The following is a 116343-nucleotide window of genomic DNA, read 5'->3' as shown; positions in this document are numbered from 1 at the left end:
ACGAACAGGCTCCATCCATCATGTCCGGCCCCAGGATTAGGTGATGGTTGTTTGACTGCTAGGGTACCTCGCACCCCGAGGTCACCATGGCCGCTCTCACCCTCTGGCCTCTCTCCTGGGTCCCTTCAGCAGGCTGGCCCTGGTGGGAGGCAGGGGAAGTGTTACTACCGCATTCATGTCCATGTTCATTTATGATTTCATCTTTCAGCCTTTATGGAGCCAGGCCTGGGTACACAGATGAGTAATATATGGTCCCTGCCTTCAAGGAGCTCAAAGGTGGGGGGAAAAAAGCAAATAGGCCATTGGTACACAGTGACAAATACTGGGCTAGAAGTCTGCCCAGGCGGGTGGCAGGAGCTGTGACTGGTGTGTGCAGGGCAGAGCGGGGCAGGCCTCACCGACAAGGTGAGTCTCAAAGGGAGAGCAGGAGCCAGCCAAGAGGGGAGGAAGGGAGGGACAGGTGAGGCCTGGAGCCATAAAACACAGAGTGCTGAGGCCTGCCAGGGTTTGATTAGGTCGCGCTTAGGGCATGAGAAGGGGATTGAGGAGAAATAAGCCAGCAGAGAGGCTGGGATTCAAGTTGAGAGCAAGAGCCAGGCTCCCCCTGCTAATGGGTGGGGGAGCTACTGTAAGATTTCCCCCAGGGAGACACACAGCTGGATCTGAATTATATGATGATGGAGTCCAGGAGAAGCGAGGAGATGGGAGCTGGAGGCAGGGAGGCCTGTTAGAAGGTGATTACAAATAACAAATGATAAACTAAGAGAGTGGGCTAGACGCTCACCGCTCTTTGCTTCTCAGTCGCCTGGGGCCTGCACTCCTGCAGTCCAGGCTCGGAGCTTCCAGCTGCGGGAGGAGAGGGCACGTGGGAGGGGGCCTCCCAGCCTCAGAGTCCCACAGAGGTGAGTGGGTTGGGCCAGATCTTGCTCGAAGGTGGCACCCCTGTTGGGCTCTGGTTGAGGCCAGTGGGTGGCGGTGGAGCAGAGGGCCCAGGAGGCCTAAGATAGGTTGACAAGCTGAGGGGATACAGAGGTGGCAGAGGCATTAAGGTAGGAAAGGGGATTGACCCCAGTGCTTCCCGGAGTCAGGGGCTTGAGAAAGAGGGAGAGAAGAATAGAAAGAATCCGGGAACAGGGCGATAGAAACAGCCTTGGGAGAGACATAAAACTCTTTCCATGATTTTAACACCAACCAATGGAAGGGATGAGGAGACTGTTGACTATCTTGTCTGTGGAAGGACCCAGCCCCACGGAAATGAAGCTTTGTTGGGGGTCAGAGAGAATCCGTCCCTTTCCTCTTGGAAATGCTGGGTCAGCCCCACGCCTTCTCCAGCCCCAGCTGTGGCTGCTGTGCAACCAGGAAAAGTAGGTCCCCAAGGGGCCAACCAGGGCCACTGGGGCTCCCCAGCCAGAGCGACTCACCGCCTCGGACTTTAAACAGAGAATGCAGGGCACTACGCAGCCCTGATTCATACCACCCAGGGCCACATCCTCCGGTCACTCAAAGATGAGTAGGGCACCAGAGGTCTGGTTGTTCCAGATCTTTCCTTTGGCTCTGGAGCACCCTGCAGGGAGTGTCAGCACAGGGCTATCTCCCTGCGAAGTGGGTGGCTCTGAGCAGAGTTTGGGAGACAGGTGTGCCAGGACCTGGAGAAAGACTGGGGATGAGAGTGAGGTGGGGAGGGGCTAAAGCTGCCTGAGGTCAAGACGCGGTCTCCCATCCCACGGTCCTGGGGCCAGCCTTGGCATCTGGCATGTAGCCATTAATAATAGTTTGTGTTTCTCTTCCCTCTTAGCTTCTGCCACTGATGACCTCATGGACTACTGCGGGTAACAAATGTGTTAGTGGTTGTGAAACCGATTCGTGAACTGATAAGGGCTTGGCCCGTGTGTGGTGGTTGTTTTCTGCACTCAGGCAGAGGAGTCTGGAGGCCTGTTTCCTCCACTGTGTTGTGGGGACATCTCTTGGGCCATATGTCGTCTTCCTTAGGGTCTCAACACCTCCTCTCCCAGGCACACTTGGCTATTTTCAGACCTCACTTAGTGCAGATTAGATCCACAAGGTCAAACATTCATTCATCAATCACCAAGGGAGTGTGTAGTGAGGGCTGGGCTCTGCATCATTATAAGAACCCAGCTTTCATCGCCCGCTGGGCCACTACACGTGTTCAACAGTGACATCCCGAGATGCTGGCCTCAAACTTTTCTTCTGGTTTGGAGAAGCTACTCTAGATCTACTGGTTATAAGGGAATATAGTAAAGGAAAGTCGGGGTAGGGGTGGGCAGGGTGGTAGGCCTGGTTGGACATTCACCTCTGATTTGCCCAGATTTTGGCTTTGCTAGAAGGCATGGGCCACCACTGGTCAACTGAACCTCAGAAAAGCCTTTAAGATCTGTTGCTGACTCCCTGCAACAACCCTCAGTACTTTGAACTTTGGGAAAAAAGGGAAACCAAGGAAAAGGGAAAGACGCCATGTCCTTCTCTGTGACTGTCCCCGTTCATCCAGTCAGCATGGACATCTCCAGCTTCAGCGACGACGGGCCCACATGTCCTCAAGAAGCAACACTCGGGAGTCTATTATGCCAAAGGGTCCAGGCGACTCAGTCAGGTCCAGACCTGGAGGTACGAGGAATTGGCTGGGAATAAAGTGATGGAGAAAGGCCCATCCAAGAGCTGTGAGCTCTAAGGGATTGGGGTGGAGGCATGTGTGCCCACCCCACTGAGTCCTTGACATTTGGATGCTGGGATGTTACAGAACCTGGAGGAGAGGACCAGGCCACAGCTCTCCCAGGGAGAGCCCATCTCTTTCTTCCTCTGGCTTAAAGGAATCTCCATTCCATCTGCATCTTCCTGTCACTCAACGGAGCGGGGTCAAGGAGGTGGGCATGGGGCCAAGTTTCAAGCTTAATCTCTGCTGCCAGGTAAAACCACGCAGCCCAGATTTTCCAAGACATCCCTGAGTTCAACTATCCTTTTCCAGGTGCCTCTTTGTGACTTCAAATCAGAAAAGGGACCTAAGGAAATTACATATGCCTGATTGGGACCAGAAAGCATGGTCACATGAAGCACAGAAACACAGGACACTTTCAGGCCCAGAATCATCTGCTGTCACATGTTGTGTAGGACTGGACACCCTAGATGTTATGGGGGATCAGGTTTCAAGAAATACCTCTAAAATAGGGTGGGGGCAGAGACAGAAGGCTCCTTTCAGAGTCCAGCTGCTGACTCCCAGAGCAGTGTCCTGTAGAACCATATTGGAGCCAGGGGGACCAAGGAGCAATCAGCGATACTGATCCCATCTGAAAATTTTGATATTTTATTCACAATGGATTTGGGGGGTCATTGATTTAAGTTTTTAAAAAATATTGCATTAAGATATTATTTATCTTGATTACTGAGTTTTTTGGCACTTCCTTCAATTTGTACCGAAGGTGAGGCCTCACTCACCTTGCCCTAGTCCCAGAGCGAGAGAAAGCTACAGCCGATGTCCCTGAAAGGCAGCCATGCAACTCTCCCTATTACGTGGAAGGTCCCCAGAGAGACTGGAGGGTCACTGAGAAGATGGGGCAGTCTGCAGTACCACCGTTTCTTCATGGAAAGGGAAAGACTCTACAAGCCAGGAAAGAGTGAATACAGTATACACCCCACCCTACCTCTGTTGCACAGACTCGATGGCACGAACCGTGATAGGAGCACACTTTGAAACTACAGTTACTCTATCAAAAGCTGTAATACTAAAAAAATGGGGGAAGGGTATAGCGTGGTGGTAGAGCACATGCTTAACATGCACAAGGTCCTAGGTTCAATCCCCAGTACCTCCATTAAAAATAAATAAATAAATACACATAATTACCTCTCCCCCACAGAAACAAACAAAAAAGATATTATTATCATTTCTATTACCCTCTATTTCCATTTTTTTTCTTTTTAACAGATAGAGCTTTTCTTCCTAGCGGATTTTTTTTTAACCTCCTGTATTATATTTTTCTTTAACTGTTAATTAAATTGTTTGGGGTTCCTTGAACACTGGCATCATTTCACAAATGTTCCGTTGGGATGATAGGAAAAAATCTACCTCGAGTGAAAAAAGGAAAAAAAAAAAACCAAACTTATTCATGATGCACAAGGGGAATAACCCACATCATCAGTCGGAATTGAGAATTGATGAGAACCATCTTAATCAGGAAACTTCAGTGAATCTAGAAACCAGGTGTAAATCTCTTCCAGGCCAAGTGGTATCAACAATGTTGGGTATTCAGTCGGCGTAGTCCTACAGCCACTGGCTTCTGCCTCCAACAAAAGTGGGACGGTTTTGCATTATCATCTATGAGCTGAATACTTTCCATGCAGAATGTATCGAATATAAATACAGCGTCTGACCCTGAGTTATTCACAATCTTTTTTCAGAGACAGGCAAGGCGGGTGGTGAGATAGAAGGGTCAGATGCGTGTGCCCTTGGTTTAGTATTTCAGGTCGGCACGTACCATGTTAATAATGTTCTAGACTCTGAAGCTGGTGAGCTCACTGCTTAGACTGTCCCCATATCCACACACCTCTCCCATCACCAGCACGCCCTCCTGACTCCCTTCTGTTCTTGGGCGTTCTCCTCTGTGGTGGGAGCCTATGACTTTCAGTCTCCCATCTGTCCTGATCCCTGAGGCCTCAGCCCTTCTCATCCCTCCAGCATGGCTGCCAAGGCTGTGCAGTTGGACTCTTTTGCTCTCTTTTTAAGGGAGCATCATATTGTTTGGGGCCAAATGGCGCCCAGATCTAGGCCTCCAACTCAATGATATTCACATCCCCTCTCCCCTTTAATGATGAAGACACCCCAGTGAGAACCTCTTGCTATCTGGACCTAAGTATAATCTCTCCCATTAATTAACTACATTTTTTATCTTACACTTATTCTTTTTAAAATTCACAATAAATGAAGGAGTTAACTAATTATATCTGAACATTTTGAGGCCACATTTTGAGTCCAGGTTGATATGAACTTGAGGGGAACACCATTCAACCCACTACACCCTTCCACCATCGTAAGTACCATCTACACCTTCAGTCCTAGCGTAACAGTCTATTGTTCCTTATGTGCTTTATGTAGACAAATGGCTGACATCAATATTTTTGGAAAACTAGACATCAAGATTGATGGATTTTATCAAATTTCATCTCTGGTTAAAATTCATGGGCCATGAATCTGGCCAAATGTCTACAAGTTTGATTGAACACTGCTGAGAGGCAACCCGTGATGTAAATCCAGGACGGTCCTCACTCACATTTTGAACCTAAGAATCGATGTTGCATGTTAGTTAATGGTTGCTTTTTATTGCATCTTTGCCACATCTTTGAAATACATATTTACGCTGTAGTGATAGTTGTTTATAAACCCGTTTTTCCCTTAAATGTATTGGTGTGCGTTGGGGGTGAAGGAAACGAAGATGAAGCGGAAGGTATTTACATTTGAAGAGTGAAATTTTATAACCAAAGAATATTTTTGTTGTTACATTTAATTACTTAAAAACACAAGATCTGTAAATATAAAATATTAAAAATATATATACATACACACACACACACACACATACACACATTGGAGAAGACTTGAGAAAACATATCCACATGAAGAGAAAAGGAAGTGTTCTTGTAATTCCAACAATCAGAATTAACAACTGTCAACACTTTGGAGTATGCTTTTTCAGTCTTTCTTTCTAACTATATGCACATGTAAATAGGACGTTTCTAGAAGAAGAGATACGCATTTATACACGTACACTCACAAGACTGCAGCTACTTCTGCCTTTAAGAGGATGATAGAATTCGTCTCATGAAAAATTTATTTTAATTTAGAAGCATTCCTAATGGCCTATAGAAAGTGTGAATTGTGGACGCCTCTCAACCCTGCTGCCTTCCAGGGCATGGAGCAGAGGTGAATCCAAGAGTAATAAATAACTCCCCACAAGAATAGGAGGGAATGGAGAAAGAAGATGTAGTGTATTTATACAATAGAACACTGCTCAGCCATGAAAGAGTGAAATAATGCCATATGCAGCAACATGGGTGGACCTAGAGATGATCATATTAAGTGAAGTCAGATAGAGAAAGATAAATAAATATGTAGAATCTAATATTTACATATACACATATATATATAAATTTTATTTACAAACCAGAAATAGACTCATGGACATAGAAAGCAAACTGTGGTTACTAGGTGGGGAGAGGGAGAAGGATAGTTCAGGAATTTGGGATTAACAGATACATATAACCACATATAAAATAGATAAACAACAAGGACCTGCTGTATAGCTCAGGGAACTATATTCAATTTCTTATAATGAGCTATAATGGAAAATAAACTGAAAAATATGTATATGTATGTATGAATGTATATGTATGTATGAATGTTTATGTATAACTGAATCGCTTTGCTGTGCACCTGAAACTTACATTGTAAATCAACTATACTTTAATTAAAAAAAAATAATAATAGAAGAACAGGAGGAAACTTTGAGCCTGGCAGCTCAGGAGACATGGGACGGGAGAAGGAAGAAAACCCAGGAAGGGGAGAGGAGGGAGGATGTGAGAAGGGAAACTGGGGAGAAGCACTAAAAAGGGTACATTCCGTGGAGGAGCACAACCAGTGAGGAATTCCCTGTGGAAAGGAATGTCTGATATTAAACGTGGAGTGCTTTCCTGACTTGTGCCACAATTGTACTCCATGACTCAAGCCTTCAGCGAAAGTATGCTATTAACAGCACCCTCGGGTTTCGTTGCTTTGGTTGAAATGAAGCATGGAGTAAAGTGGAGTGGCGAGGGAGCAAAGGAGCTGAGAACAGAATCTGGGAGCCGACATTAGGGAGAATCAGAACATACCACGCACGCAGAATTTTGTAGTCAGCTTTTACTGGTTAGCAAAAAATTTCAACAGCACGTCCGCATATTGTTAGATACTCTTCCACATCACCATAGTACTCAGCCTCACATTTACAGCACTCTTTCAAATACTAAAATTTTCAGAGGCACAGTTGAAAGAATGATAAGACTCAAGACAACATTAAATAAATCAGCAATCATTATGGTACAGCTGCGAATGCAGTCAAGTAGCGCCTAGTTTTTCTCCCCCAGAATCTAGGTAGAGACCCTGCTCCTAGGTTATATACAGAACTCTGCAATAAATATCCTTGTACCCAAAGCGTTGCCCACATCTCTGATTATTTCCTTTAAAAATCTCAGAAGTGGTTACAAGGGTCAGTGAAGCATCTCAGAATATTTGACTGGCATTATCAGTTGTCCTCCCCCAAAAGTGGACCCACAACCTTTCTAGCAAGCAACCTGGGAAGTCCAACCAGACCCTCTGCAACAATCAGACCAGAAAAGTCAAGACTTGGTCAGTGATGACCAGCTCCCCTCATTTTTGCCCCTGTTTCCAACTCAGGACCAACCAAAGAAAGCCAAATGTATTCTCCAAACCGATCGCATAGGATGCGTCCCCACGCCAACAAGTTCCTATCAAAGCATACTTGAAACCTCTACCTTTTTTCACTATAAACCTTCCCTACTCCCCTGCCTCCTTTTGAGTTTCCACCAAAGCAGGCGAAGGTGGCTGACTCCCCTCCTACAGCAAGCTCTGAATAAATAACCCCTGTTTGTTTGCACTTGGGTAGTCTTTATTTCCACAATGTTCTTCGGTTTTACAGGTAGGCAATTGAGTGAACTGTAATTAGGACTTCCTCCTTTCTGGTAGCTATGCATTTATGACTTTTTTTCTGTCCTACTGCGTAGACTGAAACTATCACACCAATGTTATATAATAGTGACAGTAGTAACCATCATTATCCCGCTCCTTACTTTATTGGGAAAGTCTGTAGTTTTGCCTTTAAATACAATGTTGCCTATGGCTTTGAAATGGATATTTCTTCTCCTATTAAATAAATATATTTTTATCTCCAGTTTATTTAGGTTTTTATTTTTTAATATCAGAAAATGATGTTTTTAGTGTCTATTGAGTTAATCTTTTATTTTTCTCCTTATGGATAATAACATATTAATAGATATTCTAATTTTAGTCCATACTTATAGTCTTATAAAAATAAACCTACTTGATCACAGTGCATTATTCTTTTAACACACTGCTGAATTTAATTGGCTAATATTTTATTCAGGATTTTTGCATCTATATTCATAAGTCAAGCTAGTCTGTAATTTTCTCTTTTTGGTGCTATTTTAGTCATATTTTTTACTTGAAATCTATTTCATCTACGATTAATATTGTAGATATGTTTTGTTGGCATGAACAACTGGCTGTCGGTTTGAAATATGTTTTTTGCCATTTTAAGCAACTACATGTAGACCTACTATATTTGGAGGATGAATTCTTAGGCAACAAATTCCAGTTTATTGTATGTGTTAGTCTTTTCAGTCCTTCTACATTCTCTTAAGTCAATTTTGATAATTTTTGTATTCCCATAAAATTACCATTTTGTTAAGATTTCCAAATAAGCTGACATGAAGTTTTACTTGGATGTTTTTTAAAATTTACACTATGCATGATTATAATCTTTAGTTTTAATATGTGTCTGTAGCCTATCATTTTTAATTTGGTGTGGTTTTTTTTTCTCCTATGGTGCAAGACTTTTGTTAGTTTGGGATATTTATTCAACTTACACTTTGGGTTTCCCCTTGAGACAAAGATTTGAGTTCAAGTAATTTATTTGGTTGATGCAGGAAAACACTGGAGGGGAGCAAGGAGGCGGCCCAGGAGAATGAAGGCAGACAATAAAGGATGAGTTGTTCAGCCAGCCACCACTGTGGGGACTGGAATGTGGTCCTGGGAAACTGGGGAGTAAGGGCCTCGGGACCCCACATGCGGGGTGGTGGAGTGGCGGTATTTGCACACAACTCCTAACAGATGTTGGTCGAGGGTTACTGTGCGTAGAAATGGCTGGGTTGCGGGTGTCAGGGTGTTCATTCCTTGGCACTAAAGCCTCTCTTGGGCACAAGCAGAAAGGCCTCCCACTGTCTCAGAAAAGGCTGTCATGCAAAGGGATGCAGATACCAACACAGGAATGCCTTCAGAAGACGCCAAAGTGATGATGCCCGGGTACTGGGACAGGCACGAAAGTGTCTGCTACACATACCCCCTGGGCCTTACTTATCAATTCTGCTCTTTCACAGGATTCTCATTAATTTCACCTTTTAGCTTTATTAATGTATTTCTTCTGTTTTTTTTAAACTTTAATCTTCCTCTAACCTCTTGTATTATATGCTTACTTCATATATTTTTACTTTCTTATTTAATAATACAAGCATTTCAGATTGGTTATGAGGAAAAATTGAGAACTACCTGTGAAGTGTGTAGTACAGGATCTGTCACATAGTAAGTGTTCAACAAGAGTTAATTAGTATTTTTATTGACCACTTTGAAGTTGCCTCTGATCATAGATTTGGCCGTCTCCTCTTGGTGTTGATATGATGGAGTTGTCATTACCAGCATTTGCCAAGCATTCTATAAATTGTGGTTTAGGTTTCTTCATTAATCCATGGAATATGTTGAAGAGTGTTTTCATATCAAGTAGTCAGACATTTTTTGTTTACGTATTTTTCCATTTTCTAGCTTTATGGTATTGTGGTATAGGATGTAGCCATGTGTAATTTCTGGGTTTGGAATTTTGTTACAGTTTTGTGGTGGTTTAATACGCAACCAATTTAAAAAAAAAGTATTCCATAGACACTGAAAACGATAGTGTATTCTTTTTTATTTTTTCGTATTTGCTAAATGTATCCCAGCAATGAGTTTGGTCAGAGGGTCTACATCTTTATGTTTGCTTACTTGATCAGTCAAGAACTGACAACGTCTCCATAGCAATTGTTTTTCAATCATCTTCCTCTTATTATCTATTTATCCTTTATCTACTGTCATAAAGGTTTATGACACACATATCTTCATTGCAAATCTTAGTTTTCATTTATTTTGTTTAATGGTTTAGGACTTTAATTTTCCTTCACTAAATATATCTTTCCCCATCTTTTTATTTTTAAACATACTGAGTCACTTTGGTTTGGATGTGCCTCTTGGGGACAATATATGGTTGGATCAAATGTGAGAATCTTTGTCACTTCAAAGGGAAATATAACTTATTTAGATATATCATGTTGCAGCTAACATGTTTGACTTTCTGATGAATTTGTCTGGATCCCTTGCTGAGGTATAATAAGAAAAAACTATTTGATCTTTGTCCCTGGTTCCCGGCACAGAGATCTTAAACCCCCCTGGAATTAATTTTTCAAGTGATAGGATGATAGGGCATCTTTCCTTAATCGTAACAAGCCTCTTTCAACCATACCTGAGTTCATGCTGATGAGGTGACTCTTGGCCAGTCCCTAGATGGCTTCAGGGCTGGGGATGGTGCCAGAAAGACTAAGGCATAATTAGAAACTTGGAACTTTCAACCCTACTCTGTCCCCTCTCACCCTCCCCCACCCAACTTCCTGGGAGGGGTGTGCAGTTAAAATTGAGTTAATTACCATGGCCAATGATGAATCAATCATGCCTATGCAACAAAATCTCCATAAAAACCCTCAGTGACCTGGTTCAGGGAGATTCCCAGTTGGCAAACACAGCCACGTACTGGGAGAGTGGCACGTTCCAAATCCACGGGGACCAAGGCTCCTGTACTCAGGGCACTTCCAAACTCATCCTAGGTACCTCCTCATCTGACTGCTTTATAAAGATAAAAGATAAATGGAGGCATATTATAATAATTTTTAAGAGTTTATTTGAGCAAAAATCCAGTGGAGTGGGGCAGTGGCAAACCAGAAGTGGTTGTGGGTGCTCTGCCCACAGGAGCTCGGGGAATGACTCAGACAGAGAAGGTGCAGAAATCAAAGAAAGGAAATGACTTGATTGGCTGTAGCTACAGCCTGGTTGGCAGTTTGTGATCAGTTGTCCTTAGGTTTTGATTTCATAACCTGGAGGCATTTACAGGCTTAGATTTTGGGTTGTTTATGTAGGCTGCCAGGGCATTCCAGCCATCTTAGTCTAATGCCTCCTTGTTTGATTCATTTAACATAATAAACTGAAATAGTAAATGTGAAATTTTCCTGAGTTCTGTGAGTTGCTCTAGCAAATCATAGAATCTGATGGGGGTGGGGGTGGGTTATGGGAACCCCTGACGTTGTAGCCAAGTTGGGCAGACATGTCTGGCAGACCCCATATTTGAGGCCAGTGTTTCAGGCACTGAAGCTTGAAACCTGTGCGTCTGTGCTGACTCCGTGTACTGAGTGTCAGAACTGAACTATAGGGCACCCAGCTGACGTTAGAGAATCAGAGACTGGGTTGATAGGGGAAAAAAAGCCTCATGCTTGGCAAAGATGGAAATTGACTTTCAGTATGTGTGCTTGCTAAGATTAAAAAAAATTCTTGCTATTTAGACTATAGGGATTGGCCCAGACCAGTCCCTACCCAGCCTTGTTGATGGCGCTACTCCATAGAGATCAGACAGGATTCACGTTGCTTTGAAACAAGACTCTTCATTGCTGCCGCTGCCGCTGCTTCTTGTTTGCAGTAGCTGCTTACGCCTGATTGCTTCTGCCTGGCTTCTCACGAAGTTACTACACTGCAGCGCCTAAAAGGACTCCGTCCGGACCCTTTCCAGACTGTCCAGGGCCCGCCCTTGTCTCCAGCCTTTGCCTCTCAAACTAGGAGCGTCTCAAGATTTTATCTTCTGTTCTTGCAGAGCTAGGGGGAGATGGGCGTTCACTTCTTCGGGGAAGGGAGGGGAAAATCACTCAGAAGTTTTTCTTCAGGCTAGTCCCACCTGGACTTCATCCAGTGTAAATGCACTGAAGTTTCTGGCATGTGATTGGGACTCTTCTTCTGACACTGGTTAAAGTATAATTTTCAAACTGATAAAAGCCTAATGTCCATGCAAGGATAAAATTAATCCTGTCTAAAATTTTATTCAACTAACTCACAAATTAATGTGGGAACCAGTAAGATATTGAAACTGGTTCAAAGAGCAGTTGAGAAACTGAAATAGAGATATGCAATTTAATAAAGAAATGGTAGGTTAAGATCACTGGGTTAGATTTAGATAAACTATAACCTTTGAGGTTATCTGTTCCACTTGACAGTAAATTACTTACATTTTTATTGGACAAAAAGCTACATGCTAACAAGTATTGTAAAGTAAACTAATCAATAGAAATCAGGTTTAGCGCTGCACTGCACTGAAAGAACACTCGGAAATCTCATCTGCCGAGTTCCAAGATACAGATCGTTTTTATGACAGATGTGCTGTTTTTCTCTTTTTACTAATCATTATTTCTAGACTGGATAGAGGTGGGGGATCTGTCCTCAGTCCTTATGCTGCCATCTTACTCAATCAAAGGGCCAAGAGAAATATTTCTCGTTCTGCTGCAGTTGTCTCCTAAGAGAGTGTTTTCATTTCTCTCATTAATGGATTATTAGCAGACTCAGTATTGTCTTGGCTAAACTAAGTGTCTTAAATTATAAAAGAAGCTTCTCCAAAAACTATAATTCAAAAAGATATATGTACCCCAATGTTCATAGCAGCACTATATACAACAGCCAAGACATGGAAACAATATAAATGTCCATTGACAGATGACTAGATAAAGAAGATGTGGTATACATATACATATACATATACATATATATGGAATATTACTCAGCCATAAAAAGGAATGAAAGAATGCCATTTGCAGCTCATAGATGGACCTAGAAATTATCATATTAAGTGAAGTAAATTAGACAGAGAAAGACAAATATGGTATGATATCACTTGTATGTGGAATCTAAAAGAAAATGATACAAATCTTATTTACAAACCAAAAATAGACTCACAGACAGGGAAAACAAACTATGGTTACCCAAGGTGAAAGGGCAGGGGAGGGATAAATTAGGAGTTGGAAATTAACAGATACATGTTACTGTATATAAAATAGATAAAAAAACAGGGACCTACTGTATAGCACAGGGAACTATATTCAATTTCTTGCAATGACATATAATGGAAAAGAATCTTTAAAAAAATATATTTATGTATATATATAACTGAATCACTTTGGTGTATACCTGAAACTAACATTGTAAATCAACTACACTTCAATTAAAAAAGAAAAAAAGAAGCTTCTCCAAAATTTAACACAAGCATCTTATTAATTTAAAAATGGAAGCACAAAAACTCAAATAAAGGAAAATTACATTTTAGACCTGGTGAACTTAGGTAAGTCCAACTCTATGCTGAGCAAGAGGACACCTGACATGGTGAAGGGACTTCACCCTGCTCTTTCACTCAATGACTATGTACCACAGGATGAGGGTGAGAGGAAGTCACACATTGGCTTTCATTTTCATAAATCTCAGTTTTCTTGCATGAGTATCTTAGCATGCTGAGTGTGATTCTAATGTTTAAAAACACATATAGTTTGGAACCACATGGTCCCTAAATGAAAGCCACCTACTTCAACTGGTACATAAGTTCCAAGCTAGAAGAAAAAAATCTAGCTGTCAGTGTCAGCTTTCCTAGGGGATTTTCAGGGGTAATTTTAACACTATGTTTAATTTGCTTCATACAAAGTTTGCAGACATTGTGTTAGTTTTCTGTTGCCACATAACAGATTGCCACACATTTAGCAGCTTAAGAAGACATAGGCATTTATTAGCTCACAGTTCCTGTGGTCTGGAGTCTGGGGATAGTTGAGCAGATCCTCTGCTCAGGGTCTCCAGAGACTGCAATCGAGGTTTCAACTGGGCTGCATTTTCCCTCTGGAGGCTCAACCAGGAGAAAATCTGCATTCAACCTCGTTTAGGTTGTTGGCAGATTTCATTTCCTTGTGGTTGTAGAACTGAGGGTCTTGTTCTAAGTTCTTTGCCACATGGGCCTCAAGATGGCTCCTACTTTTTCACGTCAGTAAGGAGAATCTTTCTGACCGTAGGGAAAGTCTGGTTCCTCTCTTCAGGGCTTTTACCTGATTAAGCTAGGCCCATCTTGATGATCGTTTTTTGTTTTTTTTTTTTTTTACTCGAAGTCAACTGCTTGGGGATCTTAATTACTTCTGCAAAATTTCTTCACTTTGCCATGGTCTATGGGTTGAAAGCAAGTCACAGGTCCTGCTCACATTCAAGGAGAGGGGACTATACAGGACCTGGACACCAAGGGACAGGGGTCATGAGGGTCACCCTAAGGGTCTATCTGCCAAGACCTTGACCCCCACCCCCATAACAATCAGGGACCAGTCAAGAAAACAGCAACCACACCAGGTGTTCTAACAGAAAATATTTAATATAGGAAATTGATCAAATAGTTATTGGAGGACTAAAAATGTTTAAAAAAAAAAAAAAAGGAATAGTGAGGGCAGAAAGCAGTGCAGGAAGCAGTTACCCTCTGCAGCTAAGGGGTGAGGGGTGAGGGGTGAAGGGTGAGGTGAGGGTTGCCAGGGTTACCACGACCTACGAGCTTGGAGGAGAGGCCCACACAGCTGAGCTGTAACCTCGGAGTAAAACCCCACTCCGACTACCAGTGGTTAGAAGGCAGAGATGAAAATATCAGTTTTATTACTAACAAAGTTTTTGCTGTCAGGGCTGCAGCCAAATGTGCTTGTGCACAGCCCCAGACCCAAACTGCCTGCCCAAGCTGCGGGCCTCTCTGTGGGTTCCCGACGATGAGTGTTCCCGGGCAGCCCGAAAATTCCAAGGAGAGACAGCAAAGCATCTGCGTGAAGCCCACCGTTGGAGACAGTGCCCAGAGGAGCTGAGAGGGTCCCCGCGTGGGGGCTTCCCTGGTTGGTAGAGGTTCCTGTACTAGGGAAGAGCTTTTTCAGACAGACAGATTTACAGGCTTATTTGATCATAACCTGGCTCTGGTTAGAGATGGAGAAACACAGATTTCTTTTTCTTAGTTGGAGGTTTTTTCTTTTTAATTGTAAAATATCTGTAACATAAAATTGATCATTTTAACCATTTTAAGTGTACACTTCAGTGACATTAATTACGTTCACATTGTTGTGCAGCCATCACCATCATCCACCTCCAGAACTTTCTCATCTTGCCAAATTAAAGCTTACCCATTAAACAAAAAGTCCCCATCACCCCCTCCTGTGTCCCCTGGGAACCTGTAATCTACTGTCTATCTCTGAAATTGACTACTCTAGTTCCCTTATACAAGTGGAATCGAACGGCAGTTTTTCTTTTATCACTGGCTTTTTTCACTTAGCGTAATGTCCTCAAGGGTCTTTCATGTTGTGACATGTGTCAAAATTTCCTTCTCCCTTTAAGACGGTCTAACATTCCATTGTATGTATGGACCGCATTTTGCTAATCTACTCATCCATGACAGACATTTGGGTTGCCTTTACCTTTGGCTATTGCGAATAATGCTGCTATTCACATGCTCTGAACCTGGGTGAACAAATGTCTGTTTGAGTCCCTGCTTTCAATTCTTTGGGGCATATAACCCGAAGCAGAAGTGCCAGATCTATGGTAATTCTATGTTTAATCAGAAACACAGATTTTGATGGGGATTGTGAGTGGTGTCCAGAGGTTCAGGCAGAGAACTTGTGAAGAGTGTATCACCCAGTCTGGAGGTGTCTTAAGTGCAAATTGCCTATTAGACCCTGAGAGCCTGCTCCTGCTGCCTCTTTGGGTCCACAAAGTGGGGAATGTGCTTCTCGGGGAAAGATGCCTGTATGCTCCTTAGATGTGGGGTAGTCAGTTCCACATTCAGGAATGAGGGCAGGAGCTGAAGTTCACTTCAGTCCCCATCACGCAGAGAGACTGGCTGTGGGACCTGAGTAAGATTCTGGAGCCCTTGCAGCTCGCCAAGCTTCCTTAGTTTTGCTGTCCTTTGTTGTCCATATCTATGTAATGATTGGCAGTAGAGCTTTGAGTATGGGGGCCAGCTGGATGAGTGTCTCTAGGGACAGTTGGAGAAGGGACCTGAGAGGAATTTTTCTGGTCTAGGGCCACTCTTGGGGCAAGGGCCAGAGACAAAAGGAAAGCAAGTGGAATTCTTGGTGGTGGCTGAGATTTAAAAGTTCTTAAGACCCATGAACCATTTCTGGATGGAGTTAAATTTTCTATGCAGCAGAGTCACCCAAATGGTGGAATTTCAAGCATGGGGGCAGATGTTGGGTAGACATTTTGGAGTGGATGGCAGGGATTAAAAAGCAGTGTATGGTAAGGAGGGAACAGATTCCAGCTAAGCCGTGCAGAAGGATGGTGCTCTGACCTCACTGGAAGTTTCAAAGAGAAAGTGACGGCTCCCTCCTTCTGCCTTAGGGCAGGGACCTACACCATGTCTAAGGCCAAATGAATTTTCTCTTTTGGTTTAGTTGTACCTGGCAGTCAAGAATTAAGGGTGCTCCCAGGAATGTCTCTTGAGCAGCATCTTAAAGATACAAAAAAAAAAAAAAAAAAAAAAGGGAGCAGGTGAAGGCCAGGGGCAATTACGTAAAGAAGTCAGCACATCTTACTGCTTTCCCTGAATGGGCCGGAGTGGCCTTTGTGTGCTCCATGCAGCGAGGTCCAGAGATTCAAAGAGCTCTGTCTAGTGGAAACATAATGCAAGCCACACACAGAGATGTAAATTTTCTAATAGCCGCTTTGATATACAGGTAATGTAAAGCGAAAAGGAAAAACAGGTAAAAGGAATTTTAATGCTATATTTTATTTATCCACTATGTCCAAAATATTACCATTTGAACCTGTAATCAATATGAAAATTATTGAGCTCTTTTGCATTTTTTCCCCCTCTTTGGTACTCAGGGTTTGAAATTTGGGTGTATTTTGCACATGTGGCATACTTCAATTCAGACCAGCCACATTCCAAGTGCTCAGTAGTCACATGTAGCTTGCGGCTACCATATTGGATAGTGCAGCTCAAGGATATTTCTAATAGCATTTATTGCACAGCTACTGTTACACGTATTAAGTCATTTAATTCTCATAGCAACATTCCGAGGTAGTTGCTATCAACTAAGAAATACAGGTATATCCCTTGGTTTGTGCCCCCTTTCCTTCATTTTCAGGAAGCTGGTGGGGTGGTATCTTCTGTCTCTGATCTGTTTCCCTCTGCTTCCGTCATCACATGAACTTCTTCTGACACTGACTTCTCTTGAGTCTTTTTTATAAGGACCCCGGTGATTACATCAGACCCACCCAGATAATCCAGGATAACCTCCCCAACTCAAGATTCTTCATTTAATCACATCCGCAGAGTCTCTTTTGCCATATAAGGTAAGACTCACAGGTTCCAGGATTAGGGTGTAGACATACTGGGGGAACATTACTCAGCCCACACAGACTTATGGGACTTTATTTCCATGATCATGTAAAGAAAGCACTGCACTGAGACCACAGTATTTCCACTTCCTCTTCCTCTTCTTTCCATCTATGTAGTCAGGTCACCCTGCTCCTAGAGGAGACCATCTCCTTTGCTCCATCAGATCTGAAGCCCTGGCCCTGCTGCGAGAAGTGTGGCCATGCTGCTCCTGGTGTCCTGTCCTTCCTCCGGTCCTGATCACTTGCTGCTGTAAATAACTCAGCTGGAACTTACATGTGTCTCTTCCTCTGAGGAAGCTGGTGATTTGTTAGAGCTCTTCTGCCTTTTGCTTCTCATTTTGGGGGTAAGAGGGAAGAAGCTGGTCAGAATCAGTGACCAGAGGAGGTAACTGTCCTCTTACAAGGGAACTGTAAGTTCATTTAATCTCGTCCTGCCCCGCTGCCCCTCTGCTCTACTAGCCAACATTGACTTCCAACCTACACTCAGCCTCACAAGCAAGTCATTTCCTTCCCAACAATGCTCCTTCCAGTGAATTCACTGAAGTTCTTTATTTTGCAAGTGATAGAGACCAACTTGAATGAACTTGAGCAAAAAAGGAAAAAATAGTCAGAAAACTCCTTGGGAAGACCTGATCTCTTGGTTTTCTTGGCAACCTGAATATCCCTTCCCTAGGAAAGGAAACGTTCCCTGCCTACCTCTGACTCCTAGTACATGTTTGGTGATTGTGACACATCCATCCCTGGCTTCTCAAACACCCCTGTGCACCTCATTCCACCCAAGAAATGAAGAATCACAAACCTGTGATGGCATCAGGAGGCAGACACTGGGTGGGAGGGTAAGTTGATAGAAGTGGAGCTTTGCCAGGGTTTTAATGACTGACCAAGATATTTGCTTTAATGTTGTTATATCTGATGTTGTGTGTGTGTGTCTGTAGGTACACATATAGATATACTTAACATTACACAAAGTTGGGGCACCTAATATGTATCAAGTATTATGCTGGCATTGAGGATACACAGATGACTTTATCCCTATCTCAAAGTTTTCCCTAAGAGACAAGGAATTGCAGGACAATTTGTAAATGCCATAAGAGATGTTAGTATTGGGTATAAAATTAGCACAAAGAGAGGCATGATTTCCTCTCTTGGTTGTGTCCACGACATTTGAAGTGGGTCTTAATAGGAATTCAGAGATCACTAGGTGGGGTGTGTAGTGATGGTGGGAGTGTGTAGTGATGGTGGTGGTGTGCCGGAGAAAGACTTGATAAGGGTTGGAGAGTGAGGAGTAAAGCGTTTTTGGGTTTTTTTTTTCAGGCTTTTAAAAATTGTTTTTATTGAAGTATAGTCAGTGACAATGTGTCAATTTCTGGTGTACAGCATAATATATATTCATACATATATACACATAATATGTGTGTATATATACATATATTATACATATAATTGTTTTCATATTCTTACATATATATACATATAATCATTTTCATATTCTTTTTCATTATAGGTTACTACAAGATATTGAATATAGTTCCCTGTGCTATACAGTAGAAATTTGTTTTTTAATCTACTTCACATATAGTAGTTAGTATTTGTACATCTCGAACTCCCAATTTATCCCTTCCCACCCCCTATGAGAAGTAAATCTATTAAATAGGGCTGAGCTCTCAAATTAGCTCTTCAGCCTCAGGAATCTCTGTTGTCCATCAGAGGAGGAAGTGGAACTTGGGCAATGTAGTTGGGTACCATTTTATCACTAGTCACTCTCAAGAGGGAACAAAGGTAGCCATGGCTGAAAGGACAAGAGGGTGAGAGGTACCAAGGCTGGTGGAGGGGGTTAGGGATAGAGCAAATGGGAAAAGGCTGGGACGACCGGCCGACAGAACACTGAGCCACATGAGAAGGTGAGTGTTTCTAAGAGTAGAACCAAAGACTCAGCTGATTGTGGAGAGACATCTGTGCCCCAGAAGCCCATCCTGGAAGTGTGCCCAGGAACCACTGTTCTAGGGATGAGCTGTCAGAAGCAGAAATGGGAAAGAACAGAAGACTCAAGTTGCAGATTGGCCCTAAATATCCTTTAACTTGGTCTTGCTCAGAGGGTCCTAATTTTCTCTCCCATCTTTCTTTTCCACTGACTCTCCACTCCTACCCTATGCTCCACCTAGACCTGACCATCTGATGTTTCCTAAAATATCCTGTGATTTCCCATCTCTGTGCCTTTGTTTCTGTCAGTTCCTTCACATATAATTTATTTTACTTACAGCTGCCTCCAAATTCCTTTTCGATTTCCATTGAGTCCTCCAACTGGGTGGGCTCTCTCCCTTCATTGAACTCTCCCAGGCGCTGGTACTTTGCTTTTTGTCTCCATATATATTCTGTCCTGCATGGCCAGACTGTTTGGGAATGAGGACTTACATGCAATTTTGTGTCCCCAGTTTCACCTAGCAGTATGTATGTGCCCTACACACAGCAGAATTAAATAGATCTTTGTTGAGTTAGACTGAAGTAGAAAAGATTGCTTTATGTTATTTTCTCTAGGTCATTCATGGTAAAGAGTCCCATGAGGGTCTCTTCCAGTCAATAAAATATCTTTTGGCTACCGTACTTTGAGGCTTGACTCCCAGCCTTGGAAGCTGAGATTGATTTAAAGCTCTTTCCTTTAAATGCTTAAGTGTGCACATTGACCAAAATGAGCTCATAGCTTCATCTAAGCCTGCTTACCCAAGGAGATTTACATTTTTCCTGAACATTTACAAACATAAGAGAACAGTTTTTTAAACAGAGATGTGTTGTGGTTTCCTCTTATCTCCCCCGGGCAGTATTTGCATATTAAAGAAGAATTTGGGGAAGGTGGTGACAGATGAAAAGAAAGAGGAATTTCACTTAAGGAGGCTGGGTGGTGGGTAGGGCCCCAGAGAGAGGTGACTGAGAAGGGCTTCTCCAACACAACACAACTTTACCAGGTAGGTAGCCTTCTACTCCTGGTTTGCACCAATATTACAACTTCCTCCTGCCCACGCCAGTTTTGCACGGTTTTCAACTCATAGCCATGCTAAGTAAGCCACAAACTCAGGGAGAGTTTAAAGACTTCCTCCTGCCCACGCCAGTTTTGCACGGTTTTCAACTCATAGCCATGCTAAGTAAGCCACAAACTCAGGGAGAGTTTAAAGACTTCCTCCTACCCACGCCAGTTTTGCACGGTTTTCTACTCATAGCCATGCTAAGTAAGCCACAAACTCAGAGTTTGAAGACCAGATAGAAGTTAAAAGGAAGCACTGAAGGGACCCATTTTGTGACATACCAGGCTCACGCAGTGCCTCGTGATAAATAAGCATAAATGAATCCTGTCCCTAAAAATCAAAAACAAACGAAGTATGTTGATTACGGCGGTGGGGGTTTCATAGGTCTATACACCTATCAAAACTCATCAAATTGTACATCTGAAATATGTGTGGTTTACTGTACAGAACGTACACAACAGTAAAGCTGTTTATAAAAAATTATAAAGTCCTACAAAAAAAAAATGAAGTATCTTCTGGGGTCAGCTTGGGGAAAAGATGGTTCGGAGTGGGAGAAGGTCCCCTTCCTGCAAGGGGAGAGAATTTAGTTATTGCTCAGTCTACATTTTTACAAGGAAACACTGCTTTCTGTGATAATAACAAAACTCAGAACCACCGAAGCTGAGCCTGGAACAAGGGTGTCTTGAGGGGCCGGCCAGCTGGGCCACAGACCTGAGGTTCTCTCTGCTTTGAAGTTCACTTCTGGGGGGCTCTCCTTGGTTTCCACCGCCAGGCTGGGCTTTGGGGAGCTCTGCTGCTTCTTCAGCACATGGCTGAGATGGGCCGAAACCTTTAGATAACTGTTTACTAAAGACTAGAGTAAACAAAAGGGAAACTTTAAAAAGTACCAGGATTCCGTCTTATAAGATACAGTTTAAGCATATTTAGCTGCCTCCCTTTTGAGTTGCTGATCTCTCTCTGAATGCTACCTAGCTTGTTGCCCAGGTTACAACTGTCCGTTTACCTCCGCTAAGGTGGAGCCAGGCTCCTAAGAGATGAGGAGTCCTTTCCACCTGCTGAGACCCGCCTCATCAGATCTGGTGACCTGTATGAAGATCCGTGCCTGCTCCCATAATTGACACCAAAGTCAAGTTCTCCTTCCTAGAGTCCCCACCTCCACCCCAAGCCTTGTCCTGCCTGCTACTCCTTAGACGATGAGACAGTTGCTGCTGAAGTCCCATCTGACTTCCTCTCCTCCTTCCCCCTGAAGCAGGGAAGACAGAGAGTGGGGAGAGGTAAGCCATGGGCTGGCTCCGTGAAGACCTTAAAACCAGGATGGCCAGATGCTGTGCAGGAATGTTCCCAGGAAGCTTAACAGGAACTACTACCATATGGGGGTAGGGAAACAGTGGGGCTGGCACATTCCAGATCTGTGTAGGAAGGAGGAAGGGGCTTACTCAACCTGTCCCCACCATTCCCATGTTTAATTCCTCTGTCAGGAAGTCCTTATTATCGAATCTAACTCCCGTCAATTTTCTCCAGTGCGGATCCCTGTGATGGGAAGGTTGGTGTGCCAACTCAAAACTGGCACTTGCCACCTGCCTCTACAAGGATTGAATCACATTGGTGCTTGCCATCTTCCTCTGCTTGGATTAAATCACGAGCCGCTGCAGCCGCTGACTTCCATCACTCCCTGAAAGGAGTTCAGGGTGGAGGTCAGGAATGAGGATCTAGCGAAAACTTTCTGTGCTCTGGGGAAGACTTGCAGAACAGGCCTTCAGATAGTTATTTTCAGGAGAAGATTTTATGAGCCATGATTTTTGCATCTCCTCATATCTAGAAAAGCACTAAAATTGTTAATGGTGACATCTGCTCCTTGTGACTAGCAGCAAGCCTCTGCCTAAATGTGTGCTTAACTGCACGTACTCCCTTCACTGAAATCATATATAATTCTGAGTTCCCCACTACCTGTTTGGAGTAGTTCCTCAGAGCTATTTAAAATGCCATCTCTCGGGATATAGTCATTATTTTGCCCCCAAATAAAGCTTAACTCACAACTCTTACATTGCGTGATTTTGTTTCAGTTGACAGGTGCATCCTTAGGTTCTCGTCCCTGCTGGTTCTGTGTGTGTGTGTGTGTTCACGTCCCCATCTGACCACCCAGCCCAGAAATGTCTGGCTGAGAGGACAGCTGTCTGGCTGAGGTGGCTCCAGCCCCTGACTCTGGATCAGTCAGTGAAGCTGACTCTCCAGTGCTGAGCTAGAGCTTTTGTTCCTGTCAGTGCCGAGCCAGAGGCCAGGTCCGAAGGCACCAGGGATCCCAGGCTCTCGTCCCTCCCTTGGGTGGCTCTGGACCTCCCCCTCCGCCCCAGCACCCAGTGCCGAACATCCGGGCCTGAGCACATTCTGTTTTCTTTTTCAGCCGTTTTCTCCCTTTCACACCAGGTCTCTCCACCAGCTGAAGTCCTAGCCCTGCCAGCAGTAGCTGTAGGATGTTGTGAGAGCCGTAGGCTCTAACAGGAGCTCCTCAAGCAGGATGCAGTGCATCTCTCCCTTAGCTGGAGAGAGAAAGAGTGGGAGGGAGAGCAATGCCACAACCAACCTTCAGCAGAAAACCCTTCTGCTTCGTCCCTGAGTGAAGACTGCATCTGCCGCCGCACGTGTCTTCCAACACTACTTGAACTATGGCTCCAAAGACACAGGTCCAGCCATGATTTGTGTCTCTCTTCTCCTGCCGCCAACAAAACTGCACGCCTAACATCAGTTGTCAGTCTCGTCATCTCCCCATCCTACTCTGCCTAGGCTGCGATCGCCTGGATTCTCGACTCCCGAGTCCGCTCCTTGCTTCCTCCTGAGCATCCTCCTTGCGCACCGAGAAACTCAGTTCCTTAGGATCTTTAGCTGCAGGAGGTGGATCTCTACCCAGGTACCTTCTACCCAGGTAGAAGAAGTTTATGGAAAGGTGTATGGGGAAATAAAGAAGGTTAGAATCTTATTTTATTTTACTTTTTTACTAAAAACGATATGAGAATGTGATAAAAAAATAGAAAAACATTTTTAAAGAATGAAGAAGTACATTGTGAAAACTGTTTTTTCCCCAGATTTAACCCACAACTCACTCAGTCTACCTGGTGTATTTTAAAAATTGCTGTGCCTATGCAAACATATATATGTGTGACCTTGATGTGTGTAAATCTCTCCATATACAAGTGGAGTTTCACTGTCCATGTGGATCCACATATTGCTCTTAATTTTCTCTCACTAACACTTTATCTTGGAACTCATTCCACTTGGTATCTATGGACCTACCTCTTTCTTATGGCTACATTATGTTTCATTATACGGTTGGACCATAATTATTTAACCAGTCCCTTATTAATAAACATATTAGTGGTTTTCACTCTTTTGCTGATATATATATAGCTTTAAGATTCTACCTCCTTAGCATCACTCATACCCTCCTGGGCACGGGGCATTGATGGAGTCCGGGCCTGGAAGAGCCTCTAGGAGGGAGGCAGAAGGGAACCACTGTATGTTATGTGTCCACACCTCTGGAATCTGGCAAGGTCTGGGCCTGGAGCTATCACTGGAAGTAGGGGCTATCGGGTCAGCCTGGACCACAGAAGGATGTGAGATGTGAAAAATGAGAATCTCTGCAGGAAGAATAAGACAGCTAAGCAGTTGGAAAGATTCCAGCTGGGACTAAATATATCAAGGGAAGAGGAAAAGGCAATATATAGCAGGGTCAGGGAGAGAGGAAAAGAGACAAGAAAGGGGGAAAGGTAGTGGAGAAGAAGCAGGGAAGAGGAAGAGGAAAGGAAGGGGGTAGGGGAAAGCAGGGGTCCTGCCCTGGTCTGGCGTGAAGGACCAGGGTCAGTGACCACTGCGAAGGTGCCATCCAGGAGCCTCCATCCCGGAGGAGGCCTCAGGCTGGGGACAGAGGGAGCAAATGGACTGATGACCTGCAGCTCCAGGGTGACCCTGTTCCTCTGCCTCACAGCCTGGCTGAGCCTCCAAGTCTGACCAGACCCCCTGTTTGAAGATGTCCTGACTCTGCAATGCCAGGGAAGGAGGAATGCAGTCCTGTCCCAGGTGAAGTTCCACAGGGACAGGAAACTCCTCCGTTTCTCTAAGGACAACCAGCTTCTGTCCATGGGGACAGCAACAGTGAAGAGCAGTGGCCGGTACAGCTGTGCTGGGCAGGTGACCTCCGGCCGACATGTGAACAATCGGACCTCAGGGACTGTCATGGTCCAAGTCCAAGGTGAGTCACCACTTGGGGAGCTGGGGGGAGCAGGCTGCTGCTCAAGGGTCTGGTGTCCAGAGGTCAGCAGTGCTCGGGGCAGCCCCCTATTTCTGGTGGCCCCTGATGCTGGGCCACTCTGCAGGCCCTGAGACATCCAGGATGCCGGCCACACGCCCTGCTCCCACCATGAGGCATGTCTGGAGCCAGAGAAGGAGGGGAGATGCCCTGGGGTGGGGGTGGGGAAGAGCCCAGAAAGCTCCCTGCTGCCCACCCTCCTTGAGGCCCTGGGCCTGACGCTTCCCCTCTGGGGACTAGGTGACCTCGGGGGCCCTTCTGGCTCTGGCCTTCTGGGACCCCAGAGGGGCTCAGGGGTGTGGGGGTCGTTTCAGAGCTGGTGGTGGGATGAGAGGCCCGGTGCTGGGAGACAGTGCCAGCATTTCCCACAGGGCACAGGGCCCTGGTCTGTGATGTGCCAGAGCTCAGCCTCAGGCTCCTGGGGCCTCACTGTCCAGGACTCCCCTCCTGAGCCCTGGGCCCTCTCCCCAGAGCTGTTCCTCTCTCCTGTGCTGAGCACCATCTCCTCTCACGAGCCTCATGAGGGGAGCCCCATGACCCTGAGATGCCAGACGAAGCTACACCCCAAGAGGTCAGCCTCAGGGCTCCTCCTCTCCTTCCACAAGGAGGACCACACTGCAGGACAGGGGCCTCCACCCAGAACTCTGCATCCCAGCAGCCCAGGAGGGAGACTCTGGGTGTTACTGGTGCGAGGCGGCCCCTGAGGGTGGTGGGGTCCAGAAACAGAGCCCCTGGCTGGAGATGCGGGTGTGGAATAAGTAGGGGAGGGGGAGATACTCCTAGGGGCAAGGGCAGTGGATGGTGGGGTCCCCTGGGAGTGTTGGGGGAAGGGTCCCTAAGTGATGAGCAAGGGTGGGCCAACTGACCCTCCCCACTGTGTGCTGCCCCAGCTCCTGTGTCCAGTCCTCTGCTCACCCTGAGACCCAGGCCCACTGACCTCGCTGTGGGGGATGAGGTAGAGCTCCTCTGTGAGGCCCAGAGGGACTTCTCTCCTATCCTGTTCTCATTCTACCTCAATGGGGAGATGCTGGGAAATCGCACGGCCCTCCATGGAGGAGCCGCCTCCTTCCTCTTCCTGGTGAAGTCAAAGCAGGATGCTGGGAACTACACCTGCAAAGCCGAGAACAGAGTCTCCGAAGAGACAAGCAAGCCTGAGACCCTCTCCGTGGATGGTAGGTCTTGTCCCGCAACTGGCTCTGAGCCCAGCAAGCCAGCTGGGTCAGCTCTCACTCCTCTGTGTTCCTCCCGCCAGGCCCATCACAGAGCATGGGGAGCTTGAAAGAGGGAGATGTGCAGAGGGAGAGGTATCTCTGAGGCTCTGGACCCTGGGTGCCAACTATGACCTTGACGCGGCATCCTTCCCAAACAGTTCTGCAAAGCTGCTGGGACCCCCACCTTCCACCGCACACATGCCCATCTTGACCACTCTTCCTGAAATCCCTTCCCTATTAATGCGAGAAGTGGGAATGACTCCAAATCCCCCTCCATCTCATCAGTATCTCCTTGCCTTCCCTGATCTTTTGCCTGGGGACACTGCCAGATGTCTCTCCTCCCCTCACTCAGGGCCTAGCAGCGCTCTGTGTCCCCTCCTCCAAAACAAAGTACCACAAGCAGGACGACCAGCCCACAGAGGGGTTCAGGCTGTGGGCACCTAGTGTCCCTGCTGGGGCCCCTCGCCTTGATTTGTCCCCCTTGGCCTGATCATCAAAGAGGGGATGTAGTCAGGAGTCTGTGGTCATGTCTGGGTTAATTCAGTTTGGTTGATTGGTTCATTACTTCTTTCCTTCTTACCTTGCTTGAAAAAAAATTTAGCACATTGTGTGGTGAAGAATTAACTTTCCCAAGGAGAGGTCTGGCTTTTGCCCTTGGCTGCTGGGAGGTGATCTTTAGACCCGTGGAATGTCATGTCTGATAGGAGTGTCTCTGCATGGGGACCACCAGACCATCTAACCATGTGATTTGCGATGAGGGCTTTGGGACACCCTGTCTCATTTCTCCCCTCCAGAGGGACTGGGAACTTATCGTGTCAGCTCAACTTTGGAAAGGCTCGAGACTAAAGGTCAGTCACAGGAACCACATGTCATCAAGCCCCAATAAAGACGGCATCAGGGCTTGGGCGAGCTTCTCTGTGTGTCTGTCACACGCTGATGCCAGGAGCGTAACACTGTGTCCTCAGAGTCCCCTGGGAGACAACACATTTGGTCCTTTTCCTGGGCCTCTGCACTTCCTCCCTAGCCTGGTTTTTGGTGAGTATAAAACCTTTCAGTGTGTTCTGTGAATCCTTCTAGCAAATTATTGAAACTGAGGGTGGTTTGGGGGAACCCCTGGAATTTGCAATTAGTGTCAGAAGTGAGGGTGGTGGTGTGCAGACTGTATTCTCTCTGCCTGTATGCATGACTAAACTCTAGCACATGTTTTACAAAAAAAAAACATACAACTGGCAAGATAAGGCACCCATCAGTTAAAAAAATGGGATTGGAAGGGAGCAGGGTAGGAAGATAAGCTGGAGCAAAGAAAGAGGTCAGAACCCCAGTCGCGTGCTTTCCTGTTCTATCCTGGCTCCAGGGGGCGGAGCATGTGGCTCTCTACTTGACGGCAGCCACTCCTTGGGGGCAGTGAGGTCAGCTATGCGGTCATGAGACCGCTCAGGGGAACGGCCCTCCTGCTCCCCACTCTGGGAGACATTTTTTCTCAAGAAGACACTGTGGGATGATAGTGAATAACATCTTTAGCAGCAGATAGCCCTGTTTTCCATAGCCCCATTGAACATCCCTAGTTATTCCAACACACTTCTGCACAGGCTATGGCTTCGCAGCAAAGCACTTCAGTGGGTCCTTGTATGTTGCGGCTTGGATTTCAGCCTTCTGGTCATGTCGCTTCACTGTGGTTAGTGGTTCTCAGTGGGGGCAGACTCCCTTCCCCCCAGCTTGTGTTTGTAAATCTCCAGAATGAGTGATAAACACTGTTTTAAAGGATTTTGTGTAGGGGATTTTTAAAATTTTTTTTTCCTGCACAGGGTATCTTTTCGTAAGCCCAATATGTAAATAGGTGAAATTCCAACCATTCTGTTTGAAATGAGGTAGCGGTTCTGGAATTCCACCTGCTCCCGCTGCCTCATTTCTTCACTCATCTGCAACCCCTGAGTGGAGGAAATCCACAGAACCCTTAGGGCTCCAAGAAGTTGCCTTGGGGTGTACCCTGAGAAGGGCTACACCCTCAGCTTCCACCAGAATAGTCCACCTTTATCTGTTGCATATATGGGTTTCTTGTAATATTTCCTTTGAGGAAAGGGTTGTGTGCACATTTTCTAAAGTTCACAAACCACTGTTCTAAAGGAAGGGCTGGACTGCACAGCCTTTAGGCAACATCTCATCAGATGCGCTTTTGAAAAGTAGAGTTAAGGACGATACCCCTTGTCCCCTCCTCCTCCCCCTCCCGAGGCAGCGAGTCACAGTAAGCCAGACCAGCGATCCCTAGTGCCAGGAGCTGTCAGTCCTAAGAAAGTTCTCCTCTGCGCTGCTCCTTCCCCCGCCCACAGAGCAGCTGTAGTGGCTGCCCCTACTTCTCCACTTCCCCTTCTATGCCTCCATTTCCTCTCCCAGCAGACTGGGGGGGATCCCCGAGACCTTCCCCACTCCTTAACCATTTCCACAGATTGGGAGAAAATGTCTCCATCATCGGTGTTTTGCCACCAGGCTGCTCTCCCCTCAAAGCAGAGAAACCTCTCAGATCTAAGAGATCCTGTCACATCATCCCCTGGCCGAAATTCGTACCACTATCGGGGCTCTGAGGTCAAGACTCAAGACAGCCCCTCGCTCCCCTAGGAAGAAGGATTTGACCCAGAGGGCAGAATGCCGTGGGGTGTCATGCAACTGTAATAAGTGATAAGCTCTTGGGGGAAATTGACAGAGAAAGGGGAGTCCCTCTGGTCGAGAGCATTTTATATCTGATAATGGAAGAGCTGCTGCCTTCACCAGGAAAAGTATTTAATGTGCACATGGGGTGGGTAGCTGTGGAAAAGGAGAAAATGAGATTGCCTCTGAGTGCCAAAGTGTTAAGTCAATAATGAGTGGATGGGAGATGAGATATGCAAATTATCCTAAAGAAACAAATGATCAAAGGAAGATATTTACCTTCTTTGAAAAAATGAGCTGGAGTGGTGTGGACTCATTTCAGGAAGGGTACAGACGTCAACCCTGATGGTGCCCCCTGAGTTCTGCCTGAGGACTGTCAGCCAGACTGCAGGATTCTGGGGATTCTGGCAGCCAGGCAGAAGGCGCACATTCTAGAAATGGGTGCAAGAGACGGTCATCAAACATTTTATTTCTATTTTTAAATTTTAAAAACCTTTTTATTTTGAGATAATTTTCGACGTATGGAAACACAGAGCTACTGCAGAGCCTTCATCCAGGGTCCATTAATTAACCTGAGTTCCACACTACACGAGTGACGGTACATTTGTCACCAGATTGTTGCATCGCGGCTCACCATCTTTCTCCTAACACCATGCTCCTCGGCAGCCTTCTGTCGACAAGCCCCCAGGCTGACCACGCACAGGGAGGAAATGTCCGTGCAGCAGATCTGCAACTGGTCTATTTGATCCAAACGCCTTCGACAAAGTAGACTTCCTGCCCCCCTCCCTCTGCACCCCTTCACCCTGCTGTTTTTCCTCACAGAACTTCATTGCTCCAGGTTGTGTATTTATTCGTTGTGTGTTGCTAATCTCCCCAAAACTCTGGCCCTGACTAGAGTGTAAACTCCATGTTTCCTGCTCATGGCTGCGGCTCACATCTGGAACAGAGCCTGGAGCTTCGTTGTAACTTCATAAATATTTGTAGGAGGGATGGCTAATTTTGTATATCGGTGGACGACTGCTCCAATGAGATGAGGCAGCTTCCTGGATTCTGGGACATTGATGAGCTGGGCTTCTGAGCCTGTGCTGTGGTGAGCTGGAGCCTGATCAGCAATGACTTTGCTGAGAAAAGTATCATTCTGTGCAGAGCTGTCAGCGGCCAGCTGGCTTCCCTCGGGCCACTCCCTCTGTTCCCCTCTGGCTCTTTTTGAGCACCTCCGATCCCAAATACAAATTAACTAATGACTACAAATACAAATTAATAATGACACCAACAATACCAACATTTACTGAGGGTTTCCCATGTTGGGACATCACCAGATAGAGTTCTGTTACCTCCCAAGTTAGTTTAATCAAGTGAAGTCCTGCCCCCAAGACACCAGGAGACCTGGGTTTGGGCCTTGGAGAAGTCCCTCCATCGCATGAAGCTCTGGTTTTTATTTTTGTTTTTTTGTGGTTTTGATTTGGAAAATAAGGGGTTGGACAAGATCAGTAAATTCTAAACTTTTTTTCCTTTTAACAACAGCACTTTGTTTTCAAATCAATTCTGCACCAGCATCCCCAACATGTCAAGGAATGAACACAGGCAGATGTCTTGGGTGGAAGCTCTGGCCCACACCTGCTTTCCTTGGTGGTCCAGGACGCAGCACTCCCCAACTTCCAGGGGGACTCCCAGGAGGACAGACCCAAAGCCCCCAGAGTGCCTCTCCTGTTCTAGGAAGCCCAGCCCAAGAGGGCAGTGGTTTCACAGTTCTACTGAGGGGGAAAGAAACCTTTTGTGATTGGAGACAAAGGCACCTCCGGCTGGGGAACTTCCTCTCTGCTTCAGCAAAACAGAAGAGCAGGCAGCATGGGGCAGCTCTACAGGGAAATCCCCTGGGGGCTTGGATGAGCAGGTGGATTCACAGCCACTGTCCCCTACCCCCATCCGGATTCCCTGGGTCTGGAATGGGGTCAAAGGAATGAGCACTGTAACCAGCCCTCTTCACCATTCCGGTACAAAACCTGCACTTTGAGGACAGTAAGCACAGGGGGAAAGCAGAGGACTTGGCAGTGAGTCGATTTTAGGAAAGGAGGGCAGATAAATCATCCTTAAGAGGAAAGATGAGGGAAGGGTGTGTGTATGTAGGAACCACTCTGGGATTCGGATGCCTGAGAGACGAGGTACGCGTTGTCAGGCAGTGTGTGTTAGAGGGGCTCAGCCCAGCGTGCTCCACCTCTGCATATACGACGGGCCGATGGGCTGATCTGGTGAACAGGCAGGTGGCATGGAAAACACCGAGCTGGGCTGGAAATGCTGGCAACCTGGCCCGCTGTATCCTGGTTGATTGGTGCTGTCAGTGAACGTTCTCATACAAACCTACTCATGTGGCTTATGTTAGAGACTTCCTGCTGCAGACCCTGGCCAAGTACAAAGGGACCCCAGGCCTACATAACTGTAAAGCCCATGAGCTTTTGGGGGGAGGTGGGGGAGATAATTAGCTTTATTTGCTTATTTATAAAGTGGGTACTGGGGATTGAACCCAGGACCTCATGCATGCTAAGCATGTGCTCTAACACTTGAGCTATGCCCTCGCCCTCAAAGCCCATGACCTTGATGCTTAACCAACCTTCAGTAACAACCACAACTCACACTTCTTGAGCCCTTGCCGCGTGTGGCGCTGTGCTAAGTGCTTTACAGGCATAATCTCATTTCATTTTCACAGCCATCCTACAATGCAGGTGTCGTGAGCGTCGCACGCCGCAGGTGAAGGTTCCAAACCAAGCAGTTTGGTTCCAGATGCATTTTCATTTCCTCTGCCTACCCCACTCCCTTCCTTCAGAACTTTGGGGCAGTTTGTTGACCAGAAAAGCTAAGGGCGGCCTTGAACTCTTAAAACTTAATTGTCTCACCATGATTCCTTTTATAAGATTTTGCTCCTGTTCTTGGGTAGTCACATAACTTATCCTACAAACCAGGATACTTTCTAAGAGTGAAAGGGGGCACTATTAACAATTAGGCCAAGATGACAGACTTGGACTGGGACTGTCCCCTGAAACCTGAAAACAGTGTCACCTCATCTGTTTCAAACTCTGTCCATGCTCTTGAAATATCTGCCTTTCACACACACACTTAAACCTTCCATTTCAGCAGATAAATTTGCCTCCCTTTTACAGAGAAAATTAAAACCACTAGATAAGTCCCCCCCTTAACTTCCTGCTGCATGCAAATCTACCTGCATCTCTGATCATCTTTCCTTAGTAGAGTGAAGGGCCATCTCGTCTGTCATCTAGGGCCAGTTCTTCCTGGGCTCTGAATCTCAGCTCCCTCCCATCTTCTAGTGGGGGTGGCTAGGGGGTGGGGTGGCATTGCTCCACTGATCTCCTTTCTTTCCTGTAGCTCCCCCTCCCTACTTCCTTCTTGCCTCAGCATTTGAATATGTTCAAATATCCCCCATTAAAAGAAAAAATCAACAGGAATAAAACTTTCCTTCTACCCTCTGTTTTCCCTTCACCTCCATCCTTTATGTCTCCTGCCTGTCCAAGTAAACTTCTTGAGAGTATGATTTCTAAGCTCTTGAGCTATGGCCCTAAGGTGAGCTGTCTCCAGTGTGTCTTTGCAGCCCCAGCTCTGCTCTTCACCACCTTACTCTCGGCCCCACCTGGTCAGGATGCCGTCAGTGCATCCTCCATGTGCTCTGCTCTCTCCCACCCCCGGGGTCCTGCCAGGCTGGTCCTTCCTTTCTCCTCTGTTTCACAATGGCTCCTTTGGGTGCACTTCAACAGTTTGCGAGCTATTTCAGTTTTCTCTAGCCACCATCATAGTTCAACAGAATAATCACTCTTTTAACCCTGACATTTAAAAAAGAAAAAGGTAAACCATGGATCAAACACACAGGCAGCCCCCTGGATGGAATAGAAGACCCGTGCAGGTCTCAACGTGCTTTGCTGTAGGAGGAAGGTGACTGATTTGGAACTTATCAGCTAATGGCTCTGCTGTGTGGGTCTCTGTCTTTCCAGACCTGAAGAGGAGCTCGAGAGAAAGTTTGACGAAAGGATTGACCTTTTAGAACCCTCCTACACTCTTGATGGGAATGTAATTTGGTACAGCCACTATGGAAAACAGTATGGAGATTCCTTTAAAAACTAAAAATAGTTACCATATGGTCCAGCAATCCTATCCTGGGCATATATCTGGATAAAAGTCTAATTCAAAAAGATACGTGCTCCTCAGTGTTCATAGCAATACTTTTTACAATAGGCAAGACATGGAAGCAAACTAAATGTCCATTGACAAATGAATGGATAAAGAAAATGTGGTATATGTCTACAGTGGAATATTACTCAGCCATAAAAATGAAATAATGCCATTTGCAGCAACATGGATGGACCTACAGATTATCATATGAAGTGAAGTAAGTCAGTCAGAGAAAGATAAATATCATATGATATCACTTATATATGGAATCTAAAAAAATGATACAAATGAACTTAATTACAAAACAGAAACAGAATCACAGACATAGAAGACAAACATGGTTACCAAAGGGGAAAGGAGTAGGGATGGATAAATTAGGACTTTGGGATTTGCAGATAAACACTACTGTATATAAAATAGATAAACAACAAGGCCTTGCTGTATAGCACAGTGAACTATATTTGGTAGCTTTTAATAACCTATTGTGAAAAAGAATATGAAAAAATATATATAATATATAATATTATTATAATTATATATTAATATAATAATAATAAAGGAATATATAATAAATGTATAACTGAATCACTATGCTGTTCACCAGAAACTAACACAGTATTGAAAACAATACTTCAATTGAAAAAAAAAAGGTTTGACCCTTTATTATTCTCCCCATTCTTTCATCAGAGCAGGACCAGCTTTTCCTTGGCCCCTGTTTCCTAAGACTGTTACATCAGGAGAACTGGGGTGGGAAACTTATTTGTCATTAACTTATTTGCCCTAAAGTCCCAGGCAGAAGAGACAAGGCACCTAAATGTTACTGACGCAACTACTTTGTCATATATAGCAGTATCTGAATCTAGGTTCCTCAAAGCAGGGCCTCTGACAAGAACTTGGGTGGAGGTAGTCTTTCTGGAAGATGATCCAGGAAACCAGCATTAAAGAATGAGGAACATGAGATGGGGAAGGGAGAAAAGCCCACAAAAGGTGTGTTTGTGGCTGCTTACTGGTGTGGGCAATTGGGGCTCAATCGCTGAAGATCCCCAGAGAACAAGTCTCAAAATTGCCCCATGGAAGGGCAGGGAGGCTGGGGCACTTATCCACCAACTGGGCGCTCCGTTGGCTGGGGTTGCCTCTGGGGTCTGTACACCCCTACGCTTCCTGGCCACACTTTCTGGGGTGCTGGTTCCCTTCCACTGCTGCAGAGGAAGCCCTGAAGCAGAAAAGGAGAAATGTGAACGTCAAGGTGGAGGGCACAATTGTGAAACTGCCTACCCTGGCACTGCAGAAACCAGCTGGGTCAAAGTCTGCAGTAAGGGAACCCTAAGTGTTAGCTGGAAAACTCCCTGCCCTGGTTCCCCTGAGGCGTCCATTGGACAGCAGTTGGAACACCAAAGGCAGTGTGAGGGAGACTTCCTTCCCCCGTGGAATTTACCACCAGAATGAAGGAGAACCTGCGTCACTGTTCTGAACCCCCTCATCCACGGATGGAGAGGTAAGAGAGGGAGACTGGAAAGCGATTTCTTTGGAAAGATCTGTTATTTTATTGTTAGTCCCCACCTCATCCTCAATGGATGGACTATGTTGTATCTGACCAGGAGCCAAGTGCAGGGACTTCAGGGAGAGGACGTGAAGAGCTTTGAAACACATGCCTGCCAAGTGTGTGTCCAAGGGGACCAGAGCCTAAGTCAGACCTTGGAGACTTAAAACTGACTGTGGACTGAGCTCGGATTCCCTTGAGGCAACCAGGAGCGTGGTGCTATGCACTACGTCTTGGAATCTGTCAGGGCAAGGAATGGTTTTGGCAGACAGCCGAGGACCACCCCAAAAACACAGCCTGTTTGCTGTACAGTGGGGACAGTTGGAGGAGCGAGGGGTAGAGATGAGACATACAGCCAGATGTGCAGGGGCTGAGGAAAGACTTTCAAAGGACCACTAGAATAGAGACGCATCCACTCTGGGACAAGAGTAGGAGAGAGGGAACCAGTAGAAACTCATAAAAACCCACAAAACTGCTCCTCAAAAGAGTCTGTTAACCATCTGCCAGACCTGCAGAGAGCAGAGCCACCCAGCCAGGTAAGAACAATTCCACCACCCACCCTCTCTGCCCACCTTCCTGGAGAGGGGGAACATGAACTGGGGAGGCAAGTTGAGGGGAGCAGTGGGGAGGGGGAAGCTGAGCAGAGAGCAGGACCTTTCCCACCGCCCTATTGAAATCTTCCAGCCTGAAACAGATGCAAGCCAGGGCTGAGGGAGATTGCTTGTTCTATTTAAGTTTGGGATTTTGTGTATTACATGGGACAGAAGTTCTCATTTTATTTCTGAACTGAAAGCAGAAGCCAAGGCCAAAGTTCTTGCTGGCACAAGGGGAGACCACCACACCGAATAAGATCGAAGAGGTAATAAGAGACAGAAATGGAATTGCAGGGGAGTCACCCTCCATGAGCCAGAATGAAAAATCAGATTTCTAGAGCACTTGAAAATCACATGCTGAGAAGGGCTGTCTCCACACTGGACCCTGAGGGCTTAGTGAGGATGGGGTGGGGGCAGGAGGAGGGAGTGATGGAAATTACTTCCCGCTGCTCAATAAGCATAATGTACTGTTTATGAAGACAGGTTTAATCAATCTGCACATAGTCACCTTTTGTCTGATCAGCATATTCACTGCAGCAGCCATGAAGGTGCCCCTGGATCTCCTTTGGAGAGAGAACTTGTCTTCAGCTGCAAGGGGTGCAGTTAGCTGACAGCTTCCAGCTGCAGCCCCTGCAGGACCCACGCGCTTCCCGGGTAGCCCCAGCCAGTGACTGCACACAGCGAGGGTGCAGAGCTCCGCTCCAGAGCTCCCTGCTGAGTTGGCAGAGGCTATCTGCTCAGCATCATGGTCCCCGGCTCTCCTTGCTCAATGCTGCTTTCTTCCCTTCTTATCTTTTACAGGCATTACCGCCCCACATCACACTCCCTCCCTCAAATACATTAGACCTCTTTGACTCCTAACTCCAGCATCTCTTCAGAGATCCTAACTCATATGCTCATCCTTTAAATCTGAATACTCTCCTTGCTTTAATTTTATTTTTTAATGAGATTACATTAAAAGTTTTCTTACTCAGGCTGAAACCTGATCTTCCTTTTCAAAAAATCCTAACCCCTGAGGCTTGATACTCATACACTGAACATTAAGAAATATCCAAATCATTTTCTTCTTCACTTAGCAGAACCTACTCATCCCTTTCAGTTTAAATATCATTTCTCCTTGAAAGTTTTTCCTCGACCCTCCTGACTTCAGCTTTCCTAAATCCCTTTGTCAACAGCCTCCCCGATTTCCCCTTTAGTAACTCATCAAACTTGCAGTAACTTTGCCATGGTCAGTTATTGGCCTTCGATCTCCATGAAGTCATAATCTAAAATTTGCGGTCACTGCTAATGCCCCAGCACTTAGGACGATGTCTGGGCTGTAGAAGCTGCTCAATAAATATCTGATTAAGTGCAGAATTTGCTCATATGAAAGTGTGGGATATTCACACAGGACCAGAACTAAATGCATTTGCCTCCATTGTGCTCTTGGTCTTGAGGGCATTGCTCTTGCTTCCTGACCACAGCAAGACTCACAGAAATGAGTCCTGGAAGAAAAGTAAAGATTCTCCCACCTGAGTACCCACCTGATGCCAGAGATGTTACGGAACATCCAACAATCCAAGATTTTCCAGTCTTAACTTGAATGCCAGGGACGGAAATTGCCTCCCAAGACCACCCATTCTGTCCTGGACCACTCTGACCATCAGATTTCCTATAGCTTTGGTCCATATCATATTGTCCTAGAATGATTTAGTCTTTTGATAATATTAACAACTTAAATCGACTCTCTGGTCCAAACTGCTTTTTTCAAGAAGGTCAAATATTTCTCTTCCCCTGAATGGTCTCTCAAATGGGAATGTAACTAACTTGAAATACAAAGAGTTCATTCATTCATCCATTCCAAAAATACCATTTGGGTGTTACATGTGTCTAGCCTGGAGACCACCAACATACAGAGATGTCCCAAAAGATGTGTTCTGCCTGGGGAGACAAAGATGTTGTACAGCCAATGAGGGCTTTTTTGTCATGGTTGCACTTTGTATAGTTGTTGAAACATTTATCACTTATATATATGGAAAAAAAAATCTATTTTTGCAAACTCTGGTTGCTGCGTTGGGGGAAACTATCTCTGAGATGCCTCATCTTTCTGTACAAAGATTTGCATGTGCTGTGTGCAACGCTCTCTTCAGGGGAATCAGGCCTGTGTTGTATATATGAGTTGCTTTTCAGGGATGAGTATCATTTTTTAAACCACTGTATATAATGTTTTTATAGCCTGAATGTCTTACTGTGATCGATTAAATTTCTTAAATAAAGTGTTTGGCTAAACTGAAAGAAACAAAGTGATCAAATGATCATGGCAATGCAGGCACTGCCAGGGGGAGCTGAGGCAGAGGATCTTGAGAGCCAAATGACAGGGCTGGATAGAAGGTGTGCTAAGAGTTTGGGGAAGGTGGTATGTCTGGGGGCGCTGGGAATACACAGGGTAGGGGGTCTAGTAAGGCTTCATTTAGGAAGTGGGATTTCAGCTGAATTTGATGGACAGGAAACATGAGTCAGTGGGTAAATCTTCTTGCCAATCAGGCTCAAAGAGAGAACCCTTCCCAACACGGACAGGGAGGGGCTTAGTGAGATGGAGGAAGTTAGAGGGCTGCTAAATGGGTTGAGAATAATTTCCCTCTCTTTGGGGCTGTTGATCAGTCACTCTGTCTCTAGCAGCATCCTGACAGCTCGTCTTCTTCACAAGCTTCAGGCCACACCTCCGGGGGCACGGGGCTGCCGACATGGGAGCCCTTCTGTGGCTGCTCCTCCTCTTGCTGTTCCAGGAAGGTGAGACAGACTGTCTGCTCCAGGACAGGAGTATCTCTCTCCCTCTCTGTTCTTCTGTCTTGCTGGGACTTTGGGGTTAGGAGGACATTTCCTTCGGGACTGAATGCTTCAGCTCTTCTGGAGTAAGGAGGACTACGGTGGGGCTTCAGTGCAGGACCAAGAGATGAGGAAACCTGGGATTAAGGAAGGGGGAGCAGCCCCATGAGAGCAAATGGAGAAGAGAAAATTTGGAAGGTGAGGGCACAGATGGAAGCCAGCCCCTGGGAGGTGCTAGAGTCAGGTGCAGCAAAAAGCTAGAGGCAGCTGGAGGACAGGACTGAGTGTGGGTCATAGAAACTACCCAATTGAGATTGCGATCATAGCCCCATTGCCAATCTCAGCTGCCCAGAGTCACCAGCTGGGCTGTTTCCATCTTTTCTTTCTTTATCTTCAGCCGAAGGGGACTCTGGAGATGGTGTGGATCCCGAAGAAATGGTTGCTGTCCTTCAGGAGTCTGTCAGCCTCCCCCTGGAAATACCACTGGATGAAGAGGTTGAGGACGTCATCTGGTCTTCCCACATAAGACTAGCCACTGTGGTGCTGGGGAAAGAGGGACAACCAGCTACTATCGTGGTGACCAACCCTCGCTACCAGGGCCGAGTGAGCTTCCCGGAGCCCACCTACTCCCTGCACATCAGCAACCTGAGCTGGGAGGACTCGGGGCCTTACCAGGCTCAAGTTAACCTGCGGAATTCCCAGATTTCCACCACGCAGCATTACAATCTCCGTGTCTACCGTGAGTTTACTGGGAGCCATGAAGCTGCTTTTTCTGGCTCTCCTGAGCTTCCCGTGAAAAGGAGTAGGGGGTCTCAGGACTCGAAGTCATGGCTTGAGGGTCTGGGACTGGAAGGCAGACTGTCTGCAGTGTGCCTGGCCCCAGTATCTGAGCTACAGCCATAGGTAAAGTGACCCGGAGACCCTGGGACAGGAGGCTATTCTGTGGGCATGCCCAGCGCAGTGAGAGGGGTCAGGGACTTCGTCTAGGGAGCCTTGTTCTCCTAGTGAGAGTTTTGCAACCTGGGCATGAGTGCCACTTCCATTCTTGAGGCTTTTAGCCTCCTTGTGATGTAAGGGCTACTGATCAGTGTCTCCTCTTTACTTGAACCCAAATTTCTTCTTAGTGCCTGTGATGTTGACTGATTTTCTACCTTGAACCTTGCAGAGACACTGATTAAACTATAAACGCCCCTGGGAGGGGTGATAATATTTTCTAGGATCAAAGAGGCAGGACAGGGTTTGGATCACAAGTTAGAGAGAGAAGGTGAGGCATCAAGGGGAGGTAGAAGACACCCACTCAGCTCGGTCCACCTGCGCAGCTGCCCTGGGGACGTGGAGCCACAGCTTTGACGGTGGCAGGTTCCGTTAGTTTGGCTTGTTGGCCATATAGGTGAAGGGGAGCTCTGTGAGGGGCATTCAAAGCCCTGTGTTGAGGAGCTTAGGAAAGCAGACCCAACCCCCGCTTACTTAGAGGGTCTTTGTGTTCCTCCTTCATCTAGGACGCCTGTCACAGCCTCACATGACTGTGAACTTTGAGATCCCTGGGGAAGAAGGTTCCTGTAATATGTCCTTGACATGCTCTGTAGAGAAGGCAGGCCTGGACGTGACCTACAGCTGGATACCCTGGGAGGACGGCACTGACACAGCCCATGAAGGCTCCATCCTCAGCACATCCTGGAGGCCTGGGGACAAAACTCTGTCTTACACCTGCAGGGCGAGCAACCCCGTCAGCACCGTCAGTTCCCGTCCCATCCCTGCTGGGCCCTTCTGTGCAGGTACCAGGGCCCCAGGCCCAGAGATAGGCCCTTAGTGACTGCAGGGCCTCAAGACCACCTCCTCCCTCCCTCCCTTCTCCCCCAAGACAGTACATGGAGCCTAGAACCTAACCCCTTCCGTGGAGACTTGACCTCGGATTGCAGAGCAGCCACCCTCTCCCTGGTGCTCCTTCCCAGGGTCCCCTGCTTCCAAAGGTCCCTTCTAGTATCTCCCTCAGCCTGAGACTGCTCCCCAGATCTCAGCTCCCAAGCTTCTGTGAATAGAATATACATTTCCTGAGCTACTTGCCAAGGGACACCAATCGACTGTGAACTTGAGACCCCGTCTATGGGATTTGGGGTGAATGTCTGCCACCTAATCCCGACCTCAGCCCTCCCTCTGGTGAACCCTTCTCTCTTTGCCTTCTTCTGTCCCAGATCCCAGCTACCCTTCAGAGAAGGCCTCCACTCCCCTCTGTCTCCTGGCCAAGGCACTGCTCCTCCTCTTGCTTTTTGTAGCTCTGGCCATGGGGCTCTGGCGCATCCGAGTCCAGACAAGATGCAAAATGCCGAGGATGAAGAAACTCAGGAGGAACAGAATGAGGCTGAGAAAGAAGGGCAAGCCTGGCCCCAGTCTGGCCTGATGGCCCCTTGGGGACCCCTGTCCTGAGCGTTGTTTCTTCCTAGCCCCCAGGGAGCCCTTCCTCTCTTCCCTGGGCTCTTCTCCTCCCGAGGGGCACAGGGGTGGGTGTCTGAATGGCCATGCCCCCTGAAGGAAGATTGTCTGGCAATAAAGTCAGATTCAGTGATCCCAGTCTGGAGGAGCTGTTTGGTCCTTTGCGGGGTGACTCAGGCAAAACTTTCCATCCTAGGTGCCCTCCTCCAAGCCCACAAGCTTCTCGCCCCTGCGTTTGGGGAGGAAAGTGAGTCTAAGAGACCCACAGGCAATGAAGTGTTGGTCTGTTATTATTCACGCCTATCCCTTCCCCACCAACACACATAACATCTACACTTTAAATTAGAAACGTGAGCGATTCCTTTTAACTCAACTGAAGCCGGGGCTGCTGAATGGGAAAGTTGCAGGCACTGAGGACCCTACACCACAGCGTGTCCTTCCAGGGGATTCTTCTGCTCTCCTACGCCTCCCTCCACCCGGCACATGAGTTCACTTAACTACTCCCACCCACCCCACCCCCGTCTGGCGGCTGTCCTGCCCAGGGAGACTTGAAGCAGCCCTGTGCAGCCCTATTCTGGGTCTGAGTCAAACCCACTGACCTTCATTCATCTCCGTGATGCCAGCTGCTCTAGGCCTCTGGTTCTACCCAAGACAGATGGCAGCTCGGCCGGATCGGTAGCAGAGGTCAGGACCCTAAGACCTCTGTTTGCACGTTATCTTACTGTCCCGTCTGTTCCTTCTCCATAGATTTCCCTGTTTCAGACCTTCTCTCTGGACTCTTGTCCTGGGTTAATGCCCACCTCTTACACACACACACACGCCTCTCCCAGCTGCCCCCAGCAAAGGCCTTTAAGTTTTTGTTCTTGCCTTTCCCCAGTCCAGTGATCAGTCTGAGCTCCTCACCCAGGCTTGATATGTCACTGCTTAAGTCTTGGTTCTCCTCCCCACATCAGATCTTGTGGGTCTTACTTAATGGTGGGAAGCTGGCACAGGGGATGGGGGACCGTGGGGGAGGGAACTGAAAGCCACCCAAGCCACAGGACGTGACTAGGGAGTGAGTGACCTGGAGGAGGTGGTGCAGGACATGGCTCTCAGAAGACCTGGGCTCTGCTCGGCCACCTACCTCTGGCGAGGGACCCTTTGTTCAGCAGACACCCATTGAGGCACCAGGAATGCACGCTTTGAAGGTGAAGCAGGCAAAGGTGCAGCTGGTGGGTGCTCTTCCAGACTCAGGGCCAAGTGAGTGCCCGAGCCCCCGCAGGGTTGGAAGGGGCCGGTAACCTGGTTGGTGGGCGGTCAGAAAAGGGTCTGGGGGTAGGGACAGGGCTGTGTGGCAGAAGCCATGCCGGACATCTCTCTGCATCTCGCTTTTCCCTCTCAGTGAGGAGAAGGATGTTGCCCTCGACAGTGTCTCCCAAGGAAAGGAACACTGAGGCTGTGATGGGACAGTGGGACCCATGGGGGAACCATGAAGGCCGAGGATGGCTTTTGGAGAAACAGGGCACATGGGCCAGGCACTAGGACACCCCAGGAGGAGGGTTCCAAGAATATCAAAAGGCATGGGTGGAAGCCAAGAGGCAGGGTCTCCAGGACTGGAAAGGAAGCAGGGCCAGAGGTAAGCAGGGCTTCCTGTCTAAGTTTTTGTGTGGGAGATGGAGCCCCATGGGGCTTGGGAAGGAGGTGGCGAGGATGGGAAAGCAGTCCCCAAAGAGCTGTTTAGACTGGCAGCCGATCCACTCTACTCCCTGAGGGCCTGAGTCCCTTGTCCCCCCGGAATGCTGTCACTGGACCAGCGTGAGACCGGTTCCCTATGCCTCCCTTTGGCCTAAGCAGTCCCACCTCCAAAAGGCCTGCAGTTCGAGGACCCAGCCTGCTGCCCCCGAGTCCTCCGACTCCTTTAATTCCTTTCTGGAGGCTAAATGGGAAAGGCCCCTGGAGCCCATCTTGCACACAAGGGGCCAGGTCTTCTCTCGTGTGTTTCAGAGTCTGGCACAGGAAGTAAATGAGGGAATGAGCGGTCCCTGTACTGCTGGCCCAGGGCTTTCCCTGGAATTTGGCAAAATCCCTTCTTCTTACACTCAGTTTCTGAATAGAGAAAGGCTGAGGTCCCCAACCAGCCCAGAGCATCTGGAAGAGGAAGGCTGAGACATTCAAGAAGGTGGAATATAAACTCAGAGACACCCAGGCTCCTTCCCCTGCAGGAAGCCAGGATAATAGTCACCTGGTGGCACTTCGCCTTTTGCAAAGTTTGCTTTTTTGAACTAGGTGAAAAGCAAACTGTGGGGAGGAGGGTAATATAAGTGTCAGGCACTGGGCTAGCACGGGAGAAGCGGAAAAGACACTGCCCTCGAGGAACTCTTGGTGGGGTGTGTAACGATATGGGTGTGTTGTGACAAGGGCTATGGGTGAAGGTGAGGGTGTGGTGGGAGGAGTCAGGGATGGTGTCCTGGAGGAAAGAGGTAAACAGCATTTTGACCTGTGATTAGCGGTGAGTTCAGGGAAGGGAGAGAAAGGACATTCTAGTTAGACAGAAGATAAGTGGGAAGCCACTGATACATGATCAGGCACAGTGAATTCTAGGGATTACAAGGCCACACACTGTCACCGTGTGATAAAGGGGTCAGTGAGAAATGAGTCTGGAGAGGTAGGCCGGGCCCCTCTGATAGACCATGGGCTGCAGGGGAATTCAAGGGTGAACAAGACCGGCTTCATGCATTCATGGAGTTAGAGTCTCACTGGGACAGAAGACAGGCACACCAACCGCTAATGGACAATAAATGAGGAATTTTATTTCTTTTCTGATCAGGTGATAGGACCAGTGCTCACAGCATGTGGCCAGCAAAGTCCCTGGAATTGACAACATTGTCTGATCTTCTGGTCAACAAGTTGAAAATATGTAGGCTGGCTGATGCTTTGGTGAGGTAGAACCTTAGCTGGCTGAAGAAAATTTCCCAGAGATTAATAATGATGGTGGAGTGAGGACAACCCAGAGAGAAATCTTTAGTTTTGAGCCTCAGGGACTATTTTTATCAACTCTCACTTCTGGCATGGTGAGGGAACAAGTTTCAGGGCTAGGTTCCTTTTCTTACCAAGAAGCCAACAAGATACATCTGAATCAAAGCAAATGACAGTAATAAAAAACATTAAAAAAAATGACCGTATCATAAACTTCAAAAAGTGGAAAATCATTTTAAATCCCAATTTTATAAAAAAGTTATTTTAATGTCCAAACGAGATTAACTTATCCTAAAGAAGACGTTGGAGACGCAGAAATGAAACCTTTGAACCAGAGATGTAGCCAATTCTAACACGGTGTGGGGGGAGGGAGATCTTTCCCACTGTTCAGTGAGGAGCCAAGATGTAAAAAAGACTTCATTCTTTGACCATCTTTCCTAGGCATTCCGCCTGGCCTTGCTTCCATGCTGTGTCCACTAACATGTTTTCATTAGAGTCTTAGCACTGTTAGGTCAGTCTGCTACATTGCAGTCATGCTGAAGGCTGCCACTTTGGGAGAATTTGCTAGGGGGAGTGTGGCAGTCTACACCACTGCTCCTGCCTCCTTCCCAGCTACCCCCACTCCCATTTTTATCTCAGGTCTTGGCATAAAAGCACCCAGACATTTACACCTGGAAGAAATCTCCAGCAGTCAAAGTCCCTGAAGATGGAATGCGTTACTACAGGGAGATGGTGAGCTTCCTGGCCCAGGGTGTGGCCAGATAGGGCTGGGTGACCACCTGGAGGGAAGATGTGGCAGGCATGCTGGTGTGAGCTATGGTTAGACCAATTCCGCAGGGTTCCGCAGGGTCTCTCCCAGTGTTGAGGCCATGATTGGGAATCAGATGCCGGGTGCACTCTTTGAGTGGCAGGAGTTCAGACTGGGGTGAGATCAGTGTGCTGTTTTCAGGAAAGTCTTCCAGAGGAGCACTGGGTAGACTTAAGACCGCCCAAGCCTCCTGGGGAAGGGCTGATGACCCTGCTTCCCCAAGTCAGCACCGAGTTGAGGAAGCAGAAAGCTCTGCAGGGCAGACATACCAGATGTCTTTTTGCCTGAGGTTGAAGTCTCTAAGGGGGTGGGTGTGATGGATTCCCAGCTGGGTCATGTTCCTTCTCTGCTATGTCCTAGACAGGAAGTCTTGGAAAGGTTACGTCACCTCCTGGAGGCGCCGTTTTTTCTTTAGTCAAACGGAGTTACACCTACTTTACAGGGTCTCTGTACAGGTTACATAAGACTCGTAAAGCGTGTGGTCCAGGATCCAGCACCCTGTAGGAGTTCAGTAAACGACGGTTTAATTCATTCCTCCTCTCTCAGTCTCCCGCGCCTGGATGTCTCTCTCACTTCTCCCCTCTGGGCTCTTTTCTCTGCGCGGTTTTGCTGGGCGCTGCGGCGGGAGCTGACTTGGCAACCTGAGGCTAGGAGCGCAGCCGGCTCCTCTGCACACTGGGGGAGGAGCCTGGGCAAGGTTTGGGAGCTCGCCAGTGCAGACAGGTATTTCCAGTCCGGCCAGAGAAGAAATGTGTGGAGGTGGGGATGGGGATAGGGATGGGGGAGGAGATCAGAGGAGCGGGGTGGATCCCCTGGGAAGAGGGCGGGGAGTCCTGCTCCCCGCTTGGTGCTCCTGCCGCCAGGCTCAGATTTCAACCCTAGCTGCCGCATCTGCGGTTAAGCCCTTTAGGGGAGAGGAGAGGCCCCAAGGTAGTCTACACGGGAAGGAGGGTGTGCAGGGCCAACTCCTGCGACCCCTGGAGCACGGGCCCTGACGGGCTTAGCTCCTCAAGCTGGAAGCGGGAAGCGGCGCACCGGCCTTTCCACGCTTCGTTGTATCGAGCTCCAGCAGGGGGCGACCCAAGCCCACGTGCCACCGAGTCCTGCTCTCTCGAAACTACAACTCCCAGGCCGCTCGGGGGTCGCGCCCGCCTCGACTCACCTTCTGCTCGCTCCAATTGGCCGCCGCGGGAGGGGGATTGGCGGTCTCCAGGGCGACGGGAGGCGCTCGGGGCATCCGAGGCGGGGAGGCGGGTCCGCCCCCTATTGTGTAGCTGGAAGAGTGGAGCCGAGCGGTGCGGAGCAGGTGAGGGCGGGGACGTGCTGGGGGCAATGGAATAGGGGTGCCGGCGGGGGGATGGAGAACGGTGCGGGAGTTCTGGGGGGTAGGAGAAAGAGAGGGACTTGAGGAGAGAAGTGGAATTCTTTGGGGAGCAGAACTAGGGGAGTTCTGGGGAGCAACGGGGGATTCTTGGTGGGTGGGTGGGGGCCCCCGGAGAACTGGAGTAGTTCTGGAGGTAATGCATGTGTGTAGGGGGAGGGGGTGGGGGGTGGTTCCTGGTGGGTTCCAAAAGCAAGGAGGAGTTCCAGGGGTCCGGAGAAGGCGAGGAAGAAGAGAATTGGGGGCGGGGTATCAGAAGTGTATTGTGGGCTGAGGTAGGAGAATTCTAGAGAGGGAAATTCCGGGGAGGAGAGGATGGTAGAGGAGAGGATGGGTGGGTGGGTGGTGATTCCGGAGGAGACAGAGAGTTCCTTGAAGCACAGAGGACCTGGTACAATTGGAGATCAGGTGTGAAAAATGGGAATTTGGTGGTGACTATGAGAAGTAGGGATAACCGTACTGGGAGAGAGTGCTGGGTGGGGAGACTACAAAGGTGAGGACATGGTGGGGGCAGAAGAGTTGTGAAGATCTTAGGAAAAGCAGAGGAATTCTGGGCAAACCTGGGTTACTCAGGTTTTCAGGAAACTGAGCCAGGAGAGAACTGGGGGTTCCTATGCATTTGGAAAAGGATATGTCCAGGAAGCATGGGAGAGCTGGCTGAGGGCAGTGGGAAGCAAGGGAGATATTTGCTGGTGAGTTAGACATGCAGGGCCATTAAGTAGAGGCGGAGATCAGGCTGAGGGACATGGAGGATGTTTTATAGCCAGTGGGGAACTGGGAGACCAAGAGCAGGGTGGAGGCCCGCAGAGCAGAGTCTACTTGGATTTGCCTCTGTGACTTCCCTAGATGCTCAGGGGCTGGGGCTGTCAACAGTTCCACCTTTCATTCCCCAGGGCTCACTTTGTACACCCCAGGGAACTTGCAGGCTTTTTTGGCTTCTCACGGACCATGCCCTCCCCGAGCTGGGGAAGGGAGAGCCTGGCAAACCTTGGGCCTGAGGATATGGAGGACGAGTAAGTGGGAGGAACTGGGGTGAGAAACTTGGGTCATGGTGTATGGCAGAGGGAGGGCTGCCTGGCAGCATCATGAAGAGGAAGCGGTGCCAGCCACCAGCCCAGGGACCTGCCCAGACCTGGAGGGTGCTGCCTGGGCCCCCCATACCGGTAGGTGGGGGAGGCAGCGCCTCCTCTCCCAGCTGCCTGACTCATTCACTGCTAAAGCAGTGCTGGGAGGCTGAGTGGAGAGAGTGGTACAGGGTCCCCAGCTTCCAGGGTTCACAGAGGCTGGGGGGTTGAGGCGAGGATTTGTGTGGGGATGCCCTGAGGGCCACTTTCAGGGGCTTCTCACCCAGGCTTTGCCCTCGATTGGCTCTGTGCCCCCCAAGCAAGTCTCTCTTAGATCCTTAAGGTCTTTATTTATCACCGTGGAGTGGAGGTGATAATACTGGTTCTACCTTGCGATCTGCTACCTTGTTATTGGCGTCAGGACTAAGGAAAGAAAAGGCAGAGGAGGGTGGGCTGTGGGGGCTCTTCATCTCCTGTGCTTTCCTGACAAGCCTTTTTCCCAGTGAATAGGAACCCCAGTTCCCTCCTGGCTCAGCTCTCCAAGAGGCTTAGTCATCTGGATATCCCCAGAATTCTGCTTTTTCTAAGATCTTTCAAATCCTCTGCTCCCTACATGTCCTCCCCTGTCTGGTCCCCCCACCCAGCCCTCCCTCGCTCTCCCAGTACCCTCACCTCAGCCCTTCCCTCTACCTATCTGCTCTCTTCTCTCCTTTCTCATCCTTTGCTCACCTCCAGCTTTTCTCTAACTTTGAGGTTTCTTTTGGTGTCCAATACTGGCCCACTCTGCCTGTTGCCTTGAATTTTGCATCTAGATCTGGTGGTGCTCCAGAGAACGGCTTCATCGGGTGTTCCGTAAGCCAAGCCCTAACTGCCCAGAAGAGTGCGAGCTGACATCTGCTACCTGATCAGAAGGATTGACAGGGCTTGCTGGGCTGTGGACGTCCCCGGGCCCCTCCGTCTGGGCCCCTGTGGATAGGAGGGGCCGGGTGAGCAGGCAGCTGGGCTATGGTTTGGTGCCTCAGTCTGGCCATCCTCAGCCTGATCATCAGCCAGGGGGCTGACGGTGAGCTGGACTCCCTGGGCTCCAGAACTCCCTGGTGGCTTTCGGGTGGGGGGTGCTCCCCAGGGGGTTCTCTGTGAGTGTGCTGGGGGAGGGGAGGAATAACACTGGTTCCACGGAAGTCAAGGATTCCCTCAATCACTTCACAAAGGCCTGGGGAGCCTACGGAGGTGGAGAGGGTATCTCTCCTCCCAGCACAGATTCTGGTCCCCTGCTGTGTCTTCATGCCACCTGCCCCCTGCAGGTCGAGGGAAGCCCGAGGTGGTGTCAGTGGTGGGCCGGGCTGGGGAGAGTGCGGTGTTGGGCTGTGACCTGCTGCCCCCAGCCGGCCGGCCCCCTCTGCACGTCATCGAGTGGCTGCGCTTTGGATTCCTGCTTCCCATCTTCATCCAGTTCGGCCTCTACTCTCCCCGCATCGACCCTGATTACGTGGGTAAGGCTTATCCTCAGGTGGGAGGCTGGGAGGTATCCCCAACAAAGGCGGGCGGGGTAAAGTGGGCACAAGACCTCTTCTTAACTGCTCTATCCCTGCCCCAACCTCATCTCCAGCTCCACTGCCTTAACTCCACTTAACAAGCATGGCTCTGCTCCTAAGCAGTGTTAATGCACTGAAGGATTCATTCATTTACACACACACACACACACACACACACACACACACACACACACACACACACACTATAGCTGTGCTGTTTAGAACTCCACGTGGTCTGTTCCAAAGGAGATCCTGCAGCCTTATTTCAAGTATCCATCCTAATTCTCTAATCACTCTTCCTAGATTTCATCATGAAACCTCCCAGACTCCATGCTGATCCTCCCTGGTCTCCCTCCTTGGCCCTCTCCTGGTCCCTGGCTCTGCTCTCGGCTCACTCCTCCGCCCTCCTCCTCCCCTACTTTCCTAAATGCTAGTCTGGGGGTTCTAGGCTTCTAGGGAATGGGCTGACGGGGCAGCAGGGTGGGTGGGTCTGTGACTGGTCTGCTTCTCCGCTGCTTCTGATTCGGAGTCCAACCGAGATATGCACAGACAGGATGGGCTTGGGAGGACCAGACGCCCCTACAGATCAGCAAATGTGAGGGGCTGGATCGCTGCTTCAGGTGGCTCCCGTGGAGACTTAAAATAGTGTATAGGCCTCCCTGGGGGCCTTCTGCGCCCAGCTGGCTCTCTCGAAAGGCTCAGCTTCCTCCTAATCCCCAATGGAGCCTTAATCTGAGCGGTTTAGCTGTCTCAGAGGGCAGTGTGTGCGAGGCCTACGGCTGGGTCTGGGGCTGCTGGCAAGAGAGCTTGGCTGCTTCCTCCTCAGAGGAAGACCCAGGAAAGTCCACCTTGGGAGGACTTGGATGGGGGAAGGGGACCCCCTCCCTTTTCCCTCTTTAGTTTGAATCCTGGGAGAAGCACAGGATTGGCTGAGCTCTCACCAAAGGACAGGCCGAGCTGAGAGGGGCGGAGGCTCAGGCAGGTGCCACACAAGGGAAGAGTTTATTTTCAAACTGGGGGCAGTTGTTGGCAAACAGCCTGGTGGGAGTGGATGTGTCTACACAAGCCCCAGGAGAACTGCTGAAAGGGGGCCCCAATTAGGACAAGTAGACAGATGATGGCTTTGCCCACCAGCCCTCCCTCCCCACCTTCCTCAGTCCCTGCATCTGCCTTCCTGGCTGGGGAGGGGTGGGCTGCCGGGCTGAGGCTGGGCAGGTTCCGAACATGGTCCTACAGAGGGTAAGGCTGGGGGAGGTGGAGGAGAGGGGAGAGAAGGGCTTTCCTTGGGACTCCCACAGGGAGGTATGCCACTCCCCTCTGCCCTCTGTCTTGTCTTGAGGTCCCTCCAGCAGACAGACCACTGAAGAGCAGCCACTTTGCTACCTGTGGGTTTTCTTCCTGTCTCTGCGGTGTTCCTTTGAGCTGCAAGAGCTGTGAGCAGGAACCTCTGGGGCTTTCTTCCTCCCCTTGCCCTTCGGGTCCACCCCTGCCCCCAGTCTGCAGCTCCAGGTCGGGCCAGGGCTAGTCTGGGGAGTCAGGGCCCAGGAAGGGAGGCCCCTGCGCCCATTAACCCTTTTACTGCATCCCAGTGTGGAAGGGGCCTCTCTGCCTTTGTGTGGAGGACTCCGGACTGCAGTTGCTAGGCAACGGGAGGTGGAGGTTGCTAAGGACAATGCTGTCCTGTCATAAACCCTCTGGGCAAGTGAAGGGGAGATGGCCTGGGACTGTGTGTGAGGCCTGTGGCCTAGAATGTGGGAGGGACCACGAGAGAGACTGTTGGGAGCTTTAGGGATCACACTGAACCGAAGGCTTCCAATCTGAGGATTCTAGAATCCGTCTAGCAGAGGAGACTGGATGTACAGTACAGAAGTGGTAAAAGGCAATATAAAACTAGCCAGGATTAAATTCTAGGGTTAAGTTAGCCCCTGTATGTAAAGTACCCAGCACGGAACCTGCACAGAGCGCCCGCGTGGTGCGAAACCGCGGCTTGACTTTTTCTGCACCAGCTTTCCTGGGGTGGGTCTTAGACCGACTCTTCTGGTCCATGGGACCAGCTTTTGGTCTTTGACTTTTGTGCTGAATTTCTTGGGAGTTTCGAGGTACCCCATACAGCAGAAGGGACATGAGTTTTTTTTACTGTCCTGAGTTGTCTGATGAAAATCAGTTATCTCCTCCTCCATTTAGAACACCCCTGCCCCCTCTAGTCATTTCCTCTTCCTACTATTTATCCTTCAAAACTCTCTGCATGGTCTCATCTTCCTGGAAGCCTTCCATACCCCTCTTGCTCCATAGTCTCTTGCAACATCTGGGCACAGTCAGCACCATTTGTGAGCTTCTGTGTGTATGTGAACTTGCACATGCACATGGGTGTGGGCTCCTTGCCTTCTGAGAGCGAAGACTGTGTCTCCTGCTCCCTCCACATACCCCTGAAGTCCCTCAGGCTCTGGCTGTGCAAGTGGAGGGCGGGCCTCCAGGAGGGGGGCTCAGGACTCAGGGGACTCAGGCCTGCCTGCCTCTGGCCATCTTGCTCTTCTGTAACATTCCAGGTCTGGTGGTCCATATCTCACAGAGAAGTTAGGACAGACAGTACACTTTATTGGATGTTCTGATCAACAGCTATTTGGAGCTGTTGCCCATTGGCTAGCAGCATCCTCTGAGTGAGAGCATACTAAAGACGCTCAGTGACAGTGTCCTGAACATCACTTGATCCTACTAACACCAGTGTGCACTGGCAAGTACGCTGCATCATGAGAAAGAAGGCCTAGCTGTATCAATGTGATTTTTCACTTTTCTTTTTTTTAAATTTATTTTATTATTTTTAAAAATTTATTTATTTAAAAAAATTGGGGGGGTAATTAAGCTCACTTATTTGTTTATTTTTAGAGGAGGTACTGGGGATTGAACCCAAGGCCTTGTGTGTGCTAAGCGTGCACTCTACCACTTAAGCTATATCCTCCCCCATGTGGCTGTGTGATTTTGAAGGAAGCCTAACCTCAGTTCCTTCCTCTATAATGGAATCCTTAGGAAGATTAAGAATGGTGACCGTGCTTGGTATGATGTGGCCTGTGTCCCTAACTCAGTTTCCCTCCCCTCTTCTTCCTTCTTTGTTGGGCTTGACGGTCATTATAATGAAATCACCATCATATGGGACTTAGAAGAGGTTGCAGTGGGGTCTGTGGGCTTCCATGGCTGGGCAGGTTGGGGTTACTGAGGAGCCCCCTGGTGGGTGGAAGGGTGTGATTTTGTTCAATATTTACCTACAAGACCCAGGCTTATCTTCTAGGTGGGGATTTAAACACCTAGCCCTGTAAGCAGCTCCACCCTTTCTAGAGAATCTGCACCCCTGGACTCATTCCTGGAAGAGAAAAGACCACAAAGCCAGCCTTAGCCTGGCCATCCAACTCGCCTTCCCTGGTGGCTTTAGGGACACTGCAGGTTTTGATTCTGTTTCAGAAAGATCACCCCGGAGGTGGAATGGACACAGACTGGAGGGGGCGAGTGCTCGAAGAGCTTCAGATTGTCCAGTGTTAGGAAGGGCTAAGGCGGGGCACAGTCTGGTTACGTTTGCGCATAACCCCAAAGATTTAGAAAGCGTCATCTGTCCATGTCCAAGGTCGAGGTGGGGCGGGCAGCTGGTGGATGCAGAGGGCAGGGGGTGGGAGGCACGGAGACCTCTTCGTGGGCTGTTGGAGTAACCTGGGTGAGAGATGCTCTGAGACTAGACTGAAGTGAAGCAGGTAGAGAGGGAAAAGATATTTAGGAGGTAGAATCTGAAAGGTTTCCTGCACATGCAGATGAAGGGGTAATGCAGAGAACAGTCTAGGGGACACCAGATTTCTGGAAGGGTGACGTGCCCGGGGGCGCTCTTCACTGATACAGGGGAGAAGAGGGCGAGGACGTGTCCCCCTGTAAGGGATGGGGTCAAGGTTGAATGCAGGCTGCTGAATTCAAGTCTGCTCGTTCATTTGTTCAACCGCTTTTACTGGAGCCCCTGCTGATGCCAGACACCATGCTGCCTGCCTCGCCTCCACCCCTCCTGGGTTTCTTTCTCTCTCTCATTTTGTAGATGAAGAAGCTGACACTGAGAGAGAGGTTAAGTAACTTGGCCAAAGGAGTGCACGGCAGAGCTGGATGCTAGGTCTCTGTGGCTCCCCAGCCTGTGCATCTCCCACTAGGCTGCACCACCCAGGACCCACAAACCCGTCTGGGGTGCAGGGATCTGCCAGGGCAGGGGGCTGAGGGGTTCAGGGGGCACCCTCCATCCGAACCTGGTGGTGTGGTGTGGATGCTGACAGAGGTGGAAGGGCAGTGTCTGCTCGGCTAGGGGCTGGATGCTTTGTGGAGCTCTGTGGAGTCTGTCAGACGGGCCTGGATGCCCTGGGGCATGAGGGGAGGGGGTGAGGAGGCTGCTGACCTTGCTGCCTGGCTGGGCTGGACTCTGGCCACCCTAAGGCGCTTAGGCCGCTGATAATAGCCCTGGTGGATTAGAGGCTTTGATTGGCGAGGTCTGGATCCCCGCTCAGGCCCCAGACACTACTATGGTTTCTGGGGACAGAGTCCTCCGGCAGGAGTACTCCCGGGAGCCCCCTTACACAGAGAGCTCAGGGATGGGCAGATTCTGTGTGAATGCAGAGGAGACCCAGTGTTGGCTCTTCGGCCCCCTCCCCGTACAGTCCAGGAAGCCTCGTGTAGTTCAGTGGAGTGTCTGGTCTGCCTACTGCCGCTCTGGGTTTCTCTCTGTCTAAGCTGGGTCCCAGCTGCTGAAAGACAGGAGCCCTCAGAGGGGTTGAGGGAGGGGGCTGCCTCCATGACCCAACTGTACCTGTCCCGACCCCACTCTTCCAGGGTAATTGGGAGAGACTGAACCTTGACCTCTGAAAATGTGACCAGGGGGTTGGGGTTCCCAAGGGGTCCTTTCAGCACCCTTGACTCAGGGCTCCCCCACCAGGGCGTGTCCGGCTTCAGAAGGGGGCATCTCTCCAGATCGAGGGGCTCCGGGCTGAAGACCAGGGCTGGTATGAGTGCCGTGTGCTCTTCTTGGACCAGCACAGCCCCGAAGACGACTCTGCCAACGGCTCCTGGGTGCACCTCACAGTCAACTGTACGAAGCTGGGGGCAGGCAGAGGAGAAGGGAGGGGAGCAGAATGAGGAGGAAGAGGGGAAGGCCCCACCCTCACAGACACGCCTGTTTGCATCTTATCCCTCCCATCCACACCCACCCCACCTTTTGGGTTCTTCAAATTGAAATCCAGCTAGCCTTCTCAGTTCTGTGTTACGACTTCTTCCTCTCTCTTCCCTGCTCCTGCCTTGCTGGCAAGGAGAAGGTGATGGGTTGGGGGTAAGGGGGTGTTAAGCCCTGGGTGAAACATAGCTCACATATATATATATATATATAACTTTCTGTTTTTTCAAAACACTGTTTAACCCAGTACTTCACGAATCCTCTCTTCAACCCTAAGATGGAAGGAGATCATAATTACTCCCATTTCATAGATGAGGAGACGAGGGCACTGGGAGACCGGGTCATGCCACTAATGAGCGGCAGAGCAGAGTCTAGAACCCAGGCCTCCTGACTCCCAGGACAGTGCTCTTCCAGAGGGCACCTAGCTCTCTCCCAGCTCTGAACATCCAGCCTGTGCTCAGCTCTCTTGCCAACTCTGCAGGCCGTGTGGAGATGGGCTGGTACAGTCCCCACTAGGCTCCCGGTGCAGCAGACAGGGTAGCCTTGGGCTAGGCATTCCTGTGAAGCTGGGCAGGTTGGTGGGCTGAGGGCTGCAACACTGTTGCAGCTCTCTGGTCCCTGGATGCTGCTCTTTGGGCTGATCACCCCTCTGGCCACCCCTGACACCTCTCTCCTTGCAGCGCCCCCTCAGTTCCTGGAGACACCTCCCCAGGTGCTAGAAGTGCGGGAACTGGAGCCCGTGACCCTGCGTTGTGTGGCCCGTGGCAGCCCCCAACCTCGTGTGACTTGGAAGCTCCGAGGACAGGACCTTGGCCAAGGCCAGAGTCAGGTGCAGGTGAGTCTCCAGGCTGGACAGGGTGGACCAGGTAGAATGTGGGGCAGGTGGAGGCCTGGGAGTGGGGCTGGAGGACAGGGAGGAAGGCCAGACTGGGAGACTGGCCAGACAAGGGTCTTTGCACTGGCTTCCCTGAGCCTGGCACGCTCTCTCCCTCTGCTGGCCAGCCTCGGAAGTGCAGGGTCTGAGTCCTGCCGTGGGAAGGGGACACGTGGGTCCTTCCTCACTGACTTCTCCTCAAGGTGCAGAACGGGACCCTGCGGATCCGGCAGGTGGAGCGAGGCAGCTCTGGAGTCTACACCTGCCAAGCCTCCAGTACTGAGGGCAGCTCCACCCACGCCACCCAGCTGCTGGTGCTAGGTGCTGTCCCCAGGGAGGGCTGGGAAATAGGACATCTGTGTGAGAGGACTGTGACCTGAGGCTGGGGGTGCACACAGCAGGATTGGGGCAGGGGGAGACTTGTGCTTGAAGGCAGGGTCCCATGAAGAGGAAGGACCTCCTAATGCAAGCTGTTCCTCTAAAACCAGCATCTTGCTTGTAAAAGGATCAGTGAACAGACAGTAGATACGTAGTGCCCAGCAGTGTGGCACAGTGGAACGGGCGTGGGTCCTGGGGTTAGACCATGAGCCATGTAGCTCCCCGACCCTCAGTTTCCTCATCTGTACAGAGGGGTTCATCCCTACCTCTCAGGACTGTTACAAGAATTTAATTAGGTTCAACCAACCACGGAGTAATTCCTGGCCAAGACCCTCCCTTTGGAGAAGTAGACCCTGCCTCCGTGGAGCCTCCCACCTACGGGGGAGGATAAGCCGCATCAGTGAAGTGTGGCTTCCCCCGGCGCTGCTGGAAAGGCAGCGCGGGGCAGTGGTTAAGGGTGCAGTCCGGCGTGGAGAAGGCCTGAACATGCATCTTGCCTTCCCTGCTGATCTCGGGCAAGTCATCACACAGCCTCTCTGCCTCTGAGCCTTCATTTCTTCATCTGTGGAGTGGAGACAGTCATTCCCACCACAAAAGGCTCTGGTGAGGATTAAATGAGATGATGCAGGTAGAGTGCTTAGCGGTGCCCGGCGGGCCTGGAGGTGCTCTGTAGGCCAGCTCATATCATTACGTCTTACTGCTGACTGCTCGTGCAGCAGGAGCCCGGAGAGGGGAGATAGCAGCTGCCCTTAGTGCCCGAAAGAGTTTGGAAGGGTTGACATATGAAAAGATGGTTCGGATAACAAGGGCCCATGGGCTGGGTCAAGAAGTCTGAGCTTAGTGTACTAGGAGCCAGGAGCTGTGGTGGGTCCTTGAGCAGAAGTGTTCTGTGGCCAAAGGGAGCATTTCTGCATGAATGGCATCAGAGTGGCAGAGATGGGGGAGCCTGGAGCCTGGGAGTGCTGCAGCATCTTGGGTAATGTTTTGGGTACATGGATTAGGGTAGGAGACACAGAGGTGATTTAAGATGTGACAGATGAGGGATGTAAAGGGTAAATGTGCAGAGAGTTAAAACTGATCGCCCCCAACACAGACACACACACACACACACACACACACACACACACACACACACAGAGGAAACTGGGTAAATGGGGTTGTCCCTGGTGGGAAGGGGAGCTGGCCTCGGGGAGAGGAGGAACTTTTGTTACATACAAGAGTTAGGACCTATTTGCATTCCCCAAGCGGTAGCAACCAGCCCTGTATTCCAGAGGGCAGACCTGGGAAGAATTGTACAAGTAACCTCAAGATTCCTGGAAGACTGCGCTGAGGCCCCTCCTTCCCCTTGTGCTCCCCACTACAGGACCCCCAGTCATTGTGGTGCCCCCCAAGAACAGCACGGTCAATGCCTCCCAGGATGTTTCCCTGGCCTGCCGGGCTGAGGCGTACCCTGCTAACCTCACCTATAGCTGGTTCCAGGACAGCATCAATGTCTTCCACATTAGGTGAGGCCTGGAGATGCGGTGGGGATGGGGAACTGGTGGGCTGACTAAGAAATCCTTTGGCTAAGCAAGGCCTGGCCCACCCCACCCCCAATCCCCGGCCTCCGTATTGCAGCCGCCTGCAGTCCCGAGTGCGGATCCTGGTGGATGGCAGCTTGTGGCTGGAGGCCGCCCAGCCTGATGATGCCGGCCGCTACACCTGTGTGCCAAGCAACGGCCTCCCACGGCCGCCCTCGGCCTCTGCCTACCTCACTGTGCTCTGTAAGCCTGACCCCTGTGCCCTCCCCAGACTGCTCCCCTCAGCTGGGCCAGGCCCAGCTCTGTCTCCATGACTCACCACTGCTTCCCCCAGACCCAGCCCAGGTGACCGCGATGCCTCCTGAGACACCCCTGCCCGTGGGCATGCGGGGGGTGATCCGGTGCCCAGTTCGTGCCAACCCCCCACTGCTCTTTGTCAGCTGGACCAAGGATGGGCAGGCCCTGCAGCTGGACAAGGTACGGGCTTGGGGGAGGGGAGAGAGGGCTTCGCTTGGTAGTATTTTAATCAGGACCGCTGGGGTGGAGTCAGCTCAGTTTAATTCAGTTCAGTGACTGGGGAACATCCACTTCTCACCAGGTGCTGTGCAGGGTGTCACGTGGGGAGCAGGAGCAAACAGACACCGTGCCCGGGGGGGAGGACAGCAACTCAGACACTGCTAGACCAGGGAAGGGGAGAGCATGTCCTCTTGGGGCTGGTGGAGGACAGCTCAGCAGCGCCTTCTGGGACTGGGGATGGGCCCTGAAGGGCGGACAGACATTCCACACGGAAACCAGGGCCCAGAGGCAGGAAACTGTATAGCGCCTTTATGGCATAATGAGTCGTCCAGTTGGGTGGGAGCTCCAGTGCCTGTGGGGACAGGAATGGTCTGGAGAAATCTGGAAAGACGGGTTGGGATCAAAAGGAGGAATTATAGATGCCAACTTATTACCTCATTCCAGGGCAATTGAGATCTTTTGTTTGTCTGCAAAGACTGTAAATTCCTTGTGGGCTAGTGTTGCATCTTTTAATCCAGTGTCCCCAGGGCTTCTGAGATTGCAATACTCAATACGTTTTTGCTGAATGTTTTAAAATAAAGTCCAGAGGTGTTCAGGGCCAGTGACCTTGCTTGAGCAATGGTGTGACTGCGTCAGAGCTGTAAGCAGTGGGGTCTGTCAGATGGGATGGAGGGGGAAGAGAGTGGACCTACGGAGAGGGGCTCAGAGGCTGTTGAAATGAGGGTGCAGATGAGAGGTTATGGGGCCTGGGTTAGAGAGGACGATGCGAAGATGGATGGGACAGACACGGAGAGTGAGTGAGTGAGGAGTCAGATGTCAGCCTTTAACACAGAAATCGGGAAGCCGGGAAGAACTGATACGGGGTGGACGGTGCGGAAGGTCATCGTAGAATGTCACCGTGGGAAGACAACTAGGTGAGGACCCAGCAGGCAGGGAGTCCACATCACTCAGCCCCGGGGGCACCATTCACACTGGATTCCCTGTGAGTGGCTCCCTCGGAGGCTGCGGTCCTGGCCTTCTCACCCATTCGTAGCGGCCTCTCTGTAGGAAAGAGAGGGGAAGGGCTGGAATTCAGAGAGAGGTCCAGCTCAGAGGTAGGGGTGTGGCATCCTCTGCGAGGACGTGGGTCTCTCGGACTGGCTCCCTCCCGACAGTTGCCTCTCTCCATCTTGGGCTTGCTGCTGCTGAGTCCCTCTCTGGTTGTCTTCTCTTCTTCCTTCCAGTTCCCTGGCTGGTCCCAGGGCCCAGAAGGCTCCCTGGTCATTGCCCTGGGGAACGAGGATGCCCTGGGAGAATACTCCTGCACCCCCTACAACAGTCTTGGGACTGCAGGGCCCTCCCCGGTGACCCGTGTGCTCCTCAAGGTGAGGCTCGGGGGTGGGGAAGGGTGTCAGCCACAGCGGGTCAGGTGGCTGAAGATGAGCCTGGCAGTGACACCAGGCTGATGGAGGGGGTGGGACAGACACTCTTAGGGAGGGACTTCCAAATCTGTGTTTCCCACGGTGGCTACAGCAGCAGCTGTCAGATGCCATCCCAGAGGTTTTTGCAGAGATGGTGCTGGGGAGGTGGGACATGAGTCACACAACACATCCACAAAGTAAGATACCCTGCCCACCCCACCCCTTAAACTGGGACCGTGCAGCCTCTCTCTGGAAGGAAGAGAGTGGGGAGCAAAGGGGAGGGTGAAGGGTGTCCACTGAGGCTTGTATATCTCCACAGAGGCCTCCCGCCCATCAGTCCTTTTCTCTCCCACCACTGTCTCCAGCCCCTGGAGAACAGACAGAGCAAGAGAGACACTGAGCCACGGAGACAGATGTGGTGTGAAGGGGCCCCGGCGAGGGGGAGTAACGACCCTTAGACAGCAGTGTGAGAGAGCCCGCTCTCAATGCCGGATTTGGCTTGCAGGCTCCCCCAGCTTTTCTAGAACGGCCCAAGGAAGAATATTTCCAAGAAGTAGGGCGGGAGCTACTCATCCCCTGCTCTGCCCGAGGAGACCCATCTCCTACTATCTCTTGGGCCAAGGTAAGGCTGCTGACCCAACTCTGCCTGTATGCATGTCCCCACCCCCGCCTCCGTGCCCCTGGCCATGTTGTGGGAGGAGGGTGGCTGGGAGAGAGGCTGCCAGAGGCAGGGTGGGGTGGAAATGAGCTCCTGGAGAGATGAGTGGCGCCCTTGGTGAGGGGTGGCTGCGTGTGTCCTCAGGGCTGACCAGTGGTTCTGTAGGTGGGCCGGGGGCTGCAGGGCCAGGCCCAGGTGGACAGCAACAGTAGCCTCATCCTGCGACCACTGACCAAGGAGGCCCATGGGCGCTGGGAGTGCACGGCCAGCAATGCTGTGGCCCGGGTGGCCACCTCCACAAATGTCTACGTGCTGGGTTAGTGGCTGCAGAGCTGGCTGGAGAGGGGAATGAGTCTTTTTTAGAGGCCCCGATGGGGATCTTGGGTGGGGAGCCCCTGGGGTGATGGGTGGAGGGCAGAAGCTCTGGGACTCCCCTGAGTTTTTCACCACGCCTCAGGGCCCTGACCATCATCCCTCCATTCCCCCTACCCAGGCACCAGCCCCCACGTGGTCACCAATGTGTCCGTGATGCCTTTGCCCAAGGGTGCCAATGTCTCCTGGGAGCCTGGCTTTGATGGTGGCTATCTGCAGAGATTCAGTGTCTGGTACACCCCACTGTGAGTGACCTGGCCCTGCTACTCCTTTTCTCCCCACCTGGATTCTCTCTGGCCCTCTGCCCTTCTCCCACCCCTCCATCCCAGCCCTGCCCTAACTCTGCTGCCTGATTTCTAGAGAATCTTAGGTCCCAGGTCCTGAGACCCTGGATGGTTGGGGTGGGGGGAGAGGTCACCTCTCTGGACTCCTACCTTCCTGCTCTTCCTAGTTCATGAGGTGCCCCCCATTTCCTCCTGTCCTCCAGGGCAAAGAGGCCGGACCGAGCCCACCACGACTGGGTGTCCCTGGCGGTGCCAATGGGGGCTGCTCACCTCCTAGTGCCAGGGCTGCAGCCGCACATCCAGTACCAGTTCAGCGTCCTCGCTCAGAACAAGCTGGGAAGTGGACCCTTCAGCGAGATCGTCTTGTCTGCCCCTGAAGGTGAGAGGCCTCTTACCCAGAGCAGCAGACAAGGATGGGGACGGGCTGTAGGGAAAATCTGGATATGGGAGGATCTGGGTGGGAGGAGGCAGAGGTGCCCGACAGCCTGGGGGCCAGAGGGGTTCGTGGAGGATGATCCAGACTTGTCTTCAGGGACTCTGGGAGAACAGCTGGGCACCAGGGGCTGTGGAAGTCCAGGGGAGCAGGGGAGGAGCCCCGGAAATCCAATCTTTACAGGCCTCTCTGTCCCATTCAGGGCTTCCTACCACACCAGCTGCCCCCAGCCTACCCCCAACAGAGATGCTGCCTCCCCTGTCCCCTCCCCGAGGTCTGGTGGCAGTGAGGACACCCCGGGGGGTACTCTTGCATTGGGATCCTCCAGAACTGGTCCCTAAGAGACTGGATGGCTACGTCCTGGAGGGTCGGCAAGGCGCCCAGGGCTGGGAGGTGCTGGACCGGGCCGTGGCAGGCACTGAAATGCAGCTGTTGGTGCCAGGACTTATCAAGGTAGGTGTGGGAGGCAGGCACAGGGAGGGTCCTCCCAGCCGCTCTTCAAGCACACTGCTCCATTCCCCAAACCTGCTCTCACCCTGATAGGACCGTCCTCCCCTCCGGCTCCTACTCCATCCTTCCCTTAGGACTGCAGAGTCTCTCAGGATGGGGTTGGGTGGGCGGTGCTGGGCCCTGACCCCCTTCCTGGACCCCAACCCCCAGGATGTTCTCTATGAGTTCCGCCTTGTGGCCTTTGCCGGTAGCTATGTCAGCGACCCCAGCAACACGGCCAACGTCTCCACTTCCGGTGAGAACCTGGCAGGAGGGCAGAGCCCTGGGGATTGAGGGTCTGGGAGCCCACTAAGTCGTGGACACCGACCCTTCCTCGTGGCCCCTTGCCCAGGCCTGGAGGTGTATCCCTCGCGCACCCAGCTGCCCGGCCTCCTGCCCCAGCCGGTGCTGGCCGGCGTGGTGGGCGGGGTCTGCTTCCTGGGCGTGGCTGTCCTCGTGAGCATCCTGGCCGCCTGCCTCATGAACCGGCGCAGAGCTGCGCGTCGCCGCCGCAAACGCCTCCGCCAAGGTAGGCCACCTGGGGCCCCGCCCACATGAGGGCCACGCCCCTCCATAAGCACCTCCTATCTGGAGGAAAAATGACCTCCCTCCAGCATGGGCCAGGTGTGTTACCACCTCCCGCGTCCTGCTTCCTGACTGGCCTCCACTTTTACAGAGCCTATGGGGTTGGGCGCCTGATGCTGGGTGAGAAGGTCAGCGCCTTGAGCCCTGGTGGGGCTTGGTTTTGCCTGTGTCACCTCTAGTTCTCTTGCCCTTGCAGATCCACCTCTTATCTTCTCTCCCACCGGGAAGTCAGCTCCACAGTAAGTCCCTCCACTTCCTTGCCTTCCTCTCCCTTCCCACTATGAGCGCCAGGGTTCTCTGCTTCCTTTTCTGCACCTTGGGGAGGGATAGGAGAGGGAACAGAAGTGAGAGGGAGGTGAGGATGGGAGTGCAGAGGCCCCAGCCTGGGGGCCGGTCCAGTGTTGCCTGTGCCTTCCCTACACCCCTCCACCCCTCCACCATGTGGGTCCTTTTCTCCCTTGCTCTCCCTAGCTCTGCTCTGTTCTGCATCAAACCTCTCAAGGCCTGACGCTGGTTCCTGGGAGGGGGACTGGCCCCCTACCACAGACCCTGATCTCCTGTCCTTCCCCAGCTCTGCTCCGGGCTCGGGCAGTCCTGACAGCGTGGCGAAGCTGAAACTCCAGGGTTCCCCAGTCCCCAGCCTGCGCCAGAGTCTGCTCTGGGGGGAGCCTGCTGGATCCCCCAGCCCCCCTCCGGATCCTCCACCTAGCCGGGGGCCCTTACCCCTGGAGCCCATTTGCCGGGGACCAGATGGGCGCTTTGTGATGGGACCCAACGTGGGGGCCCCCCAAGAAAGGTCGGTCCTGGAGCAGGCGGAGCCTCGGGCCCCAGCCCGGCGTCAGGCCAGGTCCTATGATTGCAGCAGCAGCAGCCCCAGTGGGATGCCCCAGCCCCTCTGCATTGCAGACATCAGCCCTGTGGGACTCCCTCCTGCAGCCCCACCCAGTCCGCTCCCAGGTCCAGGACCCCTGCTTCAGTACCTGAGCTTGCCCTTCTTCCGGGAGATGAATGTAGATGGAGACTGGCCCCCCTTGGAGGAGCCCAGGCCTGCTCCACCCCCAGATTACATGGATACTAGGCCTGGCCCCACCTCATCTCTCCTCCACCCCCTGGACTCCCCCTCAGAGTCCTCCAGAGCAGTGCTTCAGGGTGCTGTGGTTGGGGTTGGGGCCCCCCCAGAACCCCCATACACAGCACTGGCTGACTGGACACTCAGGGAGCGGCTACTGCCAAGCCTACTCCCTGCCGCCCCTCGGGGCAGCCTCACAAGCCAGAGCAGCGGGCGGGGCAGCGCCTCGTTCCTTCGGCCCCCCTCCACAGCCCCCTCTGCAGGAGGCAGCTACCTCAGCCCCGCTCCAGGAGACACCAGCAGCTGGGCCAGTGGCCCTGAGAGGTGGCCCCGAAGGGAGCATGTGGTGACAGTCAGCAAAAGGTGAGGGCAGTCCCTGCCCAACCCTGCCTTATCAGACTCTCCCCAGCCCTCTCCTACGCCCTTGGCCTTCTCTGCTCCATTCCCACCCTGGGACTAGGAGAGCTGTCTCCTTGCAGAAGCTTTTGCTGAGGCCCAGGGATCTTCAGAGGAAACCCATGGTCCAGCCTCCATGTGGGGTCCTGGCTTTTCTGGCCACCCTCTGTTCCCCCATCCACACCATGCATTTGCCCCTTTTAACAGGAGGAACACATCTGTGGATGAGAACTATGAATGGGACTCAGAATTCCCAGGGGACATGGAATTGCTGGAGACTCTGCACCTGGGCTTGGCTGGCCCTCGATCTCGACTTGAAGCTGAGCCAGAGCTAGGTGTGTGAGCCCCCTAGAAAGGCGGGCACCGTAGCCTCGCTGACCCAGTCTGCTACCAGTGGGGCCCTGTGCCCCAGGCACTCTCCTCTCACTCCCTTGGCTCCTCAGCCCTGGGAGGCCCTAGAGAACTTCACGGTGCTGGGAAACCTTGAGACTGCACCCAGGGGGCCTTAAGACTTCTTCCTTTCCTTGTTCTGCCCTCTTGCAGGTGCGAAGACTCCAGAGGAGAGCTGCCTCTTGACCACTGCCCATGCTCCTGGCCCTGAGGCCCGTTGTGCTGCCCTTCGGGAGGAATTCCTGGCCTTCCGCCGCCGCCGAGATGCCGCTCGGGCTCGGCTACCAGCCTATTTAGCCTATCGACAGCCAGTCTCCCACCCTGAGCAGGCCACTCTGCTGTGAACACCCTAATGTGAGGCAGGGTGAAGGCACACGGACCCTGCAAAGGAGGCCCCCAGCAAGACCTAGCTTCAGCCTGGGACACTGCCCCTGGCCCTTGGTGCTCAGGCACAAACCCTGACTGTGGGCTTGGTGTGGGCTGTATGTGCTGAAACCCCTAGGATCTGGGAACTGAAACAGGGATCTTAGGTATGCCTGTGTGTGTGTGTGTGTGTGTGTGTGTGTGTGTGTGTGTGTGTGTGTGTGGTGTTTGTGGTGTGGGTGAGGTTTTTTACAGGTGAATAAAGAAAGTCTGAAAACTGTTTCTGTGTGTCATCTGGCTTTTAATCTGAGAGAGAGGTAGAAAAATCTCTGAACCCTGAAAAAGGAGGGGACTCTTCCTGAATGAATGGAGATGCATTCAACATCCATTCAAAAAACACTTACTGAGTGCCTACTCAGCTACTGGAGACCAGCCGTTGAGCTTGATGCTGAGAAAGTACAAAGTTTACAAGACATGTCTTTGCCCTTGGGGAGTTCTTTCTGGTCGTTGAAGCAGGCAAGTAAAGAAATAGTTACAGTATGATGCGATAAGTTCTGTGATAAAGCTATGTGTTGGTTATTATGGTAGCTCAAAGGGAGGAATCAGCAAACTGAATGCTTACAGCTTGTGCTGGGACAAATGCTACCTATGGGTGCTCCTGAGCATCCCCATCAAAGTGAGAACAATGGTGATAGCTAAAACTGAGCATGTGCCAGATAATGCTCTAAGTTCTTTACATGTATCATTTAATTCCCTACAACTCTGAGGTAGGTAGGACTACTAGCTCAATTTTACAGACTGGGGAACTGATATGTAGAGTGCTTTAGTAATTTGCCCCAAAGTTACAAAGTCGGTGAGGGGTAGAGCAGATGAGAAGTCAGTCAAGGAAGGGAGAGCCTCCCAGGCAGAGGAACAGCCTGTGTGAAGGCACGGAGCAGTGGAAACACTGGCCTCCCAGGGAATCACTGGAATATGGGGGTATGGACAATGGAAAAGAGGGAGGACACTAGTTGATGTCCTTGAAAACCAGGCTAACCAGGGGCTTCTACCATCTATGAAGAACTCCACTGCTGGGTGTGGACTGGGACTCCACCCAGAGGGACTGCTCAACTGAAACCTGAAAACGGGGAGAGGGGAGCACTCCTTCAACCCCCAAACGATGCTCTCCTCCACTCTTAGAGACAGAAGAACTGCCAGCCTCCTCCTCCACCGAGGGTGGCTCTTCTGATTCCTCCAGGATTAAGGAGACATACCAGGTCACAGAGGAGATGAAGTGGAAAGGAGTCAAGTCTGAACCCTGAGTCCCAAAAGGGATCACGCCCCTTGGGCCCTGGGCAAGGAATGACCTCACTGTTCCTGCCCAGGCTTGAAGAAGGTGGGGTGTAAGACCACGCGCGGGAGCTGTCTTGGCCTGCAAGCCTCAATACTGTCACACCTTAGTCAGTTGGGGCGGGGGGCGGGGCGGGAGGGTGTCTTCCTGTGCCTCCGTTTACCTAACCACCCTTTTTAAACAGAGGCTTCTTCCCACATAAAAACGCCCACAGTCTTGCGCTAACCTAGGCAGAAAGTTCATGGGCTCTGGAGTGATGGTAGAGGTTCTCAAGAGTGCAGGCCATTGTCGCTGCCTGCGTAGACGCAGGCTCTTCAGATCCTTTAATCCAGGTTCTGGTCCCCCATCCCTCTCTTAAGCACTGCCTTCGGCTTCTGCACTGCGGCTCCTTTAAACCTTCCCAGCCCTTGCCCCGCCCCTGGTCCGCCCCGTCCGAGGCGGGAGCGCGCTGAAAACCCCCGGCCCGGCCCGGGGAGCTCCACTCGCGCTGCAGCCCCCGCCTTGAGTACGCAGCTCTCCCGCCTGCGTGAACCGTGAGTAGGAGGGAGGGGCGGGTGGGGCCAGTGTGCGTGTCGCGGGTCTGGCGGTCGGCTTTGTGCGCGGTCTCTAGACAGCAAGAAGCCGGTGCTTGAGACTTGCTCCAGTGAGCTTGGGGATCAAGGGCTGGGAGGCAAGGGTCCGATGACTGCTCTGCCCCGCCCCGGCTTGTCAGATCTGTCCCTCAGCCCTGACCCGGCATTGTTGAGCGATGAGGTCAGGCAGTGTTGCGAGTGCATAGACGGGGCGTCCGTCCGCAGCAGGGACTCGGGGACTGCGCCCCAGCCGCCTGCTCCAGCTCCGGCTCCTCGCTGGAGTGAGGAAAGGGGGGCATCAGGGATTACCAGGCTGACCCCGAGTGACGGAGCTTACAGGGTCCCGGCGCCCACTCTGGCCAGCTCCTCGCCACCGGGGCTTCCCGCGCGACCCTTCACTTCCTGGTTCCAGGAGCACGTGTGGGTGCTACCTGCCCTCTGCGTCCCCGAGGCAGTCCTTTCTGTTCATCCTCCTGCAGCCTTTTTGGGAGAGGACTCGGGAGTCGCGGGTTGGGACGAGGAGGCTTCGTGCGCAGGTCCCGCAGTGGCCTGGCCTTCCCGGGTTCGGCGGGAGTTGAGGGTCCAGTCGCCTCCAGAAGAGTCTCCGGATCTCGAACATCTGGGAGACTGCAGCCCTGACTGCGCCCCGGGGTGCTCTGCCTGTAGGAGGTGGTATTGGGATAGAATGGCTGCTTTCCAGGCCTCCAGCCCCTACAGGAGCCGATGCCCCCACCCTTTGCCCCCTGCTGCTGGGAAAGTCGGTGGTGGCCGCGGGCGGGCGGGCAGGCGGGCTGCCCAGACCACTGCGTCACCCCAGCGGCGGGCGGTGGGTGACTCATCCCGCAGTAACGGCCCAGGGCGTGGCGGCGGGGGGGGCGGCTGTGGAGGCCGGACCAGCGGGACCGGAAGTGGACTGCCGCCTTCCCCCGCTCTGCAGGCCTCCTGGAGTCTCCTGGAGCCGACACCGGGGTAGTTCTAGGGGAACCTGGTATTTGTGACTAGAAAGGGTTGGAAGTGAGCATGGACTGGTGTGGAGATCCGGTGTAGGAGGAGACCTGTGGCTCTCCTAGTTTTCTGACTTAGAACACCAGACAGCTCCTTGCCTCCAATTCCCCCATGTGATTTCTCCTTCCTAGTCCACGGGGAAGACTTAAAACTGCAGGGAAGGCCAAGGTAGGGTGGGGCTAGCAAGGCCCTACCCTTCCTATTATTAAGAAATAGTCTTTGTCCAACTGCAATTCTCACCACACCCCCAACACCACAGTCCCTCTTTTGCCCCCTGGGGATTGGCTTCCAATCCTTTCTCCCCCGCCCCATCCCTTCTCTCTCCAGGACTTTGAGGTGTGGGGTTCTCTGGCTCAGAATGTACCTTCTGTTCCCATTTCTCCTAAACTATAACCTTGAGTCTAACTTCTCTACTCCCAAACCTGTAACTTCCCCATCTCTTCCAAATCCCTCCATACCCTTCACAGCTGCTTCCTTGAGGAATCCTTTGCACCTGTCTTTACTGAGAACTGCCAAGAAGGGGCCCCTTTCCCAAGGATCGCACTTCTGTCCCTGGTGCTCGGAGCCTCCTCCCCACTCCTTCTGCGCTGAGTGGACGTTTCTTCCCAGTACCCCCACCCTGCCCCATTCCTGTGTTTGGTACACAGAAGCCATGGCAACAGCCCCCACCATACCCCTCCTCCCCGGTAAGCCTTGTGGCTTCCTGTTTGTGTAACTTCAGCTTTCTCTTCTGCTCACTGACTCTTTATAGTATGGGGGCTGCCCCAAGGCGACCCCTAAATCATGGGTCCCCCACCGTCCTGCTTCTGCCTACTCCCTGTAGCACTTCACTTCAGGGACAAGTACCCCCATTTTGCCCTTTCAAAATAGTCAGTGCCAACTCTGAATTGAGAAGTTCCCCTGTGCCCTCTCTGTACAATGAATGGAGAGTCCCTTTGTCTTCCCAATTGAACACCCCAGCCAGGAGCCCTCGAATCCTCCCACCCCCACCCCATGTCCGCCTTTTCTTTGGCGGAGGCCTAGGGTGGGGTGAGGTAAGCTTCCAGCCCAGGGTCTGGGTGGGGCTAAGGGCTGGGGTACCTTTTGTGGCTCCTCCCCTTTTCCCAACTATTGTAACCTTGTGAGTGGGGGTGAGGGCTGTTCCCACAGCTGTAGGCAGCTCTGGAGCTTAGGTTACTCACAGCCAACCCACCCCCCAAGTTGTTCAGCTGTCGTTTTCCCTTTGGATCCCCAGCTCTGGACACCTCCCACACAGCTTCCCCCGACCCCAGTAGGCAACTGGCTACCTTCCCTCCTTTAAGGGAGAGCCAGGGTAGGTCCCCTGGGTGCCACTCCAGCCCCAGCAGCCACAGCCCCTCGGCGCTGAGCTGCCTGTGGGGGTGGGCTGGCTGGGCCTGGCTGGGCCTGGCTGGGCCGCCTTCTCCCAGAGCTCTGCCTTATGGCTCCAGCACCTCAGGGTCTAGGGCAGTGGCCCCAGAGTGGAGCCGAGACACTGCAGCTGGAGGCTGTGACCTTGCCAGCTGTGTCCAGGCCCCAGAGTCGGGGAGGGGACTTCAACATTCACCCAGAGGTGGGTCTGGGAGGCCGAGTCTGTCCTGCCCATAGGTGACACTGGAGGGGTCAGGCCTTGGGCCTGCTCTCCTGGCCTCAGCCTGGTGTCCGGGTTGATCATTCTCCTGTCCTTTCTTTCCCTGGGCCGTAGTGATCCCTGGGCCGCAGGCCACTTGTGTCCCTGCAGACACAGCTCTGAGGCCCAGGTGACCACAGTGACGCTGCTCCCAGAAGTGAGGTCTGGATATTAGGCTGAGAAAAGGGGGCTTACTGGTGGCAGCAGCCTCTGGCCCCCTCTCCTTCCTTCCAAGTCTCCCAACCATGGCCCTGTGGGCCAAGGGTCACAGGCACACGGAGACTGAGTGGCGGCTAGCAGCTGGGGCTGGGCTAAGGGGAGGGAGCCTTGTCTCCCGCTCTCCACAGGCCTCAGCCGCCCCCTGCCCTCCCCCGCCGAGTGTGTGTGTGTGGCCGGTGGTGTGGGTCAAGGCTCAGACTGACATTTCTTTGGCCCAGCTTTCAGGTCGGGTGTAGTGGGGGTGGGTTGCTCTTAATGAGGTTTAAAAATAACTGATTTATGTGGACGATCTCTGCTGGCAATGTGCAGCTCGATAAGGCCGGTAGGAAGGAGCAGCCCTATTGGAGAGTGGGGGAGGGGCCTGGCCTGAGCCGCACCACCTCTGAGGCCCCTGGGAGCCGGCTGAGAGGTGTGAAGGGGTTTGAGGCAACTGCTGACCCTGTGGCCTGCCCCAGGCCCATTGAGGGGGCGGTGGGGTTGTTCAACCTGCTGGGCGGGGGACCCAGCGAGCCAGAGTGACTTCATCCCTTAAGTCTGACCTGGCCTAAGGCCAGATATGGCGTGAGGGAGTGTCTCCTTTCCCTCTCCCTGAGCACAGGTGCCTGGCCGGAGGCGGCCCTTTTATGAACAATCAACAGGCTCTAACAGAGCAGAAAGAAAGCCCATCAGGGAGGGGCCAGGGCCAGAAGTGGGGTCCTGTCCCTCCTCTGGTGCTGGCTCCCCCTTGGCAAGGATAGCATTCCCAGGACAGGGCCCTGGGTGCGGGACCTAGGCAGGAGGTGGTGGGTGGGGACAGACTGCCCACAGCAAGGTGCTGCCAACCCAGGCCAGTGGTCAGGAAACAACCCAGTTCTTCCTAACCGAGGTCCTCCAACTAGCCCTCCTGCGTATCTCCCCATCTCTCCCTTTCTTCCCAGGTTTCCCTAAAAATACCCTCCAAGGCTCCTGGATTAGTGCCCTATCCCTGCTGTAACCAATTATCGCAAACTTGGTGACTTAAAGCAACGCACATTTAATATCTTGCAGTTCTAGAGACCCTGCAGAGGTCTCACTGGCTAAAATCAAGGTATTAGCAGTGCTGCATTCCTTTTGAGCAGCTTAGGGGAGATTTCATTTCCTTGTGTCTTTCAGCTCCTCGAGGCCACCTGCATTGCTTGGTTCACGGCCCGAGACTCTCCAACCTTGACTTCCTTCTCACTTCTCCCTCTCTGACTTGCCTGCCTTCCTCTTTCACTTATAAGGAGCCTTGTTGTGAGCACATTGGGCCCCCTGGGTGACCCAGGGGACTCTCCCTGGTAACTATCTCAAGATCCTTAATTCAATCACATCTGTGAAGTCCCTTTTGCCATATAAAGCAACAGTCATAGGTTCTGGGAATTAGGGCATAGACACCTTTTGGGGCAGGAGGGGAATTATTCTACCTACCACAGCTTCCAGAAAGGAAAGGAGAATATTGGCTGGTTTCTCATGGGAAATTCCTTTTGCCTGCTAAAATCTGTTAAGGGCCTATTCAGACCTACCTCTTCCAGGAAGCCCTCCAGGCTGCTTCTGCCCATACTCCTCTCTGAATTCCTACAACATATGGTCTGACTGTGTAGTTTAATATTTGTCATGTACAACTCTTACCTTTTCATATGTGCATGTGCTTTTACTTTGTCTCTCTGATGGCACTATGGGCAACTTTGGGACCAAGGACTTCTGTCTCTTCCACAATCCCCAGCACGCATCGTGGGTGCTCAATGAAAACCCAGTGGCTGATCGAGGGGAGTCTTCTAGCTCCTGGCATAGATTTCCCAAGCTACTCCATATTCTCCCCAAGTCATTCTCCTTCCCAGAGCTGGAAAAAACAGGGCTGGGGTTAGAATGACCAGCTTGCATTTGCTAAAGTTGACCACCCTGAATGAGGGGCTGAGCCCTCAATCCTGGCCTCATTTACCCTACATTCTATTCCAGGGGGGTTCACACTTCATTCTGGTAGTGGAGCTGTTCAAATGAAATCTAATGGGAATTTAGACTATCAATAATACCAGGCTTAGGAGTGGGGGAACCCAGAGATGCCTGCGTGGTCCCTTAACACCTCCCAGAGTTTGAGCAGGGTGACTCTAGCCCATCCAGGGGTCCAGGTGAGATTTCCCTCCTTTGGCAGCTTTTCTCATCCTTGGGGCCCACCCTGGGAATACGGTGTACGTCCCTGTAGGCAGACTCCCGCACCCAACAGGCTGCAGAATGCTAACCACAGGCCTGGTTGTGTCCTCTTTCCAGCTCCCCACAGCCACCACCGCTCTTCAGAATGGCCAACAGGGGACCTGCCTACGGCCTGAGCCGAGAGGTGCAGCAGAAGATTGAGAAACAATACGATGTGGACCTGGAGCAGATCCTGATCCAGTGGATCACCACCCAGTGCCGCAAGGATGTGGGCCGGCCCCAGCCCGGGCGCGAGAACTTCCAGAACTGGCTCAAGGATGGCACGGTGAGAGCTGGGGCGTCTCCAACCGGAAGTGTCTTGAGAGCGGGGCTGGGTCTGGGAGCCCAGGGATTGTCTCAGCTGAAGAACTGAGGGAACCCCTGTCCCAGGTGTTCCTGAGCTGGGTTGTCTTTATCATGCAAAAGGCCCCTGCTTTCCTCCCTCCTGCTGAGGGAGGTGTGAGGGTGCCTCCCCGTATCAGAAGCCCTGGGTGACACGGAGGAGGAGCTCTAAGGGGTGAGCTAGGGGAGGTGTGTTGTAGTCGGTGATCATCCTCCTTCCCAGAGCTGGAAAAAGCATGTTGGAGCAACGCTGGGCTCAGGCAGGGGGCTGGGCTGGAAGGAGCCTGAGGGTCACTCCAGGTAGAGTCAGAGCTGTCTCTGGTGGAAGAGGAACCTCTGGTTCACTTTGTCTGGTGCCGAGGGTGGTGCATTCTGATCTGTGGTGGGCATGGCCTCACCTCTGTACACCTGCTGTCCTCACCCAGGTGCTGTGTGAGCTCATTAACGGACTGTACCCCGAGGGGCAGGCCCCAGTGAAGAAGATCCAGGCTTCCACCATGGCCTTCAAGCAGATGGAGCAGATCTCCCAGTTCCTGCAGGCTGCCGAGCGCTACGGCATCAACACCACTGACATCTTCCAGACTGTGGACCTCTGGGAAGGTGGGCCAGGCAGGGCGCTGTCCACCAGAGGGCCAGACACTGGGCTGGGCCACCTCTTCCGGGGAGGACGGGCAGGTTTTTGGCACCTTGAGGACAAAGAGTGTTGTGTGTGTGTATGTGTGTGTTAATGGAGAAGTTGGTCATGTTGAGGAGCTGGGATGGAGAAGCGTGGGGAGACCAGGACTAAAAGAATTAGGAGCCTGGGCCTGCTGACTTAGTGATAGAGGTGGAGGCCTGGCATCTAGGACCAACGCACCCCCTTTCCCTTCCCAGGAAAGAACATGGCCTGTGTGCAGCGGACCCTGATGAACCTGGGCGGGCTGGCAGTAGCCCGGGACGATGGGCTCTTCTCTGGGGATCCCAACTGGTTTCCCAAGTAGGTGTTGCTAGGGCAGCCCAGGCCCTGCCCATTCCCGCCCCTGGAAAACGCCCTTTACAAAGCACTTCCACGTTCCTGTCTCACTGCCCGCAACCTTCCCAGGATGGCCAAGGACTGTTCCTTTTGAGAGATGACGGTGGCTTCAGAGAGCTCAAGGCTCTCTCGGGCAGAGCTGATGCCAGCACTGGAGCCCACAGAAAGCCTGTGTTCTGTGCAGGGAAGGCATTTACTGGGGCAACCTCCACCCTCCTAACCCGCCCTCCCTTTTCCCCCAGGAAATCCAAGGAGAACCCTCGGAACTTCACGGACAACCAGCTGCAGGAGGGCAAGAATGTGATTGGGTTACAGATGGGGACCAACCGTGGGGCGTCTCAGGCAGGCATGACCGGCTACGGGATGCCACGCCAGATCCTCTGATCCCGCCCGCAGCCCTGCCCCTGCCCGCCGTGAATGGTTAATATATATATATTTTTTTTAGCAGTGACATTCCCCAAGAGCCCCAGAGCTCTAACGCTCCCCTCTGCCAGGGTGGGGGCCTGGCCTGTCTCCTCTGAGGGGGGAGGCGATCGTGGCCTCCCCACTGTGCTTACTAATACATTCCCTTCTCCAAAACCACCGAAACTGGACCAACTGGCCTCTTTTCCCCCTGGGACCAAAATTGATTTGGGAGGGGGTGTTCACCCCCCTCGCCCTGACATACCTCTTCTCTGTCCTCTGTCCTGTCCTCCCCCTAAGCTCAGTGCCCTAATCCATTCCTTGGCTGGAAGGGGGTGGGGGATCAGGGGTGCTGCCCGATGGCCTTCTTGCCACAACTCTGCCTCACCCGCAGCCGTGGCTGCAGGGACTTAGTTGACGGGGAGGGGCCTGTGGCGGCTGCCACCCTGGCCCCAGCTGGACTACACTCACCACGCTTCTGAGGCAGCCTGCCCTGGCAGAGGCCCTCTGGCTTCTCATGTTCCATTCCTCTTGCTGTGGCTAAGGGGTGGGGGTGAGGGCTGCCCACCATGGGCTGGGGCTTAAAGAATCTGAATTTGCTGATTTAAATAAAGCATCTCTGTCTTTTTTTGGATGGACTCTGGCTGTGTCTGGGGCCACAGGGCCCACTGTTGGGAAGGGAGGAATGTAGAGGAAGTGCAGGGACTGGTTCTGGGAAAGAGGGCTTTGAGTTGGAAGGTTGCAGGCACCTCCCCATCTTCGATTTCCTTCCCATCCTTTCTCTCTCTTGGTTTATTTTTACTTATTTTTTGGTTGGGGGAGGTAATTAGGTTTATTTATTTATGTTTAGAGGAGGTACTGGGGATTGAACCCAGGACCCTGTGCATGCTAAGCATGTGCTCTACCACTTGAGCTGTATCCTCTCCTCTTCTCTCTTGGTTTGGGTGAGGGTAGGTTGGGGTTGAGAAGAGACAGGCCCTCACAGCTGCCCTGGGGCTAGAAGCCATGATGGCAGGATGTGTGGTCAGTGTCCACAGGGAGATGGGGCCCTCGCCTACCCACATGCTCCTCCCAGCCAGAAGAGCTCCCAGCCACTGCACAGGGTGGGGCTGGTTGTCCATACAGCCCTGAGTCCTGGCAAGTCTCTGGGTGGGAGGCCTCTCTGGCAGGTGTGGAGCAAGGTGGCCTCTGTTGGAGCTGGCCAGACCACCTCAGAGGCCAAAGGCCAGCGCTTATGGTGAGGAACTGGTGAGCTGGGGAGCGAGCAGAAAAGAGCTGGTAGTGATGGCTGGAGGGGAGGAAGACTTGTTGACCATCCCAGGCACTTGCAAGCTGCCTGCTGGCAAGAGCCTAGCCGTTCTTCTAGGTGAGTGGTCTTGGACCAAAATAATTTTGGGGTCAGGTTGTCCTGCGCTCCTAACCCCGAACAAGACATTCATGCTCCACCTGGAGTTTCCAACCCCATGGCCTCCCCATCAGACCCTGTGTCTTCCTAGAAACCCTAGGCCAGCCCTCACTTCAGCTCCCACCCCCATCAGCCAGCCGCAGGGCCTGGCCTCCATTGTCTTTCTCCCCCTTTCTACTTCAGGGCATCTGTTTCCCTAGGAGGGGAAAGCCGCAGCATTGTGCCTGAGGGTGACAGATTGTGCAGTTGTGGATAACCAGAGAGCTTTCATTCTTCTTCCTCCCATCCCTCTGTGGCTCCCTCTGCCGAGACACACCTACTGCGTGTCAGGCCCCAGGCCTGTGCTGTCCATTAGCCTTGAGCTCAGCGGCTCCCGCCCCATCTAAGCCCCACACCACAGGCGAGATGATATTTGCTTGCTTGCTGTACTGCCTTGGGCTGTGGCACAGATAAGATAGGCTGCGGCCTATGTGCAAATTCCCAGGGGTTTAGCTGACACTCCACCCCTTTATCTCTGCCTGGAAGGCTTCTGGAATGCCAGTAAGGGAGAGTGATGTCACTGCAGAAACAACATTGAATTTACTGATATTTAAACTAAGAAAAAAACCCATTCGCACCCTTCTCTGGTTTAACTATTCATAGCTATAGAATATTGGCTGCGCGCCTCAGGACTTTCTGAGACTAGCCTGCCAGAGCCAAGGCAGAGCCGCTGCCTTCTCCGGGCGGGTTCCCACTGTGGCTCATGAGGTGGATGGTACTGCATTATGTCCCTCATTTTGTTTCCAGATTTTTGCCGAAATAGCCTCCATACCCCGCTTACTGAATTGAGACTCGAGGACAGAGTTTTGGATGAAGTAGAAAAGGCAGCTTTATTTATTTGCCAGGCAAAGGAGGTCACATGGGCTAATGCCTCTAGGACAGTGAGCCATCTTCGTGGCTGCAGCCATCACCACTGTGAGGCACCTCCGTGTCTCCCCTCAGTCCATCTCGCTGCAGGTTCAGCTAAAGGGCCTCCACTGACACCTCAATATTTGGTTTTGTTGTCTGTCTGCTTTGTAGCATTTTGTTCCATCTGAGGTCACAGTTGCGTCCCTACTTTGGCCCCTCGCATCTCCCCTGGCCCTCCCTCGGGCCCTGGAGCCCGGAATGGATCCCAGCCCTGGGATTAGAGTGGCACCACGTCTCCTGCCATCTCCTAGCAACTCATTCCCCACACTGGTGTGTCCTGACCCTCTGTGCCTGCGGGACAGTTCCTGCTGCCCCGAACAACCTCCCTTTCAAGGGATCACCATGGCTCGCTCCTCTCTCTCCTTCAGGTCTTTGTTCAAATGTCACTTCCCAAGTATGGCCTTCCCTGGCCACTCCATTTAAAACTGCACACTCCACCCTCAGTCTGCACCCCATCCTCCTCCCCTGCTTTCTCCTATCACCACCTGATACTCAATATATTTTACTTTTTTATTTTCTGTCTCCACCCATAGAATGTACACTCTGTAAGGGCAGGCGTGTGTTGGTTTTGTTGATGTAGAGTAATGCCTGGAATGTTGTAGGTGCTGGATAAATATTTGTTGAATGAAAGAATGAATGAATGAACAAATGTCACACTACCCTCACTCTCCCAAATCCCCTTGCCTGGTGCCCAGCCAGCCCAAGTTCTCAGCGACCCAGTCTGTCATTGGATCTGAGATGGAACCAGCTGTCTGTCAGTTTCCAATGCTCCTCATTGTTCATTTCCAAAAGGTAAAAACCTGAGAAGCCAGTTCTCCCTACAACAGAACGGAGGTTGGGAAGGGAGTGGAGAGTGGTTTGTGTGCTCTGGGCAAATTGAAGGTGCATTGAATATTTGGCAGAAAAAATGGGAGGCCAGGAGGAGGAGATAGGAGCCAACTTTGGTTCATTTACTCCTTGCCTTCAAACTTGAAGCAGAAAATCACTGTGGAGGTAAAGGGAAAGTAGGCTTGGCCCGTGGTGGTTACTGGGAAGGAGAGTTGGAGAAGAAAGGCAGAGAGGAAGAGGAGGAGGAGCAGGAGAGGGGCGGGAGGAGGTGGGGGAGAAGGAAGAGGGCTTCAGAGTGTGGCTCAGTTCTGTGCCATCTATTTCTGTGCACTGTGCACACTCAGGTGTATGAGAACTTCCAGGACCAGGGCTCAGGGCGTGCAGGTTGGAGGAGATGAATCTGTGACTGTGCGTGGAGGCTGCCTTTGTGTATGTGTTTACCAAGAACTGAGGACTGTGGGTGCAGAGAGGTGTGTGTCCGGTGTGTGTAGGCAGAGCGTAAGTGTCTGAGCATTTGTACATGGCCCCATGGAGAACAGTATGTCCGTTCCTCCTGTGCAGCCCAGGGAGGCATTTGAGAGCTTGGCAGAGGGCCCACGGAGCCGTGGAACAGGGAAAGGGCTGGACAGGAGGCCCCAGGGAGGGAACAATACAGGGCCTGGGATTAAATTTGTTGAAGAGAAGGCTAAAGGGTAAATTAATGACTGTCTCCTTGCAAAGAAACAAGAGTTAGTCCCAGTGGCTAGGGAGGTAGATTAAAAGAAAATGCACTGAAGTTGCACCTAGGGAAATTTAGGTCAGACGAGGAAAAATGATCCTCTTGACTCTGAGGCAGTATTAGCCTCTGGACTCTCTTAAGGGTCAAGAGGAATGTCTTTCAATAATAGGACAAATCTCATCTTCTTAATGTGGAAAATGGGCAATTCTGCCTGGGAACACTCATACACACACCCATTTTTTCTTTCATGTATTCATTCATTCAACAATTATCGGGGTTCTCCCTGCCAGGCCTTAGGGGGGACATGAAGATTATTAATACATGATCTCTTTGCTCCAAAAGTGCATAGTCCTGTAGGGGAGATGAAGTATGGATAGGAGCCATGATAATTCAGGAAGCCAGTGATAGGTGCCTTTGGAGAAACGCAAATAGGACTCTTCGGGAAGATCACTCACCAACCTCCTGCAGCCCCAGATCATTTCTGGAGTAGAGGCTGGTGGTGATGTCATGGTGAGCTGAGGCTGCATATCTCAGGGATCCTCTCCACACACACCCCTACCCCAGTCTGCCCAGGGGAGTGGGGCTGCTGGCTGGTGAGGGTGGGGGATACCCCTCTGGGAAAAGGAGCAGTCATTGGCTCTGTGGTCAGAGGTCAAATTTCAGTGGGGGTGGAGGGGCTACTCTTTTCCTGCCTGGAGTGGGGGTGGGCAAAGAGGCCTGAGTCAGGGTGAGAACCAGGGATTGGGTGGGGACAGATCAACATCACTGGTGGATGGTGAGTGGAGAGGGACCATACGAACATTTCCCTAGACACTGGGGCTGTCACATCATCTCACCCCACTGTTGGTAGGGCCTGAATTTTGAGTTGTGTTTCTATTAGAGAAACGTGGCTCAGTGTGCAGCTGAACCATCACGGAGATGGTGATGATGGTGATGTTGACAATTCACTACCATGTTTCTGCTAGTCCCTGTGCTAAGAACTTTACCTGTATTTTGTATTTATTCTCTATTTCAAAAAATATTTGTTTAGCACCTGTTCCAGGTGAGGCATCTACTGGGTGCTAGGGGATACAGCAGTCAACAAGGCAAATATAGTCTGTTTCCTCCTGGGAGGAGCTAGAAGAACAGAGAGCCAATTGTAGTATCATGTGACTTGTGGCCACGCTAAAGGGAGTCTAGATGAAAACCCTCAGGAGGGGACTTGGCCCAGCCTTGTTGGGGGGGTGCTTAGTGGCATCAGTGAAGATTTCTGAGAGATAGTGAGGTCTGCACTGAGAGTTTAAGGATAATTAGAAACATGAGGGAGAGGCCAGTGGTGGCGAGGAGGACAGTGCTCTCAGCAGCGGTGTGGCATGGGCTGGAGGTGGGGATGTGCAGGGCTGAACGGTAGAACTGGGTGTGTTTAGAGGTGGGAGGGGTGGGTCTGAGAAACACACATCATCAGAGGGGCTTCAATGTCGAATGAAAAATTTAAGACCTTTCATTAAGGACAGAGGGAGCCACAGAAGGATTTTAAGTAGGGTGATGAAGAGATGAGAGTTGAGTTTTAATTTAGATAATTTCCTTAGGCTGCAGGGTAGAGAATGGTCCAGGTTTGGAGAAGACAGATGAGTGAGGCAGGATGACTCCAGGAGGTTACTGCTGTAGTCCAGGCGGAAGTGAGAGCGGCCTGGGGAAGGAGGGCCAACGGGGTTGGAAATAAGACACTGGATTTCAAAATTGCTCAGTACTCTGTGCAGAGGGAAAAAGGGGGAGAGGGACCCAGAAAGACTGGCTTCTGGCTTCAGCAATTAAGCAAACAGTGTCTGTCGCTGGGATGGAAATCCAGGAGAAAGGGGCTTGACCGCCACCACAAAACAGTATTCCCTCCCATTGTACAGATGAGGAAATTGAGGCTAAGAGAGCAAAAGTAACTTACAGAACCCAGCAGGTGGCTGAACTGGGATTTAACCTTCTGGCAGAAGAAGTCTAAGCTAATTGCTCCCCACATTGTGGAGCTCCCCGGCTTGATGGTTGACCCCAGGGCAGGGTGCAGCTTGCAGCCAGCGTGAACTGTGGTTTTTCAGTGGGTAGAGGCCAGGGCCACAGAGAGGAAGAGAGAGGTCAGGCCTGAGAAGAGATACAGGAAGTTCAACTCTACAGCAGCCACCTGCTCCCTTACACCAAGGCAAATGGAGGTCTGGCAGCTCCAGAAAGGAACTGGTGGTGTGACCCTGAGGTCCAGCCCCTGATCTTCCAACTTGGGGTTTCTGTCCTCAAGGCTCCTGGACCTTTTTGAAGACCCCCTGACAGCCCAACATCTCCCTCCAGCAATAAAAGCTACCACAACCACCAGGACGATATCTGAGAGGTATACTTTCAAGGCACTTTTAAATCTATTAATTCCAGGGAGACTTGTCACCTCTTGGGAAGACTTGAATATTTTTACACCTTTGGAGAGAAGAGAGAAATGGAAACCTAGAGACTGGAAGTGATGGGCCAGGGCTCCAGGGTTCTTGAGAGCAGAAATCAAACCTTATTTGTCTTCATATGGCTCATGGTTCTCAGAACAGTTGTACTAGACCCAGAAGGGACTCAGCCAAGTTCATGGTTTTGAATTGGTTCTACATGTACTAGAATCCCGGTCTCTGGTTGTTCACTGCATGTTCAAAATGTCCATGTCAAGCAGCCCTGGAGATGGGGCTGTCTGAAGACTCTAGCAGACATAGGATGGTTGGGATGCCTCAAGCCCCATCCTGTATCTTCCCCCAACTCTGCCACCCTTCAAGTGACATCCTCAGACTGCCAGCATTGGAATCACCTGGGCTGCTGGTTTGAAATACAGATTCTGTTAGTCCTACTAGACTCATTAGGCTGGAAGTCTGTGGTGGAGGTGCCGGGGACAGTGCCTTGAATTTGCATTTGAAACTGGCGTCTCCCATATTTTTTAGGCAGCGCTGTCCTCAGAGATTCAGAGAGAAGTTTCTCCAACAAGAAAATTGAGGTCTGAGCAAGTCCTGGCTGATGCCTTGAATGGGAGTTGTCCCCACCCCCTCCCTGCACTGTTTGGTGACTGTGGCTGGGTTGCCAAGGGAACCAGGCTGTGTAACTTCCTGGCTTTGGCGGTTTTCCCCTTCTTGGCCTTATCTCAGCATCCGCCACCCAGTCCAGGGCCCGTGCGGGTCACGTAGGAGGGGAAGCTTGTGCCAGGCGTGTGGAGGCATGTCCAGGGCACCAGGGCAATGCTGGCCCAAGGACCTGGGGCGAGCAGGAGGGTGGAGATGAGGTTTTGAAGAAGGTGGGGAGGCTGCAGATTTGTTAATGTCTTTCTCCTTGGCCTGAGGTTATCTGCCCAGTAGGAGTGTGGCCAGGTAGAGGGGTTGCAGGGATGACGTAGTATGGGGTTCTCTCTGCCACTTCTCTGGAGCTGCAGCATTCATGCACTGCTCCCCCCTCTCTAGGGGGTTTGGGGGGGAAAGTTATGTGCTAATATCAGAAGGTGATTTTGCCCTCCTGGTCTGTGCCCTCTCCTTCCCTCCCTCCTGCTCTAGACCCAGGGCCTCCAGCCAAACGCAGGCAGCATCTAGCAGTCCCTACTTCCACTCCCACCCTAACCTTCTTCCTCCCCCTCTTTCCCTCCACCCCTGCTCTTCCCCTGGAGCTCACAGTCTTTCTCCTTGGCCTTGAATTTCTTCTTGCTCCTCAAATTCTCCTCCCCTACCTGATCTCTCAGGCTGTAGCAGGAAGACCCTTCAATTTTTAAGAACAAGCAAGCAAGAGAGTTTTGAAAGAAGCAGGCAGGCAGCAAATTCCTGGAGTAAAATAATTCATGCATTTAAGTATTTATTTATGTTTTAAGCCATCCTTTGTTTTAGAAAGACTTGAGGCAATTTTGAGAGTTCAAGTATTCCAGGAAGAGGGGGTCGGGTCGTGAAATAGCCTCTCAGGCATCCTTGCAACTGAAAGGATTTACAGTCTGATTCCTGGTCGTGTTTATACTACACTGAGGACAAAGACATTCCCCCCACCCCATAATATCCCCCTGCTCAGCGGAAAGGAAGAGGGAAGAGAACCACCAGGCACTATGCAAACTGATTTCTGAGCCTGGTCTGCTTTTCACAGCACCTCTCTTTTGGGCTATTACCCATTTCACAGATGAGGATATAAGGCCAGGTGGTTAGGCAGGTTACTGACGGTCTCTCAGCTGTAAGTGGCTGAGCCAGGGGTCAAACTCTGCTGGTCCGACTCCAAAATCAGTCACTACTTTCTTTTTCGCTATGCTGTCTTAGGAGCACAAGCAACTCACAAAAGAACTCCTTCCAGGCTGTCCTCCTCGATAGAATTGTGGGCTAGCTACCAGCCTAGGAAATGGTGCTTTACTGAGACCTGAACAGGCATCTTAGGGTTCCTGTCACCGGCAGGTGTCCCCCCTTAAGATGGGAGCGGAAGCTGCTTTGTAGAGGCAAGTCCAGAGGAAGGATGTTGGGGGTCTCTATCCTGGGGAACTGCCAGGCTGAGCGTAGCAAAGGAGTTTGGAGGAAACATGAGTGCCGTAGACCACCGCCAACCAACATCTCCATGAGCTTAACGCCCTCTTCTACAGGAACGTGGAAGCCCCATCTCTTTTGCCTATAAACACAAAATGCCGCAAGCCCTATCAGTAAACAGAGAATGCTGTGGCCATCAAGTCATCGGCTGCTACTGCCAACTCAGGATGCAGACAAGCAGGCTGCCTGGCCTCTGAGCCACCCCTAACTGAGGGGACTCAGAGTGTGAAAGGACAGATACTGGCCCTGGATAGCTAGGTGCTTGTCAAAGGAATGATTTCTATGAGCCCAGACATTTGCTCCCTCCCATACATAGAAAAAGGCTAAATTCTTTAACTTGAGATGTCTAGTTTTCTTTAGTTAATGCTAATCTTTTAATGTTCTGACTACCTGGTCTTAATTGTAAAACTCCTATATATCCTGGCTTGTCCCCTACCTTTTCAGAACAGTCCCTCAGAGCAATCTGGGAGGCTCTCATCCCAGGCTTGAAGGGGTTTGAGACCTCAAAAATGTCCGCTGAATACAACTCTCAACTTTTAGGCTGTGCATTTATTTCAGTCGACATGCGCATTGTACACATGTGGCCCTGCTACCCCCAGTCCACACCCAGACCCAGCACCTCTGATCCCTGTGAGAGAAAGAGAGAGAGAGAGAGAGAGAGAGAGAGAGAGAGAGAGAGAGAGAGAGAGAGAGAGAGAGAGAGAGAGAGAGAGAGGAGAGATAGACAGAGTGAGTGAGAGACAGGGAATCAGCCTCCTTTCTCACTGCTCTTAGACGGAGACACGCTCTATTGAGAGGCCAGACTTTTCATATTAACCAAATGGCTCCTCTGGGTCCAGTCTCCCAGGCTCCTCCCATTTAAATGTGCTTATTCATCTCAGAGTCAAAATTCCTAACCCTTCTGCCTCAGCCAGTGTGGGGAGCATCTCAGGAGAACAGCGGGGTGGGGCCTGCCTGACCCAGCGCCTGGGAAGGCCTCAAAGCCCAGAGGGGTGAGGAGGAGCTGTGGGACCCAGCGCAGCCCCCGGCGCCCTGCTCCCAGGCACCCAGCACCTCTCCTGGCTCTGGGCTCCTGGCCCCCGGCCAGCAATCCAGGGGGTTTACTCGGAGACTTCTCTGGGAGTGGCGACTCTGTAGGAAGGGTCAGGCAGCCGGAGGTGGGGTTAGGGCTGGGCAGAGAATCCGGATCTGCCCTCTTCCTCCGGTGGCTGCAGCCTCTTAAACCTCTATTGTTCTCATCCCTCCGCTTGCTGGGCACTGAGAGGGCTGAACATGGGGCAGAGCTGAGGAGGAGGGTGAAATGAGAGCTTGGGCTTTGGGGTAGAAGGAAGACCCCAAAGATGCACAGCAAGTAGAAAAGAGAGGAAGAAAAGGAAGGGCACTGCGGAGAATGTGGAAGAGGACGGTGAGGGCAGGAGTGGGCGGAGCGCAGCTGAGATCCGGAGGTGAGAGCAGGGGCACCGCCCCAGCCCCATCGGGCACGTCTGAGCATCTGAGCCAAGTTCTAATGCGAAGGGAAAGGTTGCCTCCCTACTTATCAGGGGTGGAACTGAGTTTTGTGAGGCCTGAAGCTTATAGAATTTTGGAATCCCTGTTTAAGAAAAACAGTACAAAATTAGCTACAGGAGTAAATATTTATTTAGAATAATGGCACAACAAATTATACGTTTAAAAAATCTGGCAAATACTATAAACATCATAACATCTGGAAGAATAACAAGACTTGTATGAATTCACTGCCTGAAACAACTCTAAAATAGTTTTTTTTAAATTTTTATTGAAATATAGTGGATTTACAATGTTAGTTTCATGTGTACAGCAATGCAATTCAGTTACACATATACCTACATATATATAGTTTAGATTCTTTTCCATTACAGCTTATTACAAGAAATTGAATAGTTCCCTGTACTATACAGTAGGCCCTTGTTTATCTGTTTTTTTTTTTTTTTATTTAGTGGTGTGTATCTATTAATCCCAAACTAATCCATTACCCATCTTCCCCTTCCTGGTAAACACAGTTTGTTTTTTATGTCTGTGAGTCTATTTCTGGTTTGTAAATAAAACCTAAAATAATTTTTACCCTTATCTTTTTTGCCTGCTTATTCTTTGTCTCTTCACACAACAGTGATTTTATGATATTACTTTATATAAAGAGAATAGAGCAATAATTCAGTTTTTCTGCTGGCATGATTTTGATCAAATACTTTTATTATTGATAGATTAGCATATTTCTTTCATTTCAGTTTCCTGGTAAAGTCATATAAACTTTTTGATTGCTGTCAAATTTGGGAAAATCTGGGAAGATTCTTTCTTATATAAGTTGAAGGATTTCAGGACATTGTTCAGAAATTAATCTAAAGTATTCTTTGAGTTGATGTTACTCATTGACCAGATTGTCATAGGTCCTCATTTTAATGTATTAAATGTGAGTTTCAAGCAATCTCCACCAATGTCAGTGTTTTATGTCAAATCAATAAGAAATTTAATATTTTCCTAATATGTTGATATGATTTTCTCCCCCTTGTTAATTGGATCATTACATAATCTAAGTCCTTGTTTATTCAGTTCAAAATTTATTTAGTCCTCTTATTGAATTACATTTTTTGGTAATCTGAAATTTTTCGTTTCAATTTGCTTCTCAATTTCCAAATAATTTCTACTAATTTCATGGTTCATTTTTATTACTTTTGTTTCATGAACCCATTCATTTCTTTTATGGAGATATAATTGACATATAACATGATATTAGTTTCAGGTGTACAACTCAATGATTCAACATTTGGGTATATTATGAAGTGATCACCACTAGAAGTCTAGTTAACATTCATCACACACATAGTGACAATTTTTTTTTCTTATAATGAGAACTTTTAAGACCTAATCTCTTAGCAACCTTCAAATATGCAATACAGTACTATTAACAACAGTCACTGTGCTATACATTACATCCCCAGGACTTATTTATTTTATAACTGGAAGTTTGCACTTTTGACCCTCTTCCTTGCCTCTGGCACTCGCCAGCCTAGACTTTCTATCTATGAGTTCTCTAGGTTCCATGTGTAAGCGTGATCATGTGGTATTTATCTTACTTTTGTCACTGAGCATAAAGCCCTCAAGGTCCATCCATGTTGCTGCAAACAGCAAGATTTCATTCTTTTTTATGACTGAATAACATTCCATTGTATATATACACACCACATTTTGTTTATCCATTGATGGACACTTAGGTTGCTTCAATGACTGTCTATTGTAAATAATGCTGCAGTGAACGTGGGGCACATGTATCTTTTTGAATTTTTTTGAGTTAGTGTTTTTGTTTCCTTTGGATAAACACCCAGAAGTGGACTTACTGGATCATATAGCAGTTCTATTTTTAATGTTTTGAGGAATCTCCATACTGTTTTTCATAGTAGCTGCACCAATTTATATTCCCACCAGCAGTGCACAAGGGTTCCCTTTTCTCCACATCGTCCTCAACACTTGTTAGCGCTTGTCTTTTGGATAACAGCCATTCTAAGAGGTGTGAGGTGATACCTCATTGTGGTTTTGACTTGTGTTTTCCTGATGATTAATGATGTTGAGCACTTTTTCATGTACTTGCTGGCCATAGGTGTGTCTTCTCTGTAAAAATGTCTATCGAAATCCTCTGCCCATTTTTCAATTTTTTTTTCTGTTAAGGTGCATGAGTTCTTTATACACTTTGAATCTTAACCCTTATCAGATATATAATTTGCAAATATTTTCTCCCATTTGCATTTTCCTGTTGTCAATAGTTTCTTTTGCTATGCAGAATAAATCCATTGATTTTAAAGTAAATTTTCTGTCCCTTAATACGTATACATAAAGTTGACAAAAGAAAAAACTATGCTCTTGATATAATCCCAATCTATGAATCTCACTTGTATTATTTAAATCTTTAAAAAATAGTTCCCAAAATGCAGTTTAGAAAGGCATATGCAAGTTGTATCAACTTTTTGAAAATATATTATAGACTGTCAAAATATCACTGCTATGTAGCAAGGTGTGGTAGGCAGAACAGTGCACCTTCCCTCCTCCAAATATCCACCTCTGAATTCTCAGAACTGTGAATATTTTCTTACAAGGCAAAAGGGACTTTGCAGATATGGTTAAATTAAGGACCTTGAGATGGGGCGATTATCTTGGATTATCCAGATGGGCCCAACCTAATCACGAGTCCTTAGAATCAGGGAACCTTTCCCAGTAGAGGGAGATGTGACTGGTGTGGAGTGAGCAGAGAGATGCAATGTTACTGGCTTTAAAGATGGAGGAAAGGGGTCATGGGCCAAGGAACATAAGTGGCCTTTACAAACTAGATAAAGGATTCAGCCTAGAGCCCTCATAAGGAATGCCACCCTGCTGACACTTTGATTTTAGCCCAGTGAGACTCTCCTTGAACTTCAGAATTGTAAGATAATACCTTTGTGTTGTTTTAAGCTACTACGTTTGTGGTAATTTGCTGCAGCAGTGGTGGAAAAATAATACACAACTATTGAATAATTTTAAATGGAAAGACTATCTCATTCTACTTAGAAACATCCAACTAGGGATGTGTGTTTAAAATTATCTATGAGAAGAAGGCAAAAAGAAAACAGATTACGGTCAGAAAAACAGAAGTAGTCAATGAGTTTAGGTCCTCCAGAGGCAGCTTTTTCTCTGATGAGATGGAGGCTGTGTTGATAATTATATATGTTGCATTACTGGGTCTCTTCCTGGCCAGAGACAACTTCAGTTTTGCCCAGGTATTGGTAAGAACAGAAACCTCAATTAACAGTTTTACACCATGGAAGGTTAGAATTTTTTCACAGAGGAACTTCTGGCTTTGTTCATTTCAAACCTTGTTTTTCCTTCACTGCAAATACTCTTGGTGTTGGGCATCGAAGCACACTGTCCCATGGAGAATATGGACAGCACTTTCTGGTCCAGACATCAGGTGAGGTAGCAGGTGGATTGGTGAAAGGAATGTTCCAAGCAGCCATTCCTCCACCAGGACAGCAGGCGGTAACTTAATGATCTGCATCAATGATGGAGAACCATAAAAATCTGTTTCACTAAACCAAAAATCAATGTATCCCGAACTCAGCTTATTTTGCAAAGGGCTCATGCAAATGGAAGGCCTGAAGCTTACGCACTGAGAGCTTTGAAGTAAATTCAAACAAAAGTCTGGGGGGTCCCTTACCCGGCACTCTGTCATCCCCCTCCTTCCTGCTTCAGTCTTACACTTTCCTTCAGAGGGGTTGCCTGGGTTGAGAAAAGATCACTAACTTTTGTGTTTGGACAGTTCTCTCTCCTGGCCTCAGTTTCCTCCATTGAGCTGTGGCTGGGAGGACTGAGTGGGACTCGTAGGGGAAGCATCCAATCCACAGGGGGCTGGTTACTTCACCTTCCTTCCTCTCTGGGCTGTAGGAAGAGGCCAGGAAAGGAAGGGTGCCAGGGACAGAAAAGCCCCCCTCATTCCTAAGCTTTCCCACTTCAGGCCTGCCCCTGGAGGGTAGCTACACTGGCCTCCCCCTCCCTCTGATCCCACCTCCAACACTTTGTGCACCCCCCCCCCAATCCCCGGTCTTTTCAGGATCCCAAAGGAGATAAGGCTGGGAAATCTGGGGAAGGAATGTGAAGCTTGCCGGATTTAAGTCATTTTAAAAACAGCTGGAGGACCTGGTCTTCCTGCCGTCACTGGTCACTGGCCTGGAGCTTGTGAACAGCCCTGAAAGCCCCGGGCTCTGCAGCCAATCCTTCAGCCCAGAGTAGGTCACAGGAGGCAGCCTGGCTTTGAAACACAAAAGTTAGGGTGGAATAAGCTTCCAAAATGTGGGCCGTGAGGATCTGGAGAGAGATTTGGGAGTGGGCGAGTAGCTCACAGAATTGCAGAGTCACCATTTCTTTTCGGCCCAAGAGTTCAGCTTATCAGCACTGGAGGAAAAAATGTACTTGGGTGGGAAGGCTTTGTGAGGCTTGGAGCAGGCTTGGCTGTGGAGGTCAGTTTAGTTTTGTCCTTGCAGGTTGGGAGATATAGGTGCCAAATCAAACTGGGAAAATCATACAACTCCTAGAAAGCCTTCCAGAACAGTACACACAAACTGGGAAGCGTTAAAAGGCAGGCTCCCTAAAGCCAGTTCCTTAGATTTCGATTCACATAGTCTAGTAGGGCCAAGATTTTACTTTTAATAAACTCTCCCAGGTGATTCTGAGCTGGAGGTCTGAGGCCCACATTTTAAGAAACTGCTCCTGAAATTACAAACACATCCTCACTGCTGGAAGTTCTTCTTTCAGTCTAACCAGACTCTGCTGCTGTGAAACTTGTTTGTCTGATCCTGCTTGCTTCTCCGCCGACTAAATTCGCATCGGGGTTTGGCTTGGCACCTCACTGGCACTGGGGCAACAGTAATCACGGCAACCTAGATGGGGTGTAGGGGGAAAACCGTGACCCTGGGCCCGGGTCCTGGAGGGGCTGCCAGCAGTTAGACCCCCTGGGCCCATGCTAGGCCCTTCAGGGTTTGGGTCCTGGCCCAAGAGTTCAGTCAAAGCAAAGTGAAGAGCGGAGCGCGTCAGGGCGGGTCAGTCTTTCAGAGCCACGGTTCCCGCTCGCGGGCCGGGCGGGAATGGTGCGAGGGAGGGGTTCGGGTTCCTGCAGCCACTGCACGCCGCATCTGCCTGCCAGAGCGGGGCGGAGGGGCGGGGCGGAGGGGCGGGGCCTGGGCTGGAGAACGCGGGCTCTTGGTTACTATGGTAACACGTCAACACCCGGCGCCTCGGCTGCGGTGTGGGCGGCGGAGCTAGCGGAACCGCGGAGCTGGCGGTGTGCGGCTGAGATGGTGAGGTCCCGGATGTGGAGGAGAATCTCCGATGGGGGCCTCATGTGTCCTGACTTGTGTTGGGGTTCTGAGTGGGGATCTGAGGGAGGGGCAGAAGTTGGGTCTGGGTCTGGGTCTTGGTCTGTGGGTCAGGAAGGCCCAGGAGCGGGAGGACACCCCTGGAAGTAGCAAGGGAAGTCCTGAGGGGGTGTCCAAAGGGAAGTTAGGGGTGGGGCCAATAGCGACTGACAAATGGAGTGGTGCTGAGCCTAGTATTTGGGGAGAGAGGGCTGTCCCAACCCTCTTCCCCTTCAGTGGGCTGGGGACTGTGGGATGCGATGTGGAAAAATCACTGGTGAGTAGGTGGGATAACAAGTTTATGGTACCTGTTCTGCCTCTGACTAGCTGGGTGACAATGTGAAAGTCACCTAATGTCCCTGAGCTTCACTCTTTTCTGTCACTGGGGCTCTGAGTCACTCAGTAGGTACTCAACAAACATTTGCAAATGAATGAATGAGTGAATGAATGAATGAAGAGGGTACTGGGTTTGAAAGTCCCTGGCGAGGAATTGGGACTGGTCTGGGAGGACTACAATGGTCATGGGGGTCATGGGGGTTGAGAAGGGCCCTAGGCCCTGGAGGAGCTATAAAGGTGATGTGTGAGCTCCAAGGGGGCTGTGTGTTCCCTGAGGAATACGGGAGAGGGGCAGAGGGTAGGTGTTGGAGACTTGGATTATTGGAAATAATCTTAGAATTTCTGGGTGCACATCCAGTGGCAAAGGTGGCTCCTTCGGTGTACTTGTGGACACACTTCACGCTCAGAGGTCACACTGCTTTTCTGGGACTCAGTGGTTCAAATTCAGGGTCCCTAGGTAAGGATTTCAAGAACAGCTTTGTTAATTCTGAAATAAACCATCTCCAACAAAGAGCGGCTCCCAACTTCCGAGGCCTCCCTGTGTGTACTGCAGCGGGAGTCCTCTTTAATACGTGCATTTTATGATGCATACGTATCCCCTGTTCTCCCGGGTCATTTTCAGGCCTGGCAGTGCCTGTCTGTCTGGAGGGCCTGGCGTCACACCTGACCTTTAAGGGCCTACAATAAATATTAGTTCTCTTTTTCTGCTGTTTCAAAAATTTCATATTTCCAAGCCCAAATTAATTAGTGAATTGCACCTAGGCTAGACCTATGGGCTCTGGCTCACCCAGATCAAGGATTCCCTACCCCAGGGCTACTCAAGGTGGGGTTTTGGTCTGTTGACTGAGCCCTTCTGAAGTCCCCTGGACAGGACTGGGCATGTGGGCACCTTTGAGAAGCCAAGCAGGTGAAGTTAGTGATCTCTGCTCTTCTGGCAGTCCGTGTGTATGTGTGTGTGTGTGTGGTAATACTCACTAGCTTTTGAGAGTGTCTGGAGGAGTGGAGAGAGGTGATGGTTGTGCGGACGTTCACAATTAGGCAGACCTCCAGGGCTCAATCTGCCAGAAGCAGCAGGTTAGGGTCAGTACTAACTAGGATGTCATTTTCAAGTGGCACCCCACGGATGGCCAACCTGGTCCTATTTGAGGAAAGAGGTGACCTGAGTGCATCACTCAGGGAAAGACAAGGTGCCTGTGCATGGGCATCCCCACCTTCTTAGTAACCGAAGTCTACAGAAAAGGAGGTAGAATCAGGCCAAGAGTTTGAAGCCCGAATTTGCCAGCCTGTGGTGAACCTAGATGCGAAAGAGGAACTAGATCCCAGGGTGGTGAGGACATCCAGGAAAGGACGTGCCTTCGCCTTTGTTCAGTTGACAGGTGTTAATGTTACGACAGGGAGACTCCACACTGCCCTGTTCCAGCCCAGTTCCAGCCCAGTTCCAGCTCTGTCTTGTTGGATTGCAGCTGAACATGCCAAATCTCAGGACATCTGGTGCTGCAGCTTTTTAAGGGCTGCAGTCTCCAGTGTTCAGAGTCGGCGCACCAGGCCCACTGTTTTGTTTTGTTTTCAAATTAAGAGTTCCGTCTTCCCACCCCCAGGTCACAAAGAGAGTTACCTACTCATTGTAGAACATTATTCAGTATAAGAAAACCTTAAGATGGTGATGCTCACCTGAAATGACTGTTAAACATTTCTGTGAACATTCTTTTAATAGCACATTCTGGGTGCATACCCTTCATATGAACATTTTTAGGGTAGCACTTAGATGTTTCTTATCATCTGCTTTCTTTAAAACTTAATATGTTTGGGAGATTGTCCTATAGCTATAATGACATGAAAATCATCTTCCGATTGACCAGCTCCTGTTTCTGCGTCAGAGTCTCTCCCAGAGCCCCTAGCTGTGGCTGAAATCTTATCATCCTGGGATGAGATGGGATTTGAAGAGAGAGTCAGCTAGGTCACCAAGAGGAAAATATCAAAGCAAGGCTGGTGTCTTTTTCTGTCCCAATCCTCATCTTCCCCAGTCACCGTTGCTTAGCAGTCTGTCCTTCCCTTCAAGAGCTGCCTTCCCCTAAGGAGCAGGCTCCTCTCTTGGCATGGCTCAGCTTCCTGGGGATATTTATTTGGTCATGCAAGAAATGAAACCAGCCCTTCACCTCCTGAAAGAACCTCTTGGCTACTGCCTCTGGCCCAGAGGGATTTAACTTTCCATTTCTGCTTGGTTCTTCATTTTTTCTAGTACTTTTACACAGTGACCTCCCTAATCCTTGTTGCTCTTGGCAAAATTGGTTCTTCTAACCCTGATGTAAGACTTGTGGCTTCAAAGTCAGCATTTCCCCGGTGAAGTCTCTCAGCCGTCCAACCCCAGAGCCCAGTGCTTCCCTCTGCCCTGCCCAGTGGCCACTTTTCTGTGGTCATCTATTTTCCTTCCTCTGTTCTGACTTCGAGGTGTGGGCAGTCGAGTATCTCTTGTGTGACTTCCTCTTGACCTGGGTACCAAGGGTGTAGGAGAGAGGCGACGCAGTCCCAGCCCTGGAGGCAACTACAGTCTGGTGGACACCCGAGCTCAAGGGGAAACCTGCAGGAGCCCTTGACAAGAAACAGGAAAACAAATGCAAAACAACAATAATACTTTCCAGCTGTGCTCCAAAGCCCTTTCACATACATTATTTTCCACAGTGCAGACCGCATACGTGATATGGAAAATGTGGAGTGGTGGCATATTCCGGAAAGGCTTCCATCTCAGTCTGGTCTGCAGCCCCTGAGAGGTCGTCTTGCTTGGTTTCATTCATTCATTCTTCATCAAATGCCTGTGGAGCTCCTACTGTGTTGCCAGGCACTGCCCCTTTTTTCTTAACTGTGTACAGAACTCACACCATCACTCATGATCCAATGCCCTCCATCTTTTCCAGTTATTCCCAATGCTTTACCTCAGTCCCACCTCTGGCAGCTTCTATTCATTTCCTCTTCTATTTTCAGTGGAAAGGGGAGCTGTTGCTCACCATTCACTATATAATAACCATTCAGCACCTGTTATTAGGCGTCCTTGGGGCTGCTATATTTACCTTTTAATAAATCCAAGCTTTCCTGCTCTCCTGAGTTGGGGCTGACTGAGGCTGTAAAGGGAGGCTCCCTCTGCGAGCCTTTTGCTGGCTGTGCCAGGCTGGGAGGAGAAGGGCACCCGCAGTAGTGCTCGCTGTGCAGAACAGAGCCAGCTGAAAAATAATTGCCCAATTTAGTGTGAAAACCTGATACAGGTGGAACAGGTGTTGGGGGCGCCTGTGTGGTCATGGCAGATCAGAGAGAGCTTTCAAAACACACTGTCCAGTGTTTAGTGGCCTGGAAGGCACAGCCCATTTCCTTGTCCACCCTGTCCTCTTGATGGCTGCCGATTCCCAGTCTTGGTAGATCTAATATGTCGAGCCCACTCCCCGGAGGTCGCTAGCTTAGAGAACTGCGGGAGACATGGGATCCTCCAGAGGGAGATTTGAATCGGCTTACAATTCAGCCTGGAGTTGTCTCTCAGGCCTCATAGAAACTGCCTCCTGGAGACGGTCTTCTCTTGGGGCTGAGCTGGGGCTGGACTGACCTTGGGGAATGGAGATTGTATTAGTCAGGTTCTCCGTTATCAGCAACAGAGCCAGGACTCTTAAGTAGAAGAGAATAGAGAGGACTTTGGAGAGCTCATGGACTTCACACCTAGGCTTGGAGAATGAGAACAAAGGGAGGAGCTGCAACCAGAGCCAAGGCCCAAATCACAACCCAAAACTGGTCTGGCAGGGACCTTGATGCACTGTTGTACCCTCGGCGTTGGCAGCTTTATCATGGGGTGCTGCTGCGGGTACCCTTATCAGCATCGCCCCAGACACAGGATGTGGCTACCACTGCTGCCTTTATCGGAAGGGGCTTCCATGTTCTCCTTGCATTGCTAGTTCCCTGTGTATTGTCAGGCTTGGGTGATCTGATGGCTAAGCCTAGGTCCTTTGCCCAGGCTTGGAAGGCAAATATTTGATGTCTTCAGCTTCTACAGTCAGAGGTGATCCATGTCTCCCTCAACTCATTAGATGGGAAACTCGCCAAACCTAGGAAGATACTGGGTGGTTAAAAACTGACTAGTGCACAGGAAAGGGGTCCTGGGAGTGAAAGAGGCACACGGTGGACTCCTAACCGGTTTGTCTGATTGTAGCTGGCGGCAGTGCATCGCGCAGCCGCTGAAATTAATCAGACGCCAACCGCACGCCGGCAGTGGGTGAGGTGCTTTTTCATCGTTGGTGTCCTCTGGTCCCCCCATAACTGAGTGAGATCCTGGAGACGTGAAGGAGGTCAGAGAACAGCATCAGCCGTGAAGGGGGCTTGGCTCTGAGGCTGAGAATGTTGGAGGTGAAGAAGAGCCTGTGCGGCTCTGGGGAGGCAAGCTCACGTGGCCTCACGAGAGACTGTGCTTGTGGGGATTCAGGACTGGGCCGACACTGATGTCATCCTCCTGCCGTCCCTTGTCCTTTCTCCTTTCTCCTTCCTTCCCTGCCGCGCAATGGCTTGGCTTTCTTCAGCTCAGGGACTACAAAAGTCCTCCTTCTCGCTGTGGTAATGTGCCTGGTCCCTACCAGAGAAGGGCTGTGCGAGGTGCCCCCTACATTTCAGGATTTACCCGATGCTTTCCCCCATGCCCACCCAACCTCCCCCCAGCACAGGCTGGAGAAGCGCCCAGGGTCCAGACGGCACTCAGCACTGATGGTCCCCACTTTCTGCCTCTCTCTGCAGCCCCTAAGCACAGCCGGCATCCTGAGCTCCTCTCCTGCCACCTCCAGCAGGTCAAGGAATAGGCCTCGCTATCGGACCAAAGCCCTGAGCTCCCAGGTGGATGAGAGCCTCTTCGGAGTTATCAAGGTAACCCTCACCCAGCCCCTGCAGGGAGCTGCCACCTGGAGGCAGTGACCGTGACTCGTGTTGCTCAGGACAAAGCTAGCTCTGGGCAGGTCACCCCCTCTCCCCGGTAACTCTGACTGAAGACAGAGGGGAGTTCTGAGGCCTGAATGGACGAGCTCTGACACCTAGTGAAGCCCATTGTAAACAGGGCATCTCGCTTCCTCCACCCCTGAAATCCTTATGTCTGTTGTCACGTCGAAGGGAGGCTCAGCTGCAGAGAGATTGGTATCTGCTCAGTGAGCACCCGTGATGGACATATTTGAAGGCTGCTGGACCAAGCCTGCAGATAGAGAGCAACAGAATTCCCCCTCCATCCAAGAATAGCATCAGAGTAAAACAAAATCATCCTCCTTTCCCAGTTGTTCAGCTAAAACAGTTACTTAGCTTCGGGAAATGAGCAGGTCCTTATTTGTAAATGTCACCCAGCCTAAGAGGCTGACGACTCCTTTAGAGGAGAAGAGCTATAATGTTACTTGGACTAATCTTGCTATATGTGAAGTTCAGAAGGTGAGGCAGAAGAGAGGTAAGGAGGGAAAGAGAATGAGACATGGAGAGAAGGGCAGTGAGAGATTAAGATAGAAAAGGGACACTTCTGTATATTATATAGGAAAGTTGTTAAGAGAGTAAATCTTTAGCGTTCTCAGCACAAGAAAAAAAATCTATTTATTTAATTTTGTATCATATAGACGAGACAATGGATGTTCACTAAACTTACTGTGATAATCACTTCACAGTGGATGTAAATCAAATCATTACACTGTACACTTTAAACCTATGCGGTGCTGTATGTCAGCTATGTCTCAATAAAGCTGGAAGAAAAACAAAAGGAAAAAAAAACAGAAAAGGGAAAGAGAAGAAATGATGTCAGTGGTGGTGTGAATGAATACCTCTGGCTGCGGGCAGACCAGGGAGAGGTCACTATCCTCGCTGTGAGTCAAAAAGGACTTCCCAGAGGGTTCCAGATGGACATCTTTCTCTGCTTAGAAGACCCCCACTCTGTCACAGTCTTCCTATTGACAAGGGAAAGAATCAAAGCAGTGCAATTTCACTTACAGACATTTTGTTTGTTTGCTTTGGGTCCTTCTAGTCAAGGAGAGGACAGATTTGGAGATGGCGGAGTTCTCCAGGTTGTAGTCCTGCTGGCTCGCAAAAGGGAGCAGGCAGAGAAATCAATGCCTGTTCCTGGCCCCCGTTCCATGGCCCTATTGCTGTGTGAGAGCCCCGGAAGTCTCTCAATCGGCAGTAGGGGGCAGAAGTGGCCTGTGGGCTGACCGAGTTGTGCCCACTTGGAAGCAAAGATGGGCACCAGGTGGCAGCAGCACTCCGGGGACAGGCATGCAAAGTGAGGTTTTCCAGACAGCAAAGTCCTCCAAAGAGGTCATGCCCCGGCCTCTGCTCAGGATCACAGCTCCTGCGTTACTGACAGAGGAGATTCTCTCTCGTGTTCAAAATTCCCTGAAACAAGTGATTTCATCTTCTTATTATCTGGTCCCTTCACTATCAGATACATTTTTAAAAATCATATATCTAATCTGTATTCTCCTTGGTGAATTCTAACTCACTCACTTCCTCACTGCATTTGATTTGAGAGCAAGTCTCCACCAGGCCATTGAGCTATTTCTAGCCTCCTCAATATGGCTTTTTGGGGGATCAAAGCAAATGAATCATTAGAAAGGGCTGAAAACAACAAATATCATAGATTAGATGAGTCTGTAACAAACTGCATGTTTCAAACCCACAGTGTGAGCCAAGAGAGCTAATTATTTTTTCTTTCATAAGTCATTGGGGAAGGAGAACCCAGAGAACCCAAATTTTCATTCCTGATGGTTTTTAGTTAGGAGTGGATACACGCTAGCAACCCTCCCCACCCCCCACCTCCCATCCCTCTGGGAGTGTCTGCACAAGTTATAGAGAAGCCTTGTTCTCAGAAGAGCTGGTCAGCACAGAACACATCTGGCCGTGTTCAAGGGTAGATCACCATGCTGCTTTCTCAGTGCCCTGGCTACTCTTGGTGGTCCTGCAGTCTGGTCCAGCCCACTTCCCTTGCCACTGGATGGGGTAGAAGCCCCAGGAGAGGGCAAGGCTACACCTGAGGTTAGGACTGACCAGCAGGAAGTGGGATGACCAGCTTCTAAGCTGTTCTTCCTGACCCCACAGCCCCTGACCCAGAGTGACAGCCCCATTGTGCTGCTCCGAGATAAGCACGCCATTCGGAAAACTCTCACTCCCCTGGGCTTGGACCACAAGCCGGAGACCATCCAGCTCATCACCCACGACATGGTCCGGGAGCTCATGTGAGTACCCAGGGCACGGAGCCCTTCTGCTGAGGACCTGTGCAGAGAGCCAGGGAAACCCACCTGGTCTCATTCTGCCAGTGCAGCCCCTGCTTCTTTCTTATTCATTTCCCTCTTTTGTTTCATGGTTCCCCTTTCTTCTCCTTCATGGTGTCTCTTTTTTCTCCCCTCTTGGATCTATTATTGCCATTGCCCTAGATTGCCAGCTTCTTTTGCTTCCCTTTCTTCTGGCTGCTGTGGGACTAATGGGGCTGGTAGAGGGGAGGTGCTTAGTGGGTCCTCCCTGAGCCCCCGTTAGTGCCCTTGGTAAAGGGAAATGTCTGAATGAGTCACTTCCTCTTGGCTGCATCAAGAATCTGAAGCAAAGGGAAATGGACCAGATGCCTATTTAGCCCCATGGCTTCTTCCCAAGCTCTGAGGCTAGAAGAGGAAATTCCCAAGGGCTCTTGGGTTCCTTTGGGATTAGCTCAGCATGGCTTCCTGACTGGAGCTGCCCCCTTGCTTGGGCCCCTCCTGTGGGGTTTAGGCTCAGCTCAGCAACATGAAATGAGCCAACACTGTCACTCAGCGGTTCAACTCTTACGCTAGTGCTTCATTCTCTGGAACTGTTCTTCCCACTCTGGCTCCACCCGCTAAAAACGGGAATTCACAGAAAATGCAGCCTATGTCACAAGCTGGGGAGGGATGGCTGGGACACAGCTCCAGGAGCACCGTCTGGTCAGCTCCGGCATCAAATGGCCAGACAGGGTCAGCATCCTCACAGACATCCCTGGGGCCTGAGAAAGGGCTCCTTTTTGAACTGGCCCCATCCTAAAAACACGTTGGAGGTGAAGTTGCTGGTGATGTGTCAGGGCTGCTGAGAGCAGCAAGAGATGCTGTCTCAGAGTCAGGTCATTCCTGGTCAGTCCCGATCGCAGGCTGTTCTGGGCCACGCCACTCAGTGAACCACACGATCTTGGCCAAGCCCCAAGTCCACTCACTTGTTTGTCCTTCTCCTGGACCCCTCCCCCCGCCACTAGCTTTATTGGATGAATTTCACTTCCTGCTGCAGACCTTCTGCGTCTCATTGTCATGTACCTGTTAAATGGCCTCGCCCAGAAGCAGCTTTATCCCCACCCCTCTGCTCCATCTGTAATACATGTCATCTGCTTGTAATCATTATAATTATCTATTGGTTTGTTGAATGCGTTGGGCGGCTAGAAAGGTCTATAGACATGTCTCTGACTATCGTTGATCAGAGATTTTAATTAATATTTAGGGTTCAAAGCTTCTCTCTGCGCTGGACAGGGATGTTTATGTCTCTCACTGGCACCTGCTTCAGCCTCGTCTGGCGTCCCTTTGCCTTTTTTATGTCATCCTTGAGGAACCATCTATTTTTAAAGTTCAGTTCAAAAGCTTTGTTTGGAGCCTTCACTCTTTGCCCTGCACTGCACCAGAGACTGGGCTGCCCGTGGGATTAAGACAGAGTCGGTGTCCTGAAGGAGCCTGTGATCCAGCAAAGGGAACTGAACGTGCCCATAACACAGGCGGGGAGAGCAGAGTGTGGTGGCACTCAGGGGACGAGTGGTCTATACATGTGTACATGGGGAAGGGTCACAGGCAGCTGCGCAGAGAAGGTAACATATGAACTGGACCTTTTAGAAAAAGTCCTTGAAAAGTCCCTTTTTTAGCTTGTGACGCTACTCCACCCTTGCCTGGGATCCACTCTCTCCAGTGGACTCGTCACTTATTTGGCTGTCTCTCCTGCCATCCTTGGAGTCCTGGGCATGAGGGTGGGCATGATGAGGGGCAAGGAGGAGAGCAGAGCCGCCTGCCACGGTGCTAAAAGCCAGTCCCCCTCCCTCCTAACTTTGCTCATCCCTTGTGTCAGCGTCCCCACCAAGGATTCCTCCGGCAAGTCCCTTATCATGATCCCTGAGGAGTTTGAGCGGACCAAGTGGGCATCCCAGATCCTGACTAGAGAAGAACTCGAGGCCAGGGAGCAGGCCTTCAAGAAGGAGAAGGAAGCCATCGTGGTAGCTACCCCCACCTCCACCCCCACCAAATTTTGCAAAGTGGGATTCAAGAGAAAAGTGCTGGGGAGAGGCCAGCTTCCCACAAGACTGGGAGCTCTAGTTAAGGGGCTCTTAAACGAGGCATGAATGGGTGCTTAATGAAGACATGTAGTAGAATGAAGATGGGACGTGGGGGCAACCGTGGGGCAAGCGGAGGGGTGAGGAGGAAGCCAGGCTGAGAAACCCCTGGGTTCTGACAGCACCACAGGGTGAAGCAAAACTCACCTGGGGTCACCCGTGGCAGCCCGGCGAGCGTCCAGGGTGAAGAGCTCAGGGGATAATCCCCCCACCGGTCCCAACTTGGCTCCCGTAGGACGCGGTGACCACACGCAAGAAGATCATGAAACAGAAGGAGATGGTCTGGAGGAACAACAAGAAGCTCAGTGACCTGGAGGAGGTGGCCAAGGAGAGGGCCCAGAACCTGCTGCAGAGAGCCACCCAGCTGCGGATGGAGCAGGAGGAGGAGCTAAAGGACGTGAGCAAGGTGGGCCCTCTGTTCTCCCGCCCTCCTCTTACCTCCTGTTCACACCCCGGGGCAGCCCGGGCTCCGGATAGAGATGGGGTGGCCGGGTGAAAGCGAGGGGCCTGGGATGGGGGGTAAGGGTGGAGATGGTGGGGGAGAGCTGCACCTGCCACGTGGTTGCTGTAATCAGAGGGAGGACTGGTTTTGCCACGTGCTAGCTGTGTGACCTTCAGCACATCACTGGCCCTCCCTGAGCCTCACTGTCTCCGTTTGTAAAATGAGGGCAGTGAAAGTACTTAGCAGAATTATCAGCAGGATTAAATAAGCTAATGCATGGGAGAGGCTTTGCGTGCTAGGGATTGATAAATACAGGTAAGGATATTACTTGTATCACTATCCCGCTAGTTCAATTCTGGCCATGACGTATGGTGGTCCAGGCAATTGGGTTCTTTTTGTTGTGCTCATAGTGCTTCCTTGAGCAGAGAGCGGAAAGACAGGAGGCTCATTTGAATGCTATTGTGTTACTCATTTGCATGTGGGTCACATCCCAGCCAAATGAAAAATGCTGACTCCCCAGCCCCTTCATCTCCAGTTTCTGTCTCTCAGGTAAATCTTCTCTACTTACGCTTCCTTTTATTTTCCAAAGCTTTTATTTCACAGTTCTTATTGATGGCTCATGGTTTTTCACTCCTTTATGTGTCATGTTGGGCTCTTTCAGCTTAAAAATCTAGTGGCTTGGCCTCTGCAAGAATGTTTGTTTCCCTGAGGAGGAGAACAGGGGGACTTAACTTGGGGTTCATGGGTCTCTAAAGGGGACCATGGACCTCTGAAGTTTAATGGAAACTTTGTGTGTGTAGATGTAAGTGAATTTTATGGTGAAGACCCATAGCTTTCATCATGTTCCCAAAGAGCAACCCACGACCTCTGAGACACGAAGACCTAGTACCCTGAAAGACGCTGTTGCTTTTCTGGGCCAGCGAGTGCACTCTGTAAGATTCTGCTTCCCTTTCTCACCCCTCCAACTTCCACACCCACAAGGCCCCTCCCTCCCCATCCTTACTCTCAGACCTAGTGCCACACTTTCATTTTCATCCCTCAGATCATCCTCAACGCCAAGTGCCATGCCATCCGGGATGCCCAAATTCTGGAGAAGCAGCTGATCCAAAAAGAACTCGACGCAGAGGAGAAGCGGTTGGATCAGATGATGGAGGTGGAGCGGCAGAAATCTATTCAAAGGCAGGAGGAGCTGGACAGGAAGAGGAAGGAGGAGAGAATCCGGTAAAGAGGTGGTCTGGCATCTCCTCCTCTGGGTCATTTCCGTGGATCGTTAGGTCCACATAGCCTTGCAAATAGGGAAGACATGAGAAATAGTCATTATCATCATCCATGATTATCTCAAAACCTTTATGGAGGGATTCATAGAACCACAGAAGTTCTTAAAGCTTATTTCCAAGATCATAACAAGCGCTTCACAGTCTGGCCCCAATTTGGCCTCGTTTTGCACCATTTCCTGCCACCCATTTAAGGAGGCTTTTCTCCATTCCTCCAACATGCCAGGTCGCATTACAAATTCATGACTTCTGTTGTTCCCTTGGCTTTGAATACCCCTCTCTTTCCTTTTTCCCCTGGACAGCGCCTTCTCTTCCTTATTGCGTAGCTTTGCTGTCACCTCTCCTGCAAAACCTCCCTAGGGTCACCAAGCAGGCTCAGTGGCTCCCTTCTGGGACCCCCCCCCACACACTGTATTTATACGCAAGCATATCCCTCCTGGCCCTGTGGCTCTCTGACCCCCTCCAGGCCGTGTGCGCAGGGTCCCTGTCTTACTCATTTCTGTAGCTTCTGGGCCTTGCAGAGTATTTGGACTGTAGCAGGTGCTTAATACATGTTAGAACAAATAGAGTCAGTCCCCTTCATTTTGCAGAAAGGACGAGTCCCAAAGCAGGTAAATTACAGGATCATAGTGTCCTAGATTTAGAACACCAACCATATAATGCAAGAATTCCCTCTCTAAACAGCCCTTGTACCCCTGGATGGCGGTTCTCTCTCGCCATCTGTATTCTGTTCTCACGTACCATTCACCTCTGTACTTCTATTAGGTACCTGGTAGACTGTAGTTGCCTCCCAATAAAAGTTTATTGAATGACCAAGTGGCTTTTCATCTTTTGCGTATATAGTTCCAATGAAGGGAAAATCTCTGCCTCATTAGCAGCTCTGATGATTTGGCCTGGGCCTTATACGGAGTCTAAACCTGCTTCTGTGTAACTCTTTTACTCATTACTCCTGCTTATTTCATCTGGAGTCATGAAGCCATTCAAGAGCTCCATCTGAATGTGAATCTCCTCCTCCTTCCTGTAGCTTCTTATCCTAATCCGTGTCTTCTCTCATCCTCCCAGCCTTTAGTCATAATGGGGTCTGGATGCTCACAAGTTTGCTGACATCCCAATAACACACACGGAGTCCCTGACAACACTGGTTTCTCTGCTTTTTACAGTTGAGCTAGGGCACTGCTGGGTGGAGAGACTTCGTCAGACTCAGCCTTGTCCACCAACAGCTGACGATCTTAAAATAGAAGATTGGACATAAGGAGGAGTAGGGGTGGGAGATGGATTGGGAAGACGAGGTGCATTGGGTGATAGCAGATGCACTGGAGAAGGGAGAAGCCGTGGGCTTTTTAACTCTGTGAAGCCAGCTTGGGAAGGTAGCTCCCTTCGATTACTCTGGGAATGCTTGGGAGATGGGAGGATTTCAGAAGCTCTTACACGCTGGAAGAGAGGAGGTGTATTATGATGTGGGTGCACTCTTGGGCAAATGGAGGAAGGGAATCTCAAGAAAGGTAAGCCCCAGAATCAGGAGCTTGGAAAAGAGAGAACTGACCTGCCAGGACTCCGGGGAGGGACTTTGGTCTGAGCTCACAAAGCATAGTGACATTGACAGAGCACCTGTCACATTGTTCTTCCCATCCTGGGGGTTATTTGGGTGGAGGTTAGAGCCGAGACACATGGACCCTTGGTTTCTAAGACACTGTGGCCCTGTTTCCTCCCAGAGGAAGACAGTACATTGTGGAACAGATGGAAAAGAACCAGGAGGAGCGATCGCTGCTTGCCGAGCAGCGGGAGCAGGAGAAGGAGCAGATGCTGGAGTATCTGGAGCAGCTCCAAGAGGAGGACCTAAGGGTAACAGTGCTGCAAAGATAAATTCCAAGTTCCATCTGCAACAGCAACAAAGCCCTCCAAGACTGTGGGGTTTGAGGGAGTGGGCCGATTTTCTGTCAGGCACGTGCTCGTTTCACATCTTCACCATCAACTTTTTATTACCACATTAAACGTTTATTTGGCTGTGGTGCCATGCTGGGGGATGAGCAGTGATTTGGATACTGTCCCTGCCGTTCTGAGACTTGAGGGTCCAGGACTGACATATCGATGAGAATGGACACATAAAGGAAATATATGGCTGCATGCTTTGCACAAATAAACCTAAGGATGCTTTATAGTCGTCCCTCAGTTATCTGGGATATCACACACTTTGTAGATGAATAGTAGCAGCGTCTTAGTTCCAGGCTCCCTGCTCTTACTTCATCCAAAGTGCATAGAATCCCAGTGTCATTCATTGTGTTCAGGAGCCAAACCCTTTTTTTTCCTGTTAGCCTAAATCAAATGAGTAGGCATATCCATTGCAAAAGAAATGATGACATGCATACTTGCCCAAACCAAGTAGACTTAAAAAAATCCTCTACTATTTCCTTATCTGATCTGTTGCAACATACAAAACCCCCGACACAGTGAGGTACCTGGCAAGTGTTTGGAGCATTTTTTCTTTTTTCCCCTCAATGTTTTACTGTTGAAAAATTTTACACACACAGTCAAGTTGGAAGAACTGTACCACCCCTCAGTGCTTCCCCCAGATTTAATGTTTGGTGATCTGCCTGGGTTGCCTGTCTCTTGTAGATGTCTATACGTATTTTGTTATTGTTAAACTATCTGAAAGTAAGTTGCAGGTATCTGGACACTTTGCTAGTAAATGCTTCAGCCTGTATCTCTGAGGAACAAAGACATTCTTGTACATGTAAACAATATCATTTTCACATCCCCCCGTCAATATTTCGAATCCAACAATTCTACAGTATCATTTAATATTTAATCTACATTCAAATTTACACAGCTGTCCTAAAAATGTATTTTCAGTTGCTTTCTTTCTTCCAAACCAAGATTTAATCCAGGTTCACACATGGCATTCACTGAAGCCTCTTTTTTGTTGTTTGTTTGGTGGGGGGAGGTAATTAGGTTTATTTATCTATCTATTTTTAATGGCAGTACTGGGGATCAAACCCGGGACCTCGTGCATGCTAAGCATGTGCTCTGTCACTGAGCTACACCCTCCTCCTTGAAGTCTCTTAGGTCTAGTTTGATCTAGAAGAGTTCCCTCATTCCTTCCTTCCTTCATTTTTAGAACACCGATATTTTGAAGCATCTAGGCCAGTTGACTTGAAAACTGTCCCACATTCTGATTTGTCTGAATACTTCCTTATGGTGCCATTTAACTTGTGGAACACTTACTCTTTTATTTTTCTCCTCCTCCCCCATGTTTGGGGATGACTGAGTTGTTATCTCCCAGTGCATCTGATGGTGGTGAGTGACAGGGGGCCCTGAAGGACCCCATGGGTGACCTTGTAATTATGAAGGCTTCTCAGAGCATCTGCAGTGTGAGGATTTGTGTGAGGAGTGGGAGGAAGATCACTAAGATGGTTAAGGAAGACGAGGGGGCATGCAGCCTTGTGAATTGCTTGGGAAGGGAACCAACAGGGCCAAGAAGACAGCTGAGACCCGGCCAGACTCCTGGCTCTGGGGATGGGGGAACAGGCCAGGAAAGAAAGGTATGGGGTAAACACACAGAAGACTGGAAAATCGGACTAGATTGTGTGCAATGGGAAATTGGTGGGCTTGCTGAGAAAGTTCCAGGTGTCACTGAGTCAAGACCATTACTCTGGTGGTGTGTCATCATCCTTTTACTGTCCTTCTAGGCGCTCCCTGAGTCCCCAGGAAGTATTATGAGGCAATTTGAAGGTAGAAACGTGTGTCTCCCTAGCTTAGAACTGCCTTAGCAGCTCAGGACGGTGCCAGGACAGTTTTTCCCACCTGCTGGCGAGATGGAGAGAGTGAAGGAAGTTGATCGGGGGCTGCTTTGTGATGGCTTCAAAGATGAGAAACAGGGAAAGTCCTATGGTTTCTTGGAAATGAAATGAACCCACAAAAAGAGGAAGCCAAAAAGTAAATAATTAAGCAAGGTAAATAAATATATATTTCTATATGTCATAGATCAGAAGTCAGCAGCTTTTCTAGCTTTGAAGGTAAGTGGGATCAAATACCGTGCGGGGTACCAATGGCAGGTCTGAAACTGGTGGGAAGAAGGTGGGAAGGAAACGAAGAAAATGGGAAGGGAAAAAAGAGGGCAATGTGGAGTGAGCAAGGAGGGAGGGACGTGGAGAGTGAGGGAATGCTGGTGGCTGTAAGGTAGGCACCACGTGGACCTGGCAGGCGGCAGACAGTGCTGTGCTGGTCTGGTTCAGGAGGCTTCCTGGAGGAAGGAGTGAGCCAGGCTTGGGGAGGGCCAGCAGAGTTGCCTTGGATGAGTCTGGACAGAAGCTGGGCAGAGGAGGAGCCGAAAGGCCAGTCTTTGAAGAAATGGAAGGCGCCGGGAGCAGTGTGGAAAGTGGGTTGAGTTGATGGGTAGAAGCGTCTGAAGCCAAGGGTCCAAGTTTGATCAGAGAGGATAGGGAGGCACTGCACAAGATCCCAGTGCCCCTCGGCACTGGGACCCGAGGACGTGCTCGGGCTTAGAAGCAGTCTGATCACTGGGCGCTTTCAAAGTCTCAGGGCTGGGCAAGGCAGAGGCTCGTCCCTTAGAAGTGATCTTGTCACTCAGGGTGACAAGGGGACTCTGATCTCCATCGCTCATTGCGTTGTACTCTGAGATTTTTTTCTCTTTCTCATTTGCCACTTACTTTGGTCCCCTCTTCACTGCCTCACTTAGTATTAGTTTATTGGCGTAGTTTATGGAGCTGTTTCCCACTCAGTGGGCTCGGTGTTGCTGGGGAAGAGAAGTGTGACACATGGTCCCCGTCCTCTGTCTGGGACAGAATAAACACACTGGAAGTGAATGGCACCTATAAGGCAGCGTATAATCAAATCCCCGGGGCTGGGAGCTGCGGCACCATCTTAAGTGCAAAGGAAATTCAGAAATGCAGAGAGAATTAAAACCTGGGCCAACCAAGTAAGAGTTCCAGGGAAGACTGGATCTTTAATTTAGACAGAGTGGGTTCCAAAATCCTGGCTCTGAAGTTTATTAGCTGTATGGCCCTGGGCAAGTCACTTATTTAAACCCTGGGCCCCGGTTTTTCCATTTGCATGAGAAAGATAACAAGGTCTACCTTTCAGGATTTGGGGGCGGCATTTAAATTTCTAGGTAGGTTATACCAAGCGTCCTGTGAATAGAAAATACTGAATTAGGACAATATTATTTTAATCATTACTACTGAACAGTGGCTGAAAGTTTGGGTGTGAATAGGAGAAGGAAATTGAAGGCAGGAGGAAAGGTATGTGGGAGAAACTGAGTGGAATTTTAAGAACCTCCACTTCCTGGGAGAATGCAGAGACCAACAGTGTTGGGGGCTGCTGTGAAGTCAAGTTGGATGAAGACTGCAGAGGGCCTTTTGGCTGGAAGAGGTTGTCGATGACCCCTGAAAGAACAGCTTTAACAAAGGGAGTGAGGTCGCAGACAGTGCCCCTCTCTCCCCACCTCTCTGTGTCTCTCCATCCTGATAGGTCAGTGTCTTTCGGTCTTTTCCCTTCTAATCTGAGGCTGTCTCCCTTTGGTGGCAGGACTTGGAACGAAGGCACCAGCAAAAGCTGAAGATGCAGGCTGAGATCAAACGCATCAATGAGGAAAACCAGAAGCAGAAGGCAGAGCTGCTGGCTCAGGAGAAGCTGGCGGACCAGATGGTCATGGAGTTCACCAGAAAGAAGATGGTAGGGACCTGCTTTCTGAGGCCTGGGGTTTCTGAGCAGGAATGGAATGTCTGTCTCGGGGAGAGGCAGGCCTGAGAACGAAGGGAATTCGAGAGGGAGCCATGTCATCACTCCAACATTCACGTCCTTAGTTCAAGGGCCTGGCTTCTTTTTCCCTTCAACTTGGCCAGTCCCCATGTCCATTAACAGAGAGTAGCCTGGAAAGGACACCCCACCCAGGGTGTGATTATCCTTGTTAACACCTTTGATTAGAAGTTGGTTTTGGAAACGTCCAGGAAAGAAGCCATGCATATTGAAATATAAAAAAGAAGTTGGGGTGAGGGTCAGGTGCAGGCAGGGAAGAAAATTAAAACTAGTGGTGAAAGATTTTGTGGATTCCTCATGACCTGGATAATTATACCCCAGGAATCATGAGTCGGCTGCCCCGTAAATTTTTTTGTGAAAATGCCTATATTGGGCATTCTGTACTGGGTACTAGACTCAGAAAATAGAGCCTCCTCCCCACACCCCTGGCCTCCCCTGCCCCGTAGAACCTATCAGAACAAACGCACCATGGAACAGACAGCAACACCCACCAGTGGTTACAGGGAGATGTACCTCACGAATGTATGGACTTATTCTGGGGCAAGACTGAGGACAGCAATGGCATGACTGGGGCCTGTGAGTAATGGAGGGCAGAGAAAAGCTTTGAGGCAAGGTTTAGATGGAGGGACATGGATTTGTGTAAGAAGAGAAGGAAGGACTCAGCTCTTCACGTGTGGGTCCTGTCTCCCCTGCTAGTTCTGCGGCTCTGTGATGATGGAGGGCACACCACACTCCTCTGTGATCAGGAGTCTTAATGACGGGCAGCGGGGGGTGTGGGTACAACTGAAAAAGGCACACTTGATGTACCTAGCTACTCCAAATGCAAACCACAGAGAACGTAGCTCAACAAAGCTTATTTACTGGCTTTGGCTTTCTCATTGGATCTTCAGGCAACGGAGTGAGAACGCAAGATGGGGGGGGCGGGGTAGGTGGTTCGTGCACAAGAAAGATCACACAACCACCATTTATCGGGTGCTTAGTCTGTGCACGGGCTCTGTGCTAAGTGCTTTACACATGTGGTCTCATCTAATTGTTACAGTGACCTTGTGAACCTAGTCACTGACTGATTGAAAAGATCCTGAAAGCTTCAATGTGTGTCCAGTATCAGACTAGGCGGAATGTACCTAGCATAATGCAGGTACATCCTGTGGACCTCAGCAACTGTTTCCCTGCATGAGTGAAGGTGGTGATAGTAAGCCAATCACGTGTAGGAGCTGGTGAACAGGTGGCTGACTGCAGCCAAGAGTCGGGGGTGGTCATGATGGGAAATGAGGTGGTGAGATGATGGAGAGTCAAGAGCAGTTTGGGGGGATGACTTGGACCTTGGGCAGAGCTGGAAGTGTGGAATGATGAGGACTGAGCAGGAGAGGAATCTGTCCGGTCTTTATACGTGGAAAGGCCACTGGCAGGGGAAGCTGGGAGAGGCTGGAGACTGGCAAAGGGATCGGGCACTTGGGCGTGCCCATAGCCCACCGTAAGTATCCAAATACATCACAAGGCTTCCCTGACCTCACGGTGGTCACTGGTCTTGCAGCCAGCGCCGCCCCTTTAGAGCTAAAGGCAGAGATTGACTGTGGAAGCCTCCAGAGTTCCCTGCCCTACCATCTAGGGCAAGGTGAAACAGAGACACCAGCCTGACACGCAGCCAGCAGCGCACAGCTCACAAGCCGATAACTCACTGGGCTGCACAGAAGTCTGGACAGGGAGGACAAGGGGAAGGAAAATTCTTTATGGGACGATCACATTTCCATCCAACCTAAGCCATTAGTCCTATAACTAGTCAAGAATGGTAGTTAAGAAGCTGAGTGGGAAGCTTTTAGGGATATGTCTGATCTTTCTGAGAAGTGGCAAAGCGAGCTAATTTTCATGGTTCATCCCTTAGGTATCTCCCAGCCACTGGCGGACCGCAAGTCGTGTGGTTGGCCATTTGCCCAGGGACTAATGAGATAACCTCCACCTGCTGCACTTTACAAGAACAGGCAGGGAGCCACAGTTGCTCCTTCTAGAAACTTGGCCCAGTGGCCTTGCAACTTGGAAACTGTGAAGTAGCAGACAGAGCATGAAGGCTGGGCTCAGGATACCTGCGTTCAAATCCACCTGGTGGTTTACTGGCTGTGCAGTCTTGGACAGGACCCTTGAATTCTATAAACCTCAATTTCTTCATCTGAAATGCCCGTCTCATGAGGTGTTGTGAGGACCCCCCGGGATAGTGCAGGAGAAGGCATTTTGTAGACAAGGAAGCGCTCTGCAAACGCTGATTGGTTTTACGTCCACGCATTACTAGCCATCTTGCCCTCCCTTAGAAGGAGTCAGGAAGGGGTAGGGAGATACCTGTTTCTCTGCAAGTCTGGGGCAACGGGAGCTGTTCTCTAAGGCCCTTTCTTCCTGGCAGGCTCGAGAGGCAGAGTTTGAGGCTGAACAGGAGAGAATCCGGAGGGAGAAGGAGAAGGAGATTGCCCGCCTGAGGGCCTTGCAGGAGAAGGCCCAGGACTACCAGGCCGAGCAGGTACCTATTTGGTGTCTCTCCCCTTGGCCTCTCCCAACCCCTTAACTACTCCTTTACCAGCCCATAAAATGGCCACGAGGGTAGGGATATGGAAGAGAGGGTGCAAGTTCTCTCAACTTCAGGGGTCTGAGGATGGAGGGGCAAGCCTGCTCCCAGTGCCCGTGGCAGCAGGGCTCAAACACTGCATTCCTGCACATGGTCCAAGAGAACCACAGAAAGAACTTTCAACCTTAGCAAACCATTGAAAGGTGTCACCGGAGGAAACTGTGGGATCTCCACCATTAGCAGTTTTTAAAATTAGAAGCAGTCTCAAGACCGCCTGGAGGTGTCTGAGGTATAGGGAAAGAAAGGAGGGATGAGCGGGCTGGGATGGGGGGTGGCGGGGAGACTAGAGGACCCCCTTGGGGGTATCTCCTGACCTGAAAGTTCTAAGACAGGATTCTGTTTATTCTTTCCTAGAATGACCTTGCAGCTAGAGAAATTCACGGGGCTTCTCAAAGCAGGCTGTGTCCAAGTTTGAAGTGGGTGTCTTCCTAAAGGGACCTGAGGTTATTTTGCACCCTCCCTGGTCTCCCCACCCTCCCTTTTCCAGGATGCCTTGCGGGCCAAGCGCAACCAGGAGGTTGCAGACAGAGAGTGGCGCAGAAAGGAGAAGGAAAACGCGCAGAAGAAGATGGAAACGGAGGCCAAACTGCGGAAGAGCCGGCTGGAGCAGGTGGCCTTCAAGGAGCACGCCTTGGCCGTCCAGGTGCAACGGGACCGGGATGAGTTCGAGAGGATTCTTCGGTAGGAGGGGCTGGGAACCTTGGCTTGCTTTCTTGGTGCTGTGATTGGGATGGTCATACTGCGAGGGGAGGAGCTTCCTGGCTCGGACACAGACAGACACACACCCATCTTGATGGGCTGAGGGGTCATTCTACTTGATGGCTGACTGAACTATTTCAAAGACATTTGAGCCAAGAATTTTATTCAAGAATTGGAAAATAGCACCTGGAGTGTGCAAGAAACTGGGGATTTGGGGGATTATTTATCCGGCAGCATCGGAGGTGTAACTAAAGGTATCAATCTGGTCCCTTCTGCCCTCCGCTGCTCCCACGTTCCCTTGTGAGTCTGGGCTGAAACTGCAGCAGGGGAAGTTGAGGAGAGATGGAGAGAAGATCTTCAGACACTAAGAGTTGTGAGTCATTGGAGCAGGGCTCTGAGTGAGGTCTTTGCCATTCATTTGACAAATATGTATGAAGCACATGAATTGAAGGCTCTGGCTGGATACAATGGGAGATAGTCGAGATGAATAAAACCCCGTTCTTGCCCCTTCGTATAGGAAGGATGTCAGAGTTTCATATTTGGATGGACCTCACCTATACATATCCATCTTTCCTGTCCTGCCAGCTTTTTATCCTTGTATTTTTGTTCTCTCTGTTTGTGCAGTGATAATTCCGACACATAAGTGGAAGCTGAGTGTTCACATTTCTCACTCTCTCTGTCTCCCTCCTCCTCCCCCAAAGCAGTCTGCAGGCTCAGCTGCTCGACTCTCTACCAGTCAAATCTGCCACCACGAGACCTGGCCCCTGGGGTGTTCTCCTGGCTCTAACTGTTCTGGCCTAACTGGAAACAACTCTTTTCTTGTTCTGGTCCAGACTCTATAAGATCAGAATTTTTTCTTATTTTATTTTATTTTATTTTATTTTATTTTATTTTATTTTATTTTATTTTATTTTATTTTATTTTATTTTATTTTTGAGGAGGAGTATGATTAGGTTTTATTAATTAATTTTTTTTTTTTTACTAATTTAATGGAGGTACTGGGAATTGAACCCAGGACCTCATTCATGCTAGGCACATGCTCTACCACTGAGCACTCCCCTCTCCTCCAGTCTAAGATCAGAATTTTTAAAAAAGGAAACAAGCCAAACAAAAATTAAATTGGGGGAGGGGGATACAGAACTTATGCTCAGATAAGTAAAGCCCTCTTGGTCTACATGTCCTTCTTCTTGGTACTGCCCCGGTTAGTTGCATGCCAGGCGAGGCCCCTGGTCCCTGGGCAGAGGCAGAGCAGATCTATAGGAATCTCCATCCTTGCCAGAGCCAACTTCCTCGTCTTTTACTGGGCTGTGGGTCCCTAGCCTCCTCCTACTGCCTGCGATGCCCTGTGGTTCTGTAGCTTTCCCTGCCCTCAAGGGTCACGTCATGGTCCGTGGATACCTGGTGAGGAGGGTAGCTTCCTTAATGAGCCCAGAGATTCTGCCCCAGGGCTCCAGATTGCCTTCCAGATGTCTGCCCTCCCCGCCTCTATGCCCTGGGCATCTGAGCTGCCCTTAGCAATCGCTAGCAAATGTTAATGGAAAGAAATGAAATCCCAACTCCTGCCACTGACCCATTTGTCCCTTCTTTGCTTTGCTTGCCTGAAGCATAGGCACTAGTCAGCTGTCAAACCTAGCCCAGCCCTTTGGAAAAGTTCAATTTTGCCTGTTGTTCTAGGTTAGCCTCTGAACCTGGTGTCACCAGGGCCACGTGACCGCTGTGGTGGGTGTCTTCCAGGGCTAGGAGCATCTCTGCCTTGGCCAGCAACCCAACTTTTCCTACTTCAACAGCACGGTTTCCTCTATGTCTATATATGGACTTCCTGCTTCTGGACAGAGGGACGCCTTTAACGTCAGCATGCTGACTAAGCAGAGATAGCTGACCTACCCTACACAGAGGTTCTTAGAAATTCCTGGGAGCTTTCCAAAAGTGCTCATGCCCAGGCTCCACCTCCACAGAGTCGCATTTAACTGGTCTGGGGAGGGGCCTGGGCATCAGGAGTTTTTGAACGCTCCTTGATGACTGTCCTGCAGCCAGGCTTCAGATCTCAGCTCTAAGACCAGGCTCTTCCCCATTCAGATTTTCCACTGGCTGCCACCCCAGGGGCTCCCTGGGGACACATACAGGTCCCCCATATCCACCCAGTTTCACAGAATGTGAAACAATAGAAAACTGTTCTCTATTTAGGGAAATACTGACAAGGCAAGGATGAGACTGCCTGTTGTCACATATGTCTGGGCAGTGTCTGAGCGGTGGGGATTTGCTGTCTAAACACAGAGGGGCAAGGAAGTCAGCAGTTTTCTTCTGATAAACAGGGAAGGCTCTGTAGAAGGTATCGAATTTTAGGAGGTGCTTGTATGGTGTAAAAGAATTGCTGGGAGCTGAGGGGCACCCCATGCCCCTAGGCAGGGTGGAGCATGGAAATGGCTAGAGGGGAAGGAGTAAGTGAAGTTTTTGGTTGGGGTGTGAGGGACCCCAAGGGAGGAGAGTATGTGAGATCCTGGCCTAAGATGATCTTACATTTTGGTTTTGTTTTAAAAAATTTTGGGTTTTATTTTTAGGGGCGTGTAATTAGGTTTATTTATTTAATTATCATTAGTGGAGGTACTGGGGATTGAACCCAGGACCTTGTGAATGCTAAGCACACACTCTACCACTGAGCTTTAGCCTCCCCCTCTGTTTTTGCGTTTGATTACATTGAGAAAGATGTCAGCTCAAGTTGGCTTATGGACTGCATTTCCTCTGAGATGTGAATACATTGCACATGAGTTTTTCGGGGCGTATCTGGTCGACATTAGCCATTTCCCTCCTGATGTCAGGCTTCGTGAAGTTTTCTTGTGGAAGAAACGCCTAAGAGGAATTTGGAGAGTTGGAACCAAGTTAAGGGAGCCAACAGATAACAGGCCAAGTGCCTTCTCCTTCCAGTAACTAAAGGAGAGCCAGCAGCTTTCCCACTTCTTTGAACTTGTTAAGCATCCCTTTTGTTGGTTTGGTTAATGTCATTATTCTTGTTAGTGGGAAGGAAGGAGGGAAGGGAGAGGGAAAGAAAGATACCTTAGAACTAGCTGGAGAGGAGTCATGCATTGCTACAGGAGAGAAGAGGAGGAATGACAGCTTCCAGTGGGCAAAATCCTGAGTGTCGGGCCAGTGACAAAATTTGCAGGGCCCAGTGGAAAATGAGAATGTAGAGCCCTTTGTTCAAAAATTAAGAATTTCAAAACAGTGACAGCAGAGTGTTAAGCCAAGCATGGGGTGCTTCTCAGAATGACTATGACAGAGTCGCATGCCTGGGGAGCCGGGCTTGGCTGGGTGGGAGGATTGGCGCACACGTGGAGGCGGCCTTTGGGGCTGATCTCTGAGCCACAGAAGAAGAGGGCCATGGTCTCTGAAGCGTGTCCCCTGAAGGAGCTTTTCCTGGGCTGGGCTGGCTCAGCCTAGCCCCTTTGACAACCCGACAACCCGTGTCCTCCTCCAGGGCTCAGAGAGAGCAGATTGAAAAGGAGCAGCTGGAGGAGGAGAAAAAGGCCACGGGGCGTTTGCAGCATGCCAACGAGCTCCGGCGCCAGGTGCGGGAGAACCAGCAGCGGCAGGTGCAGGACCGGATCGCCACCTTCGAGGAGGGCCGGCGCCTCAAAGAGGAGGCCCAGAAGCGGCGTGAGCGCATTGAAGACATCAAGAAGAAAAAGCTGGAGGAGCTGAGGTGCGCCGGGACCCCTGGAATCCCTTCCTCCCCAGCTCATGTCCCCTTCTCCAGCTAGGTGGCAGGGCAGGTGTGGGACTGCGGGGATGAAGGGATGGTGACAGAGGCACAGCCCTCTCCTGACTCAGGGCTCACATGGGCTGTTTCTGAAGGGGCTTCCAACAGGTCTTCCTGGCTCTCTGGGACCCCCTTGGCTGGAGCATTGAGAGGAATGTGTTTGGGGGTGGATTGTGGGACCAGGGTTGGGGGTACAGGCCCCCGGGTCACCATCCGCATCCCCACGCCCACCCCGACACCCACCCTGTGTCTCCCCTGCAGAGCCACCGGCCTTCCTGAGAAGTACTGCATCGAAGCTGAGCGCAAAGCTAACATCCCAGCAGCCACCTCCGTGAACTGAGGGCACCTCTGGCCCCTCGGGGTGCCTTCAGGGGGCAGGCTCCTCCCAGTCTCTTGATGTCCATGACCACAGCTAATCTAGACATTTCTAAGTTAGAGATTAAATCTATTCTACTTCTCTAAAGAACAGTCCAGCTTTCTTGCAGTGGGGATGTGGCTGCCACAGGGTACTGAATGTGGTGCAAAATAGGTTATGAGAGCCCCGGGCTGTGGGCAGTGTGATGCTCAAAGGCAAGGAATAGAAGGATACTCTCTCATGATTGTCCCTTCTAAGCCAGGTGGTCCTTTTGTCCTGCTGTCTCTTGGCTTTTCTGTGGCCCTCTGGGATGCTGTCATTTCCATTTTCAGCACATTCTCATCTCTGTGTCCACTCCACGCCCAGCTCGGAGGCATTTCAGGGCAAGGAGCTAGAGATGCTCTCTCAGGGAGGGGCTGGGGCAAGGGCTGTGCTGGGCAGAGCTGGGGGAGGAGGTACCACAGCCACAGGAGGCAGAGCTCTTACTGGGCTCACATCTATGACTCAGACCACCCATGTGGAGAGGGTGGTGTCTGAATCTGGGGCTCACCCTCCTGTCTCAGCCCTCTCCTGCCAGAGCCCTTTCAACTCCAGGCAGTGTCACAACATAGGCACCCGCCCCATCCCCCACTGGGACACGACCAGGGCGCCAATCCTCACACTGCCAGCCCTGTTCCCTCATCCAGACACAGCTGCTCCCTCACTCGAGTGGCTGGTTCTCTACAGTTCACCTCACTCCAACAAGTGGGGGTCCCCAAAGCCAACTTTATCTGTGTTAGCCTGCCTCACTTTTCCCCAAAGTAGCCTTCGTTCATTCACTCATCCAGACACCCCTGAGTGCCTGTGGTGTGCTAGGGACATTCTAGTGAAGTCAGTTCCCAGTGAATACAGCACGCTTGGCTCCACTCCCACAGAAGCTTCTCATCTGTGTCAGTCAGTCTGCTCTTGCTTCCACCCCACCCCGCCCCCCTGTGCCGCTCCCCACCAAATTTCTTGTACCTTTAGAATAGTCTCAGCCTATTTGGAAGGACCTGATTACCAAGCTCCCACTGCGGGCTAAAGTGCTGGCTTCCAGGGGTGGAACAATTTCCCCATTTTCACGTCCCTTGCGGGGGAAGGGCCTCCAACCAGCTCCCATCACCATGGCAACACCCTTCCCCCCAGTTTCATTTCTCAGATCCAGAGCCCAGTCTTGCCTCCTTCGATGTGTCCTGCACTAGAGGAGGCAGAGGACAGCTGCTGGGCGCGTCCTGGGTGTTTACAACGCCAGGTTATAAGGGCCTCGGGGGAGAGTCCTCTTTTCATAGGGCCCAGGGAGAGTGGGCAAGCTGCTTCCTGTGCATCCTCTGCCTCAGGACAGCTGTGGCTTCCCCAGGTGCCTTCCTCACCTTCTCCATTGGGGAAGACTGCTGTCCCCTTCCCCTCATACCAGGTGGGCAGCCCCACCGGCTGCCAGGGGTAGAGGCTTTTTCACCTTCTCTGCTTGGTACCCTTAAGTGCACCCCTCCTAGCTAGGGAAGTTGGTCACTTCCTCCTCAGGGGTCTCAGAAAGATGCGGTGCCCAGCCTGGGGTGGGAGAGCAGACACAGAAATGCCACTGAGGCAACCTGCTTGCTTAGGTTGTCTCTAAGCATTGCCTGTTGCACAATTAATAATACCTGCAGGGACCGAGGAGTGAGCCTGTAACTGTCTCAGGGGACCCTCTTCCCAGGAAAGCCAGAAAGGGCCTTGGAGTTTGCCCAGCTCCCTGCCTATGCCATCCATCCCCAGGGTAGGGGCAACAGGCTCCCTTGGAGTGCAGGTCAAGAAGAAAGGGGGTTCCATGCCCACTGCTTACTTCTGAGCCCTGTAGGAAAAATAGGGCCAAGTTTCCCAGTTAAAGGCAAGACGAGTACTTCCCCAGAACTGCCGCAGGTCAAATTGCTGGTCTGCAGGGCCAGGCAAACCCCGAGGTCTAAAAGTGAGAACATCCTGACAGGGCCTGGGTATGGTGGGCGCCGGCAGTTAGAGGTTACATGGATAAGGTCTGGCTGTGCAGGTGGGAAAACATAGCCACCTCTGAGCAGGTGAAGATGGCTGGATGGCTTGCAGGAGAATCTCAGAGTTCTGTCCTCAGAGTTTCCTCCTCCAGAAATTCTCTTAATTGGCCCATGATGTGGAAGAGAGGTTTGATTTCTTCTCTCAGGGTACCCAAGAAGGCTCCACACAGGCCTCTGTGGCTTCAGGGCTGACCTGACTCATCAGCAGGAACCTAGTTCCTAGAAGAGGGATGTTCCTGACTGCTGGTCAGGCAGCCGGCATCTGAGACCTGCTGGCTACATCCAGGCATCTTTTATAAACCCTCCACCCTTCTCACTCAGCAATGGCAGTGGGGATAATTATAGGGAAAAGCTCCCTGGTGTTGAGTGGGGACTGGTAGGGCCAGGCTGCATGCTAGTGGGGGCAGAGCCAGCAAGGGACCGCATGAGCCCAGCTTGCACGATGGGGATGGAACCTGGAGATAAACGAAGAGAGGAAATTGGAATTCTTTTGAGGGCTTAGTGGGCCCCCCATCACTGCCCCTACCCACCCCACTCAGGAACAGTCAGCCTCAGACTTGATGCTAGAGGTTGGACTTTGGGGAAATCTTGGAGATAAGTGAGGAGTGCTGTTTGGTGCATTGTCTTTCTTGATGTAAAGATGTTAGAAGCTTGCCAAAAAAAAAAAAAAAAAAAGTGCCCAAGCTACTAACTTTGTTGTATGGGTACCTGATTGACTTCTCAGCTCTCTTTTTTTCTGTTCCTTGGGTCTTCCGGTCCCTGCAGTGTCAGACTGGGCTGGTGCAGCCTGGAAAATCCAGTGGCTGGATGCCTCCTTGGAGCACTGAGTCAGGTCTGCAGGCAGCTGCCTGCTCGGCACGTGTCCCCGATCTTCTGGCTGGGCTCCAGGCTCTGCCTGGCCACGCGTGCCTGCTGCCCGTGTCATGCTGCACTGTGGCTCAGAGTCCATCTCAGAACCTTTGCACCTGCCGCAGAAGCAGCACCAGCTGGGTGTGACTCAGCAGTCTGCCCTGGTGGCCGAGCCAGGCTGTCCCTGACTCAGTGGGGTCCTGGGATGTCCTCCAGCACCCTTGAAATCCTCACCATCCCCATCGGTGACTCGGGCCACAGCCGGGCATTAATTGGTTTCAGTAAAAGCACTTTGATTAAGCTCGGATGAAGGGCTCAGGAGATTTCAAAGCCAGTGAGGGCTTTTGGGGTGAGGAAGGGTGGCAGCTGTTGAGGTGACAGTGGAGGGGAGACGCTGGAGTCTCAGACAAGAAGGCTGGGTAGGGAAGCCATGCAGCTCCTCACTGTTTTCTTACTCTCATCCATCCTGACTGCTGCTTCTGCAGGGTGAGAGTCTGGGGGAGGTCTGTGGCCAGGGGAGGGGTGCGGATGGCTCACTCTAGACCAGAGGTCTCTTCCCCATTCTAGGCTGCTCTCAAGGTGATCTGCCCCACTTTCCCTCTCCCCTCCATACTCTGAGAGTTACGGTGGCAGATCACACCAAGGTTACCTGGAAGAAGCTCATTTCCAACATCACAGAAATCTATAGTCCCGGAAAAGGCTAAGTTTTTCTTGATTTAACTACCTTTAAAGAGCTTAGGCCTTCCCTCTGTCTTAGCTCCCAGAACTCCCTCCCTCCCGGCTCTGCATTTTTTCTGCATTCTCCACGTCCTCTTGGGAGCAGGGTAGCCATCATCTCCATGTTCTTTGATAACTTTGAGGCTGGGACAGTAATAGGATGGAGATTTTGGGTGATTTTTTCAGGAGACTTCCTGGAAAGAGGAGTCAAGGGTCAAGGGGGTGGGTGGGAGTGGGGAGCAGGAGAAACTGCCCACAGCTGAGCTTTTCACATGGCTCCTGGGGAAAGACTGTTGGTCCCTGGGCTAGTGGGAGTGAACACCAGATCATAGAATCTCAAGGCTGGAAAGGACCTCGAAGACCCTCTGGTGCTGGAATCTCCTTTGTAAACTAATCAAATAGTTGGACAGTCTGAGCTTGCACAGCCCTTGAGAGGGTGCTCATTACCTCATAAGGCCAAACCCAAACCATCTCAGATCAGCCCTGATGCTCAGAAAGTCAATACTGAGTCAATATATGTCTTCCTGTGCATCCGCTGTGGGGCCCTAATGTTGCTCTTTGGGACCCAAAAAACAAGTCCAGGTTCTTCTTACATGACACATCTTCAGCTGTCTCCTACCCTAGCTGCTGTGCAGCTGGACCCCATGTGGCGAAGTGCCTGAAGTTCTGGAAGGCATGCTCTTCTGAGCTTTGAGGGTGGGAAGTGTTGTTGGAGGAAGGAAGTGGGGGAAACTAGGGAACCTCCCACTTAATCCCTCGGGCTGGGCATGTTGCTTTCCTGCCAGTTAACACTTCCACTGTCCCAGGCAGCCCTGGCCAAGCTGTGTTGCCTCTGAGTCCCACCCCTTCTGGCACCTCCTTCCTCTCCTTCCTTCCTCCCTCCCGGTGTCCAGGCAACAGGAAACAAACAGGAGATCAGAGTGAGGGTTGGTCGGGAAGGGCTTAGTGCGGAAGGCTGTGAAGCAGACACACCCAGCGTTGCTCTGCTTCCTGCCAGCTCCACACACCTTCCCTGGCAACTTCCAGGAAGGCAAGGCAGGCCTGGGGCTGCCCCAGGGGCCAAGGAGAACCCCGGGGCCCCTCTGCGGATATGTATCGGGGAACCCAGGTGGCAGAATCCAAGGCAAATCTCTGTCCACACACACACATAGACCTGGTCCAGGATGATCGGTCTTAGTTGCCTAGTCTAACCTGAGGGTCTGGCTCTGACCCCGCTGAGCTTGTGGGTGGATTGGGTAGAAGACCCCCAGAAGCTCAATTCTCAAGGATCTTCCCTCTTTAGTCCAAAAATAACCACCAGCTGCCTCTCCTGACGTCACTCCCTTCTCTGCTGTGTCTGGCAGGGCCCTGGTTTATTTTTCGAAACTGAAACACTCTTCCGGCCATCCCTCTCCTCTCAGTGCTGTCGGGCACATCAGCAAGTATCCTTCAGGTGGCTGTTTCAAGGTCATGGCCACCAG

The 116343-nt window shown here is 50.6% G+C and overlaps 4 protein-coding genes and 1 pseudogene across 9 annotated transcripts; all 5 read left to right on the top strand.

Moving 5' to 3' along the window:
• Window positions 1–24255: 24255 nt before the first annotated feature.
• Window positions 24256–25933, top strand: LOC105069586 (Fc receptor-like protein 6; annotated as a pseudogene).
• An 11357-nt stretch (window positions 25934–37290) lies between these two features.
• SLAMF9 (SLAM family member 9) lies at window positions 37291–40149 on the top strand. Of its 2 annotated transcripts, none has more exons than XM_045517110.2 (4): window positions 37291–37551; window positions 37985–38326; window positions 39087–39362; window positions 39861–40149. In XM_045517110.2, the coding sequence occupies exons 1-4, from the start codon at window positions 37506–37508 to the stop codon at window positions 39983–39985; spliced, it is 789 nt and encodes a 262-aa protein (XP_045373066.1). In that variant the 5' UTR covers window positions 37291–37505; the 3' UTR covers window positions 39986–40149. The 2 variants fall into 2 exon arrangements, with proteins under 2 accessions (XP_045373066.1, XP_010953930.1); XM_010955628.3 differs by having other exon boundaries at window positions 37295–37551; window positions 39780–40149.
• A 4449-nt stretch (window positions 40150–44598) lies between these two features.
• Window positions 44599–62936, top strand: IGSF9 (immunoglobulin superfamily member 9). 4 transcript variants are annotated; one of them, XM_074349666.1, is made up of 21 exons: window positions 44599–45086; window positions 47038–47288; window positions 47437–47718; window positions 52709–52861; window positions 53623–53777; window positions 54020–54137; window positions 55558–55699; window positions 55812–55957; window positions 56049–56191; window positions 57454–57594; window positions 58136–58252; window positions 58454–58604; window positions 58782–58905; window positions 59148–59323; window positions 59580–59830; window positions 60038–60122; window positions 60219–60395; window positions 60648–60690; window positions 61023–61883; window positions 62124–62251; window positions 62460–62936. In XM_074349666.1, the coding sequence occupies exons 2-21, from the start codon at window positions 47231–47233 to the stop codon at window positions 62648–62650; spliced, it is 3642 nt and encodes a 1213-aa protein (XP_074205767.1). In that variant the 5' UTR covers window positions 44599–45086; window positions 47038–47230; the 3' UTR covers window positions 62651–62936. The 4 variants fall into 4 exon arrangements, with proteins under 4 accessions (XP_074205767.1, XP_074205770.1, XP_074205769.1 ...); XM_074349669.1 differs by having other exon boundaries at window positions 44600–45086; window positions 47530–47718; XM_074349668.1 differs by lacking the exon at window positions 44599–45086 and adding an exon at window positions 45498–46174.
• A 1438-nt stretch (window positions 62937–64374) lies between these two features.
• TAGLN2 (transgelin 2) lies at window positions 64375–71996 on the top strand. Its single transcript, XM_010955624.3, has 5 exons — window positions 64375–64532; window positions 69685–69892; window positions 70374–70548; window positions 70822–70924; window positions 71203–71996. The coding sequence occupies exons 2-5, from the start codon at window positions 69713–69715 to the stop codon at window positions 71342–71344; spliced, it is 600 nt and encodes a 199-aa protein (XP_010953926.2). The 5' UTR covers window positions 64375–64532; window positions 69685–69712; the 3' UTR covers window positions 71345–71996.
• Window positions 71997–80500: 8504 nt separating this feature from the next.
• CFAP45 (cilia and flagella associated protein 45) lies at window positions 80501–111389 on the top strand. 2 transcript variants are annotated; one of them, XM_074349665.1, is made up of 12 exons: window positions 80501–81232; window positions 91778–91903; window positions 94100–94236; window positions 96107–96251; window positions 96604–96774; window positions 97853–98031; window positions 99797–99926; window positions 103629–103775; window positions 106252–106365; window positions 106958–107151; window positions 110642–110866; window positions 111185–111389. In XM_074349665.1, exons 3-12 carry the CDS (start codon window positions 94220–94222, stop codon window positions 111261–111263), a joined length of 1401 nt encoding a protein of 466 aa, XP_074205766.1. In that variant the 5' UTR covers window positions 80501–81232; window positions 91778–91903; window positions 94100–94219; the 3' UTR covers window positions 111264–111389. The 2 variants fall into 2 exon arrangements, with proteins under 2 accessions (XP_074205766.1, XP_010953925.2); XM_010955623.3 differs by lacking the exon at window positions 80501–81232 and adding an exon at window positions 86505–86623.
• Window positions 111390–116343: the final 4954 nt, after the last annotated feature.

This window comes from Camelus bactrianus, chromosome 21 (genome assembly GCF_048773025.1).
Source record: "Camelus bactrianus isolate YW-2024 breed Bactrian camel chromosome 21, ASM4877302v1, whole genome shotgun sequence".
NCBI classification, from domain to species: Eukaryota; Metazoa; Chordata; class Mammalia; order Artiodactyla; family Camelidae; genus Camelus; species Camelus bactrianus.
The sequence above is the reverse complement of the archived record's forward strand: the minus strand, read 5'-3'. Positions and strand labels throughout refer to the sequence as shown.

Bases quoted from the DNA above. Each gene is read 5' to 3' on its own strand.
- SLAMF9 (XM_010955628.3), top strand. From the start codon at position 37,506: ATGGGAGCCCTTCTGTGGCTGCTCCTCCTCTTGCTGTTCCAGGAAG. The intron at 37,552-37,984 runs GTGAGACAGACT...CTTTATCTTCAG, and splicing joins CCTCTTGCTGTTCCAGGAAG to CCGAAGGGGACTCTGGAGAT. The intron at 38,327-39,086 runs GTGAGTTTACTG...TCCTTCATCTAG, and splicing joins TTACAATCTCCGTGTCTACC to GACGCCTGTCACAGCCTCAC.
- IGSF9 (XM_074349666.1), top strand. From the start codon at position 47,231: ATGGTTTGGTGCCTCAGTCTGGCCATCCTCAGCCTGATCATCAGCCAG. The intron at 55,958-56,048 runs GTAAGCCTGACC...TGCTTCCCCCAG, and splicing joins TGCCTACCTCACTGTGCTCT to ACCCAGCCCAGGTGACCGCG. The intron at 58,253-58,453 runs GTAAGGCTGCTG...GTGGTTCTGTAG, and splicing joins CTACTATCTCTTGGGCCAAG to GTGGGCCGGGGGCTGCAGGG.
- TAGLN2 (XM_010955624.3), top strand. From the start codon at position 69,713: ATGGCCAACAGGGGACCTGCCTACGGCCTGAGCCGAGAGGTGCAGCAG. The intron at 69,893-70,373 runs GTGAGAGCTGGG...GTCCTCACCCAG, and splicing joins ACTGGCTCAAGGATGGCACG to GTGCTGTGTGAGCTCATTAA. The intron at 70,549-70,821 runs GTGGGCCAGGCA...TTCCCTTCCCAG, and splicing joins GACTGTGGACCTCTGGGAAG to GAAAGAACATGGCCTGTGTG.
- CFAP45 (XM_010955623.3), top strand. The intron at 98,032-99,796 runs GTAAAGAGGTGG...GTTTCCTCCCAG, and splicing joins AGGAAGGAGGAGAGAATCCG to AGGAAGACAGTACATTGTGG. The intron at 106,366-106,957 runs GTACCTATTTGG...TCCCTTTTCCAG, and splicing joins AGGACTACCAGGCCGAGCAG to GATGCCTTGCGGGCCAAGCG.